At 40.8% G+C, this 144,179-nt stretch overlaps 2 protein-coding genes across 4 annotated transcripts in view; one reads left to right on the top strand and one right to left on the bottom strand.

The window, feature by feature from the left end:
* ADCYAP1 (adenylate cyclase activating polypeptide 1) overlaps positions 1-790 on the bottom strand; it is a 5,625-nt gene extending 4,835 nt beyond the window's left edge. For 2 of the 3 annotated variants that reach the window (XM_084622006.1, XM_084622008.1), the window contains exon 1: positions 8-597. The gene's annotated coding sequence lies outside the window, so the exon portion shown is untranslated. The other variant, XM_084622007.1, reaches the window with a different exon arrangement.
* A 67,136-nt stretch (positions 791-67,926) lies between these two features.
* YES1 (YES proto-oncogene 1, Src family tyrosine kinase) lies at positions 67,927-136,318 on the top strand. Its single transcript, XM_084620692.1, has 12 exons — positions 67,927-68,082; positions 103,352-103,621; positions 110,239-110,338; positions 111,995-112,093; positions 116,162-116,265; positions 116,382-116,531; positions 121,775-121,930; positions 122,585-122,764; positions 127,968-128,044; positions 129,259-129,412; positions 130,477-130,608; positions 134,285-136,318. Exons 2-12 carry the CDS (start codon positions 103,360-103,362, stop codon positions 134,491-134,493), a joined length of 1,623 nt encoding a protein of 540 aa, XP_084476818.1. The 5' UTR covers positions 67,927-68,082; positions 103,352-103,359; the 3' UTR covers positions 134,494-136,318.
* The last annotated feature ends 7,861 nt before the right edge of the window (positions 136,319-144,179 follow it).

The following is a 144,179-nucleotide window of genomic DNA, read 5'->3' as shown; positions in this document are numbered from 1 at the left end:
TCCTTACCATCAAACTCTTAACACCCGGCACTAAGAGCGTTTGGCTGCGCAATTAAAGGGTAGATTTAAAACAAAAACAAAAAAAAACTGTCTCCCAAGTTGCAGCCGAAATAGTTAAACCTCTGGTGGTATCGCCTCTCTGACGAGCAAAGCAGCCGAAGGCAGAAGAGCTGCAGTTACTTGTCTGCTGGCTTAAGGGGATCCGCTCCAAAAAGTTTGTAGGTAGCAGGCAGCACGGATCTGGAGTGGAGTCTGTCAGGGAAGGGAGAGCAAGAAAGAGGGAGGAAGGGAAGGAGACAGAAGGGAGAAAGAGAGAAGGGAACACAAGACCGGGGAAGAGAAAGCCAGGGAGGGAGAGAGAAGACGGGAAGCAGAAGCAGGCTGTTCTGGAGCTGCTGGCAGTGAGATGTTCTCTTCCCCAGATCTTTTCCTTCACTGAGATGCTTCTCGCTTCGGCTGCAGCTTTCTCCTTCTTCTTTCTCTGTGCCTCCAAAGTTGACCAGCCTTCCGCAGCTCGATTTTTTAATGCAATTAGCAACAAAATCTTTGCAACCCCCCTGCTTTATCAAGAGCCCTCTTTGTAAACATCGGTCTGCATGTTACCTTTAAGGGCGGCAGTATTGTTTGTTGCACTGTTGTGGCGTTCGGATTTTTATTCAGGAATCAAATGAGGTTTTTTTTTTTTCAGTCACGTAATAATCGGGTATCAGAAAAGACGTCATCACCCCAATTCCTCAAGGAACATAACAATTCTGTGTCGTCCTCGCGGATGATCTGATCGAGAGTCATAAGCTTCTCATAAACACTTTAACTCACACTTTTTTTTCTTTTCTTTTCTTTTCTTTTTTTTTCTTTTTTTTTTTTTTTTTTTACGCAGAGGTCTAGAAGATTTGATGCTTGTCAAGTTCTCTCTGACTCAAGTTGTGGGGAGGGATAAGAAGCTGCTGAGGAAATTTTAGGCTTTTTACAGACCCCATCCTCAAGGGTGGTCTCAGCAGCCGAACCACAGAGCAGATCTGTTTGAAAGGATGAGCTCTGATGTGATAACTTCTACATAAATTCGTTTGGCAAAGCCCAGGATTCTAATGTGGTGCATATGTTCCCTTCAACGGGGCAATTAAATAAAGAAATACGTTATTGTTGTTACTGTTGTTGTTATTGTTATAAAGGCTGTTTGAAGTCTTGGAGGCTTCTCAGTAATTTTCTAATTAGAGTTTGTAATTGACAGTTGCTGGCTGGTGGGTGGACTGATTAGCTGAAGGCTCCCAGTGTGGAGCTGTCCAAACTCTGCGGTGCTGAACCTGGGAAATGTGGCAACCAAAAGACTGACTTGGAATAACATTTTCACCATTTGTTTTTTTATACAGCGCTCCCAGATGGGTAGAGGAACATTAGCAATGCCATAATTCAGCCTGTACCGTCATGATATCTCACAATCACTGTAGCAACAAAATATTTACAGCAAGCTATAGCCCCTTCTACGCGTGTCATTATATTTTTCTATGCGCGGGATTGGAAAACATCCCTTACTATTTGCGAAACCACGCCACAGGGTCCGAGACTGTCCTTTGTTTGATGATATCGCATATTAATTTCGGCCGCAAGCATCCCCATTAGAGGACTGAAATGATTAAAAATTCGCAAGCCCTGATTCACTTGTCACTGACAAGAACGGAGCGCAGTACATGTTACTTTGCAGGTCTAATTTTCACTGTCTGTCCCTTTTCCTTCCTGTCTTGTGTCTGCGATTTGAGCTCCTGGCAGGGCAGCAGAGGCAGACTGGAAAAGAGAGAGGATTTCCATTAAAAGTTCATTTGCTGAGGGACTCTTAAGGGAATCCGTCCGTTGGGAGGTCTCAATCCACCGATATTATTTTACTGAAAATGACGTGGAGGCATGGAAGCGCTGTGGGAAGACCACCGTCTGGCTTCCAACCCTCTTGATATTTCGATGATCTTCTTGCTCCCCCTCTACGGTAGAAATTCAGATTCATTTCCGAGAATTACCCAAAGAAATACAGACTGCAGGAGCCATTACAGTACATTTTAATTATTTGGCTCATCAGCAGAGAATTCAGGAAGCAGCAATAATTTAGTCCTCCTGTTTCCTATTTCAATGGTTTTGGTGAAACATGTTTAAATGAGCTATTTGAGCTCAAATCGATTTCTCAAAAACATACAATTACAATCCTATTATGATCATTAAAGATTTCTTTTTTTCCCCGGGGTTTCAGGAACTATAACTTGAATGAAGTATTCCCTTAAAAATGATAAGCTGTGCGATTACGGAAAGGCTTAATATATAATACAACATTTGAAAACACAATTATTTTATAAACACTGTGTTAAATACTGAAATAGTCCTTTGGCATTCGGCAAATAATTAAAAAATCTAAAACTTAAATGACCAAATAATACTATAAGAGTCAATGGGTGGGTGTTTTTTCCTAAGGGGAAAGAATAGCTACTTATTCTGATGATTAGGGGTTGCCTTGATAATGTTGGGGTGAACCTATTAAAACTTCTAATCTTGCTTCTCCAATGAATTCCAAACTGTGTTTGGATATAGAGAAATACCGGAATACGTCTAAGACTCTCTGGTAAAGGACACTCAGTGTAAGCAGAGGGTGCCATCTTGTGGGGACTTTGTTGTCTTTATGACCTATTAAAGAAAAAAAATATTTGGGGCCAAATCCTGAAGCTCTTGTTCAGGCTTGCTCAGTACGTATTCAGGTAAAAAACACAAAGGCCAGAAGAGTTTTGCCTGAACAAAAGCCTAGTGAGGGCTTCGAGGTTTGATTTACAGCGAATATATTTATGCATCAACTCCCTTTAATTTATTCTTGCCCTCCAGATCCCTCAGCAGCTTGGAACAGATGTCATATTATTAAATTAACCTGCCAGGGAAATGTTTCCTCATTATCCCCTCCCACCTCAAATGTGGAATTTTTCTCCAAAATTACCCAGGCCCCAAGTCGAGGATGGCAAGATCCAGGCTTGGGCTAATAACAGCTTTTCTAGCACAGGAATGTCATGGCTTTAAGCCTGGTATCTTTCATCCTTGAGAGAGAGAACAACGAGCTCTATAGGGTTGGGAAAGGAAGATTTCCCCTGTTCCAAAGTGACAAGAATCCACTATATTAGACTTTAAAGATATTTTAGGTGATTTTCTATTGATACATATTCAATTGTTTTTCCTCCCTCTGACTCTGCAGTGGTAAGCAGGGTAACTAAAGCATCTACCTATCCAGAGAGAGGGATACAAGAAATAGTCCAAATGAAAAAAATTAAACTTTTGAACATTTTATTTTTTCCCTGTAATCTATATGGTGTATCCGGAATAAACCTTAGCATGCTGTGGTAAAAAGGTTTATGGACACTCATTTAAGGTGAGCTGCAAAACTCACAAATGTCTTTGCCACTCCTGAGAAATCCAATGATCCCAAATTCATGCCAATAAATACCTGTATAGCACACTGCTCCATCATGCATTCCATACATGTCATGCACATAATGTACATACGTTACATTAGCAGTCTAGGTTGAAACAACAATAAAGTTTGACTTTGGCCTGCTAAAGAAAGTAAATTCCAAGCTAACTCTGTAATTTGAAAGGAGTTTAAGATTCACAATACTTGATCTTAGGTATCACATATAAAGCAACATCTGCACACAAACAGGTGAGCTAAGATTTTGGTGGCAGAATTTTCTTCACCTTCCTCCTATCACCTGAAATTAGTCATTTTAATTTACCTGAATGCATCCTTTGTTTTTTCAAAATATTTCACAAAGTAGATTTTTAAATTTCCATAGATATTTTAGTGGAGTTACAGATCCTCCAGCCTGACACAATATGAATGTACTAACACTCTGAGGTGGATGGCTCTAAGGTTGTGGTGGTGGTGTCAGAGATTTTCATTCAAGCATGCATATTTCATACTTGTCTACATATGTTGGCTGATGCTTGAAGGGAAAATCTATTAATTTTTCAAGCCCTTTTTTTTTTTTGGATCTAAAGGCACAGGACTTTATGACAACATCAGAAGCAAGCCTTGTTATCAGTCTACAAGCCAGGAAGAAATCATATGCATCTATGCAGCCCCAGCCTTTCTCAGCAAGCCTACCCTTTGCTATGTTTTCAACAGAAACTTGGACTACAGTTTCCTCTGGTTGCAGGAGCCTCTGGTTTCTCCATAAAATACAACCAGTAAGCTTAAAATACAAAAGAATTAATTCTTTTCTCACAAAAAAAATCACCTGTGACAAAAGCACAAATTCTCCAGGAGGGTTGATCCAATACCATGTCTTTTATCAAACCTAATGCATCACACACTATTGTATCAATGTCAAAACAAGTAGCTTAAAGGCATTCTGTACATTCTGAGTAAAGCGCCTCCTTCCAGTTTTGAATCTCATCTGCATAGTGATAAACCACAACAATTCCTCTCTCACCCCAACTCATCATGAACAAATCTCAGTCTTTTAACCATAGCTCCATTCCCCTTTTCAGGCCTCCATGGGAAATAGATCTCCACTATTCTAGTTAGCACCCTCTTGCACAGTTTGCACTAAAGTTCATAATATCTGATCTGCTACAAAAGGTTTCATCTCTCCTACTTAACTGTCCTTAGGAGAACCAGGCCAAATGATTCAGACAAGCATACAAAGGACAAACCAAAGAAGAGTTATTCGAGGCATAAAACTTTATTACTAAAACTCCCAAGCAAATAAAGGGTAAAATAGCACGTTCTGGACTAACAAAAATATGTACTGTGCCCTTTGTCCCGATATCAGGGATTGCTCACCATCACCACCAAAGTCCAGTGGCTGGCGTGGCCATGCCTCCTGGGGCAGCTCCTGGCGGCGTGCCCACCTGCCAGCAGGAGCCTGTAATGCGGGCGGCCCCTAGGCACAGAAGCAGAGGGGGTCTCAGTGTGCTGCACCAGCTCCCTCCTGCCCAATCAGAGCTGCGGGGGTGGGGCTTGCAGGTGCCAGCAGTGGGCAGAGAGCCCTCTGCCCCTCCCCCCCTGACCTGACCTGACCCTAGGAGCCAGAGGGACCTGCTGGCTCTTAGGGTCTCTGCGCGCTGCCAGCGCCTGCAAGCCCCACTCCGCAGCTCTGGCAGCTCCTATTGGAGCTTTTCCCAGCCAATGGGAGCCATGGAGCTTGCGCCTGTGGCGGGCGCAGCACCTGGAGAGTCTGGAGACCCCCCCGCCCTTGCCACTCTGACCCTAGGAGCCAGAGATCTCCCAGCAGAGCTGGTGAGTGCAGCCAGGGAAGAGGGCAGGGCGTGATGCAGTGAGTGTCTGGGAGGTCTGTGGTGGGGTGCTGGGCTGTGAGGGTGTGGAGGGCACTGGGAAGTGGGGGAGGTTTGTGTGTCTTGGGGTGCTAGGCAGTGGGGGCCTGTTGGGGGGTGCTCGACAGTGGGGAAGATCTGTGTGTGTCAGGTCACTGGGCAGTGGGGATCTGTGTGGGGCATTGTTTAATTGTGGTGGTGGGGCTGTGGGGAAGGGCACTGGAAGGGAGGGAGCGAGGAGAAATCTGTGTGTTTTGGGAAACTAGCGAGTGGGGGGGTTCTGTGTGGGGTGCTGGGTGGAGCTGTGGGTGGGGGGGCGCTGGGTGGGGGAGTGATGTGCACAGCACTGTGCATTTGTGGTGGAAATGTGGGGAGGTTGTGGGGAGGCTCTGGGCATAGTGGGTTCAGGGGGTGCAAGGCAGGGGAGCTATGTGGCTCTCTTCTCTCCCCCCCCCCCACTCGTCCAATGTGTCCTGAAATTTCCCTCTTGCGATCTGGTCACCCCATTTACAGGTGACTTTTGACATTGTTCCCCCGCCATCTATCAACACAGCCAGATTCTATTAGCTGGAAGGGGGGGAAAGGGAAAGGAGGGCAATGAATCGTACCCCTCCTCACCAGCATTTTGAACATGGAACGTTGATCACATCGGGACGGTCGGGACCCACACATCTCCTTGTAGTTTGTTCATTTGGCTGTGTAGAAACTCAAGTACATGTGAATAAGTCAAAATGCCTGGCTGTAGTTGCTAAGGAACTGCAAAGAGATCCCAGAAATGAACAAAGTTAAGTGTTGTTTTCATGATTGAAATCTTTCAAAGGCATTGGACTTCATTTACTCGTGATGTTTTACCATTTTCCCATGTTTTTTTGCCACAGATGCATTGACGTGATCGGAGCTATGCACAAACTTCCAGTATCCTGATCTGAATGATCTCCCATTTGCCCTTTTGTTGAGTCATGCTGTTAAGCTCATTGAAATAGTAGCCATATAATAAAAGTATTAATTTTAGATAAACCAATCTGGTAGAAAATCAATCCTCAAATGTCACTGTCTAGAGGTTTAAAGCATAAAAGAACAAAGTCTTCATTTAAATCTGGATGGCTGGATGAGACTATAGAGACGATTACACCGAAGTCACATAGCGTAATGCTTATTAAACTTCATGAAATATTCATATATGATGAGGACAACGGAGTGGTTTGTGTATATTGCCGAGATGCCAGAGCTTCAGGAGAATTTTCAACAGGAAGAATGTGGAATGATGTATGGAAGTTGGATTTCTTAAAGCGTCATCCGTCAAGTAAGTCTCATATAGATGGTGTAACAAGACTTAGAAACAAAAACCTTTCCTTATGGAGCGGATTGCTTAGCATGATTCTTGAAAGTCCAGCTGAAAAGCAGAGGAGGCAAATTAATCTTGAACACAAACGCTCAAACCCAGAAGAAATCAAGGTACTTATTGACAGTGTGTTTTTGGCTATTAAAATGAACAGCTCAGTGCTTTCTGTTCAGGATATTAATGACATATGGAAAAGTATGTGCGCATACCAGCGAGCTGGAGAAGTAAAAATTATGCTTTTGAATTTCTTGAAATTATCAACTACATTGTCCAAAATGACCTCATGCATGAAATAGCATAGGCAATGTTTCATACTTTAGCTGTTGATGAAAGCACTGATATATCCATTAACAGATACTTGATACTCTACTTTAAATATAGATCCATAAATTCTGCAGACTATAAAACTTTGTCTGGTAGACGATTACAATTGCAAGAATGTGATGCTTTTTCAATAGTGTCTGCAATCAAAGAGTTTTATAAAAAACACCAACTTGATCAAATGAAAATGGTGATCACATCTGATGGTGTCTCCATGATGTTGGGCAAACTCAACGGTGTGGCAGCTCAGCTGAAATTTGATATTCCACACTTAGTCCAGCAACATTGCGCTGCACACCGGGAAGACTCGGGGATTTCCGATACATGGAAAGAGGTCAAGCTGATAAGAGACATCGAAACCTTAATGAGAACTGTCTACACGGTCTTCTGTCAGTCATCCACGAGCAAATGCAAATTTCAGGAACTAGTGGATGCTTCTGAATGTGAGTCAGTGGCTTTCAGCCAATGAAGTGCGCTGGTTATCTAGGCACTTTGCACTTTGAGCAATTATTCGCAACTATAATCCTTTCTGGAATATTTTGAGCAAGACAAAGATACTGATCCAGTTTCTAAATACTGCCACAAAAAGCTGAATACCATGGAATACCGAATAACATTAGAAGTTTTGAATGATGTTTTGTCAGAGCTGGTTTCACTATCCAAGCTGCACCAGAAACGGGGCCTTACACCTCTTGAAGCATTTCACCTTGCCTGAGGTAAACTGAACAATATCGGAAGACAGTACCTTGGAGATTCAGTCTTATGGAGTGACAAAGTTAAGGTTCTCTTAGATATGAGCTCTCAAGAAAATAATGAAATTGATACCAGTTCCATAATAACTTTCATAAACATCTTGTGTGCACATTTTGCAGACAGATTTCCAGAGAATGAAGTCTAGGAGTGGTCTGCTTTTGATTGTGCAGCAATAATTAAGTGTGATTTCAATTTTGGAATTCATCAGGTCAAATCCCTATGTTCAAAATACAAAGACTTTCTTGTTGAAGAGATTGTTATAGTCAGTCAGTACAATGACTTCAAGTTTGCAGTAGCCGAAAGAATCAAAAGCCAATTCGTTTTAAGTTCCCGGATATGGTGACATTTGCTCACCAGAACGAACAGTTTCAGGATCTTGCAAAGTTGATGGATATTGGAGGAACATTCCTAGCATCAAGTGCAGACTGAGAGCATGGCTTTAGCTTAATGAACACTCTAAAAAACAAACTATGGAATCGTTTACAAGTAGATCATTTGGACATGCTGATGTGTATTAAGAGTTACCAGCTGGATGGAGGCCTGATAGATCTGGACAGAGTTTATATTGAATGGGCATATGAAAAAGATAGCAGGGAAAAACAGTAAGGTTAGTTTAGCAGTCTTTGACATTTTGATCAATAAGGAAATTAAAATGCATTTGTAATTACATATCTTATTCTTGGCTGATAATCAGTTATTGATTTTTTTAGGAAAATTTTAAATTTAAAACACAAACTGTTGTTTTTCTTTTTTTACTTATGATGTCTCTATCTGAAAACCCATATAAAATGACACAAATTGCAAATTAAAACTTTTTAAATGTATAAGCATTTTACTCGCTTGGGCGCATTTGCCTCATGGCACACAAATTTGAACTGTGTTTCAAAAATTTGCACAGAAGAAATTTTTTGTGCACACGGCCTATCAAAAATAACAGGGAACATTGGTACAGTGGGCCCATTTCTGCTGCTCTTAGTTATTCGGGATTAAACATAGGTGTAATTGCACTGAAGGCAATGGGACAGATCTTTTCTTCAGACAACTACTCTATGTCTCTCTTTCCTCTTCAGTCTCCTCCTGCCCAGAGGTAGGTTCACATTCCACAAAGGAAGTCCCAGATGATAGGAAAAAGGAAAATATAGTGCCCATATTTTAAAAAGGGAAGAAAGAGAACCCGGGAAACTACAGGCTGGTCAGCCTCACTTCAGTCCCCGGCAAAATCATGGAGCAGGTCCTCAAGGAATCCATTTTGAAGCAGTTGGAGGAGAGGAAGATGATCAGGAACAGTAAACATGGATTCACCACGGGCAAGTCATGCCTGACCAACCTGATTGCCTTCTATGATGAGATAACTGGCTCTGTGGATATGGGGAAAGCAGTGGATGTGATATATCTTGACTTTAGCAAAGCTTTTAATACGGTCTCCCACAATATTCTTGTCAGCAAGTTAAAGAGGTATAGATTGGATGAATGGACTATAAGGTGGATAGACAGCTGGCTAGATTGTCAGGCTCAACAGGTAGTGATCAACAGCTCGATGTCTAGTTGGCAACCATTATCAAGCGGAGTGCCCCAGGGGTCGGTCCTGCGGCCAGTTTTGTTCAACATCTTTATTAATAATCTGGATGATGGGATGAATTGTACCCTCAGCAAGTTTGCAGATGACACTAAGCTGGGGGGAGCGGTAGATACGCTGTAGAGTAGGGATAGGGGCCAGAGTGACCTAGACAAATTGGAAGATTGGGCCAAAAAAATCTGTTGAGATTCAACAAGGACAAGTGCAGAGTCCTGCACTTAGGAAGGAAGAATCCCACGTACTGCTACAGGCTGGGGACTGACTAGTTAAGCAGCAGTTCTGCAGAAAAGGACTACAGTGGACAAGAAGCTGGATATGAGTCAGCAGTGTGCCCTTGTTGCCAAGAAGGCCAATGGCATATTGGGCTGTATTAGTAGGAGCATTGCCAGCAGATCAAGGGAAGTGATTATTCCCCTCTATTCAGCACTGATGGGGCCACACCTGGAGTATTGCGTCCAGTTTTGGTCCCCCATTACAGAAGGGATGTGGACAAATTGGAGAAAGTCCAGCGGAGGGAAACGAAAATGGTTAGGGGACTAGGGCACATAACTTACAAGGAGAGGCTGAGGGAACTGGGGTTATTTAGTCTGCAGAAGAGAAGAGTGAGGGGGGATTTGATAGCAGTCTTCAACTACCTGAAAGGGGGTTCCAAAGAGGATAGAGCTAGGCTGTTCTGAGTGGTGGCAGATGACAGAACAAGGAATAATTGTCTCAAGTTGCAATGGGGGAGGTTTAGGTTGGATATTAGGATATTAAGGTGGTGAAGCACTGGAATGGGTTTCCTAGGGAGGTGGTGGAATCTCCATCATTAGAGGTTTTTAAGGCCCAGTTTGACAAAGCCCTGGCTGGGATGATTTAGTTGGTCCTGCTTTGAGCAGGGGATTGGACTAGATGACCTCCTGAGGTCTCTTCCAACCCTAATATTCTATTATTCTAAAAGAGAGGGAAGGGTTTGGTTTTTTTCTTGACATTTTTCTGACAATTGAACTTTGTCTGATTTTTTACATTTGGAAGGAGGGGAATAGACTCAGAGAAAAAATAAATTATGGAAAATCACATTCAGCAGTATCTCAGGCCAATCCAAAGGTGTTTCATGCATAAAGACTTACAACTCATTTCTTCATCCCTAAGATCGGACATTATGAACTTCGATACACGCTGCCCAGCAGAACACTAACAATCTATTAGTGCCCATATCCATTTCCTATGGAGCTGAGAATACAAAGAATCTATGCACAGGTCTAATAAGGCATCCTTAGTTGTGGCAGTGCCTTTCTCCTGTGTTAACCCTTTTCTCTATCTTATCCTAAGTATCTTTAGAAAGATTACTCTCCGTTGTGGGGCTTATATGTCAATGCAGCCATCTGGGTACCTGATGATTTTTCTCTTTCTTTTCCTACTATTCATGTACATAATGTGTAACGATATGTATTTGTCATAGGCACCGACTCTGTGGGCGCTCTGGGGCTCCGCACCCACCAGCAGCCAAGCTCCCCTCACCCCCCGCCCCACCACCTTCTCCTCCCCTGAGCATGCCATGTCCCCGTTCCTCCGCCTACCTCCCAGCACTTCCCGCCTGGCCGCTGCCAAACAGCTGTTTGGAGACAGCCTCTTGGAGGCATTCGCATGCTCTGGGATGAGGGGGAGGAGCGGGAACGTGGCACACTCAGGGGAGGAGGTGGGGAAGAGGTGGGGCCGGGGCGGGGATTTGGAGAAGGAGTTGGAATATTGGCAGGGAGGGGGCGGAGTTGGGGTAGGGACTTTGAGGAAGGGGTGGGGCCTCATGGAAGGGGTGGGTGGAGGCAGGGCCGGGGGCAGAGAGGGAGTCAAGCACACACAGGAAAGAGGGGAAGCTGGTGCCTATGGCATTTATTATGTGTATTTGTAAGAGGTTTCTATAGGTTTTGTACAAACAAAAGGCCAAAGACTGAAATTTCCAGCAGTATAAGACATCCAGGGCAACACTGATGGAGGTCCTGCAGATGAGTGGAGCAATGAGAAGTTTAATAATTATCTTTAATGTGCACTAACAGCTATCAGACCTAAAATAGATCCTAAATAATGATCCGTTACCTTAGACGTGATCCTATAGGGAGCTGAGCGCTTCCCTTGGAGTGCTGAGTGTCATCAACCATAACCTGCAAGGATACTGAAAGACAAAAGATGGGCAGAGAAAAGCTTTTACTGAACTGCATTTCCATTCCAAGAGCTTCAGAACATACATCAGGTAAGAATACGGAGAATCTGCCCATAACAACAAGGTCTGGCAATACTAAATCATGTCACTTCTTTTCAGTGGACTTCCATTTGTCCTGCAGGGTGAAATTCAGTCATGTGCAGAGGGTCAGTACACAACCTATGCACTTCTGAAGTCCCATTCAAACACTAAAAATAAGACTTATATGGGATTTCAGTGATGTATCACTCTTGTAATGACTCTCTGCACAGGGTTGATTTCTACTCATACCAAAGAGTCACTCTGCTTATATGGACCCTCTTTGAAGCCCAAATTCGTGAGTAGCTAAACATCTCTACAGAGTACTGAGTTTCTTTAGCTGTCATTGAATTTCCCCTGTGGCTCTCCCAAAGGGCCAGAGACTCCCCTCACCAAAATTGTTTCAGGATCCCATGTAAAGGGGGATTCTCACCACAGGAGGTGGTTGTCAGAGAAAATAGTACTTTTTCCACCATACGGTGGGGGAGTGTCAAGGTTCCTTCCCCGCTCTGAACTCTAGGGTACAGATGGGGGGACCTGCATGAAAACCTCCTAAGCTTACTTTTACCAGCTTAGGTTAAAACTTCCCCAAGGTACAAACTATTTTACCTTTTGCCCTTGGACTTTATCGCTGCCACCACCAAACGTCTAACAGGTATATAATTGGGAAAGAGCCTGTTTGGAAATGTCTTTGTTTCTCCCCCTCTCCAGCTTTTGAAAGTATCTTGTCTCCTCATTGGTCATTGTGGTCAGGTGCCAGCGAGGTTATCCTAGCTTCTTAACCCTTTACAGGTGAAAGGGTTTTTCCTCTGGCCAGAAGGGATTTTAAAGGTGTTTACCCTTCCCTTTATATTTATGACAGGGAGCAATGAATCTTACCTCTCCAGCCACTTCCCAGCTTTCCTCTCCTCGCCAAGCCCATCCACTGTCTTTCACCTACCTGCACAGATCCCTGATCTGGTTGAAAGGGGGAATGCTTCTCTGGAGGCACGTGAGCCCCCACCTCAGAGGTGGGCAAACTACGGCCCGCGAGACCATCCTGCCCAGCCCATGAGCTCCTGGCCCAGGAGGCTAGCCCCTGGCCCCTCCCCTGCTGCTCCCCCACCCCCGCAGCCACACCACCATGCAGGCAGTGCTCTGGGTGGCGGGGTTGCATGATCATGCAGGGCAGAGCGGCAGTGTGTCTGGCTCTGGCCAGGCTGCACGGCTCCCAGACATGCTGCTCTGAGTGGCATGGTAAGGGGGCCAAGGCCGGGGGGTTGGATATGGGGCAGGGATTCTGGGGGGCAGTCAGGAGACAGGGGGCATTTGGATGGGGTGGAGGTTCTTGGGGGGGAGGCGGTCAGAGGATGGGGAGCGGGGGGTTAGATAGGGGGTGGAGTCCCAGGGGGGTGGTTGGGGCGGGGGTCCCGGGAGGGGGTGGTCAGGGAACAAGGAGCAGGGGGATTGGATGGGTGGGAGGTTCTGAGGGGGGCAGTCAGTGGGTGGGAAGTGAGAGGGGGTGGATAGGGGGCGGGGGCCAGGCTGTTTGGAGAGGCACAGCCTTCCCTACCTGGCCCTCCATATAGTTTCGCACCCCGATGTGGCCCTCGGGCCAAAAAGTTTGCCCACCCCTGCCCGACCTCCATGTGAGATGGGGAGATCTACACACAGAGGATCTCCTTTCTATACGGCTCTTTGGGGCATGACCTGACCCTTAACTATTCACTTTTCTCTAGATTAATATTGCCATGGCCTCATTTACATTAGGTGGCAATCTACAAAATATCATTAACCCTCTTCTCAGTCAGCAGAGCAGAAAAAGTACCTGGCAGCAAGAAAGAACCTCATCCTGTTTTCATTAAAGCCAGTAGTACAACTCCCAGTGACTTCAGCACTTAGCATCAGGCCTAAAGACACTGGGCCAGACAATTGGCTGGTGGTAATCAGCATAATGCCGCCAAAGTCAATGGAGCAGCATCAATTTGCACCAGCTGTAAATGACGCATTATTTGTTGGCTCCTCCTTTCACAAAAATCATTGCCAAAGTAGGCTCGTGTTCTAAGAAGTTGCATACCAAGTTGTAATCCAAGTGCCAGTCTCTACACCCGGTTTATAATAGAATTTCAGACACCCTTTTAACCATGGAGCTTCTGTGTCCTTTTGGGAAAAAATCCTTTGCCGTCTGAGTTTTTGACTTAATGGCACATATCTAAAGTTGTTTATAGTTTAGAATGACCAGATATAGTTGGAACAAATTACTAAATTAATCAGAATATCGTTTATCTCTTCAGAAGAAAAAAATAGAAATCATCTATATTTTCTTGTTCCAAAAATTCTTATTTCCTTTTGCTAAACATTAATTATTTCTTATGAGGTCACATAGAAGGATAATGTTAAAGGCCTTCTGGCTTCTGATGTGGCTGATTTGCACTGCCAGAGCTTTAAAGGTACTCCCAACCTGGGAGAATCCCAGGCTGACATAAAGCCAATCTACTCAGTACTCCAGTAAGGGTAATGAAATGTACTGAGATGGGTCATGCACAACCCAAGAAATACAAAATCACAACTGCATCTTGTGAGTGTTTCAGTTCTGTTTTGCCATTTAATATGCATGTCCTCTGCCATGGGAAGGGATGCTAAGTGGTCTACGCCCTTTGTCTGAAACACTGGTGCAAAGCCATGCAGGATCAGTTCAGACACCTGTGTGTTGATAAATTGTCCTCCAAGAAGTTTACCATGCAAAGGATTTTTTTGGATGAGACTTTACAAAACAAGATTCTATCTGAGCGTGACGGGGCCAGATTTTCAAAGGGGATTGTTACACCCATACAACTGTGTGTGTGTGTACTTAATTTGTATGTATTTTCATACACATATGAGCAGCTAGATGAATAATTGTCACTTGTGCACACAACTGTTCTCTCAATGCATGGCAATAGAGTATTGCACATAAATTAGATGTACTGCCATCTCTGAAAATCTGGCTGGTTTATAGCACTTTCATAAGAGCAGATATTTGTTCCAGTGTCTTTAGCCAAAATTTCACCTCCCACACTAGTGTGACAGTAAGCTGTTGCCCTTCCACCTCCATGGTGGCTTTATTCCAGTGCTGCTGTATTCATAGGATGTCTAAAGCACTTAGAGATCCTTAGGGATGAAAGGAACAATAAATGGAAAATATTATCATCCTCTCTGGTCCTCTGGGACAGGCTAGATTTGAAGCACTTAAATTTAACTTAAACACCTGTGAAAAAACATCTAGGGGAGATATTCTGATAGATTCATAGACTTAAGGCCAGAAGGGAACACCATGATCATCTAGTCTGATCTCCTGCACATTGCAGGCCACAGAGCCTCACTCCCGGTCTCCTGTATTAGGCCCATAACCTCAGGCCAAGTTACTGAAGTCCTCAAATCTTGATTTAAAGACTTCAAGTTACAGAAAATCCACCATTTATCCTAGTTTAAACCAGGAAGTGACCTATGCCCCAAGCTGCAGAGGAAGGGACGGGGGAACCACAGTCTCTGCCAGTCTGACCTGGGGGCAAATTCCTTCCTGACACCAAATACAGCAATCATTTAGACTCTGAGCATGTGGCAAAACCCACCAGCCAGACACCTGGGAAAGAATTCTCTGTGGTAACTTAGAGCCCCTCCCATCTGGTATTCCATCACCAGCCATTGGAGACATTTGCTAATAGCACACTCAGATGGGCCATATGCCTTTGTAGGCAACCTCATCATACCATGCCTTCCATAAACTTAGCGTGCTCAGTTTATTCAAAGGAACAAGTGGCAGTTAGGTACCCACAACTGATTTGCAGCAGGAGTGGATCACATAACTGCCATTTGTGGCTTTGAATAGCTTCCTCTAGATTTTTGTCGAAGGTGTTTAAGGTTTAAGTCAGAGTTAATGACACAAATAAACAAAAGCTGAGGTAGTACATTGCCTCTTCCATTTCTAAGGACCTCTCTTCACATACAGTGCTACAACTTCACCGGTTCAGCTACGCTGCTGTGGCATGACTGAAGACACTAGTGGAGACCCTCTCCCATTGGCATAGGTAATTCAATTCCTCAAGAGGCAGTAGCTATGTCAGTGGGAGAAGCTCTCCCAGTGACATATGGCTGTCTACCCTGGGGGTTAGGTCGGTATAACTACATTGCTCAGGGGTGTGAAATCCACACCCCTGAGTGACGTAGTTATACCGATGTAGGTCTGTAGTGTAGACCTGGCCTAATTTCCCATGTTGTGGCTGAGTATTGCTAATGAGTATTAATTACATTAAATTATATATTTAGATTCAGAAAAGTCTCTGTATTTTCCTATCCAATGCTCTGGGCACTGATTCCGTGATTCAAGTTGATACTATATGTAACATTGTCATTTATAGACCTCAGTCCTTTGTAATGCCCGAGCTGCACCACAGTCAAACAGACTGATGAAAGAACACAGTTTCAGTCGTAGGGGTATCTCTGCATTTAGAGTCTGCTCTTGCACCTGGGAAGGCAATGGCAGCTTTGCCAGTAACTTCAACAGGCTTTGGATCAGATCCCAAACACATGCATATAACCCTACTAGTGTTAATAGACATACAAGCACAGTCAAGGTGAAATTGACCCACGGTGTGGAGGGCCAGCTCATGCCCCTCATGCTACTAGGCTTCATACTGAGAGTGTACAAGGGAGCCACAGGTGTCTGCACACCCTGTACATGGCACCAAAGGAGTTTTTGCTTTGGTTCCACTTAGATCAAATCCAGTTGGTGCAGATCCAGTGGCCCCCACATCTCACATGGAGCTTCTAACACAGGAACTCTGGACTTTATTGTCTGGTTTCAGTCACATGACCTCCACTGGTCTTCATAGCAATCAGTGTCACTTAGAAAGACAAAGAAAACTATACATGCAAAAAGAAAATATATAATGAATTATATGAAACTTTTGACAGCAGTTGGTTTGAAAATGAGTACATTGACAACCTTGAACTAAACTAAAAATAATTAAACCCACATTACTCATCCACAGAGAATAGGATACTTGAAGGAGATTTCGCACCTGCACAAAAGATGTCCTTCCAAATAAATTTCTGTTCCCCGCCCTTTCTATGTTAATTCCATGAATGGCGCTGAGTTAGTCATCCCACTTGATGAGGCATTTATTTGTTGGACTGGTGTCCTTCCATTATTTTAAGGGGGGGGAGGACTTTTGAATCACTGGTCCTCTAAATATTTTTCTTTCTTAATGAACAAAAGTGTGCATTTTTCTGTTCTAAGTCATAGTGACATGTTACAGCGTAGTCATCTTAGAGCACTGACAAGTTCACATGCTATTGATGGCATAGGGCAGTAGTTCCCAAACTGTGGTCCATAGACTACAGTAGTCCTTGGAAAACTTGCTGGTAGTCTGAAGAGAACCGGATGGTCTCATGGCGCTGGCTCCTTCGCCTTGTTTGCATCTGCTAAATTGCATTAAAAGAAGCTAAATATCCATAAAATACTTCCCTAACGTTAATTTTCCAGTTTCTGTAGTTGCTACAGGGATGTTATTTGATCACTGATTGGAAGAGAGATTGTCCCCCAAGACAAGATATGGTCCATGCTGTGAAAAGGTTTAAGAACTGTTGGTATAGGGAACATTGCTCATGATCAAATGCTTGCAGTATTCTGCCCAATGCAAAATGACTTCAATAGGGAAGTGAGACTCCTGTGAAAAGGAAGCCACCTAAACATATATATACATCCCCTCCACTCTTCTTAAACAATATAAAATTTAAGGGCCACAGATATTTTAAGCTGAGGTTTTCTGAACTACTAAAATGTGTGGAAAAGGTGAGATTGCTCTGTACAAATACTTGTGAAACTAACCAAATAGAACAAATTAAAATATGGCTTTCTAATACTACGGAGACTTGTGAGTTTAGCATCAAAGTGTCATATTCACAATCATTGCTTTAATTCAGCCGTAAGGGCCTGATCCCCATAGACACTGCATACCAGCAATTCCAACGGAAGGCATGGTATATCTCTAATGTGCATACAAAAGCCCAGTGTCCTGAGGAGGCACTTCAAAACAAATTTAAATCGCTAAATACAATGAATGGGAGTTGTGAATGCTCAGCTCCTGTCAGGATCATGCCATTAATGGAATAAACACAGCAGCAGGGGGATGGAAATATTGATTTCAGATAATACTATATTAACTTACACTCCCTGATTATCTTATAAGTGGCAAATTTAAGCTGAATAAGAGGAAAACTTGCTGACGATGAGATCTGTGCAATTATCTCCCAGGAGAAATAGTGGAAGTCTTATCCAGGATAGAGACTTTGAAACCTAGATTGGACAAAGCACTTCAAAATATATCATAGGAAGCAATTTGGCAGAGGCAGTATTTCACAGAGCATAGTAACCCTCATTGGATATAAACACATTTTAAAGAAACACTGTGATGGATCCTTTAAGACCTTAGGGCCAGATTCACTCAGGGTCTCCACCAGTTTCTGATGACACAGACAGTGGCACAGATCTCCCAGAGGTGAAATATCTACCCTGAGAAGACCTGCAACAACACAAGATGTCTCCAAACCTGTTCCCCCCACCCCTCTGAGGTTGCGCACAGCCTCCCATTGCAGCCCCAAAAGGGAACAGCACTGAGGGAACATTGGGGGATGTGCTTATTCACTGCACCACCACTGCAGCCTCAGCCAGTAGAGCTCTGGGTGGTGATTAAAGCTGCTTTCCCTCAGAGGCAAAAGCCTCCTGGTTGCAACAACCATCACTGCTGCAGGGAGTCACAGGGCTGTTTCAGGACCCTATGCCTGAAAGGGAAATCACCACCACCGGCTGCCAGGGGAGTCTAGGGAGGAAGGAACAGGACTCTGGAAAGGGCTAATGAAACTGGGAGGGTCTTCATTAGGCCAACTTGGAACTACCTGGGAAAGGGGTGTGTCTGTGAGGGCAGGCCTGTCAAGAAGGAAGCCTGTCAGAGTACTGAGAGAATGAGAGTGCCATGCCTGAAGCAGTGAGGCTTACCAAGTAGAGAGAGCCAGAGCTTGAAGGGCTGAGGCCTGGGGGGAAGGAGCCTGAGGATAAGATGGGGGGCTAGGAGGCCTACAAAGCCTGAGAGAGGGCAGGAAAAAGACCTGGAGCTGAGCCCCCAAAAAGATCCAGCAGGGAATTGAGAGACACTCACTGGCGGGGGGAGGGTAGGATCTAAAATGGATGTTAGAAGCCTAAGTACCTTGGAGAATCTGGGCCTGAGGGACTGGAACAGGACCTGAGTAGAGAGTGAACCAGAGTGGAAAATATTTGGATTAATATTGATGAATGACTTATGTTGCAGGGACTCCAACAGAAGACCTGAAGAAGGAGAACCTGAAACTAGTGTGACTGTAGGTGTTGATTTATCTATTTTGGACAGGGGACTTTGATACCCTGAAAGGGTGAACCCTGACCAGTCAGGATGTCCAAGTCACCAGAAGGGTAAGGGGATCATGGACATCCAGAGGGAGTGCTTGAGAGGCAGAAACTCAATGTAATCCTGTCTGGGTGCTAGGGGGTGCTCTAACGGATGGATTTCCCCTTGACACACAGCTTTTACAGGGGTGAATCTAGTCCCTATTCTGTGCTCTGAGCAGATGCTGTATACAATAGAGCCTTAACCATGCTTTGGAGTACTCAAAATAAGCATCTGTTTGGATTGCCCAGGCGAATTGGGGGCTCACACAAGTGTACCCTCTCCTGTCTCTTTGCCTGTGTGAAGGCACTAAAATCTAGTCTCACTTTGAGTACATGAAGTTCTAAGTAAGCTCTATGGCTGGCCACGGTGAGAAAAATGTTCTTTCATGGTGCATTATGAAAACCCCCTAAAAGAAGCTTTTCACACCACAAGATCTTCTAAAAGGATTCTGTCAACACAAAAGCAAATTCTGACAGTAGCTGCATTTAAAAATATTCAGACCTCCAAACTCTGAAAGACATTTCCTTATTTAAACTTTTGTTAGTCTTTCAGATCAATTCTGCCATCTGTGTTCAGGGGGACTATATCAATAACTGCATGAACAAAAAATGTGTTTTGATTATTAAAATTATTGGGGGGGTTTAAATCAATAGCTTATCCTTCACATTAAGGTGTTATGCCTATGGAAATTGCATATTCAAATACCCAGAAAATCAAAGGAACTTTATCTCAGAGCTGATATGGAATTTTTAAGGTGCGCAGAGATTACTGTTCTCTGCTTATTGCGCATACAAAGAAACAGTTGCTCCTGCACTTGGTCCAGATGCACAACAATGTATACTATCTCATATACTTCAAATAAGATGCTGGAACTGCTGTTTTTGAAATAATATATAAAAATTAGTTTCTTACAAATCATGGTAAATAGAGACCTATGTCATTTTTCTTAAAAGTAGGGATTCCTACATAATTACAACCTGCCTTCTGAAAATTCCCCCTTTAGTTTTATGCAGATTATTTTATACAATGTAAGGGTCTACACCAGCTAACATCTGCCGAGGACTTTGCAAGTCAAAATAACTGTATAACTGTAAATCAACACTCCTACACTGTTTTGCGATTACCTTAAACTCCAGCCTTTGCAACAGATTGCAGCAAAGAAGAGGGGAAGAACTAGAAGTCCTTATTGTTAACATAACTGACAAAGAATCTTGTGTTACACTCAGTTTTCAGACTAAAAGAAACCACTGTTAAAGTCAGAGCAGATTGTTTTGGAAGGGTACTGACTATGAATTTGATTATTTGGTAATACCAAGGACATTTTCAAGTTAATTCAGCTGGAAGAGTCAGTAATGTCAATAGCTACAAATTAGTCACCTGTGCTGAAATAATCAGCTTCCTAAAGTACATATTCAGACAAATGTTAAAATTGTGGGTCATTTGATCCTTCGTAGAGTTTTTGAAGTCTAAGAAGAGGGCAATCTGCAGATCAGAACAATGTGTCTTGGAGGGATGGACTGGAAACCATCCTGGTCAGGCAGCCAGTGAAAATTCAGATGTGTAGTAACTAGAGTCTAGTAACTCTATTACAGTTGGTAATTATCTTGTAAAATTACCTAGTGCTTGAATTGGCAACCAATTTTACCACCTGTAGGGGATCATCTATCAAACTCTAAGGTTATGACATAGTGGACCCCCCAGGGATAATAGTTGGGACACACAGCTGAATGAGACAGACACAAGGAAGGATTAAGCAGCTGGCAGGGATTTGTTAATTTAACACCGTGGAGTGACACTCTAAGTAGGTCCAGTGGGGGAGGGGGTTTACCAGGCTCCCACCATATATCCCATAACTCAGGGTAGAGGCTCCTCAGCCTGTCCCAAGGATTCAGCTCACTCTGCTGAATCCTCTCACCCTCTCCACTGTGAAGGGGACAGAAGGTGCCAAAGAGGGACCTTGCCCTGTGAAGACCTAAAGTCTCTCCTTTTCCTAAGGTCCAACAGCGAAATCCCAGGTCTCTTTTTTCTGAGATCTGGCCCTTTTGGCCTTTTATCGACACAGGACTCCTTCTGTAGGTAATGATAAACAAAACATTCACACAAATGACTACTGGTTTCTAAGTCCCAAGCCTAGTTAACTGAACTATGCCTCCGTCACAATGTGAGCAAGGCAAAAAAAACTACTAGGCCTCTGCCAATTTGGCCCCCAAAGAGAAAAATTCCTTTCTGACGTCCTGTCCCCCCCAAAACCCAAAAAGCTACTTGGCCAAACCCGCAACAGCCTAAAACCCCAGCTCCTATACTACAACTGTAGGGAGCAAGGCTGGGGCAGCTAAAATGGGGTAAGAGGGTCCAAAAGAACCAGGCAAGGGTTTGAATTAGTGAGGTGCTAATGAGCTCTCATCTCCCTCAAGCTGGTCAATGGGAGACAGAGAACCCATGGGAGATGAGAGGTCCAGCCTTGCTTTTCTCCAGCATGCAGTCTCTTCCCTCCTTTCCTTTCAAGACTGTCCACCATCATGCAGCTCCTATGAGTTCCCCCACCTGCTGAGCTGGGTGCGTGGCATTTGACTTGATGCTACAATCTTAGAAGTGAGCAATGAGAGAGAAAATGCATCCTTTTCACAAATACGTCAATTACTTTAAAACTCAAGTCACAATATTCAACTGCACTCTTTTTTTAAATGGTTTTTAATTATGATTCCAAGGACAAACAGTACTTCGTATTTGTGTAAGACAACCCATTAAAAACCTAACAAGGACAATAGCATACTTTGCCTTGAAGCATAAAAGATCCATATGGGAGTTTTAACATCTTGGAAACAGCAGAAACTCTGGATCACATGGAAAAGCCTGAAATAAAAGCATGACTAATCCATGCTCCTTAATGACTGTTGAAGGAAACACAGTGGAAAATATCCATCCATCCATTACCCCAACCAGTGGCCTGGGAAAATAAACCTAGGCTGATTCTCGCTGTCCGTTCTTTTGTTATCTGATGAGATGCTCAATTGCTTTATCCCAAATTTTGGAGACTATCTTAGGTCTAACTTTCTTTATAGAAAACTTGTTTTACAACAATCCTAAAAGCCAGTCATATTTTTCAAAATCTTTGCTGCAAGAAAATTGGTAGCCTTCCATATAATCAGAATTACTTCATTGTCCAATATCAGTGCCACTAATTACTTTTTAAGCCAGATTTATTTGTAACCCTGAGGCAACCCCTCAAATGAATAAAGAATTCTTTTACTTTGATGTAGCAGTATGTTATGCCACTTATGGATTGTAAATGGTATAGGGGTGTGTACGTACATATTTCTATAAATATTGGCAATTTTTATAAAACCCTTGTATTTTGCCATATGTCTAAAATTTCCAATAGCATAAAAGCATATCTATTTTTTAAAGTATGAGATTGGATAAAACCTTTTATAATTTTTTTTTTAATCTTTATAACAAAGATTCTTTTAAAAAACATTGGCAATGTTTGTTCTATAAGCAATGAAAGTGTTTAAACTGTATTCATAGTGAACAAAATAGGTGATGAATTTGTCTCAGGCTTACCTCAAATTTATATCACTCTATTTTATAGCAATCCAAAATATTTCCTCAACAAAGAGCAGCAAATATTCTTCCAATAGTAGCTTGTTACGTTGGTGGTTGAAGGACTGACGTGCATGTCTCTCTTGCTTTCAGTCAGCACTTACATAATTTGTAATATGGTAACACCTAGAGGCCCCAACTGATACTTGAGCCCCCTTTGTCCATGACACTGTACAAGCATACATGAAACAATCCCTGTCCCTAGGAGCTCTCAATCTAAATAGAAAAGACAGATCATGGGTGTGGAAATAGAGACACAGGGAGGTAAAGTGATTTGCCTATGGTCATATAGCAAGTCAGTGGAAGAGTTGGGAATAGACTCCAAGTCTCTCAGTGCTGTGCTCCACCGACTGTTGTAAGGTTTGCTCTACCTCTTTTCACTAATTTGTCTTAACCTTGTATTCCTGATCAAAGTCCAGCTGCGATTTAAGGGTATGCTCTCTGATAGGTTGAGGCCTAGTCTCTATACTAGCACAACTTGTGCCTGCAAATTGAACTGCAGGGTACATTCGGTGTGTTAACTACTCAAATTTGTGCCCACAATTGAAATGTAGTCATAATTTGGACCTATAAAAGGGGCAGAATTTGTACCTACCACCATGTGCACTTTGTATCTTCTGCCTGCCTACAATCTCTTGGCAGTTTGAATTCAACACAATAATCTTCCCTTCTATCCTAAACTGTTGGGTAGTGTTGCTGTGCGCTGTTTCATTTCATACCAGAAGTGGCTGCATTTCAGTAGTAGATGAGGTGATTCCTATTTATAAGCTTGGAAAGAACTTTGGAATCCTTTAGGATGAAATGTGAGTTATCAGAAACATCATATAAAGTTTATGTCTAGGGCCTTAGGAGGGATTTGTTGTTAAAATTGCAGTGTGGTCAGCTAAAACCACAGATTAGATAGATAGATTAGATTAGATTAGATAATCTGTGGTTTAAGATGACCACACTGCAGTTTTAAAAAAGCACACACACATTATAGATATATTTCAGAGTCGCAGCCGTGTTAGTCTGTATTTGCAAAAAGAAAAGGAGTACTTGGGGCACCTTAGAGACTAACAAATTTATTTGAGCATAAGCTTTCGTGAGCTACAGCTCACTTCATCGGATGCATTCATTATTATAGATATAGATATATTATATTATAGATATAGATAGATAGATATACCACACCTATTCATAGTTCAATATACATCCCATTTGCTCATTATTATGAGCTCAGAGAAAAACATATACACTCCTCCACTTGTACATTGAATTTAATTCCAGATCCTGATGCACACAAAATTTAAGAGCAAAGATCCCAAAAGACGGCTCAATTAGTTAATGTTGGCAACGTGCTTTGAAGATTAAAAGTACTGTGTAATTGACAATTTTTATTAATTATTTTTATAATTACATTGGCACAAAATGTAACTCTACATTGTAAAATATGTTTATTCTGCTGGAATGGAAGTTACAACTTAGAAACTTTTAGCCCCGAATGTTTTTCTTCACTCACTCACTCACTTTGAAAGCCTGAGCCCCAGGGTGATGAAATCAATTCCTGGATGCCACATGTAGAGATTGCCATTCACTAAGCAGTGATTTTCTGGCTGGAAAGACTATGGAAGTAATTTGTGGCCTTTTACATCTTTAATGCAGGACAGGGTTTAGTCATTTTGGACAGAGATAGATTAGATCAGATTTGGGTCAGTACCTTGAGGGCTATTCATTAATTAGGAAGACCACACAGCTGTGCTCAGGTGAAGCTAGGAAGAAAATACTTGTGGATGCATGACTTTAGCACAAATGACTTTCCCTGTCAGATTTTTGTGCTATCTTTAAATGGTAGCATTATTCCACAAACGAATAAACAATTTAATTTGTCAGGACTCTGAAAGTCACAATAGAGTCTTTTGTAAGAACAGATGGCCCTGGGCCACAAAACTGGGAGGGATCCCACTCCAGATCATAACTTCTTTCCAACTCCTTGAAGCTCAGATTTGGGAAGCTCATTCCAGAGATAGGGTTAACTATGAAATTTTAATCTGGATCCAGATTTGTGTTTTGAACACCCCTCCCTTTTATGGGGGTGTCTCTGGAGCCAGGGTCTGGGTACAGAGCCAAAAGCAATATAAAATATCATCATAAGCAGTAAAAAGGGACCAGAAAATGAAGGCTGATATGAGGCTGATATGTATTTTATGCTATTTTTCAATTTCCATATGTGTTTGATGTATGAGAATGCTCACAGAAATGCTGTTTAACTTACATAGCTTGACTAATGAGTGAGGTTGCCCTTGACACCATTTCTTATTCGACCAAGAAAATGATCATTTAGAAACTGCAAACAAAGAAACTCTTTGATTTCAAATGTTTTTAACCATCCTGGGGGAGGAGAAGAGGAAGGATTCGCAGTACAGTGTGCACACACAAAATTACTCTTTTCTGCTACAGTTTATGTATGTTACTCAGAGGCTTGCAAACATTTTATTTAAGCTTGCAGTTAGTTTCATTCCCCACAGTTGTAAAAGATGTTGGGAGAGAGAAACGTAAACTGTTAAGCAAGCAGAATTCTCTGTGCGTAGCATGAGAATCAAATATTGTGTTAGTATTTTTCTCCTTGTACTTTGCAAACGAGGAGCCCTCGTTGTTCAAATTCAGGCAATTGTTTTTAATGTCTTACTATTAGTCCTGATCAGAGGTTCCAAATAGAGTGATGGGAACTAGAAACTTTGATCTGGTTGACGTCCTACAGATTATTAGTGTACGGAGAGTTTGTACCCAAGGAATGTTAATTAAAAAAATGTAACTGTTAATGCAATAAAGTTGACAGCAAGAGGAAACAGAGTTATGCTTTTGCTGCCAAGAGAATGATTCTATGGTACCATGCCTTCTTACAGTGATCAGAAGTCTCTTGTCTAGAGCGACATGAGGTGGGTGGGTCTTTTATTGGACCAACTTCTCTTGGTCATTGAGACAACTTTCGAGTCACGCAGAGCAGGTGAAAAGTTTCAGCTAATCTAGGAAGCCAGGCAAATAGCAAGAGCTCTCACATCCATTCATTAGCCAGCATTTTCATCTAGGACAGCTAAAGGTGAGTTCTAGCATGAACTTTGTGTCTTGTTTTGTTTTGTTTTCTATTCAAATGTACTCTGCTATAGTGCAGTGCTTTGTATATAAATGCCCTAGCCTTGTAGCATCTTTTGCTGTGTTGTCTGGTCTGCATCATCTGAGTGTATTTTCACAATTGGGATTGAAATAAATGTCATATCTGAACCTTTGAATTTTGCAAGAATAGGCTTAGGGTATGAACCATCCACGCTGGTTGCTAGGGATACATTTTTTGACACAATCACATAAAATGAGAGAGACCTTGGTAAATGGCTGTATAGCAAATTAATATAATTTTACACTGAGATTTCCTTTGCCCTATTGTTTTTCAAACTCTGTTTTCAGCTACCCCTTATGCCTATGAATGCAACAAGCCTAACTTGCTCAAAACTAGTTCTGAGAGGCTAAACTGGAAAACTGCAGCCTGGGGTTTTTTTTGTTTTAAAAAAAGCTTAGATCACCATTTAGTTTAGCAGGGCTTATGCAGATCATGGTCCCTGTTGCACCAGTAAAGTGGACCAGGAACTTAGTTAAAAGTAGTGGTTTTTTTACTCCTTCAAATCTTGGTATAGATCACCAAGTGAATCTGAGTTTTATGGTTTCCTGCTATCTTCCATTTGCTGCACCTCACAAACCCCAGGAGAATTAGACATGATTGGCAGTCAGCCTCAGAGAGGCCCAGAACTGAAATAGCAGGGATATTAAAGGTCAGGACTGAGATGTATTGGCAGAGTTGATACCTACCCATCTGATGAAAGCCAGTGCTTTTAATCTCTCTTTCAGGAGCCACTCAGACAACAGTTTTCAGAGTAACAGCCGTGTTAGTCTGTATTCGCAAAAAGAAAAGGAGTACTTGTGGCACCTTAGAGACTAACCAATTTATTTGAGCACGAGCTTTCGTGAGCTACAGCTCACTTCATCGTCTGCTGCAGTTTCCACGGTATGCATCCGATGAAGTGAGCTGTAGCTCACGAAAGCTCATGCTCAAATAAATTGGTTAGTCTCTAAGGTGCCACAAGTACTCCTTTTCTTCAGACAACAGTATATACTTAGAATGCCAGAGTTTCTGATGCTTCCAGGGCACTGGAACAAAATGTTCTTATTGTTTGTGGGATCCGGGGACTTTTATTATTAATTAAACAGTTGTAAATTATTGTAAACTGTACATGATATTTTTATTATCAAACATCACATCCGTTGCTTTAGGAGCCTGACCAAAGCTCACTGAAGTCAATGGAAAGGCCTTTTGGGCCAATTTTCAAAAGAGCACAGCTCCCATTTAAGGCATCAAAATAGGTAGATTTTTCAAGAGTATAAGATTTGGGTGCTGAGATCTTTTGAAAATCTAGCTTTTATTTAGGTTCTTGAAGCCCAAACCACTGCATCTACACTGCTGTTTTTAGCCATGCTAGTGTGGGTAAAGATAGCATGGGTGTGTCTACCCAAGCTGCAATCACACCTCCTACTGCAGTGTAGACATACCCTAGCAATGGGAGCTGAACTCTTTTCATCATTTGGTCTTAAGGAGTAAAATATATGTCCTATTTTTAAAGCTTCTAAAAATCTGAATGTTCAATAAGCTGTGTAAGAAAGTGCACTGCAGAAAATGTATATGACAATGGTAGCCCTTTTTGACCCAAGCAGCTAGTCAAAGTTCAGGCCTCTGGGGATGTTCTAGTTGCAAGTAGAAATTGATGATGGAGTCTGATACTATCTTTTATGCAATCTTGTTTATTTACAAGAAATATACAATATCCTGCTTCTCTGAACACAGGAGGAACCAAAATCAGGGGATAGCCTCTTTGCTGATAGCTTATGCTTCTTTCAACCAGCAGCTCGGAGCCAAAACCTTCCTCTAGGCTTCTCCCCATGTCATATCATGCTTACAGGCTGCCACTTGGCTTTTTTGCTGCCTCTGCATCTCCCTCGGTTTCTTTTTGGTTCTTTTCCCCGTCCCATTAGACTTTTTCCACACCCACAGACTCACCACCCACGTGGTCAGAACAATACCCAATGGAACACTCCACACACATGGTACTAGTCTCTGGGCAGACTCCATTATGCCTTGTTTTAGGTGTGGCCCCTTAACCATCTCTTACTACTATCTTAAATGAAGGACATGTTCACATGTGATTTTCAAGAAGGATTTAACTCAATGCATTAAAATTCTCAATAAAATTCAACCCAGCTCATAATAGCAACATCTTTTATTGGAGGGTTAGTTCAACTTTAGTTATATGCATGCATGCACAGAAAATATCCATTCGGATATCGCCCTTTGCCACAAATATTTGACCAGTTAGGAATTTAGCATTACCGTCAAACTACCAATTTTTATATTAATCTCAAAACAGAGTCATGCAGAAAATAACTCAGTTGTCAGTTAGCATGCAGTGAGGGGGAAAAAACACAAGTGAGGAAAAAAGTTAAAAAAGAACAATAAAAAATGAAAATAATATCTATAAGGAAATCAGAATCTTTTAACAAATGTGATTCTTAAGGTTCTGTTTTTAAAGAGAGGCACAAAAGATTTAGCTATGTACATTTCCCATGAATTTATGGGAGAACAGATGTTTAGAACCAGCTCCAGATACCATAGTTACACTTGTATAGTTTGGATGGACTTAGGGTTAGCAATTTTGAACCTGTCAGGGTGATAAATAAAACCCGTGGCAGGATGTAAAACTGCAATAGCTTAAAGGAGTAATTCCTGGAGGAGACCTGAGAGACAGAACAGATGTTCCATTTATCAGGTAAAATGTGTTCAACAATATCATGTATTCACTATCGTTTAATTGAAAATCAGTCCGTCCTCCATTTTCACATGTAAAGGCGACACTTGGTTATTTACAACTAGAAAAAAATTAATGGTTCCTCCATTTTTAATAAATATTTCATGATATAACTACGAAAAGCGACAAATGAAACCACCAACCCCAGCTAATAGGTCCAAAACTTAATGGTTCTTTACAAAGCAGATGACATATGACAGTTCTTTCCCATATTTGCTTAGAGATTATTAAGTACCAAGCTTCCAGGAAAAAAATCTATTTGGGTAAATTACTTTTGTGATATCATAAAAACTAGATCTCTTCTCTGCTGAGATATAATAGTGTCTAAAAGCAAGATATTTACTTCCAAAGTAAGTATACATGAACAAGAAGAAAAATTTAGAGTTTAGACAATTCTCAGTTCATTTCAACTAACAAAACCAAACGTGAGGGTAAAGAGCAGACAAACCCAGCAGGCCACAGACAGTAGCCTAAACTAACAAATATTGTTGGAACTTTATGGGGAAAGTTTTCAAAGGGGCCCCTTTTGGATTCGTAAGGTCTTGATCCTACAACATTGAAGCCAATGACAGTTTTGCCATTGCACCCACGGTTGTGGGGAAAGAAGGATAATCATACAATTCATACATAATTGGGCTGGCAGGAGGAGATTGGGCTTCTATATCTGGCTCTCCCACAGATTTTCTATATTCATAGATTCAGAGAGTTTTAGGCCAAAAGGGCCCATTATATCACCTTGTCTGACGTTCTTTATATCACACAGGCCATTGAATTTCACACAATTAGTCCTGTATTGAGCCCAATGATCTGGGTTTGATTAAAACCTAACTTGTGTTTTGGATAAAGCATATTTCCAGAAGGGCACCCAGTCTTGATATGAAGACATCAAGAGATGGAGAATCCACCACTTCTGGTAGTTTGTCCCTCACTATCAAAAATGTGTGCCTTATTTCTAATTTGAATTTGTCTGGCTTCAGCTTATAGCCATTGGTTCATGTTATGCCTTTCTCCACTAGATAGAAGAGACCTTTAGTATACAGTATTTCTTCCCTGTGAAACAATTTATACAATGTAATCAAGTCACGTCTCAATCTTCTTTCTGATAAACTAAACAGCTTGAGCTCTGTTTGACCTGGGGCAAGTCACTCATCCTCTTTGGACCACATCACCCCTGCCATCATGCATCCTGCTGATCTAAATTGTTGCAGCAGCCAAGAATAGCCTGGGCATAGGAAAACCCCAAACAAAACCTCTTTCTCCCTTGGCCTGCCCCATGCACCAGGGGCTCCTGTTTGGAGTGGCATAGAACTGCCCCCTTTGAGAACCAAATCAAATCTATTCTTCAAGTAATTACACAACCCGTAACCAGAGAGAACCGGGTTTATATTAGATTAACCATCCCACCAGCAAAGGCTACAGGACAATTTGCCAGCCATCACTGCTGCCAACAGAGGTTGCGAGACAGCATCTGCCACTACCTTATGGCTGCTGCAGTGAGGAACAGCTTTTGGGTAGAGGAACAACTGAGATGCATGCTAGGGAAAGTGCTGAGAGAGAGTGGAAGAACTGATGGCTTTGGAGGCGAGGGAGAAGATTGCATTGAATAGGTAAGGGGAAAGGAGTTTGGATTTTTTTGTTGGAGTATCCTACGCAGTGAATGTGGCATATATCACTGATTAAGGTGCGCATTTTTTGAGGAAGCCCTTCAATAACATTTTGGTAGCACATAATTGCTATTGTATATGCTTTAATTTGTTCAATATTTTTCTATCCAGCAATCATTATTCTCGATAATGTACATCCTTCTAGTTTCACTGAAATGAGAAACTGAGTAAGTGAGAAATCCTGTTGTATGAGTCGCTGTAAGAAGTCACTATCCACTGTATGGAGGAAATTTTGAGCTTGTTTAATTTATTACCTGAAACACTTCCAAACCATCTATGGCTGATTACATAACTGCTGGGGAATTTCAAGAACACAAAAAAACAGGAGGAAGCAGCAGCATCCAGTAATTTACTCAGGTCCTCATTGCTAGTTCTGAGCAAACTTTTACCTCCATTTACATCTTAGCAAATCCCATGAAATCAGTGGAATTGCCCCAGTCAACAGAAAGCAAAATATGGCTCATGAACTTTATTTCTAGACTTGTTGGGGTCCAAGAAAGGAAGGTCACATTTAGAGAGGTGAAGGAGGACAATCCTGATGTACTAGTCAATCAAACAAGAGCAAGATATTGTTGTTAGGCGAATCTTTCACCTTAGAACTATAAATATAGCACCTTATCCATAACACTAATGTAGAATCTAAACACACTCATGAGTGCAGCTAAGCTCCTTGTGGCAATATTTAACCAGCAGCTTGTGCTTCCCCATCCCCAAAAGAACAATTTTCATTGTTGGTCCCTTCTTATTTCAAGACATTTGTGAAGGGCAGAAAAAGAAGCTTCTACATCTTGTTATCTGGGGCTTTCCAACTACTAAAATACAAAATTGAGAAGAAACTGGGTAATTTTTCTTTTAAAAAAATGTGCAGAGAAGCTGTTATTCCCAGAGGTATTGTAATAGCTGAACAATTCCACTCTTCTCCATGTCTATGCAAATAAATCCTTATCCACATTTAGGTGATGACATTTGGGTAGAAAAAATAGATTTCCTGTGGGAAAGCTTCTCTATCACGTGGCATTCAGTTCCTGAAAACAGCAATTGATCTGTGGCGGTCAAACCTATTTAAACCATGTTTGATTTTACCAGAAATTAGTCCCTCAGCAGTCTCTCTTTTTAAAGTGAAATACCAACTAGTTTTTTCTGTCTGTACATAATATTATATTGCTAATATTCGGCAGATTTCAATTGGCATTTCTTTCCTCTTTTTTAAACCTGTCCGTGAGGTCTAATGTTAACAAAGGTGAGAGGCACATAGAATTGCTTTGAGCCAGGAATAGTGCAGGCCAGTGCTCTGCAAGCTACGCACACACTCTGCCCATGTGTCTATCAGTCTGGGAGCATTTGTAATTCTGTGGGCATATTCATGATAGAATGGTGGGGGAGGTGTCACTTGATTCATAAAAAGCTACAGAATCATAAAAGCTACAGGTATCATCCTCCGCAGCATAGCAGGGAGGGATTCATCTCCCTCCCCCCATCCGTTGCTCCCAGTTCCAGGTCCTCTGGTTGGTGGAAATGTTGATAATATAAAGTAATCAGAAATGGATTGAGTTGAGTATCATTCAAAAGCCTTTTCTCCCACAAACACAGAGGTACCAGACATGACAAACCTACAACAATTATGTAGATATATATTTGAGAAAATCTTTAAAAATCAATTTTTAAAAAATTATACTTTAACATGGGTGTGTCAAACCTGACACCCTCACAAAGTTAAATTAGGGTCCCTGACTGACAGTACTGTGTTATCAGCTAATACTCAGAACATGATACCTGATTAATTTTTTTAATGTTACAGATTTTTTCAAATGGAAGAAGTGCTTCAAGTTGATTTGCCATCATCAGCAAAAGAAAAAGCAGTTCAGTGGTACTGATCATCAGCTTTGTTTATTATGCCTATGGAGGTGCAATGAGGTCCTGGTTAAGACATCAGCATTCAGCCAGATATTACTGAAATCCATCCGCAAATGGTACGCACATAATTATACAACATGCATTACATAACATAATTAATTACAATCCCAAAATAAATTATAACGATTCTTGGTTTTACTTGGATCTTGATCATTTGTAGGCATCAATGGGGAGATGAGAAGTACTGTCTAGTAGCTGAATCTTTGAAGAGTACCACCTTTGAGGACCTGTTTCAACACAATGCTCAGTGGCACTTTACATGCTGTAAGAATGCACCCCTAAACTGAATTTGGCAACGTTGGAGAGGAGCTACATTGAACATTAGGAAAAAGTTGAAAATGTCAGGACAAGTGCCAGCTGTGGGTAAGACTTGCCTTATACTTAGTCCTATGGTATGCGTTTAAGAAAAACATCTGATTCTTCTACAGTAAATTCGAAGCCCAAAGGCCTCCACTAAGCACAGTTTCAACAGGTGAGACACTGTATGAAGCAGTCGCTCTTAGCATGGAAAGTAAAGTTAAGTGGGTGAATGGCTGGGATGACTTTCTCAGAAGTAACCAAGTACCATCTAGACTTATTAAATGTTGTTAAATGACAGGGTAATTTTAAAGCTACAGGATGAGCTTGCTCACACTGCCAACACATTCTCGTATGACAGACTGGAGATCATTAATATCATGATGAAAATAGTCTTCAGTGATGAGATAGCTAAAGATGTCAGTCCAATGGATACTTTGGGTCATGACTTATATGAAGCCTTCAATACACAAAGAATTATCCAAAGCTCTGTCAATCTATAGACTCCAGTCAAGAAGAATAGACTTAAGCTGGGTTTGAATGCAAAGAAGAAAGTCAAAGTGAAGGTGGCAGAGACTATTACAGAGTTAACCACAGACAGGTCCAGGTCATTGTTTTCTCATCTCCTGGTTATATCTAGATCTCAGCATGATGTTGATCTACATGAGACTTTGGACAAGTATGAGTTCTCCATGGTACCATGATCAATGTTTGAATGCAATGGAACAATGCATATGTGCCAGGCAAAAAGCAAATGAATGCACATCTTTCATGATCTTACTAAACCAGCACCTATTAACCACAAGGCCATGTAACAGGGTGCACTCACCTCTCGCAAGTGCCCTCTTGGGCCGAGTGTGTGTGCCTGAATACTCTCTTTCTCTCTCTCTCTCTCTCTCTCTGTGGTGTGCCTTTGGAGACTCAGCCTTCCAACCAAGTCACACACAGTCTGTCTGTGTGATGAAAGCAAAGCAAAACCCCTTCCAGGAGTACAAGTCCAACAGGGGTCTTTCTCAGTGCCCTCTGTAATGTCTCCCACCAGTTGTCCCTGCTCTGGGATAGAGCAGTGCCCCAGGGCTCCCTCCCTGGAGACAAAGTCCTTGTCCTCTTAGGGCCTTTCCAGACGCAGCTCTCCAGCTGGGCTGCTGCAGTTCAGTTTCCCCCCTCTGGGATGCCTCAATGTCCAGGCCACTTCCCCCAGTAGTTAATAGGGGCTGGGTGGCCCACCCACTACTCCAGGTCCCAGCCCAGGAACCCTGTAGATAGCAGCTGTCCACTGTGTCCCTTTATCTAAATCGCCCTGCTGCTCTAATTCCTTGGGCCACTTCCCCACGGCCCTGCACCATCTTCACCCTTACCTCAGGGCCTTGTCCTGATGGAATCCCCGCAACTAGCTCAGGGCTCCTTCTCACTGCCCCCAGCTTCTGGCTGCACTACCTCATCCAAGGTCCTGCAGCTCCCTCACTGCCCTTTTCTGTGGCGGGGCCATGAGGCCTCTAGCAGGGGCCTCAGATGGTCTGATATACCCTGTCCCAGGCCAGTACCTATGCCAGCAGAGGCCTTACAGTGTAGCAATCATATATGGTATGTCTGAGGTCAAGCTTTTGATAAACCAGAACCTGTTAACACCTGCTGAGATTTATTATGAGGCTACAGAGAAACCACTGACAGAACAAGGAGTAATGGTCTCAAGTTGCAGTGGGGGAGGTTTAGGTTGGATATTAGGGAAAACTTTTTCACTAGGAGGGTGGTGAAGCACTGGAATGCGTTACCTAGGGAGGTGGTCGAATCTCCTTCCTTAGAGGTTTTTAAGGTCAGGCTTGACAAAGCCCTGGCTGGGATGATTTAGTTGGGGATTGGTCCTGCTTTCAGCAGGGGGTTGGACTAGATGACCTCCTGAGGTCCCTTCCAACCCTGATATTCTATGATTCACTGGACCTATGATGAAATCCGTGCCTGACACATATGCAGAGGAACCAATTAAAATATTACCAGAAAGAAGATGCTCAGTGGTATTGTACCTGTCCAATACAAAATCATTGACTCCGCAAACATTTCCAAAGTCACAATGAAGAAGCTACTATCTCATACTCACACAAAGGATGAGTTAACTGCATACCTTGCAGGAGAAATGCTTCCAGCATGCAAAGAATTCATCAATTAATTTTGTCAGTGCATGGCATAACAAAGCCACTGCCTTGCACTGTTCAGTGGAGTTTCTTCATAGTTCCCATGAAGAGGCTGACACTACAAGTCTCTTGCATGCCATCAATGCCACAGAGAGGTGCTACTCAACTCCAGTTTTGCACAAGATACAGGTGTTCTAGTGCTCTCTGTGAGATGCTACCCAAGACTTCTGCAACATTCTGTTTTTATGCCTGCTGCTGGGGAGCTGAATTGCTGTATATCCCTCAGAGATGTGTTCCTATCACTCATATTATTAAAAGCTGCCACACTGCCATGTTTCCATGTCTTTCCAGGATGTGACACTATGGGAAGGTTGACTGGAAAGACCAAATTATCTTATTGGAAGTGATTTGATTCAGCCTTTAAAGGCTCTCTCCTCACTCTGAAGGAGCTCAGAATGGCTGAGACAGTCATTGATGAGGTCACAAATGCAATGGAGTCATTCATATGCTGAGTTTACCATTTGAAGACCAACATTACACTTGAAGAGCTAGGTTGGATGTTTTCCAAGAAGCAAACAAATGGCTAAAAGATGCCACCAACAAGGGTGCATTTATACCTTTGTGACTGGGTATACTCACCCTGCACTGGGCCGGAGGGGCGTTAACTCCATCCTGTGGGCCAAGGAAACCATGCCCACCCGCTCACCCTGACTGAACATGGTCCAACTGGAACCACAGTATAAGAGGGAGCAGCTCAGCTCAGTCTGGGCTGACCGGTGATGAGAGCAGATGTGTATTGCAGCCTCCTGAGGGGGAGTGCCAGAGCCACTAGATGCCAATACCGGCCAGGTTGGTGCCTCTTTCGAACCTCAGACCACTGCCGAGGCCAATAGTGGTGAGGCAGCAATTGCCCAAGGACTCTCCTCCCCCCACTCCCCATGTTGGAAGAAGGGGTAGGAAGTGACCCAGGGAATGACATGTTAGTGACAGATGACCAAGACTGAGCAGCAAGGTATCGGTTCCCTATTGTCCCCCTACCCCATCCGACCCACTGTAGACACTGCCAACGGGTGGAGAGGTGAATTGGATCACTAGGCCTTACTGTCCCTGAACCCTGGGACAGCCTACTGATTTTGGCGATTGGGCCAGACTGCCCTGGGAAGAATGGCAGCTACTTAGACTTTGGCCACTGGGCCTTATTGTCCTGGACCCCTGGGACAGCCCGATTGACTCTGGCCATTGGGTCACATTACCCTAGTAAGAAGAGCTGCTACTTAGACTTTGGCTACTAGACCTTACTGCCCTGAAGCCCAGACCCACCTTAGTGACTGGGCCCGTGAGGCCATACTACCCTAAAGGACTGACTGGGTATATTACCCTGCAACAATCTGCTATCAATAGGGCAAATTATCAAGCAATGGAATGGCTCGGGGTGATCGAGCACATCCAGAACTACCCTCCCCTATCAGGCATGGATGGGTCTTGGGAAGATGGACTGATCACACTAGAAATGTGTGAAATGCTATGCGCTCTTGAATCAATCCTTCAGCTAATCAAATGTTCATGTGCAAAGACCAGGCGGTCACCACCCTGCAAATGTTTGGCCAGCAGCCTGCCTTGTACTGAGATGGGCGAGTGCAGCATGGACGAGGATCAGTGTGACATTTCTAGCCATGGTGCCCTTCACAGAGATGACCGTGACGATGACTTTGCTGAAAAAATGTTTTCAGTCCTACATATCAAAGCTAACTTCTCTAGGGTTACCAAAGATCAGTGTCTTTTTTTCATGTAAGCAATGCAGCCCTGTGGTAAAGTATAATTTTTAAAAATTATTTTTGAACATTTTCTTGAATATATATCGACCTAATTGTTCTAGATTTGTCATGTTTGGTACCATTGTGTTCAGGGCAGAAAGGGCTTTCAAATGACACCCTGCTCCACCCATTTCTGAGGACACTGTCTTATCAAAATTTCCACAAACCAGAAGCCCTGGAGCTGGGAGCCAGGGGGGCAGTGAGTCTCCCTGCCACACTGCAGAGGGTGTCACCACTGAAATTCTGATTCTGTAGATTTTTACAAATCAAATGACACCTCCCCTATCTTTCTATCACTAATTTGCCCACAGAATGGGAGTTTACTACATTATGCTCCCAGACTATACCCTGAGCTATAAAATCCAGGTCAACCCACTGGCCTCCTGGGAAAAGAGTGCCTATTATGCTGAACTGTGTGATGCTTTGGTGATCTAGATGAATATGCAACCATGCCCTAGAACGAAACTACCAAATGTGTTGTAACAAATTGGCTCATGTGTCCGTATAACACTTCCTCCTGTGGGTGGAGTCAGACTGTTCAGCTGAGTAACATAGACTCTATAGGTCAGATCCTGAGATACGGCCAAGAAGTACACAGTGCAAGTTGAGGCTGGTGGGTGCAAAAGTGGTATAAAGCTCCCTTTGCACTCCCAATCCTGGAGCAAAACATGGTCCCCAAGCTGGTTTAATTTAAGCCTTTGTCCCAAAGGCTGGTTTAATTTAAGCCTTTGTCCCAAAGGGCCAAAATAGCAGCTGGGAATCAACACCGCATAAGAGTGCCCTCGTCACATTTCCTTGACTCCAAACACACCCCATACACAGGATGATGGGGCATAAGACCCTATACCACTAACAGGGGTCCTCCTTGCACTGGGGTGACTCTCCCATGACCAGATACACAGACTTTGCTGTCAGATTCCACAGCAACATGGCACAAAGCTGATGCAGCTGCCCTACAGAATCCAGCTGTACAGTGCATATGTGGGTGAGCACTTACTCATACAAGTGACTTCTACAATATTACTCATGTGCATAAATATTCATCCATGAAAACAAAGATTGTACAGCAGGGCCCAAAGACAGCACACAAGATAGGGGCCAGTGCCCTTGAAGATGTAGAAACAGATTCTGTTTCCAGGAAGTTCTGAATGGACCCAGGGAGAAGCAGTGACAAAGGTGAAGCCTTTGCTGGCCACAGATTTCTTACAGTACTTATTTGTGACCTAGGGCATGTCTACACTGCCCCACAGTTCAGGCTATGGAGGAGGGAATAGCAGTGCTCACCAAAGTTCTGTGCTGTAACTCTCCCCTGTGGATGGTACAGGTGCAAACTAAAAGGATCGTATTTCACATAGACATAGTCCTCTTCAAACAGGTCTACCTTAATGCGAAGTACAAATCTTTTAGCTCATGCCTGCAGCATCCGCACAGGGGAGTTACAGCATAGGACTTTGGTACACTCTGCTATTCACACCCCTATAGTCCAAACTGTGGGGCATGCCTATAGTCCCCATTTGAACCCATCTTTCCAGGGATAAAAGCCAAAGGTATTAACTCATTGCACCACCAAGTCTCTTTTTATGTGAATTTTCTAAAGTAATACATTTTAGTCAAGATCTTGCTGTTTCCAGTCATTTACATTTCCTTGAAAGGAAATTCTTAGATTCTCATAACTTTTAACTGTGTTTTTGAATCCACATGCAAAGTCTATGACACATAACTTTGTTTTTTATGGGATCTTTTCTTTTATTTTTAATCAAGGCTTTTTATACAATAAAACAGGTAATCTTATTTTAAATCTGTGTATAACAGGCAGATGCACTGTAATTATAAGGTTAAGTTCTGGTAACCTTAAGTATGTTGAGTTGTACCTTATTCCATGAGTATTCATGATTACTACTCATGAATAACGATGGCAGACTGTCCTAAAATAGCGTAAGATCAGTCTTCTGAAGTAACACGTATTTCCTGTAATATTCAACCAAAAATGACAAAGGAGCAAGTAGCCTGTTTAGTTACTCATTTTGAAAAATCACGAACATTAACAAAATGGATGAGGAAATGAGTCACAGAAAAGTAGTTAGTCCACCAAATGCATGATTTATGGCAATGCTACTCAATTTGATATTCCCCAGTTTTCAGTGGAATCAGTTCCCAAACATCAGCACATCTCTCCAGTAAGTAATCTATTCTCATGTCTTATAAGAAAGGCATGGGTTGAAATCCTAGTTCCATCAATGTCAATGGCAAAACTCCCCTTCACTTCTGCTGGGCCAGGATTTCACCCATGTTATTCACTGAAATTCTCAAGCAATCTCCTTAATCCTAAGGTTGATTCTCACTGTTTGGTAACCATTAAAACATATGATTTGTAACTAAATATAGATTTTACAGTAAATTTTGTGCTTCTTTTTTGCTAACCTGGGGAATACACTACATCTATACACATGTATTTAAGCAGTTATATAGCTGAATTTACATTTATGCAGATTCTTAATTTTTACTTTTTTATTATGCTAGAAAATGGTGACTGGTACATTTTCTTACTAGGTGATGAATAATTTTTTACTTGTAATTTGTGTCAAGCTCTTTTTCAATGGAAATTCAAATTCAATTAAAAAGCACAAAAAGGCATTTTACAATTCTTTTTATACTAGTTAAATAAAACTACCTTAACAGTCCTGGGTACATAAGAAAAAAGTTTATCAAAACAGTTTTAAATGCAAAACATGACTGATTCATTAAACAAAATATTAGCCGTAGATGGTGAATTGAACTGCTTCTGGTTATCTTTGTCCTTCAGTATTTTGGAACTAATGGATTTCATTCTCTCACACCTAGATTGAAAGAAGAAAACAAGTTTTCCTGCCATTTTAGCTCCCAATTGATTTCTTGTTTAGCTGAACAACCTATCTGTAACAATAGAGAGACACACAAAAATTTCCCAGGAGTAGAAAGTTAAAGAAACTCCTATGACAACCCAGTTCCTGTTTCTCTGTCCTCTTCCCTCCCACTACCCCACTGGGGGGCCAGACACCCACAACGTCTCCCCCCACCAGAGCCCAGCCATGGGGCTCCCCCCAGCCAATACATACAACCCCCCAGCCCCTCTCAGAGCCCAGCCACAGGACCCCCCTAACCCAGACACTCACATTGCATCACCCCAGAGCCTAGTCATGAGGCCCCCCCGGCCCAGATACCCACCCTCTTCCCTCCCACAGAGCCCAGCCCCGGGACCACCCCCAACCCCAGCCAATACACCTGCACCCCCTCCACCAGAGCCCAGCCATGGCCCCTCCTTGCCCAGACACCCACCCCACAACCTCAGAGCCCAGAGATCCAGAGGGAGAAACAGCTTGATGCTCGGTCCCATGCTTGCATGGAGTTTCCTGTTCGCCACCCTCTCCTTCCATCAGGGCATGCTGGGAACTGCAGATGCCAGGGACCCTCTAGCTCCCTCCCTCTCCCCCACGGGGAGTGTCTCCTATGTGCGAGCTGGGTTCTGCAGAGTCCAGCAGCCCGTAGTGGCGGCCAGCAGCACTGCAGCCCATTTCTGTGGGGGAAAGGAAATTCTGCATGCACAATGTTAATGTCTGTAAAATTCTTCAGTGTGCAGTGGTGCAGAATTTCTCCAGGAGTAACATACATAATGGTACTCTGGCAGAGTTCTAGTGGTTTCTGAAACAAAGGGTAGACAGTGAGGACTCACAAACTAAAGGAATACTACCCATCTCCTATACACTACACAGAATTTGGCCCAGGAAGTGGCTTTAAAATTTAAATGAGAAATTTAACATGTATAAGAAAGCCAATATTAAGAAAGGATAAACATAGTTTTTTCCCTATAATAAATGTTAAATAGAACTTTTCTTTTCACATGGGCTTTTTAAAATCAATAATAAACATCCCTTCAGAGGCTAATTACTGAAAAAAGGCAACTTCTGGGAATCACTGATTTTTTTGTTTTGAGAGATTCAGAAGAATTGTCCTTGCAGAGAGATCATTTACTGAAATAATGACCAAATGTAGTCATTGTATAAAGTCTAAGAGCACACTAACTTATTTTGATCAGGTTGGGAACTTTTGGTCCATATTGCGCCACCAATGTTTGTTTTCAAACAGAATTCTATCTGTGTAGATATCTATGGTACTGAAGAACTCACAAGATATTAATAAATTAATCCTCAAAACACGTCTGTATGTGGAGGGAGGTATTATTGTCCTGTCTATAATATGGCTTTCATCATAGTATTATCTGAATATCCATCGACATTTTACGTATGGGGGAATAAGGTACAGAGAGATTAAGTGACTTCATAGATTTTTAAGACCAGAAGGGACCACTGTGATCACCTAATGTGATCTCCTGCATAACACAGGCCATAGAATTTCCCTAAATAATTCTTAGAGCAGATCTTTCAGAAAAACATCTAATCTTGGTAAATGGTTCCAATGGTCAATTACTCTCACCGTTAAAAATGTATGTCTTATTTCGAGTCTGAATTTGTCTAGCTTCAGCTTCCAGTCATTGGATCATATTATGCCTTTCTCTGCTAGATTGAAGAGTTCCTTATCAAATATTTGTTCCCCATGGAAATATCTATAATGGAGCTTTTCACTGGTGTTTCTACTCTGGTACAGAAGTCCCTAATGTTGACAAGCTTGCAGTTTGGTGCCTTAGTTACAAGATCATCTTCCACTGAAAACCAATGGAGAGTTTTTCTTGAAAGTAGATGGTACTGTATCGTCCCTTGACATTTTTGTTTTAAGTGACCTTTAGTCATTTTTGCAACAGTAGTGCTGGCTGTTAGCATCTTGTTTTCTCTCCTCTCAGCGCATCCTGGAAAAGACTAGAAGAAGGAAAATCTCACTGTTACTGGGCTAACAAAAAAAAACCCCAAAGAGTACACATAATTACCCCTGAATAGTAATATCCTATGTACAAGCACAGATGTGGGAAGAAGCAGAGAGAAGCTATCTCAGACTGCTGCTGACAGCAGTACTTAGCACACGTACAGGTTTGAATGGTGGAGGAGCATTAGCAAAGACGCAGAGATACACCTCACTTTACACATCAGAGACAGGGCTCTGGACCAGATTGTAGCCATTTCATGTCTTCTTGTCAACATACAAGAGCTGCAAAGTTGCATTAATTACCCTCAGGGGGAATTTTTCCCAACACAGTGGGAGTCACTGGCAGGCCACAGAGCTGACCTTAGCCCATCCTACATCATCCCCTGCAGGAGCCCACAGCACTGGAGATGTGGTAGCAAAAGGAAAGGTATGGCCAGTGCTTTTTTACACTCTGGCTATTCCTGGTTGCTGGAACAATCCATAGGGGTTGTTGCAGCAAAGGTGTAAATTAGGTTTTAGGCTACTCTAATCTGCACTAGGGGCCATAGCTAGCCCGTGAACAGAGTAGGCCATCTGTGCAACTCTACCTCAAGCCTTTTGCCAAGCTCAGCATATGTACAGAGATAAAGTGGCACCCTGCATCAGTGCATTGCAGTCAGTTACAGCCAGAGGCCAGACCAGGGGATCTGGAATCCAGGTCCACAGGACCATTAGGTGCTAGTAAGCTCCACCCAGCAACCTGCTGTGATGTTATTGACAAACTGTGACCATACAGATCACTGTTGCAACCACTGTTGCAGCAAATATTGTACAAAGGTTGACATGTGAGGTCTCTATGAAAAGATTACAATTTGCTGATTATAATTATGCTATCTGTATGTGTGTATCATTTTTGTATTTGAAGTTATGAATATTGGCTACATACTTGTATCTCAATATGTTTGATTCTAAGTAGCCTCAGTGAAGCATTTGGTCATCTTCTTGAGAAAGCAGGTTATTTTCAGATTAAGTGCCCAATCAAGAAACACTTAACTGACAATGGACCTTGGGAGACTCCAATCCACATGAGAAGTCTTCCTGGGAACGTTCAAGGTAGCATGTGAGCAATGGCTTCCGCCTACAAACTGAGTCATGCATGGACATGTGACTTACCCATGTGACTCCAAATTCCAGCTTGCTGCTGTGATTTTGCACAGGAGAACAAAGGGGTTTCTGCCCACAAGAAAAAGAATATAAAAGGCCCTTGAAACCCCTCCATTTTGTCTTCAATCCTGCTTCTTACGTTTGGAGGAACTTTGCTACAAACTGAAGCTCTGAACAAAGGACTGAATGACCCATCCAAGCTGTGGATGTACTCCAGAGACTTGATTTGAACCTGCAGTTTATTCCATCACTGCTAAAAACCTGAACAAAGAACTTTGCCATTACTGTATGTAATTGATTCCATTTAACCAATTTTAGCTCTCATCTATATTTCTTTCTTTTTATGAATAAACCTTTAGATTTTAGATTCTAAAGGACTGGCAACAGCATGATTTGTGGGTAAGATCTGACTTGTATATTGACCTGGATCTGGGGCTTGGTCCTTTGGGATCAGGAGAACCTTTTTTCTTTTACTGGGGTATTGGTTTTCATAACCATTTGTCCCCATTATGAGTGATACTGGAAAACTAGAGTGTCTAAGGAAATTGCTTGTATGACTTATGGTTAGCCAGTGGGGTGAGACCAAAGTCCTCTTTGTTTGGCTGGTTTGGTGTGCCTTAATAGTGAAGAAAAACCAGCCTTGGGCTGTGACTGCTCTGCTCTAAGCAATTTGTCCTGAATTGATACTCTCAGTTGTGTCCCGTCAGAGGCAGCATTGTTACATCTGCTGACAGTTGTTACAGCAGAAGCTGAACCCCAACAGAGGACTCCTGATTGGCAGGACGCTGGGCGTCCTGACTGGTCCACAGCTTGTATATCTGCACAAGAAGTAAGATTCACACTTAGAGGATCACATGACTGATTCGGAATACCACTGCCGGGTTCATTGGTCTGAGATTAGGGGCAGCAGTTCAGCAGAAACAATCTGCTAATTAATTGCTGCCCATCTTCTAGTGTTTCCTTTTTGCTGTTGCTCCCAATCATCCAGGATGGTCTGTCATTGCCTCCTCTGCTATCTGATAAGGTCCTCTAGTAGCACAGCATGGCATGGTCAAACGTTAAGAACTGAATGCCTCCTATTATTGTTGTTACCTTGTGTTCCCTACCTCCCATGATGACCCACTTGTTTACTTCAATTACTTGTTATGACTTGGTGGAGTTGGTTTTGTTTTGAGGGGTCTTTTAGTTTGTAAGCTCTTAGAGGCAAAGACAGTCATTTTCTATGTGTCTGTACAGCACCTAGCACAATGAAGGCCTGGGCTGGTTAGTCTCTAGGCTCTACTGCAATATAGTAAAAAGGATAAATGCCCATACCTATAATAATAATAAAATGAAAATCCCACCTTTTCCTCTCCTCCCTGTCTATCCCGGTGGTACTACTGCTACCATCATTCCTCTGCCTATTATGGTTTATCTTTTACCCCTAATATTTCTGTAATTTGTTCTGGATCCAAATTTCCCTAAATAAAAGGATTTCTTAATAGGTTTCAACCCTCTGCTGAGGTCCATTATCAGTTCTATGCATCATTCAAATCCCAAAAATAGAGCATAAGTGCGACTTAAGTGGTTCACAGGCTGCATGATGTCCCTCTGGACAGCCGCGAACTTCACCCAACATGAATATCATTCCAAAACCATATATTAACCATTGCCAACCCATTATAGTTCACCTTAATTCCCAATGCTCTGCAGCAAGTTATACAAGTGAGAAATGAATCACGGTGGGGCACAAATGCTACAAGCAAAACAAATAGGAGATTATTCAGGCTACCAGCTTAACTAAAAGACACCTGATCTCAAACCAGCTGCAGCAAATGTCGTAGGCCTGCCCAAGATAGAAAACTGACAACATTCCATACGCTCTTTGGGGTGGTTATAAATCTTTTATACCCAACTCTTACAGACAGCCCTAGCTAAAATACTCTTCAGGCCAATGGACAGCACTCACTTCCTAACAGTGGAAATAAAATGCCATTTGCAAGAGACAATGAAATCCTGAATACCATGTTGTTTGGCATGTGCAATAAATAGCAGGACCACTGCAAGAGCTGGTCTTTGTGCAGGCTGTAGTTACCTATTGCAACCACAAGATGACTCTTGTAAACCATGCAAATAGCGTATAACTCATACAAATGGAGCATTTGGGAAACATGAACAAATTCACCACTTATAACCTGGGTGTATTGGTTTTATATTACACCAGCATATCACAGAAAGTTAATAATAGAGGGTCAGATTCATCCCTGGTATAACGCCACTGACTCCAACAAGAAAACCAGTCCAAAGATTTTGCTGAACATAAGGATATTTTTAAATGTAAATCACAGGTGCTTTCCTGCAAGGGCAGATTTCAGCCCCAATACAATGGCTAATAATGAAATTCCACACTGAAAGTATTGCACATGAAACAAACAGTACATCGGGAACCATGATGGAAAATGGAATTCGCCAATGCAGACTCCTATCTCCAGTCCTATCGAGTGTATTATAGTTTAATCTCGCTTGGGCAATGGCACAGTGTGAGAAACATGGTGTCTGTCTAAATAGATAGTTTGCCAGGAAGGACTAATTGAAAGAAGTTGTGATCATTGACAGTGACCATAAGAAAGACCTATTGCATGCAGTAAAAGTATAACAGGCTGACAACCACCAAGTGATGAGAACCTATTGTAAATAATAACAATTGGTGCACAATAGGGAGAACAGCACTGCACAATAAATTCTTTGGGGGTGGGTGATGGTGCTGAAGGACAAGGAGAAGTTGATCAGTGACAATAAAGCGCTGTCTCTTAATTTTTCTATTATAGGAATTATTATTTTAAACCCTGACAAGTATTTACTAGAAAACTTCCCAGGATGGTTAGAGAGGCGAGATTGTTATTGTCTTTACATTGGGATGGATGCATGCATGACCCACATGAATTATTTCTGTAAATTACACAACAGCTTTTGACCTTATTTTATAGTCAATGTTTTAGTTAATGCATTTTTTCATTAAATGTTAATGCTGGTTTTAAAGAACTGACTAATGCAGCTTGATAGACAAATCCAGTTTAGACTCTCATTTTGTAAACAGACTGTAATTTAGTACATTTGCATCGCCCAATTTGCTCTGAAAATCTGTGCGTTGAAATTAGAGCTGATGGAAATTTTTCTTTTGAAATGTTTAAGAAAATTTTCATGGTAGCAAAATTTCGGAAGATTTCAATGTCATTGAAAGTGACATGAAAAACTGTAAATGTACAGTTTTTGGTTGATGAAAAAATCAAAAAAATTAATCTGGACAGGTGACATTTTGAGTTTGGGAAATATTTCCTGACCAGCTCAAATTGAAATGTCTCATCTCAAAATGGAAAATATTCCTCAGTTGCTGTTATCTAAGTTAGGATGAAATTACACCAGACACATATTCACCTACCCAGTAAAATAATAATATTTATCACTAATAATCCACAAACCCCAAAGCTCCTTACAAAGAGGGTAAATAATGTTATAGATGGGGAAACTGAGGTACAGAGAAATAGCATGACTTCCACAAGATCACAGAATGAATCAGAAACAGAACCCTAGATTCCAGGCTACTCATGAGTCCTCCCCACTGGTCTACACTGCCACCTGAATTCAATCTTTTGGAGCTGCTCCCATGTATTGCTAAGGGCAGGTCTACAATTTAAACACTTAAGTGAAGATGCCCCTACACTGACAGGAGAAAGTTCTCCTGTCGGCGTAGCCTTCCCAAGAGGCGGTACCTATGTTAATGGGAGAAGCTCTCCTGCCGACATGGTACTGTCTGCCTGAAGGGTTAAGGTCAGTATAACTACATCATTCAGGGGGGTGGATTTTTCATACTCCTGAGCTATATAGATATACTAACATGGGTCTGTAAAGTAGACCTTAGGTTGTAAGTTTCTTGGGCCAGGGACTGTCCTTTTGTTATGCATCTGTACAGTGCTTTGTACAATAGGACCCCAATCTATGACTGGGACTCCAGGTGCTACTGTAATACAAATAATAATGTTATAAGCTGGGTGAAACCTTCTTATGGTTTGAGTTAAAACTCCATTGAGATTATTAGGTGTGACTCACCTTTCAATTAAAATAACTGTAAGCAAAAGTCTCCACCTAAGACAAAATGTGTGTGTGAACCCACCCAGGAGCTTCTGGCTGAGTATAGTTTTGGGTATGTGTGGGTGGGAAGAGAGTTTTCATAGAAACTGAGAATGGACAAGAACAGAGTGAGAAGGAGAGGTAAGAAAGCCAACTGGGAGCCCTTATGCACAGGTAAAAGCTAGAGAGAGAGCTTTTGAGTCTGGTGTTAGCAAGAGATTTGGAGGCTGTAAGATAAGAATCTGCACATTTTGTTCTTGGTTCCTTCTGCATTGAGAGACACCAGACTTTGTGCATTCATTGTAAACAAAATTACATCAAAGAAAATACCAGACTCCATCAATTTCTACTTCCAACTGGAATATCTCCAGAGCCCTGAACTGTGACCAGTCAATCAAATGAAAAAGGGGCAACAATAACAATAATATATCTGAGGCCAGAATGTGGCTTTATGTCTATCCTACCCCTTTGCCCCTGAATGAGGTATTTTTTTCTTGCTTTCTGAGTTCAACTTCTTGCTCTGTTGAACATACTGTCCTTCGCAACCTTTACCCATGTGAGTAGTGTTGTTGAAGTCAATGAAACAAATGACATATGTAAGGATGTAGGGCCCGATTGTTACAATGTATGCAGTAATAAAAATAAGGCAGCTGAGGAAAACTTGGTTTTTCAACAGACCAATTAGAAGAGTTCTATACTGCAGTAATATTAGTGGATGTTCTGAGGCTTAATATGTATATCTGTGTAAGATTTTCAGGTGAAACTTTATATATAAATCCAAAGTATACAATTGCATATTAGATTACAAAAGAATTACTTTAGGCACTTTTGTAAATTCTCTGCCTGAAATATTGCTTTGATAATTTTCCAGAGTAATTGGGATTTTCTGTAAATACCATACCAAAATAGTTACCTCATATACTGTACAGTAAATATACAGATCATCATCATCATTCTGCAGTGCAATGCATGATACATATCATTATTAATTTATAATAGCTATTATGGATCATTAGTCACTTCTTAAAGGAAATTTGTGACTCAGAGAGAATACTTAGACAGAATAATAGGTGACTGTGATTTTATTTCTAATTAAATCATGGGAAATTTAACAATAGTCTGTGATGACTACAGTACTTCATTAGAACATTAGTGGGTTGATCACCACCGTTTTTTGCTGAAGGAGACAGGTAACCATGTGGTTGAGAATTTAAAGTTCCTGGAACCTCTCATTCTAATTCTGGCAAGCTTGATTCAACCCTTCATTTTTCTGAGGTAGACTAACTGAGCAATGTGCAGTTTAATATGTGTGTGGGTCTACTGGTGGGATCCTAGAAAGGTAGATGCTGTTTGAGCTGCATGAGCATTAAATATCCCAAGGCATTCTAAGTGTGAGGGGCTTGTCCTGAAATCTTTAGCCAGAATAGCTGGGACCTGACAGAAAAGTCTGAGCACCTTGGAGTCTGACTTATCCCTCATATTACAAGAGTAGCTCCAGTAAGTGGGGAGCACAAAGGTGGCTTTAAGCTATCTTCGCACCATTCCCTGCATCTCCAATTAGCTCCTGCAGCAAGCATAGTTTAGCTGAACCTGAGGATCTAGCCCAGGATATTACATAAAAGACATAGGCCATGATTTTTTAAAAACGGATCCTCATTTTAGATTGCTAAATAAGCTATACTACACCATGCCTAGATGCATCAATACAATGCATTCCATTGCCCAATGCAACAAGTTCCCATAAATATACACTAGCATAACATAAAACTGTGAAATATAAATCAGCCTTGTTTACTAAATTCTACTTACAGATGTTGATCAAGTTGCTTGATAACTGTTACATTACATGATTCTAAGGAATGGTAGGAGGGAAATCAGCACAATAAAAATAATGGATTTCAAGAAGGCAGACTTTCGCAAACTCAGGGAGCTGGTAGGTAAGATCCCATGGGAAGCAATTCTAAGAGGAAAAACAGTTCAAGAGAGCTGGCAGTATTTCAAAGAGACATTATTAAGGGCTCAAGAGCAAACTATCTCACTGCGTAGGAAAGATAAGAAGTATGGCTTAACCAGGAGATCTTCAATGATCTGAAACTTAAAAAAGAGTTCTACAAAAAGTGGAAACCAGGTCACATTACAAAGGATGAATATAAACAAACAACACAAGTATGTAGGGATAAAATTAGAAAGGCCAAGGCACAAAATGAGATTAAACCAGCTGGAGACAAAAACGGTAACAAGAAAATATTCCACAAATACATTTGAAGCAATAGGAAGACCAAGGACAGAGTAGGCCCGTTACTCAAGGGTGGGGGAACAATAAAAGAAAACATGGAAATGGCAGATGTGCTAAATGACGTTTTTTGTTTCAGTTTTCACCAAAAAGGTTAGTAGTAATTGGACGTCTAACTTACTGAATGCTAGTGAAAATGAGGTAGGATCAGAGGCTAAAATTTGGAAAGAATAAGTTAAAAATTACTTAGACAAGTTAGAATATCTTTAAATCACCAGGGCCTGATGAAATACATCCTAGAGCAGTGGTTCTCAAAGCCGGTCTGCTGCTTGTTCAGGGAAAGACCCTGGTGGGCCGGACCAGTTTGTTTACCTGCCGCATCCGCAGGTTCAGCCGATTGTGGTTCCCACTGGCCGCGGTTCGCCGCTCCAGGCCAATGGGGGCTGCGGGAAGCGGTGCAGGCCAAGTGATGTGCTGGCCACTCTTCCCGCAGCCCCCATTGGCCTGGAGCGGCAAACGACAGCCAGTGGGAACTACGATCGGCCAAACCTGCAGTTGTGGCAGGTAAACAAACCAGTCCGGCCCGCCAGGGGCTTTCCCTGAACAAGCGGCGGACCGGCTTTGAGAACCACTGTCCTAGAATACTCAAGGAGCTGACAGAGGAGATATCTGAGCCGTTAAAGATTATCTTCAAAAAGTCATGGAAGTCAGGAGAGATGCCTGAGGACTGGAAAAGGGCAAATATAGTGCGACCTATGAAAAGGGGAATAAGGACAACCCAGGGAATTACAGACCACTCAGCTTTACTTCAGTACCCAGAAAGATAATGGAGCAAATAATTAAGCATTCAATTTGCAAACACCTAGAAAATAATAAGGTGACAAGTAGTAGTCAGCATGGATTTGTCAAGAACAAATCATGTCAAACCAACCTAATAGCTTTCTTTGACAGGGTAACAAGGCTTGTAGATAGGGGGAAGTGGTAGAAATATATCTACTTTAGTAAGGCTTTTGATACTGTCTTGCATGACCTTGTCATAAACAAACTAGGGAAATAAACTAGATGGAGCTGCTACCAGGTAGGTGCATAACTGGTTGGAAAACCATTCCCAGAAAGTAGTTATCAGTGGTTCACAGACAAGCTGGAAGGGCATATCAAGTGGGATCCCACAGGAATCAGTTCTGGGTCTAGTTCTGTTCAATATCTTCATCAGTGATTTAGATAATGGCATAGAGAGTACACTTAATAAATTTGCAGATGATACCAAGATGGGAGGAGTTGCAAGTGCTTTGGAGGATAGGATTAAAATTCAAAATTATCTGGACAAACTGGAGAAATGGTCTGAAGTAAATAGGATGAAATTCAATAAGAACAAATGCCAAGTACTCCACTTAGGAAGGAACAATCAGTTACATACATGCAAAATAGGAAATGACTGCCTAGGAAAGAGTACTGCAGAAAGTGATCAGGGGATCATAGTGGATCAAAAGCTAAATATGAGTCAACAAGATAACACTGTTGCAAAAATAGCAAATATCATTCTGGGATGTATTAGCAGGAGTGCTGTAAGCAAGACATGAGAAGTAATTCGTCTGCTCTACTCTATGCTGATTAGGCCTCAACTGTAGTATTGTGTCCAGTTCTGGGCACCACATTTCAGGAAAGATGTGGACAAATTGGAGAAAGTCCAGGGAAGAGCAATAAAAATTTATAAAGGTCTAGAAAACATGACCACTGAGGGAAGATTGAAAAAAATGTGTTTATTTAGTCTGGAGAAGAGAAGACTGAGAGGGGACATGATAACAGTTTTCCATTAAATAAATCCATTTAAATCCATTAAATTGTTACAAGCAGGAGGAAGAACAATTGTTCTTCTGAACTTTTGAAGACAGGACAAGAAGTAACAGGCTTAAATTGCAGCAAGGAAGGTTTAGGTTGGACATTAGGAAAAAATTCCTGTCAGGGTGGTTAAGCACTGGAATAAATTGCCTAGGGAGGTTGTGGAATCTACGTCACTGAAGATTTTTAAAAGCAGGTTACACAAACACCTGTCAGGTCTAGATAATACTTAGTCCTGACTTGAGTGCAGGGGACTGGAATAGAAGATCGCTTGAGGTCCCTTTCAGTCCTATGATTCTATGATTTAAAAAAAAAATTAATCTCCTGCACAGAGTAGGCTAGAGTCTACCAGATCCGCAACTGCTAGCAGAAGCAGGCCAAGTTATCTCTTTGCTCTGAGAAAGAATAGTAGCTGTAGGTCCTACAGCTATTAAAAGTTGCTCCAAATGAACTGCAGCCAGTTAGCAAAGTCTGTATTAAACTGTGCAAGACTCTAAACTGTTTTATCAAAATTCACCTGTGACAATTAATACCTTCACAATTATTTGAAAATTTTGCTCCAAAGGATTTTTTTTACTCTTCTCACCAGTGAACATACCTTCTCACAGTGCAAATAGTAAATTATTAACCTCTCAAACTGTTCGATTTCCATGATTTTATCCCAAGCAGAAAGTCACCATTTTTACAAAGATGTGATTATACTGGCCGTGAAAAGGAGCTTTTTACAGGAAAAAGTCAAGTTTTTCTTCCTCAAAAAGTTTTACATCAAAAAATGAGACAAATGTAGAGAAATATTATGATTTTTGGCAAACCTATCAAAATATGAATTTTTGCTAGCGTTGTTGGAGAATGCTGCATATTAATTTTATTTATAAATGTAGTCTGTTTCTAGAGCTCCTTCAACAAAGCACATAAGCACAATACAATAATTTATAAATATATAGAATTACGGTCCAGGCTTGCATTCATTTTGTTATCTCAAAGGGGAGCCAAGATAACCCTGAATGTGTAAAGTGGTGTAGGTATCAGAATAGAAACAAGCCCCTTTTTCTCAAAAGAACAGATTCGCCTTCTGCCGTATCTGTCACTGGTGGACTGGTGCAGATCTCCTTCCCTCTCCCCTTGTGTGGTGGTGCACAATAAATATAACTGACAAGAGATAAGGTTCAAAACAAACAGGTAAATGTATTAGCGGATAGAATTACACAGATAGAGAAGGAATAAATGTAAATTACTAATAGCTATATAACAAACAAACCCAGTGACACAGCAGCTCTTCCCTGCAAGCATGAAGCTCAGGCCCAGGAATGAAACTAAACCCACCCTGGCATTCAAGAAATATGACCCCCAACTTAGAAACCCTAACTGCTTTCTCACTCAATTCCCAGCACTTCAGTGGCAGCGGTGAAGTCCAGGACCTCTACTCCGTAGGTAATTGAAACCCTTGGAGGAGGAACACTGGAGAGTCCCTCGATGGATGTCAGAACAGAAGAAACGGACCAGGAACCCTCTGGATGATGACATTTCCAGGTGCAGGACAGGTCGGATGGTAATGTGTCTTCTTCTTTTCTTTTTACTCCAGGAACGAATGGTGTTCTTCGCTGATGCACGAGTGCCACGAAGACCCAAAACCGAACACAAAGTCGCTGTGATGGACTGCCTCATCAGCCTGTGATCACAGTTCTTTTATAGAGTCTATGGCGGGAAAACATGGTACGATCCATAGAAAGGCGGGAAACAGTCCAAAGTGATGGAACTTTGGGGATTCAGTTCTCATTCAGTCCAGTTCTATCCTGACCAGCTGACAGCGTACCGAGGTCACAAGATGGAGTCACAAGAAGACAGTTTTCAGACTCCATCTTGGATTGCCACAATGTCCTTAAAATCTCTGATCATTGGGTCTGATACGCACACAATAAACCATGTGTAATGAACCAGAGAACAATATAACAGTCCAACAATTTAAGCCAATGACAAAACTCACATTGACTTCAGTGTGTGCAGGAGTGATCCCTTAAAGTAAAATTGTACCCATCATAAAGTGGTACAGAACTGCACTGCTCCAAGGGAAAACCAGGAGTCATTGTCTTTTGAGCACAATGCCTCCCAGAGCTCTTAGAGCACTACAGGAATGGGAGTAATTTGCTACAGCCCTGTGAAAAGTACTCCCTCTTCCCACCCACCCAACCCCCATTTCTCTGTATGGGCAGTCAATGTCATCTCCACCTTCTCCCAGCCCCTCTCCACTCAGTTGCTCATCTCTGCTCCACTGAAATGCATTGCTGTTACTCAGGCTAACCTGCATGTGGGCTACAGAAGTTCAGGAAGGAGTTCCTGCTCCTTCCCCACCACCACACAGCCACATCAAGGCTATTCCTGGATAGTTTTCAATGCAATATTTTTTGTGGTGGGAGAAAAAATTACAAGATGTGACTTACAGTTCTTTAAAGTCTTTAAATGTTCAATGTTAGCAACTAACCTAGGCCTTCAAATGTGTATACCCTTGAAGTACATGCAAAACTTACATTAGCATGTGTAAATACACAAATATTTTATTGCATTCATGGGATTTTGCATATACAAATGATACACATACAATTTTGCAGGCCTACATTAGGAATTAATGTCAAAACCCTTAGCCCTTAGGCTTCGTTCTAAACTGAAAATTTCAAATACACGCAGCAAAATCAAGATTTATAAGACTATAGTGCCATGGAAACCCCGCTAGTCAATGGGTACCTAGCTTCCCTACATGCCTTTGAAAGTCTCTCTCTCATAAACTTGTTTCCAAAAACTCTCAGAGTTCATCCACTCTAAACTTCTCTCTCTACCCCGCCGCATGTTTTGTGCAGTTACCTGAGAAGCTGCATTGCTATATGGTCTCTAATGTCATTCTTGTCACTTGGCTTTATTTTATTTGTTCAGAAATCAAAGCTAATGCACATTTAAAAAACCAAAATGAACTAATTACTAACCACCACAAGAGGGGGCAACTGAGATTTGTAAGTGCAGTGGAGAAGTGAATGGTTTTCAGTAGTAGCTGGGCTTGGAAGTGACTGACAAAACAGATATAGAAGAAACACCTTACCAAGTGCAGTAAAATAAGAAAATAAATACATCTTGCAACACACTGAATGTATTAATTATTCTATTATTCTATTTCTGAGGTGATCCTGATTAAGAACAAAATACACTTTAAAAATAGCCAAACCATTTTCAAACCATTTTGAGAAGGACCTACTTGTTACTAATTCAAAGAAAAAAGGTTACAAGCAATAACCAAGGTGGCACTCTGCTATGAAATTAATTCTACAACTCTTTATTGGTCTCCACTGATATCCTTAGAAACAAAGTGAATTTGAAGATGGGGGAGCATTTTCTGATTTCTCACAACAATGTAAATCCGCAATAATTCCACTGGCTTCAATAGTTATTCTCAATTAACAATGGTGCAATTAAGCTCCAAAACTGGCCTACTGCATTTGTGAATATTTTGTAGCTGTCTGAGCATGCAGAGTTGTTTATTATTTGTATGAAGGAACTGCCTAGGACCCCCAGTCATGGACCAGGACCCCATTGTGCTATGTACCGAACAAACACAGAACAAAAAGACGATCCCTGCCCTAAAGAGCTTGACGAATGATCATATAATAAAGTTGACCAGATGTTCTGTATATCAAGCTGTGACAGGCAACTGCCTTCAAATGTCATGCTGAGTTCTGAGTAGATTTTCCTCTATTATCTTCCCTTTCCTCTTTCTCTGGCAGAGAGATCTTTAAAGATCTCTCATAGATTCATAGATATTTAGGTCAGAAGGGACCATTATGATCATCTAGTCTGACCTCCTGCACAAAGCAGGCCACAGAATTTCACCCACCACTCCTGCAAAAAACCGCACACCTATATCTGTGCTATTGAAGTCCTCAAATTGTAGTTTAAAGACTTCAAGGAGCAGAGAATCCTCCAGCAAGTGACCCGTGCCCCATGCTACAGAGGAAGGTGAAAAACCTCCAGGGCCTCTTCCAATCTGCCCTGGAGGAAAATTCCTTCCCAACTCCAAATATGGCGATCAGCTAAACCCTGAGCATATGGGCAAGATTCATCAGCCAGATACAGATTCATCAGCCAGATACTCTCACCAGAAGTGATAGATTTTCCATTGCTTGATATCATCCAATCAAGACTGAATGCTGTGACCGTTCTCAGGGCACCCAGGACTGTGAGTCACCTTGTTATCCTCCGCTTCCAACATGAGGGAGTTGTGCCTGTGCATGACTGTGTGCCAGCTCCCTTATAACACCCGCCTTTCAGCCACTCAGGTGCTCTCCTCTGGGCTACACCTTGCCTTTCAGGTTAACAATAGGTGCACCGCAGTTCCCAAGTCCCTTTGAAGCATTCCCCTGTGATATCCAGCCTCTGACAATGACTAATCACAGAAATCCCAGATCCTCTGCCCCCAAAGGTGTCATGTGCCCCAGTTTCTTAGTTTTACCTGATATCACCACTCCTGTAAAATCACAAAGCACGTCTGAGCACTTAAAATAAAACAAAAGTTGGTTTCATTAAGAAAGTATGGAGAGTTAACTACAAACAAGAGAGATTCATGGAAACAAATCGTTACAATACAAAACAAAATTTTTAAAAATGAACCTAGGTCTAAACTTATTAACTTAGTTACCTTTCCCATCTACAAAAGTAGGTTTCCCCATCCCCCTCCCCTCCTCCAAAGTTCAGTCCATTGCAGAGCTGGCTGGTTTCACAGGGACCAGGATCCATTTTTTCTTTTGTGAGAACACTCCCTGCTCCCCAGATATCTCCTCAGTGAAAGGATCCAGAAGGTCCTTCCACCTCTTCTGTTTCAGTATAACAATCTTTTGTCTTTATTCATAGGCAGAGTGATTCTGTGTCTATAATGTTCCTTTTTTATCTCCAAGTGGTTTTGACTGTTTGGAGTTGTCTCTGATGGTTTTCCATTGAAAGTTTTGGGATGGAGCAAGGCTAGACAAGGGAGCCTGACATTACATCAGCAGCTAACCAGGGTGGGATGACAACTTCCTTCCTGAATGGGCAGTCACCTAGACATATTATCCTCTGGTGACTAGCTTTTATGCCAAGTCCAAAAAGCAAACTTTCAATATATTTACATTATTCCTTAAATATTACTCAGACATATATCTCAGAATGATTATGAATCTTGACAAGTTACAAACTTTCTGGAGATTCCTTACATGTTACTCTTTACGGATAAATATCCTGTAAGATGTGTTTTGGTGTAGTGAGTTTGTCAGGTCTAGAGTGAGAATTGTTTGTGAAGTAAAGGGGACTCTTTACCAAGGAACCTCTGTCACAGATGCCTTTCTGGAAAATCTGCTTTAGCCAAATGCAAGTTACTGGGCTCAGTACAGAGGCAACGGGGTGAAATTTAATGGCCTGTGTTACACTGGTGGTCCCTTTGATTTAATGGTCCCTTCAGGTCTTAAAATAAAGTGGTATTCATAGAGTTAATCACAGTAAGACCACACCTACTGCTACTGTAAATCAACTTCCAGGCTTCCACCACACCACCTCAAAACTTATCTAGGTAGTGCTCTTGTCAGTGATGAGTAGGACAGACCGCTTGGGGAGGCTGCAAGGGAGGGCGGGCGTGGAGCTGCTGGGTTTGAAGAGCTAGTGCCACCTGGAGCGTGTCCACTTGGCGCTCCATAACATTTAAGAGCTGCTCTGTGGCTTCTTTCTGGTGTGCTGCGTTCCCCTTTTGGTCCCTCTTCTCGCTGTCCCACCACTCCTTCAATTCCTGTTTCTCAGCATCGGAGTGCATCATCACCTCACGGAGAAAGTCCTCCTTAGTTCTTCATGGCTGCTTTCTAACTCTGCGCAGCCATTCTGCAGCCGATAAGGGAGGCTGGCCTCCCAAGGTCATCTCTGTGAAGTTTAAATGCAACATTTTACAGAAGCACTATTGTTTGCAACACAGACAAAACTGATTCAGTGCTTTAAAACACAGCCAGTACTCACACACATGTCACTAACTGGCTGACCCCAGGCAAGCATACATGAGCCACAAGACCCACAAAATGGTGAGTAGCCACAGGGGCAGGGTGACTCACTCTTCCCAGACCCTGCTGTACACTGAGCAGGTGGCTCTTGGGGAGAGGTAGTGCTGTTGGGGGTGGGGGGCTTGATAATCATTCCTGTTCCCACACTTTCCACAGGATGTGATCATTATGAAAGATATCTTGCTGCTAAGGGTGAGCAGGGAATCAAGGGAGGGTCTTCTCCAAGCCTGTGGCTTCTGCCCTGCCCCCTATGCAGCTCGCCTGGTGGGCAGCAACAGTCCCGTTACGCCCCCACCCCCACCCGTGACAGCACAGTGGCGCAGGAAAGTTACCGTTAACAGGGCAAGAAACAAAAGCAGCTCTGCAGAGGAACCTGCGGCAGCAGATTGCCCTGTATCTCCACGAGAGTTTCCTGGAGATCTCTGAGGGAGATTCCTGTGAAGTGAGGGAGTCTATCAACAGCCTGTTCTCCCCTTCAGAGTCGGCATGTGGTGGGAGACAAGCCTGCTTTTTGCAACCCTCCTGCCCCCAGCAACTACTTCAGCAATTCCCAAAATTAGATCTACTTACTAGGAGTCTCCTCTCCTGTTTGTGCTTCACAAAGATCCGACTGCTGTGACTGGCTAGGCTTCTCCGGGGTAGAAAAGAGCTCCTTGCTGCATGCATCTCTGGCCTCTAAGCCATTCTCTGCCTCTGAGTCCCCCTCCCCTTCTTCGTCCAAGATTTCCTCCTCTTGACTCGGTCCACTCTCGACTGGCATGTGAGCCAATGAAGTATGCACATGGGCCTTCGCTGTGGAGGTGAGGTCACCACCGAGTATCGTGTCCAGCTCTTTGTAGAAGCGGCAGCTCATGGGCACAGCACCGGAGTGGCGGTTTGCCTCCTACGCCTTGTGGTAGGCATTCTGCAGCTCCTTCACTTTTACCTTACACTGCAATGTGTCTCAGTCATGGCCCTTTTCTATCATGCACCGTGAAATCTGTCCATAGGTATCATAATTCCTACGGCTGGAGCTCAGCTGGGACTGGACAACCTCCTCTCCCCAAATGCTAATGAGGTCCAGCAGCTCGGCATTGCTCCAAGCAAGGGATTGCCTGGTGCAAGAGCAGGCATGATCACCTGGAAAGATGCACTGAGACCACTGCACACATCACTGAGCAAACAGGAAGGGGACTTTCAAATTTGCAAAGGAATGTACGGGGTGGGGATGACGGTTGGTCACCTGAGGGCAGGGCAGTAGAGTTCAAACCGATGATCACAGAGGTTAGAACGGGCATTGTGGGACACCTCCTGGAGGCCAATCGCAGCACTGTAATCACCACGGTGTCTACGCCTCTCGTTGGGGTGGGGTTTTTTTGAGCACTACAACAGCGCAGTTTCTGTGCAGTAAGTGGCTTGGCAGTGTGTACACCTCGGGAGTTACAGCGCAGAAAGCCGCTTTACTGAGCAGAAACTTGCCAGTGTAGACGTAGCCTTATGTATTTCCTTAACTTTAAGAATGTGACACACATGTGTAAGTGCAGGATCAGAGTGTGACAGACTGACAATTTCTTGCAATATCCTGAATGAAGTTTACTGAATTAGGTTAATACCTTTGGGGGCCATTGTATTAAAAATGTAATTATGGAATTGTATATTTCCATGGGAAGGGTAAATAGGAGAACAGCAGAGGGGGATTAGGCAAATTCACTTCTAACATCTCCAGAGGAACTACCCCCACCCCACCCCCAACCACCCAGAAGAGGTACACAGGTATTAGTTCAATCTGGATTCTCTGGGGACCAACAGACTAAGAAAGAATTTTTGGATAAATAGCCTGGTATTAAACTGACTCATGACCTTCTTCCTGATCCAGCAAACAGAAAGGATCTCTGCTCCACAGAGGACCCCAATCCTTAGGACAGTGTTGGAAGGACTGGGCCTGCCAGAATCTGAGTTAGAGTTGGGGTTAATTCTGGTAAGATTATTAGTATGAATGTAGGTTCTCTTATTGTTTTTAATGATTTATCTGTAAGGCATTGTACCAATAAAGGGTTAAAAGGGCTGGCTGTTTCTTCCAGGGGTAGTTCTGAGTGAACCTTTCCTGGTCCCTCTCCTAGCTTCTTGAAGAATATCAAAACAAGTTCAAGGTCTCAGTACTTATCTTCGAAGTGCTCCATGGCCTGGGCCCATGATAAAGCTGAGAAGTGACAGAGGAAGGTAGTTCTGCTCACCTGATCCTGAGGCTAGGTGCTGACAAATTAAAACCTGGCTGCAACAGCCCAGTGCAGGGACCCCTGTGCCAGCCAGGAATCAAGCAAAGCACTGTCTATTCAGTACACCCCTTTCCAGGATCTCCCTGCCCCACTCATGGAGGGGAGTAGTCTTCTGCTGCTCCTCTAGGGCAGATCTCTGCCCAATTTGTGCTGCTGAGGCAGGGAAGACAAAGAGGGATCAGGGCTGAGAATCTGGACCAATATGTGAATAAATGTGGATCCAAGTGTCTGAGCTAATGTACACTTAGATAATGTGCAAATGAGTCCTTGCAAAACTAACTTTAAAAATGTGAAGGAAATAAAAGATGAAAGAAGCCAGGATTTATTGTAAGTAGAGCTGGTGGCACCACCTATAATTACCGCTATCCAACATTTCCCTGTATGAAACCCTATTTTCAGTTTATGATTTTCTCAAACATGAACCATTTGGGCTGGAATCTTTTGGACCACGTCTGCCTCTCTCAAGCTGAAGTTGGTTTGGTTTGTTTGTTTTCTTGAAGTGTCAGCTAAAACTGTTCATTCTGAGAATATTAAGGGAAAATGTTTGACATGAGTTCAAAGAAAACCTCCCAACACTTTTGCTGAGAAGCACTAGTGCTCCCATGCTTTGAAGCAGGGACTTGAAATATGAGGGGAGAGTATCCCTGGTGCCTGGCTGCGCCTTTTGCTATGCCTGTGAAAAACCACCCACATTTGGCCAACTTGTGAGCCTCAGAACATCTCAGTTCTCACATGCTCAGTAGAGGCTTGCTAGAGCGTAACAGCTAAATTCTTTGAAGATTCTGTCTGCATCACCTCCTTTCAGCTCCTATAGGCCAACCAGATTGGGCATGTTCCATCCCCACCAAGCTACTGAGCATGCTGCGTCTCAGGGCTGCAGAGGTTGAGCAGGACTTTTCCTGTAATTGATCCTCCCATCTGCTGGGGGCCATTGTGTCACAAGCATAAGACCTGAAAGCAGGGAGATTGTATGTTCAATGTTCCCCCAGCTGCCTCACAGGCAGCATGAAGAAGGCAGAAGCATGAGATTTGAATGCTGACAGAGGAGAGGGGGTTTCAGGAGTCAGAGGATGAGGAATAGCAGAGGGGAAAGAGGACAGGAATTGGTAGGGGCAGGGAGGGCAGAGTTGGATAGAAGTAGAGAGTTGAATAGGGAGCACAAGGAGGCTGAATTAAGGTCACATGTTAATCTGTAAGGTTGCATGTTAATCACCCTAGATGTTGTAGTAATACATTTGACATGTGATAGAATTGCTTCCTATATTGAAGTTTCTTAGGCATTTAGTACTCAGTATTAGGACAATATGATGTGTGCAATGAATACATGTGCATTTCCAATTGAAGTCAGCACATATTTGATCTGATTCTGCAGCCAATGTATTCTGAGGGTATGATGGGATCCAGCATTAATGTCCAAATTAAAGCTGTCCAAGGTTAGTTTTAACTCATGTATTTCTTTTCTCCAGGATGTCTTTCTGGGGGAAACTATATATATACCCCTGGTTTGGGACAATGGGAAGGACAAGTCTCAGCCTCTTTGAAGGACATGCTGGCCAAACTGAAAGCACTAGAGTTCTGACATGTGTGACTTCATGCACTTTAGATGTTTGATTTGTGTAATTTAAATGAAAGACCCCTATCAATGCAGTTCTAATTTAAATTATACAAGAATCAAGGATACAGGATGTGTGACTTCTGGCGGAATAAGGAAGAGTGTTGAGTGCTCATCAGATATACCACTGTCCTTGAAACAAAAATAAGTGGTTATTTTAAGTAACCATAAGCGATACTCATGTGCAAGCCAAAGGAGATTGGATATTAAGAGATAAAGATTAGACGACAGCAATATGCCTTGCATTATAGAATGTAATCCAGCATGTCGGATATAACTGGATGTGACACAAATGAATAGCAACAGGTCTAGAAATGTTAATGTGCTGAAGGTTTCTTAAACTAAAGTGTAACTTTATAAATAACTCTGAATCACTTTGTTTTAAAAAAATTCAAGTTATCTTTTATAAAAATGGAGATCCTGTTGTGTATGCTAAAAACATAATATGCAGAAAGTAAACAGAAACATTCAGCAAGGTAAAATGGACACCTTACTTGAGTAAGAATTGTATGATTTGACCTCTTGAGTAGCAAATACAAAAATTCTGGCCATTTCCAGGTACTGGCTGTGCTTAAGGGGAGGGGCACTTGTAAGTGGTTATATCTTTCTTTGTACACTATTGTATGCTTTTAGATACTCAGAGAATGACTGTGAAATAGGAATAGCTCCCCTACCCGAATAACTAAAGAAGAAAACTTTAAATGGTCAAAATGTACATGAAGTACCAATTTCATAGAAACAAAAGCTAGACTTTGAGCAAAACTCTGCATTTTAATTACGCCAGTGTAATGATGGCATAAATCCATTAAAATCAATGGTGTTATTCTGGATTTACACCAGTGTAATTGAAAAGTTTATTTTAAAAAAAGAAACCATTAAAAAAATAAAAAAAGAAACAATACCAAATTGATCAGTTAGCGTCCTCACACTCAACCATCTTACAGCATTACCGGATTCATACATAACTTACATGATTCGCTTTAAAAGTGTTTCACTGTAAAAAAACAAAAGGACTCATTAAGAGACCCAATACTAAGGAATTAGTTCTTATTTTATCATGTTAACTGACATATTTACCCCACTTAGAAAAACTGAGAGATTTCAGAGAAACATCTTTGTATAAAAAGCCCCCAATTTTGCAGTTATGCATGTGCATGAGTAGTACCAATGAAATCAATAAGACTGTAAGGTTTTGGGGGAAGGATCATCTTTTTGTTAAGTGAATGCACAGTGCCTAGCACAATCGGGTGTTGTGCTAAATTCATTGCTTCAGTGTGGCTGCACTGGAGAGGAATTTGAGCCACTGTCTTTTGCATTCACTTTGCCCAGAGAAATGCTGTATTGGGGCATAAGTGTTCCTATATTTATGTATTTAAATTGTATAAAATGTAAAAAAAAAAAAATCATATGTGCCACACACCCAGAGAAATATAGAATCCATGCAAAGGATTTCTATGACTGTGTGAAGGTTTAAGAGATACCATTCCTCTAGGGTCAGAGGCCTGCAACTGGCTGGCTGATTAGCTCTGCCTGCAGCACCTGAGAGCTAGAACTTAATTACCTGACCCTTGTAAAAGAAGACAGCAGGAAACAGAGGAGCGGGATTGCAATTTCCCCACAGAGCTGAGGGGCTATGCTCCTAGTGGACTGCTACTGAACTAAGGAATTGGTCCAGAAATCAAATGGAGAGAAGGGAGACTGTGTGAAGTCCTTTATTGCTTAGGCTCTGAGGTAAGAGCTAGAAAACTTTGGGTTGCTGAAGTTACTGGTGTGAGGGAGAACTGCTTGGCCTGCACAGACATTTGAGGGAAGAGTCTGTGAAGTTTTGTTAAGAATGCTTAAAAATAAGCCAGCTAACACTGCTGGAAACTGCTTTCCTGGATTCCTTGAGAAAGCTCACACAGAATTACTCCAGGGAGTGAGCTTGCTCAGCAAGAGCAAAACATGGTCCAGTAGGAAGAGGGTGCTGTAAGATTGACCCCAATCCTTTTAGAAACCAAGACCATATTTGATGCCCACTCTCAGGAGTATGATGTAGACTTATTCCAGTTTTACTCTGCTATTCAGTGTTTCGGAGCAATGTATTGTACTACTTTGCAAACAGCATGGGAATAATAATAATAATAAAAAAAACCTACTTAAAGTCCCCATTAAATAAAACACTTCCATGAGCACAGTTTACTGCTAATTTATCCTGATAAAAATGGAATTCAGAATTCCTTTAATGCAACATGCAAATTGGAACTTTTAGGTAATAATGAAATCCCCTTAGCTCTTCAACGCCATTTGTACATACACTTAATAATTGAATTTTTAGCCAGCAACTGAAGGCCTGAGTTTTAAGTGCCACTTTATAATTTTTTTAAAAATGAAAAAAAAACCCAACTCTGAGCAGTGTACAGACCCCTGCAAATGTATCTTTTTTGTCACTACAATACAATCTTCCTTCATTTTAATAAGTTATCAGTTTTCCTTAAATGTTTCCAGTTACTGGCTGTAAAGTGTAACATGCTTTAATTTCCTCATGTATCAGATTCATCTGTCAAAGTTCTTCAGGAATTCAGCCCATTCATCTTCAGAAATCTCAAAGGGTTTCTTTTTGTTTTCTTCCTTGGTCATCCATCAGTGAATCCATAAAGATGCCCAACGGAAGGAGGAAAGCCAAGTTGTATCTTTTGTCTCCATTCCCCCCTTCTTTCTTTCTGTTCATTCTCCTGCTCACACACATACTTCATTGCCTTTTTATTAGTAGTGGTTGTATTAGAGTTGCATAGGAGCCCCAGTCCTTTAGCTAACTAATTAAATAAAAATTATTTTATAGTTGTATAAATAATGACCATTCCTTATGGGAGTTAAAATAATAAACAGCTGAGAGCTAAATTTTCAAATAATATTTAATGATACTTTGCATAAACAACCATTTACACATGACTAGCACACAAACCTTCACTGATGTCTGCAAATGGTGAGGCTACGTTGAACTGTTCAGACAATAGGAACTGCACCAAAATTCACTCACTCCTTATGCTGATTTTAAGGGAATACAGCAGTCAAGAGGTAAAGAGGAGGGTGCCCTGAGTAGAAGCCTGACTAAGTAAAACTAACTACGCATACAAGAGGCAGAAATACTTGTGTCTGTATATGAGCACACAACTGAGCCCTAAAGTCCAAATTCTGTTCCTTAAATCCAAATGAACTCCATTGACCAGTATTAGTGAGAACAGAATTGTCCTATGCTGTATATACTCTTTGCTTAAGTAATTCATTTGCTAATGTGAATCTGTAAACCTCAGTGTTTAATTTGAAAATTAAATATCAATTCTATCATTTGATTACCTAAATCACATTTTATAGACTTTACTAATTTTAACAAGATCACGTGAGTGGGACTTATGGTAATGAAATTTCAGATCCTAAAACATTAACTTGCTTTGCAATTTATTTATTTTTTGTTAACTGCTTCCTGATACAAATATGAAACTATTAACTCATTTGTTTTAAATCAAACATTACAAATCGCTGTACTCCATGAGATTCTCTAATTAAGAGAAATGTTGAGCTCCGTTACATTATTTTCTCATTTTTAATACATATTTGTATTAAAATCACTGTCAGCTGTTTAATATTTTTATGAAGGTTTTACCTCCATCCTTTGAGGCAAATTCACACACGATGTAAGCAGATGCAACTCCAGATCCAAATGTGACCTAACAGTTGAAAACAAGTAAAGGTACTCGTGAGAGGTGGTAATTCTCCTCCTCCCAAAAGCACTTTTACAAACACTGGGAGCAATACAACAGCATCATTCACTCCTGACCATGGCATTTTCCTCCATAACCAGGCTGGAGGTAATGTTCCTACATCACATGAAGGCAGAAAATGAAATGTCAAATTTTATAAATGCCTGAATACAAATGCAAGAAGTTTAAATATGAAGATAAGTGAATGTGAGTGCTTGGTATTAAATGATATTGCTATAATAAGAATCAGAAAATTGGTAGAAGGATAAGCAATGGGACACAGTAAAACCAGTGTACAAAAAATATAGTAATGACAGTAGTTTGCACTGGCAGGAGGTGCGGTGGCACTTCATCTGAAAGAAAACACAGAATAAAATATAGTAAAAAAAATTTAAATGAATCAGACAGTACCACAGAATCTCTAGGGATAAAATTCCATGCATGAATAATAAGAATATAGCCATAGGAATATGCTACTGACCACCTGACTGTGATGGTGACTGTGAAATGCGCAGGGCGATTAGAGCGGCTACAGAAAACCCAGTAATAATGGGGGATTTCAAATGTCCCCTATTGATTAGGAACATGTCACCTCAAGATACAGAGAGAAAATTTCTAGAAACTCTTAATGACTGCTTCTTGTAGCAGCTAGTCCTGGAACCTACAAGGGGAGAGAATTCCTCATTTAGACCTAAGTGGCACACAGGATCTGATCCAAGAGGATCAACAAAAGACACAAAAACTAACAGCAATTTTTCTTTTAAGTACATCAGAAGCAGAAAGCCTACCAAACAATCAGGGAGGCCACTGGATGATGGAGGTGCTAAAGGAGCACTCAAGGAAGACAAGGCTGTTGTGGAAAAGCTAAATTAATTCTTTGTATTAATCACCATTACAGAGGATGTGAGGGAAATTCCCACACCTGAGCCATTCCTTTTGGGTGACAAATTCTGAGGTGTTTTCCCAGATTAAGGTGTCAATAGAGATGGTTTTGGAACAGAATGATAAATTAAACAGTAATACGTCACCAGCACCAGATGCTATTCACCCAAAAGTTCTAAAGGAAGTCAAGTATGAAATTGCAGAACTACTAACTGTACAACTGTGGTATGTAACATATTGCTTAAATCAGCCTCTGTACCAGATGACTGGAGGATAGCTAATATAATGCTGATTTTTAAAGAAGGCTCCAGGAATGATCCTGATAAATACAGGCCAGTAAGCATAACTTCAGTACCAGATAAACTAGTAAAAACTATAGTAAAGAACAGAATTATTAGACAAAGAGATAAACACAATAGGATGGGGAAGAGTCAACACAGCTTTTGTAAAAGGAAATCATGCCTCACCAAACTACTAGAATTATTTGAGGGTGTTAACAAGCATGTGGCCAACTGTGATGCAGTGGATATAGTGCACTTTCAGAAAACCTTTAAAAGAATTTGGTAAAATTTATTAAGCAAAGTAAGCAGTCATGGGACAGTTAAGTGGAAAGATCTTCTCATGGATCAGTAAGAGGTTAAAGACATTGTTTTTATGTACAATGTCCCACCATTTAGGTGGTCAGCCTTTACATCTGACTGATATTGATTGTATTTGCATTATTTTCTCTGGCCTCCTATCATCTGTTTGTCTTTTATAATTTCTGCACTGTAATCTTTCTGACTGCAGCCAATCCTGCATGCTGCCCTTCACCCACTCCTTTAAGTCTCAGTTAAAAACAATTTGGGAAAGCTGCATGAATACACAGCTGAATATTACAGCTGAACTGCTAAAAGCCTATGGGACAAGTGCTATCAGAGCATTAGGAAAAATGTTTAAGGTACAGGAGCAAGAGGAGGTATCAGATGGCTGACTAAAGGCCATAGTTGTACCAGTCCTGAAGAAAAGAGATCCTGCTGAGCCAAATAATTATAGACTATAACAAGGTTCAAAAAAGAACCCTGGAGGGAGGGATAGCTCCGTGGTAGTACTGGCCTGCTAACCCCAGGGTTGTGAGTTCAAACCTTGAGGGGGCCATTTAGGGATCTGGGGCAAATATTGGGGATTGGTCCTGCTTTGAGCAGGGGGTTGGACTAGATGACCTCCTGAGGTCCCTTCCAACTCTGATATTCTATGATTCCAAGACCTAGATAAGTCCATGGAGGATAGGTCCATCAATGGCTATTAGCCAGGATGGACAGAGATGTTGTCCCTAACCTCTGTTTGCCAGCGGTTGGGAATGGGCGACAGGGAATGGATCACTTGATGATTACCTGTTCTGTTCATTCCCTCTGGGGCACCTGGTATTGGCCACTGTCAGAAGACAGTCTAGCGGACTAGATGGACCTTTGGTCTGACCCACTATGGCCGTTCTTATGTTCTTAGGTATAAGCTTATTATCAGTACTGGAAAAATCATGATGAAAGTAATTGTCAACAGATTAAGGCCAGTAATAGGCAGGAGGTAATTGCTGATTTATACATGTAAAGTTCAATAGCTTTCGTTTGTAGGACTTTCTTTTTGTTCATTTCTTGTTGCACTTTTGTGATTGTGACCCTTCCCCTCGTGCAGACTCAAGTTTACCTCTTCCTCACAAAAACTGTTGTTTGTTATTACTTTAGATTATTTACATGTGAAATGCTAAATCATGAAATTGAGGTTGCAGGAAATGATGATGTAAAAGCTAATCTCACATTATTTCAAACGTTTACGTATTCTGTTGTGTCACTTTGACCTTCTCCTAGTTAAGGACTCTGGTCTGCAAGCAGTGAACTTTCCCCTCAGCAGGAGCTGTAATAGAAGCACTTCTGAAAGACGAAGAAAGGCTCTTCTGTTTCACTTGAACAAGTTTTTTAAAAAAAGTAGAGAATGAAATACAGGGAGCCTTCCAAATCTTATTCGTTTGCAGACTTAGGGAATAACTTAAAGCAATTTTTAAGACGCTTTCTCTTGAAGAATTTTGTTGTTTGAAAGATTTAAAATCTGTACGTAAAAACTTATTGAATTAGTCACAGCCCTAATGCAAGGTGCAGTGGAGAAAAGAAAGATGAGAAAATAAAGCTCTGCACCTCTTCCACCCCTCTAAAAAGAGGCTGCTAGTTCTTCCCTAATACTCCTAGGAAAGCTCCGAGGCTTCTCTTCCTCCTAACCCCAACGTATTGCTACTCTTCCAACCCCCCCCCCCCAAAAAAAAAAACACCTTCCAGGGCTGCTCCCCCACTGACTCCTAATTGCCAATAAAAAAATCCATAAAACTTTCCCCCAAAACCTGTGTCCCCCCCTCCCCTAATGGACTAACTAATCCCTACGAAGCCCTCCGAACTGCTCCAGCACCACCTCCCCCCAAACCTCCCGCCTCATCCCTCTCCGCAAATACTTGGAGCTCCCCACCTACCTCGGCCATCCCGCGCGCTGTTGTGGCTCCGGCTGCCCGACCCGAGGGTGACCTACCCTAGTGCCCCCCCAAATCCAGCGCCGCCCCCTATAACCCCTTCCATGCTCCCACACACAGACAGTGGGGCTGCCCTGGCCTCGGGGGCGCCCCCCCCCCGGCCAGGGGCTGCTCGGGAGGGCCCGACTGGGGGGCGGGGGTAACACTTCGGCCGCCGCCGCGGCCGCCATGTTAGGTCGGGACGCTGAACTCGCGCTCCGCTGAGGCGGGAGCTGCCGCCGGAGGCGGGGAGCGCCCCCGCTGCCCGGCTCCGCCCCGCGGCCTCTGAGTCGGGCGGCGGTCGGGCGGGAGGGGGAGGTTCCGCGGGCGCATGGGGCGGCCGCAGCGCCAGTGAAGGCGGGGGAGGCAGGCAGGCAGGAGGCAGAAGGCCGGCCGGGCGGGGGAGCTTCCTCCTCCTCCTCCTCCTCGCAGCGAGTCTCCGCGCGCAGAGCGCGTCCGGATCCCTCCTCCTTCTCCTCCTCCTCCTCTTCCCCCCCACTTCGCTGCCCGGTCCGGCGGCGGCCCCGGGAGGAGCAGGGGGCTCGAGTCCTTCCCTGCCGGAGCGGCTTGAGAAGCAGGTGAGAAACCGGCCGCGCCTTCACCACCGGAGAGGCTGCGGCGGCGGCGCCCGGAGAGCGATAGGCCCCAGTCCCTCCCCCCTCCGGAGCCCCCAGTCAGCGCGGCCGCCTCCCCCGCCCTGGGCGAGCCCCTTCCCCCCGGCCGGCTCCGTGTCCCTGGCAGGACGATGGGCGGTGCCCCGCCCCCTTCCACTGCCCCCCTTGGGTTGACAGAAAGTTCCCGGTAACTTTTCCCCGCCCAGCGGGGAGCAGAGCCCGTATGCCTGGCCGGGCTGGGGGGTGGCCGCACCCCAGGGGACTATCTCTGAGGCGCGGGGGGGGGGCAGGAGGATCCCGTTGGTGGCTTCCCCTCTGCCCGTCAGTCCCGTTCCTTGCAAGGGTGGCAGCGGCCGCTGTCTGTTGGCCGCTTGAAGCCTGGCAACAACTGCTCTGGGGAGAGGGGTCTCTGCCTTCCCTGGCTTGCTTTGATTGAAAGCCACAGCGTGTCTCATTGTTTTGAGAGGGGGCGAAAGAGCAAACAAGTTTATTGGAGGCTCCGCTTTTCATTTTCACTTACCACTCCTTTCAGTTTCCTCGACATTTCTCCACCAGGGCGCATGCTGGGAGGTGTATGGTCAAGGTTTTTTCCCTTTTCCCTTGTAGTTACACCAGCATATGTTTTACACTGGTATTGATGGAAGAGCGTTTGTTTCTTGGCTTTAATTTTGACCACCTTGGCTCATAATGAGCCATATCCAGTATAGCATGGTCCAAGGCTGAATTGCTTCTTTTATCAGTTCAGTGCAAGCGCCCCCTCCCCCACACTATGTTAAAGAAGCACTGTGTCTTGAGAATCTAAACCAGCAAAGTCAGGAAATTGAAAATTGATTTCCAAATCAACTAACTTGGCACCATTGTCTAATTATTATGTAGTATTGTATATTCTGTTTATTGTTGGGCATTATTACATCTGTGTGTCTAGCTGAGGCATGGTTACTTTAAATTTCTGACTTTTATATATATTTTTCAATCACAACACTTCACCAAGCCGTCTTTATTTATAAATAAAATAATTAAAAGCATATATAGAGAATACCTAGGCCTCCAGTCCTGCAGAGGCTTGTCCTTAACTTTATGCGCTGTGAGTAGACACATTGACTTGAATGGGACTATTTGCACTACATAAAGTTAAGCATGTACCTGAGTTCCCATAAGATAGGGGCCATATAGTGTGTGTATATATACATCTTATGCCTTAATTGAGATACATGCACTTGCTTGCACTTATTGTAATGTATGCAACTCTATACAACCTGTACACACACTGATATGGAGTGCTGCACTTTGCGTTGTCGGAGTGCAATTATAACACTATAGAACTTTATTCTCAGGACAGATTTCCCCAAACATACCAAAGAATTTTTGTCCTCATTTAAAACTAAGTTTATGTTTGTTCATGTTAAAATTAACTATTTTTAAGATAGTCTAGAGCAAACCTGTCTGAAACCAGTTTGTAATGTAGAGAATATTGGTGGGGAATGATGTTGTTTGCTTTTTTCACATGCTGACAGGTTCATAAAACTAAATGGAATTTTGTCATTTCACACACAGAATTAACCTTCGGCCACAAATCCAAGATGTGAAACTTCACTGTAAACCATAACTTTTTCTCTGAGAAATTATAAGAGTGTGAAACAGACATTGATAATGAATTTGCTTTCAAATATAGTTAGTGTAACTACCAAAGTTCTGTAATACAGTTTTAACACAGCTGTTTCTACTGACTTAATAAATTGCAAAATTGACTCCTTTACTGAACAGTAGAACTTTGGGCCTGAGCCTTACTCTTAAGTACGTACATAACTTTATTTACAAATGGTTCCATTAAATTCACGTGCATAAAGCTAAACATACACACAAGTTTTGTAAAATCAGGTAGTTGATCTGTAGTCGCAGGACAAGGTAGTGTTTGTGACATAAATGAAGCTTACACGTCAGAAGGACTATATCAAGTTTCCAAGAAAAAACAGTACGGTGCATGCTATTAAGTTTACAAGACAAAAACTTGAGTGTAAAACACTGACAGTGATTGCGCAGGTCTTTTGTTTGGTTTTCTTAAGTCTTTCACTACTTTGGATTCAAATCCTGAATGTTTGAAGTTGATCCATGTCAATGGGAGCATGATTGGGCCCTAAGTATATATCATTTGTATTTTATGTTATAAAGTGGATTTTATTTTATTTTTTTGTCCTCAATCCATCTATGCCTGCAACTAACCTGGTATTCTGGCTCTATAGAAAAAAACAGCTACTGTAAATCTAAAAATATATTTAAACTGCCAAACTTTCTTAAGCAGACGGATGGATGAGGTTATATCTTTTATTGGACTAACTTCTGTTGGTGAGAAGGACAAGCTTTCGAGCATATGCAAAGGTTTTCTTCAGCTCTGGGAAATTAAGCAGCTGTGGGTGCAGGATTGTTCATGGGTTGCAGATTACAAAAGCCATAAATGCAGTGTTTCTATTCAGTCCATGGTTTTTAGTGTCTAGCAAAGTTACGAATTTAAGCTTCCAGGGACATCTTTTGAAAGTGTTGTGCAGGTTTCCTTTGAGGATGAGGACTTATAGGTCAGATACAGAGTGATAGCCTTTAGGGAAAAATATTGCAATTGACGTGTTGTAGAGTATCAGGGAAACAGTGACTTTGGCATGTAACTTCAGACTTTAAATTTGACCTATATTATACCAAAGTAACAGAACAGCAGAATGTCTTCTTCGAAAACATCAAGGGTTTTTTTTTTTTAGCTAATATTCATATAACATAACAAACAAGAACATTTTCTGCTCTAGAAAGCAATTTTTTTTGTTAGATGGGAGGCTTTACCTTCTTGTTCTGATATGCAATATACTTCCAGCAACTCCAAGAGAATAAATCAGAACTGTGTTTGTTGTTCCACTGTGGTAAATGTGTGTTGTTGTTACGTGTTGGTAAATATCTGTTTTGTGACAAATGTCAGTTTATATAACCAAAGCTTGCTTTATGAATTAAGTGGTAACATGACTTTATGTTCTATATTTTCTGTTTTAAAAGCTACTTATGGACAAAAGAAAAACCTAAGCGACACGTTTTCAGTAGACTAGTCCAGATGTTCATGCCACTACTGGGAAAAGTATGCTGTTTCATCTTTATTCATTGTTTGTTGGACTGACTACGCTATTTCCATAATCTGGACACAGTTTGAACAAGCCATTTAATGTTAAGAATTTAAAAATTAATGTCCGTGCCAAAACAAACACTATCACAAGAACACTAGATTATTCTACTAGGTTTGACTAAACCAACTCTGTCAAATAGCATGCTTCCCCCCCATCCCTTCCCATCCTCCCAAAAACCCAAACAAACATTAGCTGTGTTTGAGAGATTCTAGAAGAAAATGCTCTGAGAACAGTTCTTGTGAAAGGTGTTATACACAGAGCAGATTCAGCACAGACAGTGGAAATGCAAAGTGTCCTACGCCACCCTACTAGTATGATTTAATCCTTCTCCTGGAGTCACCATCTCTGAGTGAGAAGGTAGGCTAATCTTCATGTTCACTTAAATCTCTGGCCTCTCTGGGAATGTCAACAAGGGTGCTATTTATGATGGTGGCTTTTGTGTTGTGGCAATCACTAGTTCTTTTTATATAAACCACTTCACAGCTGTGGTATGGTAACCACTTTCTGTGGCTTCTATGCTAGGAAAGATTCAAACCAGTGACTGAGATCTTAAAGGCCCCATATTGCATTACTAGTTGTCACCTTCTGTGAAAACACATCTGGAAAAGTGCCCAGGTGTATTTTAGGCTTTATGATAATGATGTTGTTGTCGTCGTCTTGGCCAAGTATTTAGATTTTAGTTTTGAAGAGCTAAATCTTGGTTCTGTTGAAGTAAAGGACTCTGCTAGGTGCTCATCTAGCAAGCAAATGTAAGTTTTTGCATAAGCACATTAGTAGTCCTATTGAAGTCAGTGAGACTATGCCAATGGATAAAGTTAAGCATGTGACAGCTATTTGCGAGATCAGGGGCTAAGATGTTAGTAACAGAAATAAACTTGTTTATAATGGGTTTATGTTAATATTGTTTTTGGTTTAAAATATTGCTTTCAGACAAAAGTTTGAGTAAATGGATTGGCCTTGCCACATGCGCTGGAGATCAACAGACTTAGTTTTCAGTGTATAGCTGTGTCTCCTTAGGGGTGTTAAAAATCCACACCCTCGAGACACATAGCTATGCCGACTTAATTCCTGGTGTAGACAAGAATTCTTCCATCAACCTAGCTACTGCCTTTCGGGGAGGTGGATTAACTACAGTGACAGGAATACCCCTCCATTGCTCAGTGTTTTTAAGAGTATACAGACCCTCATGGTCTGTCACCCAACAAGAGAAGTTAATTCCAAAATCAAGGACCTTTCTCTGAGAGCTCTAATCTCCTGATGTACCACAGTGGGGGTTGACAGTGAGAGTGCCTTGGTTAATCTCAGCTGTCGGGACTGAGGATGGGGATGGAGATTTGTTTTTCTTGTCAGGAGTAGTAATATGTAGTGTTACAGGATATGGTTAGAGAGTGCAGAGGAAGTAATGACCACTAAAACCTCAGACTGATATTTGTTTTTCAATTTCTTGAATACTCCAGGAGGCTACACAGGAAATTAGATAATTTTTTTCCAGTGTGGCTTTGTTTTCTGTTTGCATTTTGGGAGTGGAGACAACTTGCTGGGTTTCTTGTGATCTTGAATGTGCTTCAGAGATGTGTGCTACATATGTTAAATATTCAGACCACGTCTACGCTACCATTTATGTCGCTCAGCAGTATGGAAAAAACACACACCCAAGAGTGACATAAATTTTGCCGGCATAAGTGGTAGTGTGCCCAGCGCTATGTTGGTGGGAGAGTTTCTCTAGCTGACATAGCTATCGCTGCTTGTTGAGGTGGTTTTATTGTGTTGACGGGAAAGCTCTCTCTCGTGGGCATAGAGTGATCTTACAGCAGCACAGCTGCATCGGTACGGCTGTGCTGCTGTGAGCTCACTAGTGTAGACATGGCCTCAAAAATGTTTCATACGAGAGCAAACTGTTGACCAGCTCAGCTATGTAAACTTTAAATACTGACGCTGCTGCTGCATTTAAAATGATTCCACACACAAATGATTGGTACTTCAGGGCAAAATCTCCTGTGGATAAATCTGCATGCCCACTGAATACTGGGTGTTCTTTACACTAGATACTAGAGAAGGATGGAAAAGAGTAAAGAACACTTTAATAGCATTTACCTACCTGGCCTGATCCTACAGACTAACACGTAAATAACCTTACATGACAACCCCCATTGACAAGGTGGTTGCTCACATGAGCAAAGTTACTTGTATGTAAATCTTTGCAGATCAGGCCTATAGCTCACTTCTGAGGAAACTTGTGGGAGATTTCGTTGTTAGCAATCTGATATTTAAGGCTGGTTAATATTACTGTAGAAACAACCATGCTGGAAGAGGCCCAGGTCCTCCATTGTTACTTTCTCTTCTGTGCACGTGTTTCTTCCCAATCTCATAACACAGATGAGGCCATAACTATGTTTTAATCATACCCTGAAGTTCATGGTACAAATGTAGTCAGGGTCTCATCTGCACTACAATATATGTCTGGGTTTTTTTAACAGGAATGTGAGAGTGGGGGTAGATGGCCGAAGCCGTCATGCTGTAGCCCTTAGTTGCTTCTGCTAAGCCAAGTTTATGGAATACTTAGCTTTAGGAAGGAAAAAGTACAGTGCTTGGGCAAACTGCTAAAACTTCTAAAACTCGGTCTAATATGCTTACAGTTTTAATTGTAAGAACAAACAAGTGTTGTTGATGGGTGGTATTTAAGAGTACTTAAATAACAATATTAAACCTTTATCCACCACAATCTTTAGAATTTCTTTGATCCACAATCAGGAGTAGACATCCTACCAAAGAAAATCAATTAATAACTTTCTAAAATAAGTATTGTTAGGTGTTTTCAGTCAATAAACACAAGTGTTAGAATTTGACTTAAATACACAAGAAAAGGAATTCAGAATTAGGGCTGGGTCACTGCTTCCTCTTTCCATATAAGCTTTAAAGGAAATTTAAAGATTATGCAGTACACGCTTTCACCACCTCTGAATGAAAAATCTCAAAAAACCTTACCTCGCTTCGATGAATGCATGCAACGTATCTATATGACATAGATAACATATTAGTATTTGTATTACTGCTAAGAGTAGAAAAAGGAGCATTTCCTTTATGTTACATTGTGTTATTGGTTAAAGTACATTCCATTAAGGAATTAATCTAGAACTATCAGTTAAACTGGTATTTCTCCTGGTGGTCTAATAACATAGTGGCCCTTCTTGCATCTGTGCATGTACAATGTAAATATACATATTTGAGGTCTGCCATTGCCAGGCCCAGATTAAAGAATTTTGGACCCCTGTACACTATGGAAATTGGGGAGGGGATTCACCTTCCTTAAAGCACTCCTGCCCAATATATTCCGCACACCACACAGCTCCCAGAATTCCCCTCTCTCCACCCAGTACCTTCCACCAGCCCCCACTTATTCTGACAAACCCCACACATCCCAGCAGCCCTGACATACATCCAACTCACTGCAGCCCCACTGGCTGCAGTCCCCAACATCCCAGCCCCTAACCTCGTCATCCCCCAACACACCCCGCTTAGCCAATAGCCCAGCCCCTCACCCACCACACCACACTTCCTGACTCAGAACTCCACTCCCATCTGAAGCTAGGGTAGCTCCTCCTGATCCTGGCTGCCCATCTCTGCTCACTCCCTTTGCCTGTCCTGCACTCCCATGGTCCAACACCACTAAGGTTTGGCCCAGTAGCCCCTGCATTCAAGCACCTGTTTTCAGTTCTCCTGCTTCTGTCCCTTCAGTTGTAGTTCATATAGTTTATTCATCGCCAGAATACATATATGCAGTATCAAACTAGGAGTGAGCAATGTGATTACCTTGAGTGTAAGGCTCAAGTCTGGTCTCTAATATCCAAAAAGCTCTACAAGTTTGAAAGACTGACTGGTTGGCATTGCACACTTCTTCCCATCGGTATTCTCTATGGAAATGATAAAGTCTTTGTTTTCAGACTGTTTTCTTAAAGTGTTATGGGATTGTATTTCAGGTCAATAGGCAAAATATAAATGAAAAATCTAAAAATGCAGCTACATCAAGTGAAATGGTGACTGATTCTTAGCTACAGTGATGTTCATGTAACATTCCAATAATATAACTGCATTTTTAAATATTTTTTTTAAAAAAAGCATGATTTATAAATGGCAGAGTTTGAAGTCCCCTGTTTTTTAATTGAAAAAAAAAACTATCCGACTAATTGTGTATTATCAATTTTAAAGAAATCAATTTTCATTTGTAAACTGTGGGATGTATTTATTTGCTCTAAATGTATAAAAACCTAAGTAGTGTTGTTTAATTATGGTTCTGGCTGAACTAACAATTTATCCATAGATCCCGAGACAAGTGATAAAATTGTTTTCATAAACTATCTGTCTTCTCTGGGTAGGTCTGACTAGTGCAAAGAACATTTTTGGTTGTAGCTATATTTTCTATTGGTAGAAGTAGTATACTGTAGCTGTTAAATCTAGGTATCTTTCTTCTTTTCTTTTAAACCCCTGAGAAGTCTGAGCTGCTGTAGGACTTCTGAATGCTATTTTGATTTGGTGTGTGCAGGGTGAAATGGTGGCTAACCTAACACGTAGTCAGTACAATGAAGTTAGACTATACAGTTCTATTGTATTTTCTGCCACTACTATTTTATGAATTATATTTTGAAATGTGTACAGTATCTCATTTTCATATAGTATGTGCAGTATCCACACAAGTGAATGGTTTAAGTTTTTTTTTCTTTCTTTTTTTTTTTTGAGCCATTTTAAGGCTAGAAGTAATGTGACAGTTTAATTCAGAAGTTATTTTTATGATGCTTGACTGAGATTTGCAAATATCATTGATTTCAGCCTCTAGTCCTTTTAATCTGAAAAGACAGAGCAGACAAATTTAATGGTAAATCCTTCACTATTTAAATATTTTGAATGCGGTGAACTTTTTTTAAAGTCCTTGATCTGACTGGCTTCTGATTTGCAAGTTACGTGATTTCAGTCAAAATCAAAATAACAATAACCCTTTAAATTGCGCAATATACCAATTTAACTATATAATTTTGTTAACTAATTAGGCAAAGAAAAATGTCAGTTTCTAGTGTGATTTGCTGAGATTTTAGCCTACTTATTTTAGGGCTTGATCCTGTTGACATGGAAGTCGCTTGCAAAGTTCCTCTTCAGGGAGAGCTGGATTAGGCTTTTACACAATAGCTCCAGATTCTCTGATGGCATAAGTGGAGGCAACTGTATTGAAGTCAACTTCACTGAAGTATAAAATGAAGAAAATTTTTATCTGCTTATCCTAGCAGTGAAATTGCCGGAATTTTCTAAAGCCCAGTCTACGCTTCAAATTTATACTGGCATAGCTATGTCACTCAGAGGTATGAGAAAAGCACGTGCCTTAGCAACAAAGCAAATTTTTTGTCAGCGTAGCTCTAGATATAACACAGAAGAGTGCTCCTGCTGGCTCAGGCTATGTCAGCTACAGAGTGTATGCTGGCATAGCCCCCTAAGCTATGTCTACACTAGAACCGTTACAGTGGCGCAGCTGCGCTGTTGTAGCGTAGAAACTTGCTACAGGTCATGGAAAGGGTGGTTTTGTCACTATAGTAAACCCTCCTCATCAAGAGATGGTAGCTAAGTTGATCAAAGAGTTCTTCCGTTGACGTAATACTGTCTATGTTGGGGCTTAGGTCAGCTTAGCTATATCTCTCAGGGTGTGAATTTTTCATACCCCTGAGCGACATGGCTGTGTTGACCTAACTTTCTAGTGTAGACCAGCCCCTAGCATAGACACAACCAATGTGGATGGAATTGTTTTCCTGTCAGTATAGGAGCACCACCTTCACAAATATTAGCTGCATCCACAGAAGCACATTTCTGTCAACATAGCTGCATTTACACTGGGGGTTTTGTCAGAGTAGGTATGTCAGTCACACCCTGACCAGCATAGCTATGCTGATGTAACTTGCAAGTGTAGGCCAACTTTAATGTCATTTGGGAGATAGTGTTCCTACACCAGCAGAAGAACTCCTCCCGTCTCTATACGCTGCAACTACAGTAAGGGGCTATGCCAGCACAACTATGCCGACATGACTATTCCAATTTGTTTTAACAAACAATATACTGTATGTTGGGAGTTACGCCACATTTTTCTTGTTATATAATCATAGTGGTGTTTGTTCCAAGTGTTTCATTAGTGGAGAAGTCTATATAATCTTCCCATGTGCGAAGGAAAATTAAGTGTGTTTAAAGAAAACAAAATAAAGTAAAAAAACTGGACCAAATTTCTGCCTTCCTCTGTTCCAGTGTTCATCCAGAATAACACCTTTAACTTCAGTGGGTGAAGACATATTATGGCCTTCTATATAGTTACTAGATTTTATACAGTGATATCCAAATTGTAAATATGAAGGTTATCGAAAGCTAAAGTATCCAAAAATGTTAACAATTTGAATACAGTGCCTATATATGCAGTAGTGTCTTACTCGTTTGTCTTATTGTATTTATGTGTGTTGAAATACCCTGTTTTTTAGTGATTCCATCTATTGGAAGCATTCATTTAATAACTGATCACTCTGATTTCTTTCAGTAAGCACTATATGATTTTACTTGTGGAGGACAAAAAAGATGATTGTAATCATTTGAAAATTTGACTTTTAAAAAATACTTAGAGCTAAATTTGAGTACCTTTTTATCAAAATTTTATGTGCATAATGAAATACCATAAAATGTAAGAATGAAGATCCACAAAATTCCCAGTCAAGCATCTGCAGTTCTGTAGAAATTCCACAAACCATACTCTAGGGATACTCTAGTTGAGCTGATATTGTAACTTGTGCTGAGTTAAAAGTCAAAGCAGGAGTTCTTTTAAATTTGAGCTACCAAATTTACAAATAAGACACAAAAGTAACTTTTGGACTGATGAAATGCACTGAATCTTCAACTTCTCCCTGGAAACATTCTGTACTTGTATCATCTTCAACTAGCTTAATCTATTGAGAGACCCACTGTGATTTTTTTAAAAAAATTCTTGCTGCAATTTCTTTGTGACTAAAGGACATTGTCAATCAACCCAATCCTCTCCATGCCAACCAACTGTCCCCCTTAATGCAGCAATTCAATTGAATGAATAGAGTTTCTACTTAAAGGATACAATTGGCTACCAGAGAGAGTGCCAAGTTGATTTAACTTTGCACAAGTGTGAAAGTTTTTAAATGGATACTGTCTACCAATGTTGGTCCAAAATTTCAATTGCCTGAAAATTGTAGTAATCTGATAGGGATTATGTCCAAATTTATGTGTGTAATATGTTATCCACTATTCCTTTGCAGTGAGAGTTAAAGTCCAAGAAATTAGGTAGACAATGTTCCTTGGTCAAGCAGAGCTGCAATGTTCTGATCAAATGTGCAATGTGACTTAAAATAGACATTTTTGGGACATGCACCACTAAATTGGTGGAGGGAATAGAGGATTCATGTTGTAATCTGCTCCTCCACTATTGTTTAACAAGAAAATATGTGCTTGAAACACTGTCAGATGTGTGGTATAGTATAAAAGCAGAATTGTAGTCTACATGACTGTAACTTTCATGTGTACTTTAACAGATAAGTGTTAAAAACTGAAATATTATTTAACCAAACTACTATTTGAGCATGCAGTATCTTAGAAATACCTGTAACTGGTGGGAAAACTTTAATTTAAGAGGCTGACCTTGGTAAAATGCAGCCCTATTAATACACCTGACCTAAACATCACCATCCTTATTCCTCTTGCCTTCCCAAACCCCTTTGATAAATTGTGTATGGAGAGGGTAGGTAGAAGTTTCTGGCTGCTTTCCTGCTATATGGCTGGCTGCAAGGTAGAAAGAAAACACAGCACTGAATCCTGGTGCAGTGCTCCTTCCTCCTCTTCAAGTGGTGTGAGCCAGAGAGCTATCTTACTGCAGTTGAGGTCTAACACACATGTCTTCATCTACACTATAGCCTGGAGAGAAGACATGGGAAAAGAGAGAGGAGAAAATCCAGGGGGAAGACACAGGATGTAGGAGACTTGTAGTGTCACCCAGAGGAGCCATGAGGTCTGGGGCAAGGAGATGTTAGTCAGGAGGTGTAAGGAAAGATGGAAATTAAATAACAGAACCCCCGGGAGGGAATCGAGGGAATAAAATGACTAATTTATAGAAGTTTGGGGGTGGGGGGGATAGCTGTTTAGCTACCTATGATGGCATGAGCAGTCTATGAATGACATGAGATTGTCAATTGTAATTGTTGTAAAGGCAGCCAAGCTGCTAATGGAATAACGTATTTTATAAATTAAGACTTAAATACTCTCTCTTTCTTTTTTTAAGTTGCAGAGATTAGGAGCAGGATATAGGGCGACAGAAGGAACTAGGGTGAGGATGAGACAAAGCTATTTCCATCTGGCTTCTGAAAGAGAGAATGATCTTTTTGTTTTTGCTTTTTGTCTTACCATTTCCTACCGACAGCCTCCTGGGGGTGGTTCCCTGCAACTCTGCTCTTCTCTCAGCTTTTTCCACTTCATTTCATCCCTGTGAATATACCAGTGTGTTCCTCTGTGCATTTTTGCCCCCAAACAACAGCACAGTGGAATTTACGTAATCTTGTCACTTTCATAGCTGCCATGTGGTTCTTCCTAGCACCAGTGAAAATGATATGAGTTCTGTTAATTTCACTGCTGTCTGAAAAAGCAAACGGCATCAGAGGGTCTGAGTTGAGAAGACATCCTGGCCATTCATTCTTTTATATATGGAATGCTGATTTTTGCGACCACAGTGTTAAAACTTTTTTTTTTCTTTTTTCTTTTGAAAAGTGTAAATTTCTGCAGAAATTGATGGTATAAGCCCCTCACTTGCCAAGGTAATCTTCTTGCCCATAGTGAATGGGTGGGTAGACTTCCCTCCCCCTCCCCCAAGCCCTAGACGAAGATGTTAAATTCAAGAATATTGTTTTATAGCATTATTAATAGTGAATTATATTTTCATTAGTCTGATACATTTTGTATGTCAAAATTGTAGACTGGGATAGGGAAAGACTGAAGTACATTGTGTTATTTTAAAGAAATATAATAATCTAATTAGAAACTAGCAAAAATGTCATTATGAAACCTAAAAAGAAAAGGAGTACTTGTGGCACCTTAGAGACTAACCAATTTATTAGAGCATAAGCTTTCGTGAGCTACAGCTCACTTCCTCACATCTGAGGAAGTGAGCTGTAGCTCACGAAAGCTTATGCTCTAATAAATTGGTTAGTCTCTAAGGTGCCACAAGTACTCCTTTTCTTTTTGCGAATACAGACTAACACGGCTGTTACTCTGAAACCTGTCATTATGAAACCTGAAATTCTATTTGGCCTGGTTTACTGAAAGGCTTGACAGCACTTGGTAAGGCTGGGTTTATTTTCAAATCTTGGGAAGGGGTCTTTGGTTTTGAATGGACAATAAGGCAAAATTCAGTGTGTTTGTATAGATACTGAGAAAATCTTGGTGAGTTTGGCTTTGAGATTCAGGTTTCATCTGAAAGCTTCTGTGAAAAAACTGCAGTTTCATATAACTGCTGAATATATACAGTCTAATGTATGTCAAACATCGGATGCTTTGGTAACTTTCGTATTTTCTTTAGTGTATGAAGCTACCAAATGGGTGGTGGCGATTTCTGCAAGAGTTCTGAATTTTTGTACTTTTTAATTAAATGTTTAAAAAGCAATATTTCTTTATGTACAGGCTACTAGAGAATCTCATTTACGAAATAATTCACCCTTCACCTGCCAATTTGTGGGGGGGGGAGGAGGGGTTTCCTACCATAAAAGACAAAGCAAACTGTTAAGATGATTGAACTGCTACAATGGCTCATCCTTTTGTGAGTGTACATTCATCGAATCATATTCTTTAGATTGAATGGGTGGGGCAGAGAGAATTTTTCTTCAGTAAATGTGGCCAAAGAATTGCAGTGGTCCACTTGAAGTAAAATTTCATGTTATGGATCTTAACAAAGAGACTGCTTAGAAATTTGCATTTTTTTTCTTGGAATGTTTACATCATCTAAATGCCAGAAAACCATACAATAGACTTGATATTTTTAAAGGGAGTGGTGGTGGGGGGGGTTGGATTTCTGATTTCTGTTTGAAAATCAGAAAATGCATAATTTCTGTAATTTGAAAAAAAAAAACAAATCCAGGGATGTTAGAACAGCAGTAGAGATGGGAAATGCCAATTAGGATATACATTCAAGGTGTTTGTGGTCACCTTTTGTTTGCAACTTTAAAACCACTCACTTGTTCCCTTGTGAGCCATTTCCCAGAATCATTTAGGCTATCTATCCCAGACTAATTTGTGCTATGTCAACCAAAAATCCCAAAGTGGTGGTGTATGTAGTAATAATTTTCTTAAGTCATTGTTATATTTGGCTTAAGAAGATATTTACATATAGTGTATATACACTTGATTTCACATTTTGTAAGAATCAAAAAATGTTAATTGTTACTGAAAAGTTCATGAGTAACATAGTTCTTAACTTTTGTATTATAAAAGTACACTTTGGACTTAAATAAAGTAGATGTTTAGAATATGATATTTATGTTGCTAATAACACCTAAGATGATTAAAAGTAATAATATTTTCAATTAAGTATTTATTACTTGTATTACCATAATGCACAGGAGCCCTAGTCATAGACCAGGACCCAGTTGTGCTAGGCACTGTATAACCATAAACCAAAAAGAATGTGTCTGCCTTGTAAGCTTGCATAATGAAAATTAAGTCTGTTTTACTTGCAGGTTCTTACAGTTGTTTTTACATTCCAAACAGACACATAGTATGTTTCCTTAGAATTTTTTTTAAAGTAATTCTGGAAACTATTCTATTTGTCTTGTCCCTCCCAACTCACTAACTTTGGAAAAGATCAGTTCCTGGACTCAGAAGAGCATGGACTAAAATTGTGCCAGGTCTCAGTGGAAAAGTAGTTGGGTGGGAGGCAAGTGGGTTGGATAGAAACCGAAGGATACCTTCGTCCTGTCCTCCCTTCCCACAAATAGGGCTGTGCAAAATGTGACTGAATACGTCATAGAAAAATAGAATTCTGATCATGGAAATAACCAAGAGATCCCTATAACTGCTAATTGGGGAGAAGATGCCTTAAAAAATTTTTTCAAACAATTTGTGTAGAATGGGAGCGCTGATTTTTTGAAAAATATGACCTATTTGCTACAGTGATAGTATTGCTATTTAATGTGACTGCCTTCATTTTCCTTATACCAGATCACACTTGTAAAAATCCTAGCTGATTTAACCATTTTATTTTCTCATAATTGATTATATATAAAGAAGAATGGAAAAATAAAATTTCTGGAGTTGGTGTACTTTTTTAAAGTTTACACCACTTTCTCTTTCCCTTCCCCAGTGTGTTTGCTTCTTGCATTTGTTTCCCTCAGAGTCCTAATTTTCTTCAGAAGCACAATTTTTTTATTGTGAGGATGATTAAAAGATTGCAAATCACAGCCATTCATATATTTTCATCCAGCTATATATACAATTTTGTTTGAGAGAGATTCTTTCAGAAACCATCTTACAAATTTTACATATGATTTTCTGTATATGGTTGTATTATTTTAAAATAAAACTTCTTGATGTTTAGTATGTGTTATCATTCTCATGAAGATGTCAAATGTTTGGAGTTTTTATTGAAAGATTTGCTCATTTTTTTTCCTATGGGCAGAGCTCTGACCACTGTGTGTGGGGGAAAATAGCAGTGCCTGCTAATTTTTAACTAAGCATAATATAAACCATTCCAGATACAAATTTAGGGTGTCTTGTAAATAAGAGAATTTTTTAAAAAGTTTAATTGGCAAAGTGGTTGCACAACCTTCTGAAATGGATTCTTACTCAGATTGCAACTATTGTAAACTCACATGATTATCATTCAAATAACATTATTAACACCATCCTAGCCACTATAGGTGTAGAAGCCCTCTACACCAACATTCCACACAAAGATGGACTACAAGCCATCAGGAACAGTATCCCCGATAATGTCACGGCAAACCTGGTGGCTGAACTTTGTGACTTTGTCCTCACCCATAACTATTTCACATTTGGGGACAATGTATACCTTCAAGTTAGCAGCACTGCTATGGGTACCCGCATGGCCCCACAGTATGCCAACATTTTTATTGCTGACTTAGAACAATGCTTCCTCAGCTGTCATCCCCTAATGCCCCTACTCTACATGCGCTACATTGATGACATCTTCATCTGGACCCATGGAAAAGAAGCCCTTGAGGAACTCTACCATGATCTCAACAATTTCCATCCCATCATCAACCTCAGCCTGGACCAGTCCACACAAGAGATCCACTTCCTGGACACTACGGTGCTAATAAGAAATGGTCACATAAACACCACCCTATACCGGAAACCTACAGACCAGTATACTTACCTACATGCCTCTAGCTTTCATCCAGACCACACCACGCAATCCATTGTCTACAGCCAAGCTCTACAATACAACTGCATTTGCTCCAACCCCTCAGATACAGGCAAACACCTACAAGATCTCTATCAAGCATTCTTACAACTACAGTACTCACCTGTTGAAGTGAAGAAACAGATTGACAGAGCCAGAAGAGTACCCAGAAGTTACCTGCTACAGGACAGGCCCAACAAAGAAAATAACAGAACGCCACTAGCCATCACCTTCAGCCCCCAACTAAAACCTCTCCAGCGCATCATCAAGGATCTACAACCTATCCTGAAGGATGACCCATCACTCTCACAGATCTTGGGAGACAGGCCAGTCCTTGCTTACAGACAGCCCCCCAACCTGAAGCAAATACTCACCAGCAACCACACAACAAAAACACTAATCCAGGAACCTATTCTTGCAACAAAGCCTCTTGCCAACTGTGTCCACATATCCATTCAGGGGACCCCATCATAGGGCCTAATCACATCAGCCACACTATCAGAGGCTCGTTCACCTGCACATCTACCAATGTGATATATAACATCATACGCCAGCAATGCCCCTCTGCCATGTACATTGGTCAAACCAGACAGTCTCTACGCAAAAGAATAAATGGACACAAATCAGACATCAGGAATTATAACGTTCAAAAACCAGTCGGAGAACACTTCAATCTCTCTGGTCACTCGATTGCAGACCTAAAAGTAGCAATTCTTCAACAAAAAAACGTCAAACAGCCTCCAACAAGAGACTGCTGAATTGGAATTAATTTGCAAACTGGACACCATTACATTAGGCTTGAATAAAGACTGGGAGTGGATGTGTCATTACACAAAGTAAAACTATTTCCCCGTGATTGTTCTTCCCCCTCCCCCCCTTACTGTTCCTCACACATTCTTGTCAACTGCTGGAAATGGCCCACCTTGATTATCACTGCAAAAGGTTTTTTTCTCTCCTGCTGGTACTAGCTCACCTTACCTGATCACTCTCATTACAGTGTGTATGGTAACAGCCATTGTTTCATGTTCTCTATGTATATAAAATCTCCCTACAGTATTTTCCACTGCATGCATCCGATGAAGTGAGCTGTAGGTCACGAAAGCTTATGCTCAAATAAATTTGTTAGTCTCTAACGTGCCACAAGTACTCCTTTTTCTTATTACTAACACTGGAGGCCAGCATCATTGTACAACATGTACTTCAGCTGTGTGGCATAAATTCTTGTTTGATGTGTGCTTACTTCAAAATACTGCATTAGTGGAGTTTTGGAACTGTTTGGTTTTCTCTAACTCTAGTTTCTTGATTTAAGGATGTTTCATTGTGGAATATGTTTGCTTTGGTCATTCAGAAACCATTGACATTTCTAAGCAACCTGTTGAGTTTACAAACTCACAGGGAAATTAGAAATATTTCATTTAATAGGCTGTGTGGGGGGGATGACATGGGAGGACTAGGGTTAAACTGTTACATCATTTACATTCAGTAATAGCCTTCATAACTATGCCCAGTTTTCTGAGCTGCAAAACATCCATAATTCCCATTGAAGCCAGTAGGAGCTTGATACCTCTGAGAATTAGATCATGAGGCTTTATTTTAAGGAGGGTGTGAGAAAATTGAATTTTTTAATAAAAGTACTTGCCCAACTGACTGTTATGCCAGTTTAGTGAAGGGTCTCTGCTTTTCTCTTATGAATTTGTTCTTAGGGATTGAGGTATCTATCCCAACACTCACTCTCAGGTCAATAATATTTGAAGAAGTTCAGCACATCACACAATTGGACACTTAATTTGTGTTTCTTTTCACATTGAGTTGAAACTTGGAAAAATCATATACATTTCTCATTGTGCCTTAACTACTATGCTTCCCCTTTAAGGGTCTCTTTTCTACTCTCATGCTGTCTTTCTCTCCACAGCCACAAATGGGAGTATCAGTACTGCATCACCACCATCTCTTGGTGGCTACAGGTGTCTATATTGGGTTCTCTGCTGCTCCTTCCCAATCTCAGTATTTTTGGGTCCTTGTCCTCTGTGAATAGCTGCAGAGCCCAGACCTGCTGCTGTTAATATATTGGTAAAACATTAGAAGAATTAAGTTGATGTGCTTCTTGACTGTTTCACTGCATTTAGCAAATAGTGTAGACAAAAACAGTGATGTTTAAAAAAAACATGCAGGCTGGCCTAGGTTGACCCTAAGGGAAGACAGCACCATATTCTCACTTACTTGGAAGATGACGTTTGCAACCATAAGAATTAAGTTATTTCTTTGTAAATTGAAAGTTTGAATTCTGCAGAAATTCATGGCTTAGCAACCCCTCCTCCATCCACTAGGGAATATTTCTCATTCTCCACTTTCAGGCAGCCAAGTGTCTTTTTCATGTCTTGTATTAAATAGATCCCGGTTTTATCTTCTCACGAGAGAGTAAGAAACCTGCATGTAGGGGGTTCCTGTGAACCTAGAAAAAATCAGCCCAATATGAATTGGGACTCTACGCCAGAAGAAGAACTAGAGAAGAAGTTTTAGGATGTTACAAAAGTTAATTCAGAAATGCTATTTTAAATACACACACACACACACACAGAGTACTTTTGTCTTTTTTGTTTTAGGATTTCCTTATGAACAACTTTTTCCATGATAAAATTGTTGTTTTTTTTAAATGCTTTGTAAATTAGACGTATTTTTAAAACAGCTTTGCATTACAGCTATCTTATAACAGCATCGCTACGGGGTATGTTTCAGCCCTCTGTTAATACATGCCTCAAGTATTACATGCAGTGTATTAATACATGCAGTGTTTTGCCTTCACAATGTATCTGTTTAATGCATTATTAAATGTCTTTTAAAAGTTGTTCATTTACTATCTCCATTGTTATTACTCATAATTTTAAATATTTTTGTCGTCCAGCTTTCAACACTCCATAAACTCTTGGGAATAAACTATGAACTTGCCAAACTTACTTTTGCCAAATCTCAGCCTTTTTTAAAACCTATAAACTTTTTTTTTAAAGTAGTAAAACATCCTTTCTTCTTTTTTGATGATACTCTGGTAGCTAAAACAGTTCTTCTTAAAGCTCCATTTTCCAGTTTAGAAGAAAAAGAAAACTTACTACTGGGCTGAATTTGTTTGTTTAGCCTTAAGTAAATCTTTAAACACGAGTTACATACACCTGAAACAAGGTGGCATAATGCCTGATAATTTGCAATGGCTGATTTCTTTATAGTTTTATAGATACAGATATGGGTGGGAATGGAAGAAGGGAAACTAAGTCTAAACCTGGAAAGCTGGTTGCCAATACACCAAATAAAATGTTCACCTAAAAAGAGAATCGTTTTTCTTTTTCTTGGTAAACTGATATTGATTATTTCTGGCTCTTCTCCTTGGTTTATAAAAAGAGAACTGATTTTTCCACAGGGCTTGCTCCTTTTGATATTCCACGTTCTCAGTGTGACCGGGGTCCTAGGAGTACCATGCTGAGATTGCTCAACTAGGGCAAACCCCAAAGAATGGGGCAGACAGTCCCCAAAACTGGTGGTTGTTCTAATACTTAGATTCACCAAGCCAGCAACAAAACAGCTTCTGCAATACCTTACGCGTTACCCAGAAGCCAAAAACAGTTCCCTTAAAGCCTTCCTTCCAGACAGCCAAGTCAAATATGATGAGGATTACTGAAAATCTTGTTCAACATATAAAAAGTTCTACAAATTCCAAATGATTGGACACATTACCCACCCAGGTCAATGAATATTTCACATCTTACCCAAGTACATGCTTACAGCCAATTCTGATTAACAAAACTAAAATTTATTAAGGAGAGAGAGAGTGAGTATTGGTTAAAAGTTCATTATACACAGAGGTAAGAATAGAATTCTTAGGTCAGTTTCATAGTAGAGATGGTGAGCTTTAGAGTTGCAAAGAGTTCTTTCAGAATTGGACTGAACCTAAAGACTAATGTCCAATATCAGGGTGACCAAGATGCAAGTGTAGACTTCAGTCTTTCGGCTCATGCTTCCCCTGATGAAGCTTAAGCAGATCTGAGATGAAAAGGATAAGGGCCCAAGAGGTGGATGTTTTGTTTTGTTTTTTTAAATATATACAGTTCCTGGGCAGCCTCTTGACATGCGGTCTTTGGGTGAACAATAGACATTTATCCTAGCTTTTGAAGTAGACCTCCTCTTTCCTAAGCATCGCTGATAATTAGCTAAATGGATTAACATAAGACAATTGCCTGTCTCCCGCCATTTACAGGTAGTTTGCTACATACTTCCAAGAGGAATTAAGACGGTGATATCACTACATGCACAGTTCATTTAAATGAATTAACAGAACACCGGGATAGACAGAAACTGTTTGGTTACATTATCAACCTCTAACAATATATATGTAAACACACACAACACACACATTATCTACTAATATGTAGGGTCCTACCAAATTCACAGCCATGAAAAATGCATCAGGGACTGTGAAATCTCATCCCCGCCCCCTGTGAAATCTGTATAGTATAGGATAAAAGCACAAAAAAAGACCAGTTTTCATGGAGGAGACCAGCGTTTCTCAAATTGGGGGTTCTGATCCAAAAGGGAGTTGGGGGGGTCACAAGGTTATTTTAGGGTGGTGGGTCACTGTATTGCCACCCTTATTTGTGCACTGCTGCCTTTAGAGCTGTGCGGCTGGAGAGCGGCGGCTGCTAGCCGAGGGCTCAACTCTGAAGCCAGCGCCCTGCCAGGAGCAGCGCAGAAGTAATGGTGGCAATACCATACCATACCATCCTTACTTTTGTGCCGCTGCTGGCGGCGGTGCTGCCTTCAGAGCTGGGCTCCCGGCCAACAGCTGCCGCTCTCCAGCTGCCCAGCTCTGAAGGCAGCACCGCTTTCCCCAGCAGAGCGCAGAAGTAAGGGTAGCAGTACCGCAACCCCGCCCCTCACAGTAACCTTACAACCCCCCCTCCCCAAATCCTTTTTGGGTCAGGACCCTGACAATTACCACACCGTGAAATTTCAGATTTAAATAGCTGAAATCTTGAAATTTATTTATTTATTTATTTTAATAAATCTTATGACTGTGAAATTGACCAAAATGGACCATGACTTTGGTAGGGCCCTACTAGTATGTGTCTAAAAGTTGAATCTGGGTCAATTAGCCTGCTAGTGTGTAACGCTTGCTGGCCCTGTGTCACACCTGGCCTTTCCCACCTCCCATTTTGTAATCATTCCTCTCTGCGCTGCCTCCCCCCCCCCCCCCGTTTTCTTTTATTTCCTACAGGGTTAATCCATTGGTTTCCTCTGTATGATGGAGTGGACTGGAAAGTGGCAGTTGCTAAAATGTTGGTAGGCTTCACTTTGCAAACTGTGGAGCACAGTGACTTACAGGGCTTTGTGTGTGCTCTGGATAGTTTAACTTTACTGTCTGCAATATGGATAGCACAGTGGCGTCTGAGCTGCAGAATGCCAAGTTACAAGGAGAGACTGTTGAGCAAGTGCAGCACCCTCTGTTACATATCCCTAAAAGAGAGGTAGCTGGCATATCCTTAAGAGATTCATTTTTTAACGTGTTCTTTTTACTTACTTTACTTTAGCGCTCCTTGTGAATATGAAATGGATGGTTGGTTCTTACTTCAAAAACTTTTAGTGGTGCTTCTACCTGAAAGAGTGATGTCATTCAACACTGTTTCCTCCACCTTCTATAATGTCTTTCCTGAAAAGTCTTTGGCCTTTGCCTAAAACAGTTGCAGCAATTCCTGTTTGTTTTTCCACCTGCATTTTAAGATTTGTCCAAAGGGAAACAGACAAGGAATGGGAAATGCACAGTATGTGGTTTCCTGTTACCATTAAGCATTGCAGACTTAATATACACAATATATTCTGCTGAAATTGCTTGTTCTGAATTGGAAAGAGCTGAACACTTTGATTCATCAGGCCTCTGAGTCAGCGGGAATTAATATTGCCTTGTGAGATTCATGGGACCAAGGACTAGGCTTTCCCAGTGGCTGGCCCACAGTTGTGTAACTCCCTCCCTTCAGCTGTTGGAATTAACCAGGACTGAAGACATCTCTTAATACCTTTGTAATAGCAACAACCCAAGAATAGCCAAGTTTCACTTTCCAAAGACAAGAGGAGAGTAGATGTATTTTCTCTATTTTGTCCAGGACTGTAACACAGCAAAAATATCATGTCTACGCTGGAGAGCCAAGAGCATTTGTAGAAGGGCACTGCACTTTGCAGAGCCTGGTATCCGAGCATGGAGGAGAAATTGTTTAATAGGCACATCTGCACCACTCCATTGCTCATGTGGTCCTGCAGAGAGTGGGTCCATTGGCCCTGAACTCTGTGGGTAGGGAAGCAGAGGACCACATCTGTTCATCCTTGTGGTTTGCATTTTCTGGTGTGGATTGGTTCAGTGCCAGCTACTACTGCAGGTTGGTCACATTTCCTTTACCAGTCTGCTCTTTTATTTGGGTATTCGGGCATTGTGGTCTTTCCCAGTATTTGCTTAATAACAAAACTCCAGGATTTAACAAAACAATAAGAAAAAATGTTTGTCAGACTTAGATTCTACCAACATGAAATTTCTCCAGTATAATAGTGCTGTATCTGTCAATATATGAAGCAATACAATATAGGCAATATAACAGCAGTAATGATAGCAGCTGGCAACAATACACCTTGTTTTAGGTAAAATTTAATATAACTTCTCTTTCAATAAAGCTGTTTAGTATGGAGTTGTGGGGGAGTGTTACTTTTTGTGTTTAATTTTGAATTTTTTTTACTTAATTACATTTTTCCTTTTTATGCACAAAATAAAACAACCTTTTGTAGCATTAAACATACCGGAGTGGCTGTACTTGTTTATAGATATATATTAACTTTTTGTATTAGTGAAAAGGTTGACTTTTTCCAGCTGGCCTTCCTGACCACTGTTCAGCAGAGAACTTATTGACTAATGAGACCTGGGTATGTGGCCTTTGAATAAATTAGAGCTGCCACTTTTTACCAGTAATTGAGTTTAGACACTTTAAGCACTGCTTTTGTTAATATGCTAGTGATTATCAACTAAGGAAGTAATTAAACTGGTCACACTATTTTTATTCTGTCTACTGTTGTAATAATTTGCCTTTTCAAAATTAGTAGAGGCTGGGAGGTCTCATGAATTTTATATGTGGAATCAATGTTCTTTTTGTAATATCTTTTAAAAATCATCTTTAAGGTTTTTTAAAATAATATAAATACAGTAACTCCTAACTTAAAGTCGTCCCGGTTAATGTTTCGTTGTTACGTTGCTGATCAATTAGGGAACATGCTCATTTAAAGTTGCGCAATGCTCCCTTTATAATGTTTGGCAGCCGCCTGCTTTGTCTGCTGCTTGCAGGAAGAGCAGCCTATTGCAGCTAGCTGGTGAGAGCTTGGAACCAGGGTGGACTGGCAGCCTCCCTATCAGCTCCCCGTTCCCCCAAGTTCCCTGTGCAGCAGCCGCCCAGCAGGCTGTCAATTGCCAGCAGTTCAGCTGTCCATCCCCTCACTGCTACATGCTGCTCTTGCCTTTTGCCTAGGAGCTGCTCCCCAGAGCCTTTTGCTTGCTGGGCGGGGGAAGAGGGGTGCTATTGTCAGGGTGTCCCCCTGCTCCTGCACCCCGCTTACCCCATCTTCCATAGAGCAGGGGCGACAAACCACAGGGCTCAGGATGGAGGGAGCTTCCTGGCAGCAGCTGCCATCTCAGCTTGCTGATTAACTTGACAAGTCAGTGTACTCAGAGCGGGGTCAGCGTACTTAAAGGAGCGATGTGCCTCTCTCTTTCTTTCTCTCACACACGGGGTGTGTGTCTCCCCTCCTTCCATTCCTGCAACAATGAGTTAACCCTTGAGGGCTTAGCCAAGTGCTAGTTCATCATTTAGCAGTAAGGCATTCCCTGGGAAATATCCCACCCTCTGACTTCACCATCTCAACCAAGCTTCACAACCATCATCGCTGCGTACCAGTATTAAATTGTTTAAAACGTACGTGTGTGTGTGTGTGTGTGTGTGTTATATAATATAGTCTTTTCCAGGGAAAAAAAATTCCCTGGAACCTAACCCCCACCCGCCATTTACATTAATTCTTATGGGCAAATTGAATTCGCTTAACATCGTTTCACTTAAAGTCACATTTTTCGGGAACATAACTACAGTGTTAAGCGAGGAGTTACTGTAAAGGTCTCATCTTGCAGCTACTTCTGCTCATACTTAACCTTTATATTTGTGAGTAGTCCCAATAATGCATAATTGTCTGCAGGATTGGAATCAAAAATAGCAATTTACAAAAGATTTGTGTATGTGTATATTTACACACTTTTCTTTTATTGGAAACGAGTGTAAACTAAAGACCGTATTCTAATAACTCTGGATTGCTACCTCTTCCTTCCCTGCTGACCCAAATCATTGACGCTTCTGCTGTTCCTGATACATATATTTATGCATCATTCAATGTAAATTGCATTCATCTCTATAATCTCTTATTTTATCAGTTACTATATAAATAATGAAGTGCTCATATTAGGCAAACTCAATCCCCTCTATCTATTATTCTTAGTTAGCATATAAAGTATGTCCATATCTTTCTAATTAGTTTTTGATATATGAAGTAAGAGACATTATTTTTTTAAAATTCTTAATTCTATAAAATGGTAAAAATCATAGATTAAATAATATAGGATCATTAGAAATATAATACATTAGTGTTTTGTCTTTATGAATAAAATTAGGTTTGGCAGAATTTGACTTTTTTAATATAATTTTGAGGATAAAATTTATTCTTTTAAATTTTTCTCTTTAATGACAGTAGACATTGAGATTCAAAACACTAAAGCTTTGCAACTGTTAAAACACAAATTGTTAACATCGCATGTCAAAACATACAATATAAAACATAAAAAATCAGATTCTAAAGTTCTCAAGCAGCATTTTTCTTTCTTTGCTTATCAGTAAATTTCTGTTGATGGAAATATTTTTTTCATGTGTTTGTGTGTTCAGTGAAATCAGGTACCTACATTTACTAATAAAAATCTAATCCTTCCAAGCATAAATAAAACCAATGAAAACATTGCAAGAGGCTTCTGTATTTTTCAAATAGTGAGATAAGAATTAAAATTAATATAACACATTTTAAATATGTAACAAAGGATATGAGAAAGAAGACAGAAAAAGGAAAATATAGAGTGAGAGGAAAGGGGTAGCTTTAACGTCTCCCTCATTTACTACTAAAGTACCCTGTTCCTGTTTATATGATCTTTTGTTTAAAGTAATTTGCAGAAGAATGTGCACCGACTTGTGTACCTTCTCAAAGTATAACTAGACAAAGTTCCAGACTTGAACCTATTCCAGTATGGTAGAAAATCCCTGACTCTTCCATCATCTACATATAAGCAATGGAGCAACCATAAGTAAAATTTGAATCCGCTTCCATTTATCTCGCTCATATTTTTCAAAGTTCAAATTCCCCAACATACAAGAGTCTGGAATGCTGGGCACCAAAAAGCCAGAGAATTTTGTTGAGTGTGATGGAGAACAAGTGATCAATAAGAAGGTAATTATGAACAGGACCACTGAACTTGAAATAGGAAAACATGTTGATCACAATGCCTCCAATGTTTGTCAGAGAAGTGATTTGCCATCTTGTTCATATTTACTGGTATCTGGTACAATGTGTTATTATTTTATGCTGTATTATATTTTAACTCTTACACATATTTTGAAATGGAACAAACACAAAAGACACTATGAAATCTCAAACCTCTGGCATCAGAGCTCTTTCCCATTTATTCGTGAACTCTTCTTTAACAGGCAGGGAAGACAGATTATTTTGTACAATCTTCCTGTAACATTCTGAGGTTCTTTTCTTAAAAACAGGATTTACTCAAAAAGAAAGGCATTCTAGTACAGGCAACTTAAACTTCAGGCCAAGTGAGAAGACTACTTATCTGAAGATACACCGCATGAGGCAAACACTTGTAACATTAAATTTGGCACATAATTTTGATGTCAAAACACACTAAACTACTTTAATCAAGACTAAATGCACTGAAAAGGGAAGATTATTTCTTGAATGTCTGTGTGACATACATTACAGGAAAACCATTAGGGAAATATGTTTGAAGTAGATGGGGGAACCATAAAGACAGTAGAGCCTTTAAAAATATGCCTTTTGATATAGATTCTATGACTGACTTTTATCCATTAATAGCTCTTTTAAGTTGGTTAATGGAGACTTTAAATAAAGCTTTCATTGATGTAAACTTTGCAGACTTTGAACTCTTCTCCACTGTTCTTTTATATTAGTCTATATTTCTCTGACTATAAAATGTAGTTGCCACACTAGGCGGTCCTAGGCACTGTCCTTTCAGACAGGACAAAACTAAGATAAAACTTGCCATACACTAAGAGGATTATCTCTGTAGGTAAAATTAGAGTTATTGTGAGCAAACTGCATGCTTGGAACTTTAAATATTGTGGGCTTGCAAAATCTTGTTTAGTGTCAATAGGAATGATGCTAAATAAGTGTAGAAGTCTGAAAAAATAAGTGTCTTCATGGTGAGAAATCTGCAATTAATCTAGTTTTGAAATAAATTCAAGCAAATGATGTGCATTAGGAACATATTTAAGCATGACTGTTAAATTGTGTCTATTTGCAATAGTTTTAGCAGGGAAAAATCTATTTTTTGTTTTTATTACATCTTTGAAAAATAGTTGCATATTAGTTTTTCTTTTACAGTGCTTTTTCTGAATAGTAGTAATGTTGAGCTTTTTATTTTTAAATTTTGTTAGTGTAGTGGTTTATTTCCATACCCATTGGAAAGAAAATCTAAACTTGATTGTGGTTGGTGTAAAAAAGTTTTTATATGTAATCAAACAACCAGGTAAGTGTATTGTGTTCCAAACACTTATTGGAGGGTGTTTTGACAAAAGTGTCCAAAGTGGTTAATGCATTGATGCCTCATCTCACTTTTTCTGATGGTTTAAATTTATGAATAATGTGAGTTTTTTGTTTTATTTTGTTTTTATTTTTAGGTCACTCCAGATTTGAATTGTGTGTGATAGAAGCAGACTTAAAGTTGTTCTCCCTACTGTGAGCTCCATAGAGTACAGTAGTGGTTTTATAAAATGGCTTTTTAAAAAGTTGTCAGATGCATCTTTCTTTGAGAACAAATGTATTGAATATAGAAAGTTTGGAAAACAGTGAGTTGCTTAAATATAATCTGTGAAATGAACAAGATTTACCCAGCTGCCCTAGTGCAAATAGGTTTCAGAGATACAAGATATATTTTGTTACTGGCAGTAGTTCATCAAGTCAGTCTGAAGTAGACTAGGTGGTTTAGACAAGTTATAACATATATTTTATGTTAATTTGAAACTAACTTTTGGCCTGCTTTTTCACACATGCAAGGCTCTTAAATCTGTTAAAATGTTCTTTACCCATTCAACTAAACATCCATGAGACTAAACTGCTTTTAAGTGCATCAAAAAAGCATTGGAATTCTTCCCTTCCTACTTGTATTTGTTGCATTGATTGTTTGACTCTGTACATTTAAGGAAAAGAATGTACTGACTAGACTTTTTGTGGAGCAATAGCAATGGTTTATGGTTCATGTATTGTGGTGGTGTGTTTGTGGTATCTTAGAAGATTTCATGTGATGACGGTATGCTGCACCACAAAATACATCTCACTCCTGAGACATGAATTTACATTTTTATTTTAAAAATTATTCCTTCATACTCTGGTTCACATGTCTGCTGTACAGAAAATTTCTTTTTGCAAACTGTAGTTTTAGCAAAAAATCTCTTGGATTCTTGGCTGTTGGAGTAAGGAAAATGAATCATTAGCATCAAGTACAATTTCATGTGGTTTGGGTGGGGGGTTTTTAGGATGTACCCAAGAGCATAGTTAATATATATTTTTTTCACTTCTTGAATATAAACAATATGCTGACTTCTAGAGAACCTTGAAAGGGACACCAACAACTTAACGATGAAAATCTAATTTGTAAACTTTGTATCTGTTGTTGCAAGTAACCCCTAAAGTTACTTGAATTTTTTTCTGCCTAGATTTTTGGCTCCAGTTCAGGCAACTCAATCCTAGCTGTTGAGCAGTTTTGTATCTACTGCATCCCCTCCTCTTGGAAACCTGTGCTTTCTCCCCCAGTCTTCAGTTACCTCACACTGGATAGGCAGCTCCTGACTGAAGTGGAGTACACTAATGGCAGCAACAGGAGTGCAGAAAGGGAGGCTTGTCTTTCTAGTGAAGTGAGTGGGACTTAGGAGATCTGGGTTCAATTCTTGATTCTGCAAAAGACTTCCTGTGTGACTCTGGATAAGTCACTAAGAGCTTGTCTACATGGGAAAGTTTTGCCAGTTTTACCCATATGATTAATCAGTATAGCCATTCCTCCTTTCCCTTTATGGAGGCACTTATTCTCGTAGCTTAAACCCCTTCCTAAATGGTATCAGATAAACTGAGTAAAATAAAAACAGTGATATCTAGCTCTTATCTACTAATGAAAAGCACTATCTCAAAGAGCTTTACAAAGGAGGTCAGCATCATTATCTCCATTTTACAGATAGGGAAACTGAAGCACAGGCAGGTGCAGTAATTTACCCACGTCACCCAGCAGGCCAGTGGTCAGGGTCTCCTGAGTTCCAGTCCAGTGTTCTGTCCAAGGCACTCATACCAGAAAAAATGTGTCTACACAGTAAGGTTATAACAATTTCACTATTGGTTCAAATTCATGCATTAACTCATACTGATATAATTTTCCCATGTATACAAACAAGTCCCTAATCTATCTATGCCTCCATTTTCCATCTGTAAAATGGGGATAATACTTCCTTTGTCTCATCGTTTGTCTGACTTGTCCATTTTAGATTTGTAAACTCCAAGGCAGGGGCTATTTCTTGCTATACGTATGTATGGCACCTAGCACAGTGGGGCCCTGATTGTGGTTGGGGCATCTAGGCACAACCACAATATAAATAGACAGTAACTTTAGGAGGAGCACCAGACGCTGTAGCTTCCATGGAGCCATCTGTGATTGGGTCATTTTCTTCAGTGTACTGCTTGGGACCTTTGCCTTCCCCTGAAATGAAGGAAGACCCGTCCAGAAACCGTTTACCTCCCAAGGTAAGCAGTGAGCAAGTAGTGGATCCTGTAGGTCAGGCACCAGGCAAAAAGAGGAGAGTGCAGTCTGAAGAGGGACTCCCAGTCCTCCCTACTGATCTCTGCTTCACCCAGCTCTTGTCATTCCCTAGTCCGCTTCTTTTTGGTGTGAAAATAGACCTTTTTCTCCCTCTGCTCCTTGAAACTACAATCCCATAGGACCTTGGGGTCAGGTAGTAGGGCTTACCTTGTGTGGCAAGTATCTTTTAGGGTACATCTATACAGGGATAAAAGACCTGTGGCATGGCCGCAGCTGGCCCAGGTCAGTTGACTTGGGCTCACGGGGCTCGGGCTGTGGGACTAAAAATTTCTGTGTAGATATTCAGGATTGGACTGGACCCTGCACCCTCAAAAGGTCCTTGTTAGTCAAGAAACTGGCTCTTTATTGAGAAAATCAGTCACCCTCAAGAACCATCTTTGGCAGAAACATGAAATCTAATTTCTGAAGGAACTGCAAGCTGGTTGAGGACAGGTATAATATGTTCATCTGCTTAACTTTTTAAAACTATTTATTTAGGAAGGTTTAACCAGTTTACAAATCTTTACTGAAAATTGTTTTATACAGAAAGCTAACTTTAATAGAAGTGATGGCATCTGAGCAATTAAGAAACACAATTTATAACTATATCAATCTTTGCAGACAACTTTCCCATCAAAAAACTTCTTAAAAATATACCGTTAATATAAAAGGCACTTTCTTCTTACATAACTGGTTTATTCCCTTTATCTTTTCAGAGTTCTGTATTTGTGCTTCTCTTCAGTTGCTGCAGTGCAATGGGAGACTGCTGGGTTTTATTCTAGTGTCTGTATAGTCAGTGAAATCAACTAAATTCCAACTGCAGCACCAAATTCTGACCTTAATTACTTGTGCAACCCTGTTGAGGACAGTATTTGGCATGTGGAACCTCTTACTGGTTGGTTTTACAGTGCTATCAGTAAGGAAGGGGGAAAATATGTATTGCTGTTAAACTAAACAGATTTTTATCTGAGTGACACAAAACAACGGAGCCAACAGTGCTGTTTTTCCAGTAACTTTTCATTATAGAACCACTCTTTAGTACTAGTTGTACTAATCACAGACCTTCTGGTAGTTAAATTCTGTCCATTGTTTCACTGGCTTCTTTTATGCTCCTGTCTCACTGTCTTCACTCCTTCCCTCTCACCAAGTCATTATTTACAACCAATGACATTCTCAGCTGCATAACAATAGATTGGAGATTTAAAGTGGTTGTTGCATTATGCTAATGTTGTTATAATTAATTTTGATGAAGATACCCTGTAAATGAATGGTCTAAAATTTCATGGGTTGGTCACAGTGAAATTAGAAAATTTCATGATTTGCCAGTTTTAGATAAATTGTATTAAATAATACATGTGATGTAATTCAAGTAAAGACAAAAGATTATTCCAATTTTGTGAAGACTAGAAACAATTGGTTTATCCTTTGAAGTATGCATTTCTTATGTGTATGTTCTTCACGTTTTATAGCAAAGGCAATACTTTTCATATCCAAACACATACCCTTTAGATGGAATTAGTAGAATGTTATAATAGAGCATTTCTTCCTTTTAACCAGGATTAGGAGCATAGGTTTTTAGCCATTCTTAGCGGGGATCTTTGATTTCCCTCATTCTTTTAATCTGCACCACCCTCCTACCTTATTAAATCAGTTTTAACTACTACCATCTGAAACCACCTGTTGTTCCACTGTGTTTGCCCAGTACAGTAAGCAAGGAGTCTCCACTCAGACACATTCAGGTTACTTGTTTACTTAAACAATCAGAAGCTTCAAGCTTAAAGCTTGAAAATCCACTGAACTAACCTGCAGAATATTAGTGACATTTTGAATTGTAAAAAATATTCTATTTTTATAATCACACAGAATTTTAATAGCAAGACTTTTTTCTTTAACACTAATTTGGAACTTCGTGTCCATAAAAAAGAGAGAGAATTAAATATTGACTCCATAGAGCCAGTCTGTTGTTAAGATGGGGAGAGAGGAGTTCTAGGCACTCTGAAAAAGAGAAATGTATAAACAAAAGTTCTCTTCACACTTGTCATCAGAGAATGGTAAGTGCTCAGACTGTAACAAAGAAAGAGGAAAGAAAGAGACCCAAAAAAAGGCTTCCCTCTGGACCGCTTCAGAATCACACTCCATAAGAGATATCCGAGTGTATGATGAATCAGGAGGAAAGTAAGAAATTCAACAACAAAATTCTTTTTTTGGTATGGCTTCTAAGAGGGAACTCTGCATTCTCCTTGATCCTAAGGAGAAGAATGTTATCAAATCAGAGCAGGCACAAGTGAACCAAACTTAAGAGGTTCTCACATTATAAAAATTCAGTGTGGCACCCACATTAATTGAAAAAAAAAATCTGCTTTCATTACTCTTTCCAACATGCATACAGCAGTTGCCAGCCCACTGAATGCTCAGTAATTCTCTGAAGCCTTGGAAACCAAAGATGAGTTTTTGCCCAAAAAACCTCACAGACTGCAGGGTAGAATCCACCTTATGGAAAAATTGAAACAGCTGTTCTGAGGGCTTTTCAGCCTGCTTTGCTCTAGCCATATTGGCCTTAAATGATTCAGTCAGAAGTTTTATCCATCAGTCCTAAAGATGTAAAAATAAGCCCTTCCCAAGATACTTTTGGTACAAGCCTTAAATCAAATATGGCCTCTTTTGAAGCACTCTGGGAGCCAAGTGTTTTAGCAAACCAATGGAAAAGCAGTTCTTGAAACAAAAGATATTTTCAGGAAGATTCTACTATTGGAAGAAGGAATGAAAAACAATAAAAAAGCAGGCATTCCTTTTGTGACTCCTTCCCTGCTAGATTCTGTAGACAAGACTCAGACCACACAGAAAATTTGAAATGGGAAAAACAGACTAGTTGTACAGACGTTCTGTCACAAAAACTTGGAGTGCTTCTTGTCCCAGTGCATTCCTGGAGATATGGTGGCTCTCATCAGTTCTTCAAACTAGGAAATCACACCTTCTTCAAACTAGGAAATCACAGGTAGGTCACAGAGATAATCAGCAAGGTCTATGCAATAGCATCAATCACTCAGACCTACAGATAAATTGGTTTTCCCCTGGCCCAACGTTTTGTAATCTAACAAAGCAGAAGTCAGAAAATAGAAGATGGAGAAATAGCCTTTATATTTTTAGCCTCTCAAACTACTCCACTTTGGACAGAGACCGAGGGATACTCCATCTTCCACCGTCAAGTTCCCAAGTATTTGCAAAGCATCGAAACTATCTTTGACCTGAACCATTTGGACAGATCAGTCAAAAGGGCAAAATTCAATATGGAAACTCAAAAATCTCATTTGTCAACTGTCTCCTAGAACAGTTTTTCTTCTGTTGGCCCTCACGGAGGCTTACCTGAAAATCTCTTTCCTCCCCACAGCCAGTTTCTCTTTTTTTTTTTTTTTTGGACAACATTCTAATTGGGGCCCCTGTCCAGTTAGAGAGCAGAATTGGACATCTACGTTTTTAGTCCATTTCCTTCAGAACATAGTTTCCTGGAAAACTGGCACTTGATTCCCAATTCAGTACCATGGGATCGCAGGTATTCATCTCTTATCTCCAAGGAGCCAAGTGTTGGGAGTCTGTCAAGCCTTTATCCTTAGTTAGATTTCTGTGAAGCCTAGTGAACGATGTTGGTTTCGCGTATAAACATAACTTGGGCCAAGTTTTTATTTATACAGTTATAAAGATCTTCAAAAGATCTTGTTCCTCCTTCTACATGTCTGTTTATCTCGTCTGTAAAATGACCTTGGTCTTATTGCCCCTGGAAGGGGTGGCATAAATTAACTGGGAAACACATCGTTCGTATAACTATTTTGTATTGTCTCTGGTAACACCAGTGGAAAAGAAGTGTTAAATACTTGTTGGAAGCTGCTCTGGTTATATACATTTTTAGTAACACATACTGTACTATAATAACCAATCCCCACATTACAGACCAGCTGTTTAGGATTTTTCCTTTCTCTAGTAATGCATTACAAAGCTAAACACTCAAAAAAGCCTATTGTTTCTCTCTCCAACTTCCCTAACCCTCCTTCCCCCCACAATACGTTATAGAAAGTCTTCATGTATGTTTTTATTTTTTTAAAACATGGGCTTTTGTCATTTTCTGTTTTGTGTTTTTAAAGGGGGGAGTATGTGATTTTTAAAGTAGAGCTCTTGGATTTTCTTTGGCTGTTTGTGTCTGAATGTGGCTTTTCCTTGAAGTGCCAATTGAATATCTATTGTTAATCTCTTAAACCTCAGAAAGAAGATTACCTTAACAGTGAACCAAAAGGCAGGGGGATCTACTGCATTCCTTGAATATGAATTCAAATCCTCAATAAGTATCTTTCTGCAGTCTGTTCAAATATAACATGATGGTACTTTTCACTACTAGCCACTATTTTAATTAATGAGGCTTGTCACAGAAACTATTTATAATCACTACAACATACATTAACATTTACACTGTACATTCGGCCAAATGTACAAGTGCTCTGGAGAGAATCCAGCAGGTTTTACTAGGTCAAGCAAACTTTTTTTTTTTTAAATCCTGAAGTCTCATTAGCTTGTTAGCCAGATGTTAAAGATAGAGTACAAAACTTGACAGAATATCTCTGACAGATATTTAGTGGCACAGTATGTTTTGAGGATGCAGCAGCTTTTCCTTCTGCCGTCTTTATTTAATCCACATTATTTTTGTTTTAATAAATAATGCTCATGTATTTGTCTTCTTGAAGCTCTGACTTTGTATGACTTTATAACTACAAGCCAGATAATACATCATTTTATTAAGTACATCTAGGAAAACACACTTTCACAAAGGCAGTACGGTTCATACTGTACACTTTAAAAAAAATTTGCAATGGAAATTGTCTACTAAAAGGGGTAGGCCTCAGGATTAGGCAACAAACCACACTGAGAATCCAGACAGACAAAATATGGTGGTTCATATCCTACTGGATTCAATTTTCCAGATGTAGTAGAGAGGTTATAAATAGGTGTTTATCGTTGGATTAAACTTAATTAGGAGTTACCTATTAGGAGCCTTCCAGATCTATATTACAGGATTTCTTTTGTAAGGTGTTTTTAAACAGCTAAACTCCATTAACTTCTCTTGAAATCATGCATTTATGTGATCCTTTACTTGGTTGTTCTAATAACATTTAGACATTCCCAACAGATATGGGTTAACTATAATTAATTTAAAAAAAAAACCTCCTTGGACAAATTCTGGCATTTCCATGATATTTTTGTTTTGTTCATCCCTGCAGAATTTTTAAACGATACTTGCAGGCTGCAACAATTCAGCTAGTTTGGATCTTTCTTTCTCTTAGCTAGTACAGTACCACAGATGTTAGAGACCAAGTGATATGCTGAATATTCTTATATTGATGTGTAGGAATTATGTGCATTGAAATGAGAATATAGTTTTGTGTGCTTCCTCTGCCATGTGTTCATGGTCCATTTCAGGGCCTGAGAGTTCATTTTTAAGAAAACGAAAAGTGTCTTTAATATTTTAATGACCAGATGAAAAGAGAAATAAGACACACAACCTGAAAAAACATATTTGAAAGTAGATGTATTGGGGCAATGATTAGAACTTAAGTTTGTTCCAGATGCAAATATCTAATGATTGAAGAGATCAGTGATGATTGCAAAGAAAAAATGTGGACAATTAATTACTTGAAGGAAGAACTCCAGTGTTCATACTTATTTGACCAGCTATGGAAGAAAGATTCATGCAATATTAACCATAGATGTCAATGAAAAGAGACTATTTTTTTTTATTAAATGCTTCCAATTTGTTACTGGTTTCAGTCATTTTCTCTAAATTTCTCAGTGATGTGGATGGCTAATTATTTCATGTTAAAGGAGACTTCCACTTCTGAAGTTAAGACAGAATTCTTATCTCTGGAATTGTCATGTCAGATCAGTGCTCCAGCTAGCACACAGTAGAACCTCCAGAAGTTATGAACACCTCCGGAATGGAGGTTTAAGTTCAGTCTCTTCTCATGTAAAAGTCTTCCCGCTGCTCTAATCTTTCCATTACCCATCTTTCTACTTTTTCTGTCTCCTTAGAATTTACAGCCCAGGGAGGAATCATAATGATGAATATCCAAATACTGTTCTTGTTAAGGGCTGTCAGGGTACTGTAGTACTTCGGGGGAAAAATACGTTTGTCGATTCTATGAATTCTACAGATTTCCGTCCAGAAAACTTTTTTCATTAGTATTTGTAATCCAGGTATGCTAGCAAGCTAACTTAACTATTTTCTCCAGCCTTTATCTATTGAAATTTCAGCAGTTTTTGTGGCTGTAAAACCAACTACCACCTTCTTTTTAATTTTTAAGCAGTACTTAATCAGTATTTATAATAAGCCTTTATCATGTTTTCTACATTAACTATATATCAACGGTGAGATGATTTTTTTTCCCTCTACAGAAGCAACTATGGGGTGCATTAAAAGCAAAGAGGACAAAGGTCCAGCTATGAAATATAGAACTGATAACCCTCCAGAACTTGTTAGTTCCCACATCAGCCATTATGGATCAGATTCTCAAGCAACACAGTCGCCTGCGATAAAGGGACCATCAGTTAACTTTAACAGTCATTCCATGACTCCATTTGGAGGACCTTCAGGGATGACACCCTTTGGAGGAGCCTCTTCCTCGTTTTCAGCTGTGCCAAGTCCGTATCCTAATAGTTTAACAGGTGAGATTTATGTAAAATAATTTAATTTTTATCTTTTGACAGTCTCGTCTAGTAAATGTTATAGTGCCATACAACACAGGAAAACTTACATGGCCAAAACAGAACACTTTTCTAAGGGCTTCTGCTTTTCAAGGTCTTTACCATTCACGTGGTAATTCAGTGGATATCATTCCAAAGAGTACAGCAAAGAGAACATCAATGGAAATCCAAGGCAGTAACAGGAGCAAGTAAGACTGTATTCGTGAGTCTGAGACATCAAAGATACATGTATGGAATAATGACCTTGAAATTTGGGGGAATGATTCAAAATGTAATAATACAGACAACAAAAAAGATTCAGGAAGTGTTTTTTGACAAAAGATTTCTTACGAGGCATATTAATACAGAACTTTGAGTAATAATTTATTTAACCTACAATATAGAAATGTATTTCCCGCACTCCTCAGGAGCAGTGCAAAGGCTTGGGGGAGCTGGATAATGGAGGAGCTGAGAAAGAGGGAAGTAATTGCTGGGGAAGGAGCCTTGAGAGTGAACCTGAAGAGGCATTGGGTGTGGATGGGAGAAGCATGGAACAATTTTTTTGTGTGAATGGGGATGAGGGGAAATGGGATTGTTAGGGAGTTGGGGAGCCTTCCCATCAGACCCTGGCTGAGCCTAGCCTCTCCCAACCAGTCAAACACATCTGTCCCTGTTCCCATGTGGCGCTGCGCCCCCATTCAGCCATGCGTCCTCCCTGTCCCTGTGTGGCCCTGCCCCTCCAGCCCCCATCCCCATGTGGCCCTGCACCCCGACTCCCATTCATCCCCTGCTCCAGTCTGTCCTGCCACAAGCCCTTCTGAACCCTGTTCCGTTTGGGTGGACCCCCCAGTAGCCCCGTGTGTCCCGCTCAGTCTGTGCCCCCATATTCTCTTGCCTCCTCATCTGGCCCCCCAGGCAGGGAGCTTTGAGGAACACAACCTCTCCTCCTCCTCCCTACTGGCTGCTAACTGCTATGGCCAGTGAGTGGTGAGCCAGCGGCTGCTGTTCTGGTGCCACAGCAGCCCCTGGTGGGCAAAAGACATAACTGCAGTGCCTTTCTGACAAAATGTATTTTCTGTGGAGAAAAAAAAATCAGCAGAGCATATGAATTCTGCATGCGCACAATGGCACAGAATTCCCCCAGGAATAATGTCAATCACTTCCTTTACTTTGGTAGCTAACTGTTACAGAGAGCTGACATTGGTGAGGAAATTCAACACCACCTACAATGCACCATATGGTGCCGAAACCTGGGTCACGTACAGTAGACGCTTCAAGATTCTTCAACGAAACTATCAATGGTGCCTCCAGAAGAACTTCTGAATCAAGTGGGATGACCAATGCACCAACATTAGTGTTCTTTCCCAAGCCAAAACCTCCAGCATTGAATCTATGATCACCTACCACCAACTCCATTGGGCTGGTCATGTTCTTTGAATGCCGGAAAATCATCTCCCAAAGCAGGTCATGTTCTCATAATTGGACGATCGCCAACAGACAAGGGGTGGGCAAAAAAAGCACTTCAAAGGTGTCCTCAGAGCCAACATGAAGAAGTGCAGTATTGACATAAACTCACGGAAAACCCAAGCCCTAGACCGACCAATATGGAAAAGGACCTTGTGACAAGGACCCCAGTATTTTGAGATCCATCAAAGACAACAGGAAATGGGAAAGGAGGAAAGAATGCACTGCAGCCCGACTCCACAGTCCAGATCTGCCCCATCCATTGGGAAATGTCTGCCCCAATTGTTACAGGATCTGTGGATCCTAGGTCCATCTCATTAGCCACCTGTGAATCCACCAGTGATAACTGGCTATCATTTATGGAAGGCAGTCGTTAAGGATACAATTCTGTCATGGGGTCACAGATTCCGTGACTTTCTGGGACTTCTCAGGCAGGACTGGAGCAACTTTCAGTCCCCTGGGCTGCTGAAGCTGTCAGCGGAGTGGCAGCTAGCCCGAGTTGGGTCAGCCCCCGCTAGGGCTGGAGCAGTGATGGGGCTGGAGCAGGTGCAAACCCGGGCAGAACTCTTTGTTTCCCCCTTGTCCCCCAGAGTATTTTTAGTAAAAGACAGGGATGGGTTGCAGGCTTCTGTGAATTTTTGTTTATTACCCATGACCTGTACCTGTCTTTTACTAAAAATACCCATGACAGAATCTTAAGGTTAATAATCATCCTCAAACTCTGAGGGATCACTAATGAGTCTAGTCTAGGCTGGGGTGCACATTACCAAAAACTCAAAGTACTTGGCCACTGAAACACATGGCAGTTGACGCTCTGTGTAAACATCCGATAACTCAGGGCCGTATGCTGTGCCCTGAAGGTCTTTCATCCCATCACTGCAACATCAAAGTATTACACGTCCTGACAGGCAATGTAAACAGAAGTGTGCAATCACTGAGCCTCTCCTTGGAGGTTAGGAAGCTGTAGCTGTGATACATAAAACATCATATCTATTCAGTTCTCCACCTAGCAAGAGAAGAAAACACATAGGCGGAGACTCGCTAAGCAGACAGACATAAATCTGGCAAGAGTGGTCTCTAAAACAAACTAACCAATGTCCTCTTCCAGAATGGGACCACCCAGATATCAACCTCTTCACTTCCAGAGCAAACACAAAATACCTCTTGTATTGTACCAGAGCTGGAAGAGTCTAGAAATCCCTATCAGACACGTTCCTAATGAGATGGTGTTCATAGCTCTTGTGTGCCTTCCTTCAAAATATGTGTTTCTCAGAGTCGTCTTGGAAGATCAGATAGCCCAAGGATGAGATTTGCTTTGTCTGTGTCTACACTACCGCTGTATCGATGCTCTGGAGATAGATGCACCAGGAATCGATTTAGTGGGTCTGGTGAAGACCCACCAAATCAACCACAGATTGCTCTCCAGTTGACCCCAGTACTCCACGCCGAACGAGAAGAGTAAGGTAAGTCAACGAGAGACACTATCCCATCAACCCAACACGGTGTAGACACTGCAGTAAGTTGACCTAAGCTACATCGACTCCAGCTATATTATTCAAGTAACTGGAGTCGTGTAACTTGGGTCGACTTACTGTGGTAGTGTAGACATAGCCTTGTAGCCCCCCTAAATCCGCACCAACATTGTTACTGTTTCCTAGAGCTGATCCTTATTGCCTCTCCCTCAAGATTATCAGCCTTAAAATGGGCAGCTTGCAACACAGAGGATAATATCCCATCCACTACTGACCACTCCTGATGACAAAATGCAGACAATTCTAACCCAATCAAGGCAAAAATCACATCCAAGATTGAAAATGTTGCCTAATAAAGATTTGATTCCATCTTAGTCTAAAATTTGCTGTAATTCTGACCTGTCTTCTGTATAAAGTGCTTAGACCTGTGTGTAGCCTCTCAAAGCACACCTAACATCCCCTCTGCTTACTATCAATGTGTTGAAGCAGACTTACATTTTTCAATCCACTGTTGCTGAATTTTTTATTTTTATTTTTTGAGTCCTGATCAATGCATTCAGCCTCTACCAAGGAACTTTATGAAACCAATATATGCCTTTCCTTCGAACCTCTCAGGGAAATTTCCCTAGAGTGAGTCTTGTAAAGGCTGCTTTTCTAATTGCCATAGCCTCTTCTTGGAAAATAAGTCAACTACAGACCTTAATAACTATGCCACTTTCTATTGTGATCCACAGAGAAAAAGTGATCATGATACCCCACCCAAGTGTTATTCCTAAAGTGGTATTGGATTTCCACCTCAGCTGGTATATGCCCCTCCCTGTCTTTCCCAGACCTATTCCCATCCTAGGCAGGTAATTTGCACAATTCAGATGATAAAAGAATGTTTTTCTATTTAGAGAAGACAGGCTCTTTGTCGCTTATGGGAAAGATGTCTGGGAGAAAGTCAGAAAATCTTCAGTGAAATAGTTTTTCCATCACAAAAATGCCATATTGACAAAATTGAAATTTTTCACAAAATCATATATGAACGTTCCGTTTGGGGGGAAATTTTGATATTTTTTCTCTCTAAATGTCAGTGTTCTATTTTGACATTTTCAGAAGAAAACGTTTCAATTTTTTTTTACTTCAAAATTTATTTTCTATAAAAAAAAATTGTGAATGAATGAATTATGAATGAAATGTTTCAGATTTATTGAAGGAAACATTCTGATTGAACCAAAACTTTTTTCTTGATTTCATGTATGTAAAAATGTTTAAATTTTGGCTTTTTATCCTAATTCAGAATGAATTTTTTTTCCAAAGTCTCAATTTTTCACAGGATGGGGAAGTCCATTTTGTGACCAGCTCTAGTCCGGGAAAACTTAGATCTAAATAGGGTCTTCCTCAGTAGAATATGAGGTGCACAGAACTATGTGGCATCTTAGCTAGACTGCCAATTCTTGCAGGCATAAGATCCCCCTCAGAAGGCTGTATAGGCTTCAGAGTCCAAGCTCCATCCTGAGCCACAACTTCAAAGTGCTGTCTATCGAGCTATTTTCCCACCGGCCTGAGTCCATCAACTGAGGCTCAGAGTCTTGCTCCCACAGGCTCCAAAATACTATGTAGACATATATGTCATGAGAATTTAACAGTTCAGGAGAAGGAACTGAGGCGGTTGTGGAGGAGCACATTCCTTTATATAGATCTGGGTATCTGATGTATGATTCAATGTTTGGTTGCTCATGCGCCTACCCAGCAGAGATGCCTTCTGAAAGAGGTTTCCATGTATTCACTGCCAGAGCAACAGTCAAAGAACAGCATTGGTAAATAACTTCTTTTGCTGTGTGGTTTGCATTTGCATGCATTATTCTGTTATTTTGGTTAGTATTGTGTAGTTTAACTGAATTAATAACTTCCTAGTTGCGATAAATTGTACAGTTGATCATGAAACGTGTTGGCTGGCTGGTAAGCAATCAACGCATCTGTCATAATGGAACTCTAGAGTATTCACTTTTGTCAGATGTTGAAGCTTAAAATATAATCAGATACAGCTTGTTTCCTTATGTTTGAGCATCAGTTGTATATTTGTGTGAATGTGTTTAAAGTGTGCATTCTTGCCATTTTCATTATTTGGTGCATCACCTTGACTTCAGACTAAGCGAGTGGTTACCAGGCAAAACTGGTGAAAATCATGTTGATGTCATTTGTTTTATGCACCATCCTTCAACTTCTGGAAAAATTCAGACAGCGTGCTCTATTTCTTGGGCAAGCCGTGGCCAATTCTCTATTCATAAGAGGCTAAATTCTTTGTAGTCTAGGTTGTTGTAGTTCTTTTTAAATCCTTTCATGACTGTAAATTTAATTTTCAGTTTTGCTTCTTTCTCATAATGTTGACTTGATTTGATTTCATGAATAATCTAACAAGAGGTCTTCCACGAATTTAGCTGAATGCCTCCTAGCAACTTTGATCTCTGCCTCCAGGACATACCAATAGTAGAAATTTGAGATGAAAAAGACGTTTTGGTTCATATAGCCTCTCATCCTACAAAATATTTGTACTTAGTTTTAAATGTGCGAAACAGTGGCGCTTAGAACTCCCTCAAGACTGTTCCTCAGTAATAGATCTGAGAAAGGTCTTTACTGATAGTCCATCTGTAATTTTCCATTCTCAATTTCATCCAATTGCTTCTGCTTCTATTCCTATTCCTCCTTGGTGTTTTACACCTTTCAAATATTTGTAGACTCTTATCACATCCCTCCTGTGTCATTGTTTAGCCAAGTGACATAGGGTATCTTTTAGGGCAAGACAGAGTGTTGCCTTACCACTTCTCACACCTCACTCAAAGGACAGACACGTTAACAGTCCCCATGCTTGGAATAACTGGCTAGAAAGGCTTGGAGGAGCAAATTTTAAATGGATTGATGCAGTAAGCTCACTTCTCTTATGAAAAATCTTATTCAGCATTCCCCCAAGGGTGATGCAGCTGTGCGTCATCCTCAACACCAGTCTCCCTTCCTGGTTTTTATGGCTGGGAGATAACATGTATGTTTTACTACTGTGTGGAATTATGCTATAGTGAGGACCTTTTTTTAAAGCATAATAGAATGAAAATGTTTTGTCCCCTCTGGAATTGGCCTCTTGTCCGGTTAATCCCATGCACAGATCTTGATATTTAGTTCCAGAAAAGTGGAGAATCCATGGTGTAATGTCTGGAGATGCTCTGCCATAAAACTAGTTTAATTTATAAAAATGTAAGTTAAAAACTTAAATATGATGATGGCTTTTGAATCTATTTTATGTTCCTTCTTTAAAATATATTTTTAAAAAGCAACTCTTTTGAGTTTTATCATTCTTGTTGTCTTGTGTATAGTAAGCCCTGTATATGGTCTGACTGGAAGTACCACTCTTGATTCTCTAGTGAACTGCTGTAATCTTGTTTGTATTTTCTTTTTATAACTCAACTCACCTTATCTGAGGATTCTCTTTATGTAAATTCCCTCTTAATGAAAAGAAGTTAGCCAGTCTATTGATAAGTCAGCTTTTGCAGCTTGACAGGATCTAGTATGCAGAGAACATTTTGTTTGTTTTCAAAGCAAAATTGATTAGCTGCTGTCATAGACTGCTTTTTAAAAAAATTAATCTTAGTGGTATTGCTATATGATATGCCTTTTTCTTTTCATAAGGTGGTGTAACTGTTTTTGTGGCCTTATATGATTATGAAGCTAGAACTACAGATGATCTTTCGTTTAAGAAGGGTGAACGGTTCCAGATAATAAACAACACGTAAGTATTTTCTGTCAGAGACTTCTATAATTAGTGTTACTTTGGAAATAAATACCTTCAAGATACCTTTAAGATTTTTCAACAAAGAGTAGACAGGTTTTCACCTGATTTACAAAGCTCCATAAATATGGGCTTAAGAGGACTACATTAACATGCTAATTAGAGCTGGGTAAATTTAATTTTTTTTTTCCAATTTGCAGCAATCAGCAAACCAAAATTCAGAGAAAAATACTTGGTTTAATTCTGAAAATAATTTGAATTTGTCAGCAAACTGGAAAAGCCCAATTTGTGTCATCCACAAATGGGGGGGGAGGCGTTCTGACCTTTTTAGTTCAGTGTTTGCGGCACTTGCCTGGAAGTGGGAGACCCAAGTTTGAATCTCAACTCTGGAGCAAGGATTCCGATCTCCCCCTCCCAGGTGAGCATCCTAGCCAATGGGATATAGGATTTTCTGGGGTGGGCTGCTCTCAACCACTTCAGTTGAAGTTGTTCCACTTGTGTAATACTTAAATATTCATTGGGCCAAAGAAGGGGGGAAAATCTGTAGCCTGGTGATTAAGGCACTCGCCTAGGAGATATGGATTCAGATCCCTCCTTTGAATCACAGGGTTGCCAATCTTGGTTGGATGTATTCCTGCAGGTTTTATTACATGACATAAAGATTAATCTTTAATTGAATATTAATTCCTGGAGACTCCAAGACAATCCTGGAGGGTTGGCAATCCTAGAACTACATGTGACAATATGCTGAATTCATATAATTCTCTGATCTAAAATTTGTACACAATTTTATTTATTTACTTTGTCCCTCCCTTGTAGCTCAGTGTGTACATAAAGGCAGCCTGCTGTGGTAGCTACATAACAGTACTTAAAGATCTGGATTCAACAGAAAAGGACTAGAGAATTGGGTTCCATTCCCTACGCAGTCACAGATTTGGTTTGTGACCTTGGACAAATCACTTAAACTCTTTGGGTGAAGTCCTGTCCTCACACAAGTCAACGGGGAGCTTTTGCTACTGTCTTGAGTAATTGGGATTGTTCCTTGTCTAAAAACTGGGAATTAAAGGATGGAGAAAGCACTCTGAGATGCTCTAAATTGCCATAAAGTGTGCTAGCACTGGAACATCTCTTAATTTGCTTATCTGTAGTTGACAGTTTTCTACAACATTATAAATGCATTCATCAGGTTTTTTTTTCTTTTAGCGTTTTTTTAATCCTGTTCATCACGAGGTGCCATTTTTTCCAGATTGTCAACAGTGGCAAATATTTGTCTGAAATGTATGAAAGTGATTAGAAGGCACTTCTAAAAAACCTTCCTAAAAATTTAACTTTGCAATATATAACTGGAACGCCAATATCTTTGCTTAATAATCATATAACAAAGCAGTCTATTACTCTACACCTTATATGTCAGTAAATGCCTTTCTCTTGTACATATTTCTGTTTTAAAATATGAAATGAAATTAAGATGTACACATGCAGCTTATGATGAAGTGAAAAATTTACTGGCAGGTACTGCATTCTAGTTGGGATGATTGTCCTCTAAATTTAATTTTGCATTGGCTAAAATTTGATCTGAGTTGAATATTTGTGGATGATAATACATCACTTTGTAAGAGTTTATGCAATTTAGAGATAATTGCTATTGCATTTCAGGGAAGGAGACTGGTGGGAAGCAAGATCCATTGCTACAGGAAAGACTGGCTACATCCCGAGCAATTATGTAGCTCCTGCAGACTCCATTCAGGCAGAAGAGTAAGGCATTATTCAGTCTTTTGTCAGTCACTTTTGCCCATAATTTACTACCAAAGAATTATACGTAGGAACTAATTTACTACAGTGCCATATAAGTAGCAGGTTTCAGAGTAGCAAGATAACATTTAATTTGGGAAAGTATGAATATGATACTTCTCACTAATTAATGGATGGGAATACTACTTAAATAGTAACAAGTATAGATATGTGACTTTTTAATGGAATGCATTAATACGTATGAGATTGTTTATATGTGTGTGTTTGTGTTTAAAAACCTGAGTATGTCTGAGTGTGAAGATAACTGAATTGGTATACATACCCTTCAATGTGTTATTGCTTACATCTAACAGCCATCTGTTTCTCAATCAAGATATGCACACTTTGGAATGCAGTTGATAAAATGTTGTTTGTTAACTAGGTGGGCAAACCCAACAGGCTCCATCACCCTGATAGTGAGTGAACTCAAAGTTCTAAGCAAACATTTTACACGGATGGCATTCCAAAGCTGTTCAGGGTTTAAAGCCATTGATTCCTCCAAATCTCTGGGACAGATCTGTGTGAGGGGACAGAAAATTGCTCAGCATCCCCAAAGATCAGTGAGAATTGAGGCAACATTACCATTTTTACTGCCAGCACTTCTTACAATTGAGGACAGACACAGCCCATAATCTTTAATGTAGTAGTTAAGGAATCACCTGAAGTTTCTTTAGGGATTCTGAGATGTCTCAGGTAGAGCTTGTTTGCTAGGTAGTGGGTACCTAATTATTGCGTTAAGACTTACAGAGCTCTGCTGCCTTTGCCTCCACAATGCTAGCAGTGGGAGTGTTTCCCAGCTTTCATTGCCCTGTTATGTGGTCAGGACTCTTCCAGTCCTTTTCTTCACACATCTCACTGCACTTCTGGGAAAGAAGCCCAATTCCCAGCTTGCTTCCTGAATCTCAGTCTGAGACTTCAGTATAGCACTATTGCTTCTGCTGCCACTACCTGGCCCTTTAATATTGAATAGCAGCTGCATCAGAGAGAGATAAGCATTTGTTCTTAAAAATTAAATCTTTCAGCTGCTTACAAAATGCTGCTCTATATAACCAAAAAAAGTAATATTTAAAATTCCTAATTGAATTACTACGGCTGCAGTGCTGCACCTGTGATGGCCAAGCAGTAGCATCAATGGAGATGCTAGTGCTGATATATCCAAGTTTTGGGGATTGTTTCTAGAAGTGAGATGTTGCCCAAAGAGTTACTCTTGGGGGAACTCTGCATCACTGGGCATGCACAGAATTCATGGCCCCCGTAGATTTCTTTGCTTCCCCGCAGAAAAATTATTCCCCGCTCTTGCAGCTTCCCTTTGCTTCCCCGCAGAAAAATTATTTCTGATGGGGAAGCAAAGGGAAGCTGCAAGAGTGGTCACACGCCCTTCTCCAGCAGTTCAGGAAGATCAGTTTGAGTGCCCAGAACAGCCAGCAGAGATGTAAATAACTGCCAGGGCAATGGGGCTGGGTAGTTAGAGATACACTCTGTCCTTCTTGCTCACTGTTGCAGCATGTTCAGTGTGGAGGGGCAAGGCTTTGGGGTGTATCTGAGGAGGTAGGTTTGGGGAAGGCTCTGTCCCCTCAGGCAGAGTAGAATGTAGCAGCCTGCCTGCTTAGTGAATTGTTTCCATTGTTCATAGTGAATTCCCCCAGGAGTATAAAACAGGTGTAAAAATGTCCTTCACAATAAGGCTCCTTTACACCACTCTGGCAGTGTAAAGGAGCCTTAACTCTGACCTCCTTGCCCAGTGCTAACACCACTCTGACCTCCTTGCCCAGTCTCTGAGGAAGGTCAGAGGAAGGTGTTAGGTTTGATCCTGGGTTTTGTTATGTTCTGTTAACACATCAGAGGAACCTACAGCTTACAGAGGGAGGCTTCTTTTTCTATATTAATATATACAAATTATGGGACAAATTATTTAATCAATTTGTGAGCACCTGTAGGATAATAGGGTTGTAAGGAAGAGCCAGCCATGGATTTGTCAAGAATGAATCATGCCAAACCAACTTAATTTCCTTCTTACACGGGTTACTGACCTAGTGGATAGGGGGAAGCACTAGATGTGCTATGTCTTGATTTTAATAAGGTTTTTGTCACGGTTCCACATTACATTTCTAATAAGCAAACTAGTGATGTGGTCTAGATGAAATTACTATAAGGTAGGTACAGAGCTGGTTGAAAGACCGTATGAAAAGAGTAATTATCAATGGTTCACTGTCAAACTGGGAGGGTGTATCTAGTGGGGTCCTGCAGGGGTCAGTCCTGGGTCCAGTGCTTATTCATATTTTCATTAGTGACTTGTGGAGAACATACTTCTAAAATTTGCGGATCACGCCAAGCCGGGAGGGGTTGCAAGCATTTTGGAGGATAGGATTAGAATTCAAAATGACCTTGACAAATTGGAGTTGGTCGGAAAGCAACAAGATGAGCTTCAATAAAGACAAGTGCAAAGTATTTCACTTAGACGGCAAAATCAAATGCACAACTACAAAAAGGGGAATAAGTGGCTAGGGAGGTAGTAATGCTGATAAGGATATAATGCATTATAGTTGATCACAAATTGAATGAGTCAACAATGTGATACATTTGTGAAAAAAGCTAATATTATTCTGAGGTGTATTAACAGGACTGTCATGTAAGACACAGGAGTTACCATATATACTCGTTCATTAGCCCGTTCATTTATAAGCCTACCCCCCAAAATGGATAGGTAAAAATAGTAAAAACTGTATGACCCTTTCATAAGTCGACCCTATATTTCAGGGGTTGGCTAACTTTTTGGCTCCCAGCCCATCAGGGTAAGCCGCTGGCAGGTCGGGACGTTTTGTTTACCTGGAGCGTCTAGGCATGTAGCCCCTCAGTTCCTTGTGGCCACGGTTCGCCATTCCCAGCCAATGGGAGCTGCGGGAAGTGCGCGGCCACAAGGAACTGATGTGCTCCATGCCTGCAGACGCTCCAGGTAAACAAAACAACAATGTATTAGATATTCAATTCAATGATTTCATAGAGTTTAAAATCAAATTTTGGTGTAGACCCATTTATAAGCCGACCTCTGCTCTTCGATGCATCACTTTTTTACCAAAAATATTTGGCTTATGAACGAGTATATACGGTAATTATCCATCCCTCTCTACTCCGCACTGGTGAGGCCTCAGCTGAAGTACTGTGTCCAGTTCTGAGTGCCACACTTCAGGAAAAATGTGAATAAACTGGAGAGAATCCAGTGGAGAGCACCAAAAATGATTAAGCTTTAGGAAACCTGACCAGTTGTTCTCCCTGTCCACTGAAAACAGGACAAAAAGTAATGAACTTAATCTGAAGCAAGAGAGTTTTAAGTTAGATATTAGAAAAAACTTTCAAACTATAAGGTCGATAAGATCTGGAATAGGCACCCAAGGGACACTGTGAAACCTTCATCACTGGAGGTTTTTAAGAATAGGTGGGACAAACACCTGTCAGGGATGGTGTAGGTTTACTTGGTCCTGCCTCAGTGCAGGGGGCTGGACTTGATGATTTCTCAAGGTCCCTTTCAGCCCCTGTATTTCTATGATTCAATGAAATGAATAGAAAAATATAACCTGTAAAATATGCTAGCACAGTGCCTGTTAATTTAGAAGTCAGAATTTCTTTCCAGTGAATGGAAGCTCAGTCCAGAGATTTTGCTGTTCAGGGTGAAGTCAGATACTTTAATCCCTGCTGTTCCTTATCAGTAGTCCAACAGTTAGTAGTGGTATAGATTTATGAGAACTATATTTAGATGAATATCAGTGTTTGGGAGTTTGCATTATGAGCAGAAACGCTTTAGTGTTTGGCCTTCTGTTATAAATCACCATGTGAGTAATGATGATGAAGCAGCATTGCATCTGTATCTCAAGACCTTGCTGCCTATTTAGGTGTAAGGGCCTATGAAAGGCCCCTAAGATTTGAAAAAAAATTAAATGAAACTTATACAAGCAGAATTTATAGTGCTATTTTATGCAGATTATTACCACAGTATCTTCACTAATCTTATCAAATATTTTCTTTAACTTCTTCTAGATGGTATTTTGGTAAGATGGGCAGGAAAGATGCAGAGAGATTACTTTTAAATCCTGGGAACCAACGTGGTATTTTCTTAGTACGAGAGAGTGAAACCACTAAAGGTATTTTTTTTAAGCTTACTTCCTCTCTATAGCAAAAGAGTTAATTGTTTCATATGTGTACACTTTTTTTTTTTTTTTTTTTTGGTAAGAAACAACATTTTAACTGTTTTTTCTAGGTGCTTATTCCCTTTCTATACGTGACTGGGATGAGGTCAGAGGCGATAATGTGAAACACTACAAAATCAGAAAACTTGACAGTGGTGGATACTATATCACAACCAGAGCACAATTTGAGTCTCTACAGAAGTTGGTTAAACACTATACAGGTAGGCTCAAGTCCCTACAGTCCAATACTAGTTTAATGGTTTTTACAAGAAAAGAAATTTGAATAAATGGTACGTGGGTATGTTTACATTGCAATGGGCTCACTCAGGCTTGAGCCCAAACTCCCCTTTTGTCTACACACTCATCTCTCAGGCTCGGACCTAGGAATCAAGCAGGGACCAAAGGTTAGCCCTATTACTTTGCAATGTAGACACAGCGCGTGGGTGTACACACACACATCACCTCGGGACCCTGGGAGTCTGACAAAAGTATCCCATGGAACAACTTCCATTGTCCTTTCTATCCCAAAAATCTCCTGTTGACTCCAGGGAAATGGAGGCAACCCCCCTTGGTGTAGTGCAGCAGCTCCATGAGTCAGCGTTTAACCTGTCTGTTGTCTTCTGAACACTGAGCTGCAGACATACCATCAGAGAGCCTTCTGTGTTCGCAGTGGAGACAGATCAGAACAAGTCTTTTGCAAAGTGCACTGCTTCATGGTCATGGGTGTACAGCCAGATTTTGGTGCATCTCTAGAGCGAGGCGAGCAAAAGAGTGGATTTTAGTAAGGGTACCAGGAATGACTACAGATACCAGCAAATAACAAAGAAGCTGGCAGCATTGCAAATTAACCAGAGCAGGTTAAGTGGCTCAAGACTGAGTACATGAAAACAGGAACCAGAACTGTACCTTGGACAACTTGCCAACATCATGCCTGTTTTATATGGAGTTTGACTGGATGCTGGGCACTGCACTGAACATGGAGCGCATCATGATGTAGTCAGCCAGAATGGCGCCCTTCTAGCCCCAGAATCCAACATTAGGACTGATAGGAGCCAGCAGCAGGTGCCGAGTGAGGACAGTGAAGTGTCTCTTACTGAAACTGTCCCAGAGGAGGTTTTGCAGTAGGAGAAGCAGCAACACATCCTGGGGCCATACTCAAAGGAGCAGTTTGATTTCTTCTCTCCCCCCCCACCCCCCGTGTCCCCCCGCCGAGGCACAGCCCACTGCGGAGCCTGCAGCCGACACGGAAGGGACAGAAGCTGCCCCTGGGCCTGGTAAGTTTCTGGCTCCATTTTAATGTTGTATTACTATAGGGATAGGAGGTATTTCCATCCTATGAACCAGTGCAATAGTTATTAAAGGACCCAGCTAATAGTGTATATCCGCTAATGGCAGATTTTATGTCACCAGTGGCTTGGCTGCACCCTTTCCTACCTTCCACTATGTGGAGTTCAAAATGGCATGCAAACAATAAAAACATCTTGAAAGTGAATTTTTACAAGGGCATTTCTATTTCTTAAAAGTAACCTTACATTGCCAGGCCTATAAGTATGTGGCTCTGTAACCGCTCAACAGTGTAACGAGTCGCCTGAAAACAGTGATCTGGATGGGTGGATGGGGCCGGGGTGAAAGGGAGTGAATGTGTTCCATTTACAAATCTAGTCCATTTCAATTAAAGGTCCATAGGTCCATGCAGTCCATAGGTGAAAAAATTCATTTGCTCCAAATTCAAGTGGGGTTTGAAATTTTGTCCAGAAATGGGGGTGGGGGGAGAGACAAGGAGACTGGCTGTGGAGTTCTGTGTATTTCCATACAGGCTAAGCCATATGAAAGCTAATACATCATCCTGTTGAGTCCCCTTTATGAATTCTGACCCAATCCCAGATGCTGATAGCTGCAAACTTTTCCTGAAGCGGGAACTCCAGATAGGCAGTCGCATTTTGGGGAAGGGCATATTTTCCACGGCCACCCTAGTAGCTGACCAGTCCACTTCATTCATAGATGAGCTGTTCAGTCACCACACATTTGAATACTTAGGTGCATACACTGCAGGTGTCCCAACAGTAGCTTGAAATAAAATCTCCTTTGCCAATTGGGCACCACAGCAACTGTTATCTTCCAAAATGTGGAAGTCCTGAAATAATAGAAAAAGCTTTTGTAGCATGGCTGTTGATGGCACACACGCCCCCCCCAACCCAAGTAGTTCTGCAATTTTTAGAAAACAAAAACAGCTTTGAATTTTTAACTTATCATTGCCTCTGCACTTCTTTAGCTGAGATTAACCAGGCAGTGTCCAGGGAACTTCTGTGGTCTGAAGCATTCCTCTTACAATATATTAAAGTTCAGTTTGGAAAAGTAAAGTTTTGTCCTTTGAATTTCCACAATTTCTGTGCTCCTGCAGTGAGCTATTGAGACAATAGCCCTCTGTGTCTTGTCCTATTCCAGGCCCCTTGACCTCTGCTGGCTCTGGTACCTCCACAGCTCACCCACAGTGCAGCAGACGCCCGGGTCAGTGTCGTCATGGACCATTCCAAGAGGAAGCATTTCCGTGATGAATTTGTTGTCGAAGTTCTGGACAGGGCCAACAAGCAGGTCCAGTACTATAAACAGAGAGGAACTTATGGCTAGAGGAGAGACACGGTGAGAGGAAATGGCTGGCTGTATAGCTTGAGGGCAGGGTTTCAGTGAGAGAGCAGGCGCTTGCCTCGCAGTTCCTGGAACAGGAATGGCAGATAAGGATGGAGGACAGACCTCAGCAGAAATAATTGTTTGAGCAGCTGATATCACTAATGGTCACGAGTAGTGGCTCCTGCTGCATCACCAATGCCACAGCCTCAGTCCCCCTGTGATGCAGTCTAGAAACAGCTTGGAAAACTCTATGGCTGGGTGCCCCATGCAGTTGAGCCCCATGAACAGTGGCTAGGCAGGGTTATTTTACCCCATGCGGTCCTCCATATTGGACCCCCTCCCATATGGATGCCTCCACCCCTACTGCCAAGTGCACGACAAACAAGGAAAGGAGAATGGGGGGGCAGGGAACATGCAACAGTAAGGGGCTTCTGTCTTGTAGATGGTTTCACTATTTGCAGTTGTTCATGCACTCTGTGTTTTGCTTTTTCTTAAAGGTTCTGTTATTGATGTTTGGCTTGGTAATGGCAGTTGGCTGCCTGGCAATGGGCAAATGTTGTACTTTTCTAATACATGTTTATAAATAAAGCTTTTATTTAATCAAGAAAGTGTGTTGCTATCACTGCATCACATCATACAATGTGTTTTTAAAATAATAAAGTTAAACACATGATCGGAGCAAACACCATTCCTCAATGTGATTATCTACATAAATCTATATTTCAACCACTTCCTTGCATCAGTCCATACTGTGAATCAGCCCCTGGCCCCCATTTCATAAATGGTCACCTCATTCATAAATACACTGCATGGCAATCAAACCCCCACCACTCCCCAAGCACTGAAATCCCTCAGAATCAATGACCCGCATCCCCACCCATCCACAAGCACATTCAGAAAGGTACTGTTCCCCCTCTTCCATTGTGTCATGTAAGTTCATAATGTGAGAGCACAAACCATCCCCAAATTCTGTAGCCTGGGTGCATCAAGCTCCAGCTGTGGTAGGTGCACTTTCTGGCTGAGTGCCAATTCAGTGGCCTCTTACTGTCATAGTCCATTTAGGGGAAAATGGCTCACCTCTGGTTTCACAAAGATTGTGAAGAGCACATCACAATAATTTGGACAATACTGATGACCCTGACATCCAAATGGGTCGGTAGACAGACATCTCCACAGGATTTTCAAATGAACATTCCACAACTGTTGTACACCTGCTGACCGTCTTTTGCCAGCGCCTCTGAAATCAGAGTATTGTTTCATAAGTCAAAGCAAAAGAGGGTGGGGGGACATGGCAGGATTCCCCAGAATAATGGTAGGGACAATAAGTCAATTTATGATCATGTCATTTGATGGGAAGAGTGTCCCAGCCTGTCCATAAATACAGACTCTTGATGGGCGAAAAACCCAGGCATCATGATCTTCCCAATGCAACTCTTGTTGACATTCCATAAATCATCTTCTGTGGTCCATGAGGGCATGCATAACAAAGGAGTAGAACCCTTTGCGGTTTATGTACTCCTGTTTTTTGAGGAGGGCAAACTATAAGTCCCTTCAGTGGTTCTGGTGCACTTTGGAAACCCCATTCTCTCAAAGTCAGCAGTTACCTCAGGATTATCTTTTATGCCCACATGGGGTAAACCACACGTCTGAATGCCTCAGAAACTTCCACTACCACTTCAACCACAATCGACTTTCCGACACCAAACTGGTTGGCAACAGACCTGTCTTTACGCTGGAGGGTCAGGACAAGCTCCTTATGAACTCCAGAAATGTAGCCTTCTTCATGAGAAAGTTTGGGACCCACAGCTGGTCATCCCAGGTCTGCATGATGATGTGATCCCACCTGTCTGTGCTTATGGCTCTGCACAAGAAGCGTCGGTTTGTATAGGGGGCATCAGTGGCTATACCGAGTGTACTGAGCAGCATCAGCCAGCGCAAGTCCACAATGCCTGGGTAGACCTCCACCTGCTCTATCCTAAGCCCTGTCAGGTGCCTTTGGTGGTTCCGAAAACACCCAAAATGTCCACTAGAGCCTCATGGATGCTCTACCTGTTTCCTGACACAGGAGTGAAAGTGCAAGCCAGAGAAGTTCTTCAAAAGGTGCCACCTCCATGTTGCTGGCTTTGGTAGCTGGGAGTGCATAGACAGTCTGCTCAGTAGCCTGTGGTGTTGGGCTGTTCAAACTTCCTGGAACATGCAGGGTGGGCAATAAAGTTTTCCCACAGTGCTAGAGCAGCCACGTTTTGTGAGGGTGCTAGGGACTCTGGGGTATGGCCAGTTTGATTTGGGTTTGCACGCTGCAGCGAAGAGTCTTAACGGATTAATGACAGGTTTCACAGTAGCAGCCGTGTTAGTGTATATTCACAAAAAGGAAAGGAGGACTTCTGACACCTTAGAGACTAACAAATTTATTTGAGCATAAGCTTTCGTGAGCTACAGCTCACTTCATCGGATGAGCCGTAGCTCATGAAAGCTTATGCTCAAATAAACTGGTTAGTCTCTAAGGTGCCACAAGTCCTCCTTTTCTTTTAACGGATTAAGAATCAGTGTGGATGCTGAAGCCCAGAGTTCTCTAACATGGCTCAGCTGATTCAAGTCCCACCAACCCTGGGCGTAAAATTGCAATGTAGACATACCCTATGTGGCTGGTGATATTTTTGGAAAGTGTGTTGATTTATTTTTTTTTGTTGTTGTTGTTATTAATAAAGCTCTTTTTAGCAATGGCAAAAAAAATGCAACAGATAACTTTGTTAGACACTCTTTGTATTTTATTTTCTTTTATCATAGTCTTTCGCATATTATTTAACTTAAATGATTTCATTTTCCAATTATCCAGAGCATGCTGATGGCCTGTGTCATAAACTAACAACTGTGTGTCCAACTGTGAAACCCCAGACCCAGGGACTATCAAAAGATGCCTGGGAAATTCCTAGAGAGTCTTTGCGGCTAGAAGTTAAGCTGGGCCAAGGATGCTTTGGGGAAGTATGGATGGGTAAGAGTATGATATTTGCACCTATCCTGTTGCAATTATTTATTTTTACCTAAAATATCATAGTCTGGAAAGATAATCTGATGAAGAATTGAAGGCAAAATTACTAATAGCAGTGATATGTGTCAAGGAAAGTGCTTTCAATGCAAAATTTCCTGTAATTTTTGGATATGAATTCACACCATGAATTATGAGCTTTAGCCAGTAGCAAGGACTCTGGGATTAGCAGGTATGAAGCAGTCCAGCCACCATAAAGGAAGAGTGAGGAGGTAATGGCAATCACGGGTATGCTAGGAGGAGAAAAGGTGGCAACAAGAAGTAATAAATGGAGGAGACGACCCCAACAAGCATGAGGGGAATCAGAATAAAGCTCATTTGAAAACTGAGCTTTAATAATTCCATCTCAGTTGTTCACATGACTACACAAAGAATTTTGTTTTGTAATTTACTAGATCTCCATAATTAAATTATGCCCTCATTACATGTATTTGGTACTTCTGTATATTTATATATAGTAAAATTCAAAGCTAATTTTCAGTATAGTTCTTACTGCTTTATCCCCTTAAAAAAAAAATGAAACAAAAAGAACAAAAGCAGTTTCAGTTGAAAACCTTTTAGAAGCATAGCTGAGGCAGTAAAATGTACTTTTTTCTTTAGGAACGTGGAATGGAACCACAAAAGTAGCAATCAAAACACTAAAACCTGGTACAATGATGCCAGAAGCTTTCCTGCAGGAGGCTCAGATCATGAAGAAATTACGACATGATAAACTTGTTCCACTATATGCTGTTGTTTCTGAGGAGCCAATCTTCATAGTCACTGAATTTATGACAAAAGGTATGTGATATTAACTGGAAGGCACTAAATTTAAAAGTTAATAAAAGTCCCAGTAACCAAAAAAGGTATATTTTGATTCATGTTGAATACTGATACGTGTAAACCTAGCCCAGCATGTGAATTTGTGATTAGATTTTAACATATGATAGGTTCTGAAATCATCTTTGTTGGATCTGATGTTTTTTTCTTAATTTTGTGCTATCATGATTTGTTCAAATCTGCTATAACCTGTTTCTTTACTGAACTAAACCAGATGAGTTTTACAAAAGATCCAGATTTTTAGTTGCTAGGATCTACGTGGCAGAGATGCCTGTTAGTGGCAGAAGTCTTTGTAATTATCCCATTGAATCAATAAAACTTTTTGAAATTAAAAGAAGCACTGTTGAGGCTAGTAGGGCAAAAGTTTGATCTACTTGCAATAGTTCTGCAAACTAAACAGTAAACTAAAATTGTTTGCTGTGCTCTTTCGTCATCTTTTTTCCCCAAGCTACCCTTCGCCCCAAAAAGAGAGAAGTTTAAGGGTTCAGGATGTGTGTAATAGGCTTTAAATGTTTACTTCCAGCATTAAACAATCTTTAAAAAGAACAGGTCCCAAATCAAGTACTTTAATTTTTGAAGAATTTGATCTCTTGTGCTTATCTTGGAGAGAGTTGTGGCAATGTTAGGAGGATAGAAATCAGATTGAAGTCAGAAACTGAAATTCTAAAATTTACAAATTATATTAAAGCGCATATAGCATATGAAATATTTTTAAAGTTTTGGATCAGGCCAGATAGGGTGGAGAGGAACTGAAGATTTCAAACTTTAAAAATAAAAACAAAATGGAAATGAATGAAATGAAGCAGTCTCTCTGATGGCAGATCTTAAAACAGCCTTGTAAAATCAGGTTTCACTGTTTAGAATAAGCCATTTATGTATTTATTTACTTACTTGAGATGGGATGGTACAAAGCAAAAATTAAAACTTGAATTGGAACATTGCCAAAACAAAGTAGGCTTACTAAAGTATTTCAAAAATCAACTGTGCAGTTTTCGATATTACAAATGTAAAACTCTAGTTTCCATTTTAATCTTAGACAAATTGTTCATTATTTTTCTGAAAATGTAAAAAGCCAGTGGAGGGGGGAGGGAATCAATTTTATACTAGTGCATAAACTGTTTTGTTAATATTTACCCCCAGTAGCACAAAGCCATTGAAACAAGAAGGTTGTGGCATTTTAATCAAATCAGGTTGTTGGGGTTGGGTTTTGGTGTGTTTTGTTTGGGTTTTTTGTCATTATTTTTCATTATTTGCACTGCTTTTCCCACCCCACCCCAAGAGAATTGCCAGTGCTACCTCTCAGGGTTAATTTAGCTAGCCTCAGAGACCCCAGCATTAAAACAGCCTTCTTCAAGGAAAAGAGAGCTGCATGGAAGCACGACAGAGCCCAACAGTGTTGTTCCTGGTCAGGCAGATTACTAGAAGTTGGAGTAAGGTCTTTGCTCCTCCACAATACTCCTTCCCCAAGAAACAGGGTATGGAAATCTCGTGTCTCATGAATTTAGTGCAGAACATCAACCACAGAGATCTTGGTTTGGCCCATCGCTGTTCCTTTAAACAGAAAATTGTAGCAAGCGATTATAAATATATCATATGTATTTAAGCTTGTGGCAGTTACAATGATGAGATTGCTCTGAAAAGTCTATGACTTGTTTATTTTTAACATTTTTCATTCCATTTTTGTCTTTACCATTTTGGAAGGTGTGACTTTCTTAAATTACTCCAGTTTCTAGAATTTTAACATATTTTCATACTAAAGAGAACATTTTCTTGAATACCTATAGTATGCTTACAGGTGGGCAAGCTTCTATATCAGAGACCAAGATTTAAGATTGCTGCCTTTTAAGGAGTACAAATTATGGTCAGTTATTAAATCACTGCAACTCCTTTCAAGCAGTACTAATGTTTTAGTGTTCTTTGTATAAATGTGATATGTAGTTGAGGAAAGACTATTAAAATATGTATCTTAGAGGAGGGGAGATGGATTTTGGAATCAAAAAGAAAGTACAACAAACAACATTGCTGCTTTTGATACGTTCAAAGCAAAAACTGCAACTGTGTAACGTTACAATTTCCCTAATATATAATTGAGGTTGAGTGGCAGAATAACTTCCTTAATGTATTTTAGGGAAACTTAATTCACATCCAAAAATTAAAAAAAAAAAATTTATACTCTAAACACACCTGAATGTATTTAGTTATGCAGTAAATAATTTATTTCTTCTTCACTGTGAAAGAGGCTGCAAACAAAGCATTATACATTATATAAAATGTCTCTGTTTTTGTTAAATGGTGTAGGTAGCTGACAAGGAGCATCAATGATGTAAGGATGCTTCCTGACCTAAGAATTTATTAGCTTCCAGTTGTCCAGTAGCAGTCCATTTAGCTAGTGCAAAGGGTATTATTTAACATAGTCAATATAGGATGTGTGTGCCCTATTACTTTTACTGTCCTCATTTGAAATATTATTTACGTTTACAAATAGCCATGATATTTCACGTAAGGAGCTATTGCATTTCAGTGGCAGATAGAGTGTTTCCTATCTTCTTCTAATCCTGGAGCACCTTTGCAGGCACAGGGAGTAGTACAGCATTGCCATTCATTCCTGTCTATGCCTTCTTCCTCCGTTAAGCCTAGCCTGGTCGTGTCCCTGTGTATGATGTCGTGTCCCTGCCATCTGGTTACTTTTCAGCCTCTAGGTCTGACCTTGGTTGTGTTTATATTATTTTTCTGGCATCCTATCATATGTTTGTTTTCTGCAGTGTCCCCACCATCATAATCTTTTTGATTGTAGCCAATCCCATATTCTGATTTTTACATTCTAGTCTCCTAACTTCTTCATTTGTCTTAAAATCATTCCACTTTACTCCTGCCATCTTTTGAAGATCTCTCATCTCTACTGCTTCCAGCCTTCTAATGTCTGTTTCATTTAATCCAGCTGCTTCCAGACCATAGACAATACTGTTGGTACGCTGGTTGGATAAATTTTCACTTTGGTACCAAATGTAATGTTTCCTGTACATATACATATATGCTTTTAAATTAAGTTGATGAAAGCAAAGGGTACTATGTAACTAAAAATGACGGTGCTCCAGTTTGCAGGTGCTAAATATTTAATTTAATAGTGCATTTATGGTCAGATGTATTAATGAAGCACTGATGATAGTGATATAGTCATTGAAAGAATTAATGTCGTAATTTTAATCCCTTTATATATGCCAGCACATTTCACTTTTATACTGTTGAATATATAGTTCTGATAGAGACATCTATATAGTTAAGGTTGCCTGATGCTTTCCATTATTCTACCCTATTTTCAGTTCCTCATTACTTTGGCAAACTTCAACAATTCCAGCAGAAATTTTCCATTGAGAGTGTCTACCTCTGGCTGGGGAAAAAAAAATATATAATATATATATTACGTTTCAGCAAAATGGTTTTGTTGTTTCCTTGAATGAGATTATAGGAAAATGTTATTTTTGTCCATGTTAATTACAACCATTTTGTTGAAAAGCTGTCCTGTATCCATGATTTAGAGTCGGGGACCTGAAGTTTGGCAAAGGTGTCAAGCTCGTGTCAGCAATGTATCTCTTGCTGTCCCTGTGGGAAAATCCACCCAAATTTAGCCAAATTATACATTTCTGATCTTTTCAGTTTGCACATGCCCAATAACATGTTTGCTATTGACTGGCAGCATTATTCTTCAAAGATTCTGTCTGTACTAAACATGTTCCATCCTGACAGTTTCTGTGTGCCTACCAGACTGATCTTGCGCCATCCCAGTGCTGCAGGGGCTGAGCAAGCCTTTTCCTGCAGTTGTTTCTCCTTGCTGCTGGTGGCCACTCTGGCACCAGTTACCAGATCTGAGGGCAATGAAACACTTTCTTTGCTCTCAGTGCTCCCCCTGCTGTCTCTCATTTAGCCTGGCTTGTTCAACGACAGAGGGATGAGAACTGGGAAGAGATGGATGGCCCAGTAGAAAAAATACTGGGATCATGTAATTAAAGACTGTATTGTAATGCATGTGCATACGGTCGCTGAGTTAAGTCACGTTTCTAAACTTTAGAGTGCTTGGTTTTGCAATCTTAACATTCTTTTGATGTACGTTTTTTATGAAATACCTCATTTATATTTAAATATTGTGTTCTCAATAAATTACTTGCATAGACGACTTGCTATATACAGTGGCATACAGGATTGCAAGATTCTGCATATGTATTTAAGGTTATATAATGTATTATTTGAGAAATAATACCTAGTTCTTACAAATAAATTTTCATCAGTAGAGCTCAGTGTTTTACAAAGGAGGTCAATATTATGATCCCCGTGTTACAGATCGACTATGAAGCACGTGAATAAAGAGCGCTGTTAAGGTGGCATGTGCAAAGTTATCTTGGGCAGTTTCTGGCTTGTAAGTGCTTCCTCATGCAACCATAACGTTCTACTAATGTCAAGTTTCAGAATAGCAGCCGTGTTAGTCTGTATCCACAAAAAGAAAAGGAGGACCTGTGGTACCTTAGAGACTAACCAATTTATTTGAGCATGAGCTTTCGTGAGCTACATCAATGCATCCGATAATGTGAGCTGTAGCTCACGAAAGCTTATGCTCAAATAAATTTGTTAGTCTCTAAGGTGCCACAAGTCCTCCTTTTCTTTTTGCTATTAATGACAAGATTTTGTATAGATTAATTAAAGTTTAGGCTAAACCTTTTAAGGATTCCCATGAGCATCCAAGGCATTGTACCAGTAGGTAACATAGCAGCATTTTATTCCTAATGTCTGCTTTCTTCATATTGACCTTGTGAGCACTTGTTTCTGGAGTGTGGTGAAGTAACCGAGATATGGAAGGAGGAGAGACATTCTTATGACCAATTCTTGTATTTTAAACAGAGGAGCATGCAGAATTGGATGAAACTTGCTGTTAGTAATTTTCCCATGTGTTCAGTTAAAGGAACACTATTAGATTGTGCAAACCCAGTATTACATTTTGGAGAAGGAAATATTTAGGGGGAGATTTTCAAAGGCACTGGGACTTTGAAAGTCAATGGGAGTTGAGTACCTAAATCCCATCTGTGTCTTTGAAAAACTCCTTCTTAGAGGCTTTCAGCTAGACTGAATGATTGCGTCTGTGTTTTCCTAATTTATGTTTATCTTCTTTTTACAGGTAGCTTACTAGACTTCCTTAAAGAAGGAGAAGGGAAATGCTTAAAACTTCCACAGTTAGTTGACATGGCTGCTCAGGTACTTTGTATAAGTCAACAAATGAGTATTTTCCACATAGAAAACATGTTAAAAATGTGAAACAGATATACCAACGAACATCACAGCTGAATGTTCTATATGCTTTTACTCTTTACAACAGAGGTACGCAAACTACAGCCCGCGGGCCACATTCGGCCCGTGGAACCCTCCTGCCCAAGGCTTGAGCTCCTGGCCTGGGAGGCTAGTCCCCGGCCCCTCCCCTGCAGCCAGAGCTCACTGCAGTGCCGGCGCAATGCTCTGGGCGGCGGGGTTGTGAGCTCCCAGGGCAGCGCAGCTGCAGAGCCCTGCCTGACCCAGTGCTCTGTGCTGCGCAGGGTCGTGGCTGGCTCCAGCCAGGCAGCACGGCTGTAGCGCCGCCAGCCACTGATGCTCAAGGCAGCACGGTAAGGGGGGCGGGGTGGATAGAGGGCAGGGAAGATCGAGGGGGTTGTCAGGGAGCAGGGTTGTAGATAGGAGTCGGGGTGGTCAGGGGGCGGAGAACGGGGGTTGAATGGGGTCCAGGGGGCGGAGAACGGGGGTTGAATGGGGTCCCAGGAGGGGCAGTCAGGAAGGAGAGGGGGGGTTGTATGGGGAAGTCAGGGGCAGGGGTTCCAGGGGTGGTCAGGGGGCAGGGAGAAGGGGTGGTTGGATGGGACGGGGTCCTGGGAGGGGGGCAGTCAGGAATGAGGAGGGATTGGAAAGGGCGGCGGGGGAACAATCAGGGGACAGGGAGGGAGGGATGGATGGGGCAGGGGTCCTGGGGGTGGGCATCAGGGGACAGGGAACAGGGGGGGTTGGATGGGGCAGTGGTCCTGGGGGGGGTCGTTAGGGGGTGAGAAGCAAGGGGGGTTGGATGGGGTCGGAGCCCGGGCCACACCTGGCTGTTTGGGGAGGCACAGCCTCCCCTAACCAGCACTCCATACGATTTTGGAAACCCGATGTAGCTCTGAGGCCAAAAACTTTGCCCGCTCCTGCTGTACAGCTTCTGTTGAAGTTTTATAATTTGCTACAAGAAATATCTCTTTATTAGATGTCCTGGAGTAAAATACACTTTATTAATGATCAGCAAGCTATAATGGCCAGCTGTGATGACGTATTTTATGCAGCTATATAGCAGAACTGGCACCAAAAAGACTGGCTTGTTACATGTTTGTTTTTGGAGAAATGAGTCTGGTCACCAAAAATAGCTTTTAAATAAAACCTTTCTTTTTCAGATTGCTGATGGCATGGCGTACATTGAAAGAATGAACTACATCCACAGAGACCTTCGGGCAGCTAATATTCTTGTAGGAGACAATCTTGTGTGTAAAATTGCAGATTTCGGTTTAGCAAGGTTAATAGAAGACAATGAGTACACTGCCAGACAAGGTAAGACAGATTTATTTACTGTATAAATAAATCTATGTACAAGTTTATGCATATATATATATATATATATATATATATATAAAATAATCATACCCTTGAAGGCATATATGTTTGGTCCCAACTCCCACTACTTTAATTGCTGCAGCTTTCACTAACAAGTAAACTTTGAAAATTATTTGGTGATAATGGCTTAAGTTATCAAAAATTACTAGTGATTTTGGGTTCCCATCCTCTGAGGCACATTGTATAGGCCTGAATTTCAGTGGGAGAGTGCTCAGCACTTGCTGAAAATAAGTTACTCAAGCCGGGCACCAAAATCACAAGTCACTTTTGAAAATCTTAATTGCTGTAATGTTTTCCAGTCTGAAAAATCCCTTTATACTAAATGATATTAAGCCATCCAACTAATTGAACTAGCAAAGCAAAATTTAAATTCTTGGTAGTCCAATATTTATTTCAAATTATATACAGTAAAAGTTTTGTGGTTTTTTTAAACCGGCATGTTGGAGGAATGCGGAGCGCTGATAAGTGAAAAATGCTGTTTGACTAAGAGGGGGAGGGAGTTTGGATGCAGAAGGTGGTACGGGGCTGGGGATTGGAGTGCAGGACAGGGGGCGGGCTCTGGGAGGGAGTTTGGGTGCTGGAGGAGGGTCAGGGTAGGGGCTTGGGGTGAAGGAGGGGGTGTAGGGTGCCGGATCCGGAGGGTGTTCACCTCTGCAGCTCCCCCGCAAGTGGCGATGTGTCCCTCTGCTCCTAGGTGGAGGCGTGGCAGGGGCAGCAGCAGTGCACAGAGTCGCCTGCCACGCCTCTGCCTAGGAGCAGCAGAGAAACATCGTTGCTTCCGGGGAGCCACATGGAGCCAGGTAGGGAGTTTGCCGGCCCCATGCCAACTGGACTATAAACCAGACTCTCTAGGAAGATTAGAAATGCCGGTTTATAGAGCTTTCCAGTTGGTAGGGGGCCAGATAACACAGCTTTTACTGTATATACAAAAACACATACATACTTCAGTGTGAGCGAACTGGATCTAGGAAAAAAGTGTCTGTTTTTCTCCACTGTCTTAGGAGCCAAATTTCCAATTAAATGGACAGCTCCTGAGGCAGCATTATATGGTCGGTTTACAATCAAATCTGATGTGTGGTCATTTGGAATTTTGCTGACAGAACTGGTAACAAAGGGTAGAGTGCCATATCCAGGTAAGAAAGCATTAAACAAGGCTTTATTAGAAAATATAACACCAGTATGTTATGATGATCATAATGGGATTTATATAGTTTGGTGTTAAGGTAATACTGTGGAAAGTGTAGAAGATCTTTTTATACACACACAGCATGAAAAAATACCTCCCCCCACCCCACTCTCCTGCTGGTAATAGCTTATCTAAAGTGATCACTCTCCTTACAATGTGTATGATAATCAAGGTGGGCCATTTCCAGCACAAATCTAGGGTTTAACAAGAACGTCTGAGGGGGGGGAGCGAGTAGGAAAAAACAAGGGGAAATAGGTTACCTTGCATAATGAGTTAGCCACTCCCAGACGTTCTTGTTAAACCCTAGATTTGTGCTGGAAATGGCCCAACTTGATTATCATACACATTGTAAGGAGAGTGATCACTTTAGATAAGCTATTACCAGCAGGACAGTAGGGTGGGGGGAGGTATTTTTTCATGCTCTGTGTGTATAAAAAGATCTTCTACACTTTCCACAGTATGCATCCGATGAAGTGAGCTGTAGCTCACGAAAGCTTATGCTCAAATAAATTGGTTAGTCTCTAAGGTGCCACAAGTACTCCTTTTCTTTTTGCGAATACAGACTAACACGGCTGTTACTCTGAAATCTGTTAAGGTAATGAAACTCAAAAAAGATACTCCTTTTAGTCCTAATTTCTCAAACTGCTCATTTGGATCTTATTCCAGTTTACAGTATAATCTTAAATAAAGCTCTTTGAAATCTTCCTCCTGCTCCTTTCTTTTCTACTTCTCCTATGTCTAAATCAGAGGTAGAATAATGAATACTGGAAATATGAATGGCTTCTATGTCCTCTTTCCAAAAATAAGTCTAACAGAAGAAACTTGTCTTTCTCCTAATAGATTAGACTGTTAGCCATTTTAACATACTCTACTTCCAATATTATTGGAGAAAGCAAAGCTACCCTTTAACAGAATATTAGAGGAGTAAAATTATTTTCCAGGAGGAAAGCAATGGTGTATAGTGCTCCATTATATAAAGTTGCAAAAAGAGAAATGTCAAGCCCTGTTTCTAGAACACGACATGCAGCTTGGGCCTTATTAATAAATAAATTGAGAAACTGGGAAATTTTTCTTCCGTCACAGAAAGTTGTCTTGACTCAGGGGCTAAGGATGTTTAATCAGTGTAGTTGATTGATATTCATTACTTTTAAATGTTTGGGTTTGATTTGTGGTTTTGCTCTGTTTGGATTTTTGTTGGTTTTGTGGGGGTTTTGTTTGTTGGTTCTTGTGTTTTTTGCCAGTGCTGTAAAAAGCATAGTACTCGTTACATTACATTGCTACATGCCAAATCCTCTTCCCTGTACATGGGTGAGTGCTATGAGTTTCGAGGGTAAAGTATTTTTACACCATAGGCTAGTGTTCTGTGGCTGCTACTGCCACCTGCTGGAAGAGGAGATCAGCAGACCTGCATAATTGAGGATGCATTGGCCATGCTACGTCCTCAAAATCTTCCCTGTGTGCTGCTATGGATGGGCTCTGCAAAGTATAACATTCTAATATGTGAGGGTATAGAACCTACTAGAGGAGTTCCTGCATCATAACACATTCTGCATCCCTGTGCATCAGAACCACACCAATTTGTAATACTTACCAGGCTATAACCAACCAAAAAGACATGAGTGCAACATGTATTCCTAAAGAAGGCATAATATTTTGAGTGTCAGAAGGGTAAGATTTGCAATTAAGAGTCTTCTCTCAGAATGTAGGCAAGTCCAGAACACTCGCTTTTAGCATAATTTTGATACCTCAGGATTTTAATGCTGTTGTGACTCATACCATTAATTTCCAAAAAACTATTTCAGTGATCCAGTACGAATAAACACTATGATGACAAGTCCTAAGCTAAAATATTTTAACCCACACTTGAGTGTCATAATTAGTCCCGCTTCTTTAGGACCAAATCCTTTTATCTGGGCCAAACCCAAGCAGCAGGATTTAACACTAGTGGTTTTATAGAGACTGGAGGTGAAACTTACATGCAGTATATAGTACCCCCAAGCAATGGAACCACTCTGGCAGCTGCTGCTACAGCCTTGAGACTGCAGTAGCAAATACTGCTATTGTACCAACTTGGTGCAGGAAACAGTGGCAGCTGGATCATGGAGGGGAAGATCCCCTAGCCTAGAGTGACCAGATGTCCTGTTTTTAAAGGGACAGTCCCTTTTTTGGGGACTTTTTCTTATATAGGCACCTATTACCCCCCACCCCTGTCCTGTTTTTTCACAGTTGCTATCTGGTAACCCTACCCTACCCTAACTCTGTTTTTTTGGTGGACTGCCTCTGCCCTTCCACCAGTCATAATGACAAAGTGCAGGGAGCCCCTAAAAAGTAAGGCTCCACAGCATGCAGGCATCTACTCCCCAGGTCTCTAAAATCTGCCGACCACAGACTCCTATGCAGAACACCATTTGGACAGCTGTGGACCTCCATGGCTGTAGAGAAGAAAGCAAAGTGCATTGCTTAAGCAGTATCACTTAACCATTATGGCTGAGATTTTCAAAGAAGCCTGAGAGTGAGTTAGGCACCCAAAACCATGCTCTTGTAGGCTCTCTTGAAAATCTCAGCAAATACCTCTTTCCTGAACTAGGACTGCTATTTACCTAACAAAGTATATTCTGAAATTCTGAACTGTTTGTGTTTAGGGAAATATTTTGATGATTTTCATAAATGAATCCTTCAAAAGCCAACATTTTCAAAAACAGAAAAATGTGGGAGCTGGGTGGTACTGAGTATTTTTTTTTTTTAAACTTCATTATTCATTAAGGCAGATAAATATAGAGTTAGGAGCCTAACTTTAAGCTCCTGTTTTGGAAAATCCTGCTCTTACTCTTTTTGAAATGTAAAATGTATTTTATAATTTTTATTCTAATTACAATTATGTAGTTTTTTGCCTTGCAATTTAATTATTGCATGGTTAAATGTAAAATGCTTTAGAACCCCATAGTATCTTAAATCCCACTGATAAGGTTTAAGAGTACTGAGTACAGGAGAATATTAAACTTGTTTTCTACCTGCTCGCTTCTGAAATTTCAGATTTGGGGCTTCCCTGACTTACAGCAACCTGATGCTGTCTGCAGCCAGAATCTATACAGTATGTGTTGAAAATGGCTGCCTTATGGACGGGTTCCACAGGTTTTAGATCAATAAATGTAAATAATATGAAATATTTTGTTGTGTTGATTTGAGTTTATATATCACTTTTGTTCTGGGCAAGTTATCAACTGAACTTTAGTATACAGAATCTCTTTTAGTATTCTGTTCAGATCAAGTGGCCAATGAACAGAACTCCAGACAGAAGTAAGGGTCTTTTTGTGGGGATGTCCTTTGCAGGAATTTTCTCCAAGTAAATAGGAAATGTTCTTTCGCAAAAGTATTTGGAGAAGCATGAGGATGGGCCAGTACTAACTATTTGAGAAACATGGGTGTAACTGAATATTTCAGAAAATATACTTATTTTAAAATTTACAAAATTAATCCAACAGACTGTGTCTATAGTTAAGAGTCCCTTGTGACAGTACAGTTATATTTAACTCTCAGGTGGTCTGATGCCAGAAAAAAGCTGAGGGATTTTTGTAAACTGTTCTTTGTGTAATGTCATTAATACCTAAAATTCTTTATTGTAGGGATGGTGAATCGTGAAGTTCTGGAACAAGTAGAACGTGGGTATAGGATGCCTTGCCCACAGGGCTGTCCAGAGTCTCTCCATGAGTTAATGAAACTGTGCTGGAAGAAGGACCCTGATGAAAGACCAACATTTGAATATATTCAGTCTTTCTTGGAAGACTACTTCACTGCTACAGAACCACAGTACCAGCCTGGAGACAATTTATAAGCCAGCAACCTACATAACATGCACAAATCTGCCAAATGTAAAGGACTTTCAAAGAGTTCCTTGCTTCTTTAAAGGAATCCAAGGAAAGAAAATCTTCACTCTGCATGCATTTAATGGCAAACTGGAATTCCATAATACAGTTGCACAAAACCACTTTTAAACTGTTATACCCTAACTTACCTATGATGTGATTTCGCCCCTTTATCTCACCCCCCTCTACCCCCCCAAACTGATTTCAGGGTCCAAAAGGAGCTTGCTGAAGTTGCTCAGTGGTAAAGTGAGTGTCAGCATGACAATTACTAGCAAGAAAAAACCCTAAAAAAAAAAAAATTTTAAACAAAGGAACTTTATGGGACCAAACAATTCCATTCCAGGTCTATAAAATTTCCTGTGTTCAGAATTAGATGGACTTTTTCTTAAAGATGATACCACCATATCTGAGATATTGATAGTAATCTTCAGTTTAAGCTTCCTCTTGCATGGACTTAATTAGGATAGACAAGGTTAAAACAGAAATTTAAACAGTGTATGACAAACTTGATTAAATGCTAGACCTCAGTAGTGGAATTGGAGAGCATAATGCACTGTGTTCATATTTGTATTAATGTAACTGGAAAGTAGCGTGAGATTTTTCATTTTTATTTTTTTCTGCATAGTTAAGAATAATGAAGATAACAAGAAAATGAGGTAATATTTTATAATGTTGTGTTGATAAAATATGATAAAGTTTGAACTTGAAACCATACAGTACAATCAGAGGTTAAAATTCTCTAAACTTTTAAGCTCCAATCCTACAATGAGCTCTGTGTGGGAAGACTACCTAAACAAAGCTCATTGCAAGATCAAGACCTTAGCTGGTAAATGGCCACCTTTAGACAGTACACATTAAAACACAGATTTGGTACTGTGGGATGTGGCTAGTATGTATTAACAGTGATGGGTGCCACAAATGTAAAATTACACTAGTTCAGGGATTTGATTGCACTTTTGCTTTTCGTGACTATAAAGACTCTTACACACAGAATTATTTAAGTGAGAATAAATAGGAGAAGAAAATGTGAAGGCTTAAAAATTAGACGGATAAAGTATATTTAATATTGACATAATACAGTGATGACAAACCTTTGCTGGCATTCAGCTCACACTAAATCTATGATATTTTCTTCAACTACTGACATATCTAGCAATAACTTCATGTCCTCTGTTCATCTGATGACATGAAGTTTGGAATTTTCAAATTAAGCTAACATACTTTAATTATGAAACTAAACGGTTTTCTCTGGTATCATGATGATGATCATATTAGCAGTGTAACACTATCTGACAAATGAATTTCATGCAAGTGGGCAATGTAGTTCTGGTACTAAAAATTGTTTTTCACATGTTTACACTACATTCTTCATACTGAATCTCTCCACTAAATGAAACTTTGTAAGAACAGTGCCATCATTTTGCATTTTCCCTTATCTTCTATACACGCGTGATTATCAAATTTTAAAAGGGCTTTATGTAAAAAACCAAGAACACTATGGAATTGTAATTTTTTCTGAATATTTTAAAATGGGTAACACAATCGTGCAAGTTTATGTATTAATACAGTTACAGTAAAAATGCCTGAAAATGTTGCTGGCATTAATTGGATTTTAATGACTGAATGGAATAATTCCTTGTAATAACATTTGTATAGTAAAGAAATAAAACACTAACTTAATGAGTTCGTTCATTGTAAATGGTTGTGTATTATAGAACTTCTCCAGAAAGAGTTTCTGTATGTATATGAAATTTTTATTTTTAACCGTCCTTCACCTCAAGACATTGATATGGAACTTACCCTAACAAAAATTTCAAAGTTCACATTTATGCTTTTTATGTAATAGTAATAAGTTTAATTATGTAATTATTTTTATAAAGTATGGCACTGTGGAATTCTTTTGCAGAATTGGTTTAAAATAAATGTCTCCCTCGTTGCATCTGATTTACTTTAAAAAAGATAAAATTGTTTGGTTTCAAGGTTTCAAAACTACTTCATGTGCTAGCTGCTTTTTGGAGGAAAATTTTTTGAAGCTGCAGAGAACGGAGTTTTGATTTTTTTTTTCTGTTTAAGCTATTTTTAATATACTTTTTCAGACATTTGAATTGTGAAATCTATTGTGAAAGTGAAGATTTTCTAGAGCACTCCAGAACTCCTTAGTAGTGATCATTTAGAACAAATCTTATCTAATCTTACAACTCTTACAAGGAACCGGCATTATGTGAATTCCCATAAGAGAAATTCCAAAATAAACAAAATCCTCTAGTTGGGCATCACCTTACTACAGACAAGCATTTGTTTGTTCTCTTGTACCTTATCTGTTGTCAACAGCTATTACTGATTTCTGTGTAATTGTTCTGGGAAGTCATAAATCCACTCTTGTGATAGACATAACTTGTTGCTAAAGTTAAGAAACATCAGCTGTCACTATGACCACTATCATTCAATGGGCACTTACAGCCAATCCCAAATTCTCAACTGTAGAGGAGGGCCACTGTATATTAAGACTGTACTACTTGTTAAAATGTTTTCTAAGCTACATCAAACAATTCTAATATAAAATTACAAAACAAAAGATTCTTTCTACACAAGTTATAAACTGCGAAGTTTACCATATTTTTAGTATTTCTTGTAGTGTAATCAATGTTTATTTTTTATTACTGATTTTAAATGGGAACATTTTATGTAATATTTCTGGTAAAAATTGTACTCAAATAATTGTTCATCAGTTTTGTCATATACATTTGTTGTGGAAGACTTTCAAACTGTTTCTATCATGCAGTGTTCTCAAGCTTTAGTATTTTTAAAATATTTTTATATTACTTTTGAGTAATTAAAGTTCCAAAAGTACAAACATTGTGTATGTGCCTACTCTTTAGAGAAAATAAGTAGCTACTTTAGCATAGTTATAAAAAGGGCCTTATATATTCCTGGGTCTTGCAACTATGGAATTGTGCCATAGGTTTTTTTTCTTGTTTCTAGCTCTCATGGGTTGTGAAGAGGACCTTGAAAAGGTAAACAAAACATAAACCAATGCAGTGTTGTCTTCATGAACTTGCAGACAGTCTGCAACAATTCAGAGTTCTGCAATCTTCCCCTTTCATCTAAGATGATGATAACCCTAAAAGTGGTGATCTGTGGCAAATTAAAAACTGGAAAAGTGGACAAAAGTTAAAAATAACTAAATTTAATATCAAAATAAGTACCTCAGTTATAGTGAAGGAATTGTTCATTTTCATGCTTAACCCAATAAAATTTCTGTTTTAAATATTTTATCTAAAGGTGCTGTAGAACTTAGCATTTCCACCAGCCTGCCACAAAATGCAAGGGCTTTGCTGCAGAATACACTGGGAGTTCTTGTTGAAATGAATCAAAATATTGTTAGTGATTAAGTTTATCACAAAACAGTGAGGAATTAAATTTTCTTTAGCTGGTTGTGTGTACAAACTTATTTCTGTTGTATAATATTTTTCAGAAAAAAATTTCAGTCATACTATTGTGTTAAATGAGAATAAACTCGATAGTATAAAAATTTCAGATCATTTGCACTCTGCTCTACAGTTGCTGAACACTGCCACTTTCTTCTGAGTTTCTCACTTATTTTAATGAGAGAAAAAACATGCTGTCCCTAAATGCCATTTTTCTTTTTAAAAAATTAAGGGCCAGTTTTAGACTGTACAGTGGGGCCTGGGGCAAAATCAGAATTTACGAAGGAGGAGCTGAATAAAAACTTCATCTGTGAATAGAGGGATAGATGCCTGAAGAGATCTGTGTAACTTGAAAGCTTGTCTCTTTCACCAACAGAAGTTGGTCCAATAAAAGATATGACCTCACTCACCTTGTCTCTCTCATATTCTGGGACAAACATGGCTTCAGCAATGCTACAAACAACAGATGCCAACTTGACAACTGTGAAGACAGTCTTTTCTTTATCCATAGGATAGCTACAAGGAGAACTGAGAGTGTTCCTTCTGCCCTGTCAATAGGTTTTTTTTTATTTTTCATTCCTGGGCTTCCACTAGAAACCGTCAACAAGTGTGCACTAACTCTGATGTGGATGTGTCAGTGCATTTTGTATGAGGCCCTGAATATCCATTAAATGGTAATAACTTTTATTTTTCCTTGCCCTCAGCTGGATTTGAATTAGTGCCAGGTTCTGCGACTCGCTCTCATTCATTTTCTAATAGTCATGTGCATGTTGGGACTTCTCTCTGCTCTACAGTTTGAAAGTGCCAGTGGTATAGGAGCTGGACAAATGTGTCCTGATTTTGCTGAACCAAGCCTCAAAAAAGGTAACCTCACCACCCTGATAATGCCACAAATTGGGAAGAGAACTTACCTATCACTTGGCTTTCTCAAAAATGAGACCAACCTTGAAGACATCAGAATGGATTCAGGCAACTGCGGGCTCCTCAACAGCTGACTGCATGTATGATAAGTTGATAAGGAGCACGAGGTTTGTGGCCAGAGCTGACCTTGCTGGCTTTGGGTGGATCTTCCAAATAGTGTTTCATCATCACTTCAGAAACCTAATGTTGTCAGATGTTCACCTGCATGTGTGTTTTCTTTTTGCGTGCTGTACTGGCTCTGGCCAGATAGCCCATACAGCAAGCTCTGACGGAATCGACCAATAAGAAGACCCCAAGACTTGGTTTAGTAGCCCGGCTCAATGGTTACAGGTACACTAACACACTTATGCCTGTGACAAGGGACCAGCTCAGTCAGCAGCAGGACTTTCCACTGTCCCCTAGGCCAGACAAAGGGTTACGGTGATGTATCCCAACATTTATAGATGGAAACAAACAGTATGGGATCAACAACTTACATATCACCTTTACACGTTTCATGACATGTTTGTTACCGCCTCTTGTACTTTTATCCTGATGTTTCAGACAAAACATTCCTATTCAACACCTGTCTTTGTACTTTTACTCCTGCTGTTTCAGGCAAATTTTCACTATTCACATTTGTCAAACCATTTTATCATGTGCTAGGTTGGGGTGTTCCTGTGCTGGCCTGCTGGACTGTGTTTACATATTCAGAGTGTGTTTTAGCAATGCTAGCAATATGGGTGCCAAGTTCGTGTACCAGACACTAATTTGCAGGCAAGCACCTGCTTTTGACAGGGCCTGACTGTTGCTCAGAGCATAACTTTTGCTGACTTTGGTTCAGGTCTCATGCCTTGCACCAGGCCCATGCCTCTCTCTTTCTACTGCACCTAACTGACTTGACTACCATGAACACCCCACTGTTCAGGGCTAATGTGACTGGTGTGGGAGGGTTATTTAACATCCAAACACAAAATTTATTTTGTATAAAAGAATGGAAAGGGAGGGAGATGTTAAATACCAGCATTCTTTGTTCTCTGCCAACCTATAGCCCACTAGCTCCTGCTGTCTAACATACTATTGAGCTTTCCATGTTTGTTGTCTGTCACATTGTGTGTTCAGCAAATGTGCAAGCCTAGCTGTGAGCAACTACCTGGCAGGAGGAAACTTGTCGTAGCCCTAGTGCCATCAGCAGTAATGTAATTCCAAATGCATCTGGAGTCCTCCAAAAATCAGGATCACAGCCTACCCCTGGACATCCGTGGGGGGGGGGGGGTAGTGAATAATCTGTAATCTTTAGGGAAATCATTGACAAGCTCTCAACCCTCTTGGTTCGTTGACAACTCTATTTTCAGGGCTCTTTGGACAAGTAAAAGGGAAAGCTAAGACAACATTTTTAAACTGCGATGCTTCAACTTAGAAAGCTAAATCCGGCACTGAAATAAGTGGCCAAACGTGTTTACCAGTGGTGCAGAGCATCTGCAGTCAGTGGGAGATGGGGGTGCTCAGCATCTCTCAAACAAACATTAGATACCTAAAGTGTGGATTTAAATCCCTATTTTTCCAAGTTAGCCTAACTCAAGTTTAAAAATGTTTGCCTTTTATTTAAATGAAAGCTGAGGCTCTGTTTTACATTTCTGGGTTCTTTATATCAGCAAAAGAGGGTTATCTGCCAGGAAGTTCATAATCCTAAAGAGGATAGCAAGATCTACACAGACGGAGTTAGCCTGGTGTGATTGCTAGGAAGCCACACAGATGTGTGCACACTTCTTCTGCTATCTGAAATCAAGGGGGTGTGGTAATTACCCAGCAGTTTTCATTCTCTTGTCTCCTATCTTCTCTGCAACCATCACCAGCAAGGTCCAGGAAAGAGTGGGGCTAGCCAGGATCTTCACTTCCAGCTCACCTAAAATTCTTCTATTTCTCTCAGACGGAGAGGTGCAGTGCTGCAGTTTTTCTTTTTGCTCTCCATGTGATGATGCAGGGATGATGCTAGCATAAACTCCAAGCTTGGAGTTACTTATGGCTGTTAGCAACAAACTGGGAGGGGTAAATTCTGATGAGCTAAATACTGCCAATATGATATTTATCTATTCAGCAAATTTAGTGTTTGATTCACACATCTCCCCTCCTAGTCTCCTGCTGTAAAGATTAGACATGCACACAGCCTCAAAAGTAAATGACCTTGGAAAACTTGTGTGCATGTCAACAGCTCCCTGACAACAAAAGCTATGCAGCTGCCTTGTAACCACAGAGGCACTGCAGCAATCCTAAAGAGATCATGCATCAGAATATCTGAAATTGCTAGAATACGTGCTGATGTGGACTCTCAGTGTGAGGTTGAATGTTGAGCATCCTGTGTAAAGTAAACAAATCAAAAGGAATGTAAAGGCGGGGGGAGCCCTTCCTAGGAATAGCAATAGTCAAATTTGTGCTAACTAAACTTTCTAAAAGTGGAAACTGATCACAAGTGAGGTTTACATTCTCCTTGAGACAACTTTTCTTTCACTTCAGTGGATTCTCTGCTCCTGAATGTGGTTACATAGTGTATGGGCACAAATATGCAAATCTGAGAACAACACCAAAAATTTAAAGGCTCCAGATTAAACTCCACCACAGCTATCCTTTTAAATTAGAATGTGAAAAGTGGTAAATATATAGTTAATTGACTTGCCTTTAATGTCCTGCACATGCACTGAGCACAGAAATATGCTGTTTTAGAGCAGTTATGATGTAACACCCTGGAGATGCTGCTGCTGAAATACTGCACTGAGCATTTAGGGGACTCGCCCTGGATTACAGCAGCAATGGTGGAAAAGATTCAGGATTCTGTTTCTCAGATTGCTTAGGGTCCAGCGTGAAGATAGAACTGGTGAGCAACATTACCTGAACAAATCATAAGCCAGAACTCAGAGACAAAGGGTTTGGTTTTACTTTTGGTTTTAGCTGTGTTGGAAGTATAGCAGGGAGAGACGCATCTCTGCCAGAAAGGTCCTTTTGCATTGCCCCTCCACATTTCTACCCAAGGAAAGATTTTGAGTCCTTTTGGGATTTCTGGGTCACTAAACAGCAGAGACCAGAAACTCTGAAGACTAAGGAGAGCCAGCCTAACTGCACATTGGAATCCAGACCAGAGCACCAAGGAAGATCTTACCATCCTTGGTGCACATACTTTGAGAGAATACCCTGGTTTGTTAATTTTTTTTATTTTGTTTTAAGCCCACCATGGACATCAGCGCTGCACCACCCATCAAAGAGGGGTGTTGGGGTTGATCCTGCTTTGAGCAGGAGGTTGGATTAGATGACCTCCTGAGATCTCTTCCAACCCCAGTCTTCTATGATTCTGTGAAAGACTGAGCTTAAGATCACTATTTGCCTATCCAGGTGCTGGGAGGTTTGTACTGGCTGTAAATATTGGGAGGGCTAGTGTTAAATATTGTTGTTTTGTCTCTTTATCCTAATCTCCTGTTCCACTGTCCCTTATCCTGAGTTCCCCATACCTAATAAAGACCCAGTTACTGTTTTATTACTGTGGGAATTGTGATAGCTAGTTTAGTTTTGTGTGCTCTGACACCCCCTCTGTATGAGATTATATGAAATATTTTGCCAGGAGACAAGCCCTCTGTGTTCTCTGCATTAAGGGGTTTGCTTGGGTGGAGGCACCAGGCACCCATATAGGTGAAACAAGGACCCATAACCCTGAGGAGGAAAGGGAGAAGGCAGTCACACCTCAGGGCTGGGCTACAATTAAACAAATGGCATACTGAAAACTTTTACATTCCAGATCTGGGGGCCATTCCTGTTAGCACTGAAGTTAAGAGGGAGCAAGGTCAGCCCTCTATTGCTGTCAGCAAAGTAATCGTGTGTTTTTGTTTTATCCAAGTTGAGTCTGTATTACACCTCTACTTCTTTTCACTTTATTATGATTATCATAATTTTTCATTTTAATGTTTTATTACTTCTATGTATCTTCATTCTTCTGTAATAAAGAGTTTCAAGTGCAATAAATGGAGGTTTTCTTCTGCATTTCCATTTTAATTTAGTATTCAAGGGCCTGGATTTAAATCAAAAATAGACATTTTATTGGAGATACTATTTCTTGTCCTCTTGAACAATTTATGGGGACTCCATGATGGCTTTCTTGGGTGCCTCATTATTTCCTGTACACACCACAATCGGGGGGGAATGTTCAACACTGAAGTACTTCATTGCTGTCCATAAATTAGATAATCATTAAGGAATGGATGGGCTCTTAATTGTGTGAGTTTGTTTTAATATTACAAAGTGGTAGGTTGGTCTTGCAGATCCATAAAAAAATATTATGTAATTTATGGACGGGCCCTTAAACGTTTAGTACAGTCACACAAGTGCCATAATTACCAGAAACACTGTGGTGAAAACATTACATTTAATCTTCTCAACACATTTGTCACAAAGACAGCTATTTGTAGAGAGTGATTTATGAAGGCAAAGCCTGATTGACTGCTTAGCTGGGGTTAATGTACAAATGAGTAGATTATTAGAAAGCATAACATATCCTGCAGAGCCATTGTCATTAAAATAGCCTCAGCACTCAAAGCCTTTTCAGGCTGTTATTGAATTAAGTAATATGGATACCATGTGCATGTGGTACTTATAAACAGATATTTCCTTTGGGTGTAATCTAACATCAGGATTAGTAGCAAAGGGTGATCTCCCCTCTCTCCACAGCAAGGTTTGACAAATCCATTTCAGAAAATTGGTGAGTAAAGTCCAGACAAGATGATTAAATGTCTGGAATGATTGTCAAATGTCAAAAATTATTAAAGGTCTAGAAAGCATGACCTATGAGGGAAGACTGAAAAAATGGGTTTGTTTAGTCTGGAGAAGAGAAGACTGAGAGGGGACAACAGTTTTCAAGTATAAAAAAGGTTGTTACAAAGGTTGAGCAGGGGGCTGGACTAGATGACCTCCTGAGGTCTCTTCTAACCCTAACCTTCTATGATTCTATGAAGAAGGAGGGAGAAAAATTATTCTCCTTAGCCTCTGAGGATAGGACAAGAAGCAGTGGGCTTAAATTGCAGCAAAGATGGTTTAGGTTGGACATTAGGAAAAATGTCCTGTCAGGGTAGTTAAGCACTGGAATAAATTGCCAAGGGAGGTTGTGGAATCTCCATCATTGGAGATTTTTAAGAGCAGGTTAGACAAACACCTGTCAGGGATGGTCTAAATAATACTTAGCACTGCCATGAGTGCAGGGGGCTGGACTATATGACTTATCGAGGTCCCTTCTAGTCCTATGATTCTATGAATTCAGACCAGTGGTTATGTATCCTGCCTCTAACGGT

This window comes from Lepidochelys olivacea, assembly GCF_965140295.1.
Source record: "Lepidochelys olivacea isolate rLepOli2 genome assembly, chromosome: 2".
In the NCBI taxonomy this organism is placed as follows: domain Eukaryota; kingdom Metazoa; phylum Chordata; order Testudines; family Cheloniidae; genus Lepidochelys; species Lepidochelys olivacea.
The sequence above is the reverse complement of the archived record's forward strand: the minus strand, read 5'-3'. Positions and strand labels throughout refer to the sequence as shown.

Excerpts from the sequence above, each read along its gene's own strand:
- YES1 (XM_084620692.1), top strand. The coding sequence starts at position 103,360 with ATGGGGTGCATTAAAAGCAAAGAGGACAAAGGTCCAGCTATGAAATAT. Across the intron at positions 116,532-121,774 it reads GTTGGTTAAACACTATACAG|AGCATGCTGATGGCCTGTGT; the intron begins GTAGGCTCAAGT and ends CCAATTATCCAG. Across the intron at positions 128,045-129,258 it reads TAGTTGACATGGCTGCTCAG|ATTGCTGATGGCATGGCGTA; the intron begins GTACTTTGTATA and ends TTTCTTTTTCAG.